This window comes from Melozone crissalis, unplaced genomic scaffold, assembly GCF_028551555.1.
Source record: "Melozone crissalis strain CALT ecotype California unplaced genomic scaffold, PUWL_Pcris_2 ptg000006l_1, whole genome shotgun sequence".
NCBI lineage: Eukaryota > Metazoa > Chordata > Aves > Passeriformes > Passerellidae > Melozone > Melozone crissalis.
The window spans coordinates 39,433,569-39,577,747 of record NW_026535784.1 but is presented as its reverse complement, the minus strand read 5'-3'; the positions used below and the strand labels follow the sequence as shown (position 1 = coordinate 39,577,747).

The window sequence follows — 144,179 nt, the reverse complement described above, 5'->3', positions numbered from 1 at the left end:
GATGACAAACCATAATGAAGCTCAGAAAGTTTGTGAGCAATTCACAAGGCAGAGGATCATGTCTGTGGTACAAAGATAGACACGCTGGTGATTTGGAGCAGTTTAATAGCACCCATAATCCAAAGCTGGAACAGCAAGGTGTTCTTCAGCAATATTCTTGACTAAGATGATAAGAATGAAAATCAAATAGTTTGTAATTACACTTCCTGAACATGCTGTTCAGTACAATTAAAAGAATAAGCAGAAAATGAAGACTACATAAGGAAGTTGCTAGGATTGGTTTAGGAGATCATAGCAAGGTAACTACACTTTACAAGTACAATGCATTGTTTACTCTTTCGCTTGTAAATATCAGTGTTAAAAAACTATGGCAGTCCTGCTACTGTGCTATTTTTTAAAGTAATAAAAAAACCCCGCTGCTCTCCTAAGTCACTGCTGCCTATTGTCAAGCTTCATACTGAAAATGTTGTTACACAGTAAGCTTTTCTGAATATTCTGCCTTCTCCAGACCAATAATAATTAGCATCCTAGACAGCAAGACAACTAAGACTACAGCACTATAACGAACACAAACGGACTCCAGTGCAATTATGGGGACATCCCTCCTGGACAGCAAATGCCATGTTTGGCACTCTGATACATCCCGTCATTACAGCAGAGGGGCAGTCAGGCAATCTTTCTCTTCTTGTTTCATCGAAATGGAGTAGGAGTCTTTCTCCGTGTAGAGAACTATGCATAAACCTGCACAATTTATTACTGCGAGAAAAAAACCCACCTGCCTGAGAGTGATCTGTTGGCCCATGCTGCACAAAATAAAAACCCTCCAAGGAGCTGGAAGTGCCACAGATGGTATCGCTGTAAATAAAATAATCATTCCTCATTCTCTAGAACTACCTAAAAGGTTGTCGTGAGGTGGGGGTCAGTCTCTTCTAGACTGCCTGCTGTGAGGAGATTAGAGGAAATGGAGTTAAGGTGAGACAGGGTAGCTTCAAATTAGATATTAGAATAATTCTTTTCAGGGTTTAGGTGATCAAGCCTTGGAAGAGGTTGCCTGGGAAGGTGGTAGAGCCACCATTCCTGGAGATGCCTAACAGGTGTCTGTAACTGGCGCTGGATGATATGGTTTGGGGGCAATGCCCTGTGACAGCTGGACTTTATGATTTTAAAGGTCACTTCCAATTCTGATGATTATATGACTCTCTTTGATGCGTCTGGCCCTTGTACTGACATTCCACGTCACCATATTTTCCTTTTGGAGATGTTTTTTCCCCTATACCGAGACACTTGGTTTGGTACCCTCGGGTGTGCCGATACGCCACTAAAAGGAAGCGCCCGGGCCCATCACCCTCAGACCAGGCCCGCGCTCTTCCTGGGAAAGAGCAGCGCTTTAGCTTCGTCACTCGCACCGAATGCGGCGAACGCAGCAAACCCCATCGCTCTGGGGTTCCCGCCTTGCTCCGTGCCCAGGCGCTCCCGGCACGGCCGTGTCCGTGGGAGCGCCGTTCCCTCCCAGGCTCCAGGCGGGCCGAGCCCCGCTCCAGCCGTTGGGGCGCGGGTCGGCGGTGACCCCTCCGCGGCGCTGACAGCCAGCTGACGCGCGGAGGAACACCGCGCCGCCGCGTCAGCGGGCGGGCCTAGATCCGGCCGCTGCCGCCATTTCGCGGGGAGGCGGGCGGGGCGGGACCCGCCGTCAGCGGTGCGCGCCCGCGGCCGAGCACCGGGAACCGCCGAGCTCCGGAGCCGCCGCGACCCCCAGGAGCAGCGGGCGGGAAGAGCCGCACAGCGGTCCCGAGGCGGCGGCGCCCGCGGGCGGCCCCAGAACCTTCCTTCCCCTGCCCCGCCCGTTCGCCCTCGGCCCCGCCCCCGGAGCCGTTGGCGGCGGCGTGCCGGGCCCGGCCCCGCCTCCCTCCCTCCCGCGGCGTCCGGGCCTGGCCAGCGGCGGCAGCGCGGGGCTCTCTCGCCCTTCCTCTCTCGCTCTTCCCTGGGCGGGCGACGCCTCCCGGCTCTCCCGGCACTTCGCACCCTCTCCCGGCCGTGACGGGCGGCGGCGGGCGGAGCGCTCCCCTGGCAGCCTCACGGCCCCGCTGCCCGCAGGCAGGCAGGACTTCGGGCGGCCGGCCGGTCGGGCGCCCCCCCGGCTGTTTCCGGAGGAAGGAGAAGAGCAGCTGCCCCCTCCCCCCTCTCCGCCTTCCTCCCCGTTCTCCTCCTCCTCCTTCTCCTCCTCCTCCCTCCCGGCCCCCCGAGCGGAGCGCGGAGTCACCGCGGCGCGTAGACGGGCCCGGCACTCGCACACACACAATGGCGCTGAAACGCATCAACAAGGTGAGTGAGCACCGCAGCTCCTCCTCCTCCACCGTCCCCCCCCTCCTCCTTCACCGCTTCGCCCTTCTTTTTATTGTTATTTTTTGGGTGTTTTTTCTTCCCCTTCCCCCATCGCCTTCCTCCCCCCCTCGCCCCTGGAGGAGACGGGCGGGGGGGGAGAGGCGGAGGCTGAAGAGGCCGGGAAGCGGCGGCTCCTTCCGGCGGGGCAGCGGCCCGGCTGGGGCTGCGAGGCCGCTCTCTTCGGGCCTGAGCTCGGCCCCGGCCCCTTCCTGAGGGCGGGGGCCGGAGGGGTGTCGGAGAGAGGCAGCTCCCGGGGCCGCTCGGATGTCAGCGCGGCCCGGGGTCGCTGCCGCTGCCCTTCCGCCGAAGCCGGCCCGGATGGCGTCGGCCCGTGTGTGGCTGCCGAGGGCTTTCGGCGCGATGGAGGCGCTGCCCGGGGCAGCAGCCGGGCCCCCAGGCCGGGTTCTCCCCTCTGCTGTGCAACTTCTCTCCCGCATTGTAAGATGGCGGCGGGTCCGCCTGGCCCGGGCGCTTTCCGGGATCCCTCGCGTTCCGCAATAACGCGGCACGGACACACGGAGCAGCCACCGCGGCGCTGCCCTCGCCCCGCAGTCGCCCCTCTCCGCCGCCCCGGGGCCCTCCGGACACCTGGGAATCCATCGCCCGTCCGGGAATAGCTTCCCCCCGCGCCCGGCGGGAGCGCGCTGCGCGCCGCCGCCTCCCCCCCGTTGCACAATCGGAGCCGGGTGGAGCAACTTCGCGGCGGCTAACTCGGAAAAAATGCCGAGGTGATGAAAGTTTGTTGGTTTGGGTTTTTTTTTTTCCTTTTTTTTTCTTTATTATTTTTTTCTTCTCTTTTTTTTCTTTATTTGTTTGTTTGTGGCGATGGTTGTTTTTTATTAAATCGCTCTCAGGCTAAGAAGGCTCCCGGCGTGAAGTAGCCCCTAAGTAGGTCTCGGTTTTCTCGGCAGGTTTGAGAATTGCTGGGATGTAATGGCAAAACGCGATGGGGAGCGCAGCGGCGTAACCGGGAAGTCGCTGTTGGTCTGTGCTCCTTCTTACGCGAGCTACGTGGAGCATTTACGTGTTTCAAGAGCTCAGAGGAGTTTCTTGGTCATCTCATAGCCTGCCAAGATGGCAGAACGTCAGTGTGTCCTGAAATCGGTGAATTTCAGTGTACAAAACACCTTTTGTAGACAGTGTGTAAACTTCATGCCGCCTGTTAGTCTCGCTTTAATTTCACGCAGTGCCTGTGGTCATATTTTCGACCAAAAAAAGCGTTTTTTATAATATTTTTAGTGAATGGATAGTTCTGTTTTCCTCTAAAATTTCAATTCCGTTCTGGGTAGCTAACTGAATGGATTGTCTTTGAATTATGGCTGTGCTCTGGCAAGAGTTTCAAAACAATTCCTTTTGAATCTGCCATCAGAACTTCTTCCCTGTATTAGTGGATGATATCACTTGAGTTGAAACACAGCTAGGATACTCCCTGGTATGCTTTGTCATCAGCTCATGCTTATGAAACACGTTCAGGCGCTGCAGGTAAGAATTTATTGTCAAATGTAAACCAAGACAAACCCCCACTTATGTAGTAATCTGGTGGTCAGAACCTGGAAACGATTCAGCGTGACTCTTGAACCAGTAAGTCATCTCTGACTTCAGCGTCTTGGCCTGCTGTGTACAGCCTTGTCCTGTATTGCTCCTTACGCTCTGTGGCACTGTGTGGTAGGAAGGCTCTTCCTTTACTCTTGCAAGAGTTCAGGATTGGGAAAATAGTTGAGTTAGGGGTTTTTCTTTTTGCCTTTTTTTGGTTTTTTTGTGTGTGTGTGTTTGGGTTTTTATCAGCTTAATCACCCCACACTACGTGATACACTTCTAAATTCTCATTGAGTTTTTAGTTTTGATTTTTGTATTTGCAAGCCTGGAAGGTGAACTTTACTTGTGAAATGAAACCATTCTTTGCACGTTGGTTTCTTTCCTCTACTGCTTTCCAATACAAATGTTTACAGGGGCTGATGGTGACATAAAAAAACAGCAGGGCCAGTTCTGTAACAAAATGGTTGTGAATGTAATTTTAATCCTGTCAACCAGTAAAGCCCCGAGAGAACGGCATTGTCACTGATAAGCTGGGATTCCCTGTCTTCCAATTGTAAGATCACAGATCAGATCTTGGAACTCTCTGCTTCCTTGCAGTAGGTCTTTGGCAGTAGATGAGAACAGGCTAAAGAGAAACCAGGACCTCAGAACATTGTAATCATCATAGCTGATTTAGTTTGTGTTATTACTTGTCAGGACTAGAATTCATTGTCTCCTGCAGCGGATGGCATCCTCAATGTCCCGGTGAAGATATTTTCAGTCTGTTTATTTGGCTCCCTGTTTGTGGGCTTGACATATCAAGCAAAATAACATTCTTCATTTTACTGAGAAAACTAGACTGTGAGACTCTGTTCGTGTGTGTGTATATCTTTAATTTGAAGTCTGTTGCACATTCAGAATGCAACCACTCTTAAGGCATAACTGGCAAGTTCTGCTTCTGATTTGAAAACGAAAGTAAATGAGTATTTATGTATTGGGTTGTCTGCTTCTGGAACACCCCGTATAAAGCACTCCCCAAACTGATGTAGTTGTCAGGTACACAGCCAATCCCAGAAAGATTATTGTTACGCTGGAGTTTGTCATTGGCATCAGTGCCATCTGCTCTGGGGGCAGCTTGTGTTCAGTTGGCAAAACTTTGTCCTTGATATGGCTTGCTTTGCAGTTGTTTTATGATAACAAGCAAGTTCTTTTCCTATAAAATTAAATGCTTTCTTTCCTGAGGATGAAATTTCCCCTTCCAGAATTATCAAGAAATTCACAATGATTTATGAGCATGTATCTAGATGCTTGGTGCATGCTGTGGCACATTGTCTTGGTCTGAAGTGTCAGTGGTGCCTGCTAAAAACACATGCTGTAATTGCTGCAGCATCCTGGAGCTTCCGCTTGGAATGATGATGATGATGGTGATCTGGTAGCAGGGAAGCGTTTATGTACGAGTAGGGAATCAGGAATGCATAGAATTTGGAAAACTTGGAAATGGTTCATCATTGGTACACGTCCATTTTATCACTGCTGTACGTACCCATTAAAGTGAGGTAATGTAAGTGGCCTAAGTGATCTTGATAGGCTAAAAATAGAATTAATACAGGAGATGTATGCATGAAATGTCTCGTCCGTGTAATCCTTAAGAAAGCTTGTGCCTGCTGTGTTTTATGGCCATTTGATTAAGCATAGCACAAGCCAGCATCATTATATTGGAATAATTTATTAGAAAATCTTAAGTGGAGTTGGCATCCTGGAAGCTAAAGGCTGAAGGTGGCAAAACCATTTATTGCTATTTAAGTACAGATAGGCTTCCATTGACACTGGTGGAGCGGAGACTGAATTAACTATTTTCCTCAGGCTATAGCCTCCAGCACTGTTCCTAGATGTATAATTAATTGCAATTTTAACTCCCCTTCTCCAGATGCTCATAGTAAGAAATGCTGCTAACCCTGGAAATACAATATTTTCAGAGATGAGGTTTAATGTGCATCAGTGAGGACTGCATGGAAATCTGCATTAGTTTAACCAAGGTCAAAGCATTTGAAAGCCTGCTTTTTACTTTATTTTTAAACTGTTACTTTTTTCTTTTGAACTTGGTTTGAATTTAAAAAAAATCAATAATAAAGCTGGTTGGAATTAAGTTTTCTTGTCTGGATGAAACCCACAACACTTTTGTGGGCAGTCTTGGGGTTTGTTTACTGGGCTTTCTCAAAGTTGGAGTTATGTGATTGATCTCATGCTTTGAATGAAGGTGTAGAAATAAGTCTGGATTTGTGTGTTTAGGGGCTCAGGAAGGTAAGATTAGCTAGCTAATGAAGTTCAGTTGATGGAAGCTTAGTTGAAATGCTTTAAACCTTTGTAAATGCTCTATATATTGAATTACCTTTTTTTACTGTAATTTCACTTAACTATTGTGAATATCCAGGGCTGGACCAAGGCCCTGCCTTGAGTGTGTAATTCAGCACAACTATTGCACTCGGTGGTAAGAGGGTCACATTGAGCCAGAAGGCAGTGGTTGGTTTTTAAATCATGATACTGCAGTAATGGAGTCTGGGAGGCCCTAGTATTGAACTTAAATTATTTTTAAAGTCAGAATAAAATATTTAGCATTAGATGAAAGCTGTCATCACTTAAATTCTCTTTAAGATTTAGCTTAAACAAAAAGAAGTGACAGTTCCACTATGAAATTAATATCATTAAAATGGAAATAATGTTTCTTAATTGGGTAGGTTTGGTATTGAAGGCCAGCATTTATTAATAAAATATTGGGTGTGTTTTAAGAACTGGCCATTTTTTTATAGGAGAGGAAAACCTATGTTTCCTTAACTGGAAAGTTTGGACTGTGATAACTTAAAGATTGCTCTTGTTAAATTAATCCAGTGTTTGTGAAACAAGTTCCCAGTCAGCATAGAACTTTAAATGTGTGCATTGGAGTGGGAAGAGAATGGGGATTGTTATCTCACTTAAGTGATTTACAGAACTTCAGAGATCAATATTCCATTAGATGGGTACTTCTTGCATACTTTAAAAAGAGTCCTCCAGTATATCAAGCATTTAGGTGGGATAATGTATACAGAGTAAAAAGGGTGGCCAGCTCTTATGATCTTTATGATCATTCCAGATTTTAGAGATCTAGTTTAGAAAATAAGTGTGCTTTTGCTGTTATTCCTAGTGTGGGTTTCTTCTACAGAAGGCCTGAGGTGGAACTCTACAGAACGAGCTCCCTTCGACTTCCTGCCCAGTCTGTAACCAGTTCTGAGGCTTTTCTCTGAGCTCACAAATAGTGGATAAGGGAGTGGAGAAGGATGGAAACAGCTGTAAGCAGCAGCTGTTGGGTACTGAGCAGTGAACTGCCTCTTGCCAAAGGCATCTCTCTGTTCCTTGTGGAGCCCAGTTCCAGCCTGGTGTTACACCCTTCCTAGCCGTGGATGTGTTCTCTGCATCCACTGGATTGAAATATTGGAGGAGAGAGAGGATGGAGGTTCTTAACCTCCTCTGAGATATCAAGTGACAGCTGGTAAGGTGGAGTGGGAAAGGGTTGAGCTTTTGTGTCATTTGGATTAGGGCATTGATACGCCATCCCTGAGAAGTCTTTCTGTTGCAAATATGAAGGTTTTGCCACTTTAACTGTCTGCCCTGTGCTCTTGTGTAGGTCCCTCCCCTTTGCATCACAGCTGGCAGATGGGAACTTGTGGTTTGCACTTCAGCCTTAGGTCTGATCTCTCAGAATAAACTCACTTCTGTTGATGGTTTTAGGCTGAGATGCCATAGCTTATGTTGGAAGGGCTGAGTTACAAGCATTCTTTGCTGTGATTGATTTGATGTAGTAACCTGATGGTAGAATATGCAGAAAAAAATTAAGAAATGAAAGCAGCGCTGTGAATGTGTGTGTGTGTATATAACTGCAGTCAGTAGTGCATTTTTAAATGTGGTTGCTTTTTGCCAAGTTGGTCTTAAAGTCTTAAATTGTGTAGAGTTGCACAAAGATGCAACAAAATGCTTGACAAAGTTCTGTAAACTTCGGAATATAAATTTAATGTCTTAAACTCCAAATTAAAAATGCAGGAGATTTAAAAAAAAAAAAAAAAAAACCAGTTTCTCTTCACTGGTTTTCTGTGGGACACAGATCTGAATAAATTTGTATTGGGGAAGCTTTGCAAAAAAAAAGTTAAAATTACATTCACAAGTTTAAATTGGTGTTTATACCTTTAGCAGCTCTTTGTAAAACACTCGAATGTAGACAAGATTTAATACTGGAAAATAGAGCATTGCAAGATTCAGGACTGAAAGCTAAATAGATAGGGGGATTGTTACCAACAGTAAACTTCAGTATTAAATTTTTGTGTAAAGGAAGCCTTTGTTCTGAACATCATCCCTTTGAGACGTGTGATATACTAGACGTCTTCAAGATCTGCAGTTTTTTCCACTGTAATTGTGATAGGTTTTTATTACGGTCTTAAGAAAGCAAGATGAGAGGATTGTAGACTGCTTTGCAAAAGTCACAGCCCAGTAGACAAAGGTGACCAACATTTAAACCTTTCCACAAGCATCTAGACACCAGAGTTGCCAGTTGAACTGGGTGCAGATTCTGAAGTGCTTTAGGTCTTTCTGATGGGGAAGGTAAGAAGATTTTGTTAAATGTTTAGTTACCTTTATAGTGAGCAGCTTTCTCTGTAACCTGGAGTTAGGTTGGCCAGGTGTTCATCACCTCTTTGAGCTCTTCTGAGTGTCTAATAAATAAGTGCACTGCTCACAGGCAGTACTTCTCAACCTTTGTTGGCCTATTTGAGTAGTAATGCCAAAAAAATCTCTTAAATCAGATAAATGAAAGATATGTTTTTCCTTTTAGCCTTACTTACAATTTTTTTCTTGCCTTGAATAATATAGGAAGATCTCCTTAATTACTGTTTGCCACATGAGCAAGCCCCCACTTCTACTCCCTTACTTCAGGATGCAGTCTGCTCATAAAGATGCTTTGAAACTTAAAACTTCCCTCATTTATTTTTTAAGATCTTTCTGTACATCATTATTCTCTGGATAGCTGAGGTGGAACTCAACTGTAAGAGCAGTTGTACTCCAGATAGTTTTGTGTTTTGTTTTGGTAGTGGTTGGTTAGTTGTCTTGCTGTGAGTTGATTTTGTGTGTAACTGTACCTAATCCTATAGACAGGCCTTTAGAATGATTATGAAGGGTAGTGTCAGAAATAGCATAATATGATATATGATGGGTAATTGTACAGTGTAACTAAGGCAGTATAGTCAGTCCCACATAGTTGTGTCCATAGGCTGCACCCCTGTGGTATATTGTAATAACTTTCACATGTATCTTTGTATTCATGAAAAATATGGACCGGTGAAAGTTAAGACAGTTTTTTTTAAAAGGAGAGCTGATTTTCAGAGTTTATTAGGTTAATTAATAAATTTCAGAATAATATCTCAGGCTACTGCTAAACAGTGAATTCACCATGCTGATTGCAGACATGGTATTGTTTGAATACTAATTTGATAACTCTGTTACAGTGTCCTCATTTTTTTAGAATATGGATAATTGTTGTAGCTTTTCAGAAAGCGCACACTGACTGATGTTGTGCCCCATTGAGGCCACTTGTCATTTCTACAAAAACTTGTCCTGCACACAGCCAGTCTCCAAACTTGTTTGTGTAGTTTTGGCAAACTCTGGGACTCTTCTGTCCCATGGAGCGCAGGGTGTACAGGTGCCGCTTCTGGTTATGTGTCAAACGCTGCTCTGAGTTACTGTGCCCTCAACAGGCTGAAGGGCAGCATGTTGGGAGCCTCTTGCACAATGCTGCCAAACTCCAGTATCTAAGGAATAATGAGCCAGCATTGGTGTGAAAATGTCTGGCACGATGCCCAAATTGCATTTCTGAGAGGTAGCCATCAGGAAAGAGTGCCTTACTTCGAGTATAAACTTCTTTCCACCTGCTTCAGTTTACATTTGTCAGTACTGAATTTCAGCCTTCCCTTAGTTTCCCAGCCATTCTGTTTCATTTAGCAAGGCACATCTTGGTGTTTCTTGTGTGGCCTTTGTTTATACCAGTTACCCTCTTCTTTGAGGGCTGCATTGTAGTCCTGGGTTACAGAACCAAAGATTACTGTGGTTCTTGCAGGAAAAAACTCCCAAGGGAAAAGCCATGCTAAGTTTCAGTGTCTGATATTCAAAAGCTTGGAAGTGGCAGAATTAAAATACTCAACTGTCACTGAATGCCTCAGTAGTTAACCAGTACTTCACTTCAGCCTTGCCCTTTCAATGTACTTGAGCCAATGTGTACAGTCCTCATTCTCCACTGAGCCCAGGAGCGTTTTCATAATCTCTGCTGTTTTCAGGGTATGGCAATTGTTATAATAACTCAGAATTTGTGTGTTAAGCAGTCAGATTTTCTTCATCTCGAGTAAGACAGCTTCTGTGGTTTTGGTTACTTTAGGGGGAACAAACTGCACTTTTGGGTTCAAAGCACAGCTACAGGTGTGTAGTTGCCACCTTTTTTTAAAGTTTGTTCTGAAAGCCTTTAGGGAATGACCAGGAAAGCAAAGTCTGTAACTGCATTCCTTTTCCATTTGGATCTTTCCAGCTACTCTGCAAAACATTGGAATAGAGAGCCATTTTAGTTGCAGTAACTCTGAAATTTCCCAAAAACCATTACCTGCATTGTACACCTTCCAGATTCCAGAACAGATGAGAACAGCTGTAGACAATACTCTCATTCACAAAGACCTTGTGTACTGAAAGGTAGGTTCTTAGGTTCTTTGAAGAGATAGTAGGGAGTCACCTGAGTAGTTTATATCACAGTCCAAGTACACCAAGTGCTTTAATTGCAGTGGCACAGCACTCTGGCATTTCCTTCCTTGAGTGTGAGGCTTAAAACATGAATATTTCAATGTTTGTCTTTTCCTATACCATGATGGTATTACTGCTAGACACTGTACAAACAGTATGTGAGGTGTAGGCTGAAAAATCCGGTACTAAGGACTGAAGGGAGAGCCATGAAAAATAGAAGCAGAATAACCAAAATAGGAAGGATTACAACTGTTACATTGCTAGTTGTGTTTTGGGTTTCTTAAAAACCTTTCTGTGCTCATTGTCTTTGCTGTTTTTTGTGCTTGTTTTTCTTGTGTTTTCTCTGCATAGTTGTCCTTTTTTAATCAAGAGGAACCTATGTCTTTCTGTATCTTGCACTGCCATTGCATGTTGCTTTTATCTATTTATTTTTCACCAGAAGGCCAGCTTGTTTGAAACAGATAATTTTCTGCTGGTTACATTTGTTTTGTGATGTCTGTTATGCCATTGCTTTCTTACTCAGCTTAGAAATCCACATTCAGTGTCCTTACAAACTGCTATTTTCTGCTTCCAGGTGTAATTAATTGCCATGCCGAAACGAATGTTTCAAATGCAGGTGTGTGGGCTGAGGCAGTAGTTCTTTGCTGCTTGACACTTCTTAATCTTCAAACAGGCTTAAATGTTCTTCCCCTCCCTTTATAGCTGCTTCCAATCCTTCCTTCTTTTTTAAAGCTGTTTTCAGCTGTGAGCTAATGAGTAAGACTAATGCAGTGATGAATTTTTGGTTGCCTAGAGTTTGAAATATCCTGTTTGACACATCATTAGACAAGCAGTCAAGTTAATGAATGCTGATTTTTTGATTGGCCTAAGTGTTCATTTTTCTCTTTGTCCTTTTTTGGTTGGATTGGGTTTCTTTGGGTTGGGGGGTGGGGTTTTTTGGGTGTGTGAGCATCGTGGGTTGTTTGGGTTTTTTGTGTTGTGGTTTGTTGATTTATTTTTTCTTAACTTCTGATTTAACTGCATCAACCTTCATGTCCTCCAAGTTATTTTCTGGAAATTTAAGGCAAACCCCTCTAAAATAGCCCCTCTATGCTTTCTTGAGTGCAAACCAGAAAACTGCAGTATGTAATTTTAACAAATACCTGTGTTATGAACCAATATTAAATGTAACTGTGAATTAAGGCCTGTGGAGGACAGTCTTCAGTCATTCTGGTTGGAGTGATCTTCTGTCACTGTGTTTAAGTCAGCTGTTACTATCATTAAAAGGAATGGCTGGCTATTTCCAGCTTAAACTAAAAAAATGTAGTAATGCCACAGGGAGTATGGAGTCTGACAAATGGGAAGAAACTGGTGCAGATGCTGCATTATTTGGTACCTTGCAAAAAGGCAGCTTGCTAGGCACTAGGCTGTCATCTCCTACAGAATTTTCTGGGACCTGGAAACTTCTGTTTTCTTGTTCATGCATATTTGGTTGAGATAGCCTTTGTTAATCTTTATGATTTCTTCATTCTTTAAATGGCTTCTGTAATCTTTTAAATAGCTGGTAGAGGGGAGTTGTTTGAGGGATTTTTTTAGCAGCTTTTCTGTCAAGAAAAGAAAGGTACTTCTGGTTTTATTATATACGAGCATAGTCCTGCATTTGCTCTCACGTGTCAAAGTTTTGAATCCTTACTTGAAGCTTAAGCCATATTTTCGATGTTAGTTGTGATTATATTGCTGCAACACAAGCAGGTTAGTCAGCTTTTTTATAAGCATTTTTTCTTGAAAATACTGGTTTGTGGGTTTTTTTGTTAGCTTTCTGATAAATGTATAGTGAAAGAGAAGGGAGGAGATAAAAAATGGGGCTGTTTCACCAGTGAAACTGAATCTTGCTAGCAGCCTAATGTGAAACTGGCAGAGAACAACGTGCTGAATTTGTGTTAGAGCAGATCTGTCTGTTGCAGTGTTGGGTGCTGCTGTTTTATTTCTATTGATCCCTGTTTTCCAAAACTGTTGCAGAATTGAACGTGTATTGCTCCTTGTCTGTGGTACTTTGCTGTTGTCCTCTAACAGAAGCATTGGTGCTTACTCTTTTAACAGCGTTCTAGGCTGTAAAATGCTGAGTGACTAATCATCCTTGTGGAGAAGTAGGAACTATCACACTTTATATTTGGAAACTGGGACACAGAAACGGTGACATGCTGGAGCTGCACCGGAAACCTCTGGCAGTGACAGAGACTGCTGGTCACGGTTGTAATTCAAGACTAATCCATCCCGATAGGTGCATGGTGTGACACTCCTCACCAGATTTGGGTTATTGTTTCTGCAGTCTTTCACATTTGCTGCTTGGGAGTTTTGGTTTGGTTTTTCTTTAAAGTACCTCTACAGTGAAAAAGTATAACAACCGATTCCAGGAAAATGTGGGTTCTGTTTTAAGGATTTTTAAGAAAATTTGGGATGTAGCTTAATAGCCCTTGAGAAAGGGAAAGCATTACTGAAACCATGTTAAAAAAGGAAGCTAAGTTGGAGAAGTAGGTACTATAGAAGGAATAGGAGAAGCAGAAAGCTCTTCTATGTAAAAATATTAATTCAATATTTTTTGTTACAGAATTGTTACTCTTGGTTGCTGAGCTGAGAAAGTAGATTTGTATTTATATTGCTGAGTGGGAAGCTTTTAAAAAAAAGCCCCCTTCCTTTCCTTGAATAAAATGCTTCACCTGCACTCCAGATCTCACAGCCCACGTGTCTCTGCTTGTTCAGTTTCCAGTTATTCCAGTTTGCTTGTTGTGTTCCATAGAGTTGTAGCTTTCAGAAGGAAGTGCTTTTTAAAGTTACTCAGAACTTTCCACTCCCTTGTGTAAAAAGCCTCCCCTTTTTATGTAGATGTGAAGTGTCACTCAAGAGAGAGATGAAGTAGGTTTGGTGTTACTGTGAACCAGGGTTTGCTTCATGTTTGCCCAAGTTCTCCACAGCCCTTTGCACTCTGCTGAAGCAAACAGCTTTACTACAGACTGCTCTGAGCATAGTACTCCAGAGAAGCAAATACAAGAGTGTGTGCCACCTCAGCTTCTTCCCCTCCAAATTTAGTGGGTGAATTACTTGCTTTGTGGGTGAAATGCCAACTGGGATATCATTTGTTCCCAGAATTATCTGTATATTGAACTGTTTTGATTAGCACAGTTAGGGTGATTATTTTTTTTTTTTACTGAGCTGTTCTAGACCAGACAAAACTTCAGTCCTTTAATTAAGGTCACTGCTACCTTGTTATCTTGAGCAGTTCAAGTAGTTAAAAGGAGTACAGACATAAATTTTGAAATGATTGGAGCCTGGAATATTGAAACTCATTTGTTTTAGCTTTTAAATTTTTTTTTTTAGTATTTCCAAAGCGTTTTTTTCACAAATGTATCACTGGAACTTAGTAAATTTAATTTATGTCTTACATCTGCAATTACTTTTCCTGGTTGAATTATTGATGTTGAATTACTAATTTTCCTGCTGTGGTAAAGTAGACTATTTTTATCTTGAGTACTGAATTCTTGTTTCTCTGAAGGTAGTAGTACCTTTTGAAGACCTCTCTAGTCAAATGCACATATCTCTGACACTCCACTTTATGCTAATCTTGTCTCATCCTTGTCTTCGTGCTCTTAATTTTGTAGTTTTCGTATATGGCATGAAGAGTCTTCACAGTTCTTAGTCCCTGTGAGAGTTTAAAAAAAAACCTTGAGAATCTAAATGTACTTCTACTATTAAATCCAGTAATAACTGTACAACTGCATTAAAATAATAACATTTGTGTCTTTCTGCTTATTTTTTTGCTACAGCTTACTTCAAGGGACATGATACCTTTTTTCTCTCAGATTTTTGGAAATGATTGATCACACTTAGAATTGGAAAATACATTTTGATGAGAAATAAATCTGATTAACAAAACCTGCTGTATTTGTTAAACAGCAAAAAAATGCCCTGAAAATGAAACCTTTCTATCAGAAGCTTCTTTTACATTTATTGTTTGCCTTTACCTGAATAACATAAATCTAAGTTAGCAAATTTTTCTGGAGGATAATGAACAACATATGGAACTAAGAAGTGATATTAAATGGCAGAAAGAAGTCTGTCATCAGGCCTCCCAGTAATATTTGGAGAGTGTAGCAAAATGCATTCTAAATGGTGTACTGTGATGATCTGGAAAGAGCTGTTTGCCTTCTACAAACAGCAGCAGTGAAATGAGCTGTACTATTATTAACTTCATTGTGCCGTTGCTTATCCAAACTGATACGGCTTCATTTTGTAAAACTGTGATGCCAGTGCAAAATGGAAATATTTATTAACTGGAAAATGCATCAGAATTAACGAGTGTAGGGAGAGGAAACCTGGGACTAAATTTTCTTGGTGTTTGGAAGGAAGGGGATTGTTTTGGGCTTTGGGTGATGCGGTTTTGTTGTTTGGGAAATGTTTGGTTGGTTGGTTGTGATTGGGGTTTTTTTTAGTGTATGGGCTTGCACATGTTGAAGTGGTGTTATTCTTTCTGTGTTTGCAGGAGCTATCATCTTACCAAAGAACAAGCTGTTTTATGTTACAAGAAACATAAATTTGGGTTCTTTCCTCATTTTCTGTTGGCTTATACTTAGTGAATTTTTATGGATTGCAGAATTTGTGAAACTTTAAGGATGTCCATTAGGATTTTCCCAGGCAAGAGTTAGCTGTCTGGTCCAAATATGCAAATGTTTTCAGCGTAGTAGATATGCCTGGCTTTCTTAAATGTCTGACAAAGTTCTTGGTTGAATGGCTTGTATAGACTTCCAGGGGAAAAAAAACAACTTGTGTGAAACTGTTAATGTATCAAAGAAGGGCCGAATAGTTTGCCTTTTCTTAAGACTTCTAGATATGTTGACAAGTGCAGATTAATCTGTAGAAGCTCTTGAAGCCCTTTTTAGAGTCAAGGGAGGGCAGGGGAGAAAGAAGGTGGTTGTTACATGCTTTAACTCAAAGTGTAAAGTTAATTTTAAGACACTGTCCAAACAAATGAGTTGTGTGCCATTAAAACAATTTAATGGAGAGCTTCTTTATTTCCTCACAACAGTATTGTTACTGCCCAAGGAATCCTCCATCTGAACTGTCTGTTTCCATTCCTCTGTAGTGGGGGAGGGAGAGAACTATTCCTGCAGTCCAGTAATTTTTAATTTTAAAGGCATAATTGTCTTAAATGCAAAGTTTAAAATAAAAAAAATACATATATTTTGCCTGATTACAGCACTTGTGAGCCTCTTGAATTTTCCTGTTTCAATCTCTGTGAGGTACATCCCTAATGCAGGTGGTGGGTGAAGTGAAACCAAGTTTCTGTGGGGTTTTTTCTTCTGTTCTTAGTTCTAATGTCAGATGTTACATACAGAGTTTTTCCTGTTTCATGAAGACTTATCAGCAGATTTCTCTGGTTCCACTTCAGGTTTCTCTAGACTTGAGTCTTTGTAACTCTTAATCAAAAAGTGATTAGACTTTGCCAGCTTAAGGCTTTGTGTTCTGCTTCTTTTTTCAGCAGGAGTGTTTCCAGAGTAGTGACATACATGTATTTGGAAAGGCATAGTCACTGTAGTTACAGGTGGTTTTGGTGCTTCTTTGTCTGTTATAAACATTTTTGATCTAGTGGTTCTTAGAGTTGTTAATTGCACGTTTTTCTGTGTTTGTATATGGAAAAACTGTTAAAGGGTTTTGCTAGACATGAAGTGAGAATTACGATTTTCGTTTGTTTTTGTTTTCCTAAAGGAACTTAGTGACTTAGCCCGTGATCCTCCAGCACAGTGTTCAGCAGGTCCTGTTGGAGATGACAGTAAGTGACTTTAAATTTTATGTTTTGTTTGCTGACTCAAAGCATATCATGCCTAGATAATAATGCGGAGTTTTTCTTTTGTAGTGTTTCATTGGCAAGCCACAATTATGGGACCTGTAAGTATTCTGATTCTTGTGATGTAATATTAAATGACTAGTTCCTACTGAGGAGAAAACTCTGGGGTTTTGGTTTACTTTTGTTAGCTCCTCTTATCCAAGTTCTAGAGATCTTCATTACAGTAAAGGAAAATGAGGGAGGGGAAAAAACCCACCAGTTATTTTGTTGTGGTGTTTTTACAAGGACGTGTACTTCAGCTGAAATAATCTCTAGAGCAATGTTAGGTATTATTACTAAATATCTGGAAATTTTGTTTGCATTTAACTTTTTCTGAAGTTTTAATCTAGCATGAACTTTGTACCTGGACCTGGTTCTACTGTCAGGAATTAGTTGGGATGTTTTTGTGTGGATCTTTAAAGGGAATCCATATTTGGTCTGGTGTAATGCTGAGATCTTGAATATTTGAAAGAATAGAAGAGGGAATAATCGCTGAAATGTGAGGTTTTAGTTATGACTGGAGAAAAATGTCAGTGTTGAATGTAAGGTAAGCATCTGAAACCTGAATGGGACTTTTTCCTCATTAAGGAATCCAAATGTTTGCTTTTGTTGAAAACAACCTGGAAGCAGTTCACATCTGGAGTTTTCTGGTTACCTGTATTTAAAAGACAAAACCTGTAACCTGTTCAGCATTAAATATCAGTGATGCGGAATTACCATGGCTTTATATATAGCTACAAGTGTGTTATTAGGAGGTGGGTATTAGAGGTTCACTGGACTGAAAGATGTTTCTTCATCCCAAAGTACCTGCTCATCATTACCTCAAGAAGATAGAATTGTTCAATAGCTATATTCGTGCTTAAATGGCAGGGAGTGTTGTGCACTTCACTGGATATGATGATTCTACGTGGCTGGTGTGTGCATGGTCATGAGGTATTAAGCACTGGTTGAATTTAAATTGGGATTATTATTTTTAGTTTTCCCTGGTGGTGTAATAATGTACAGCTCCTTTTTTCCCCCATGTGGTTTTCGTGGTGTCAGAAGGTCTGCGTTCCTGTTTCCAGATTGGGCAGTACCCTGACAGAAGTGTGTCAGTGTGGTGTTAGTAGTTCTAGTGCTGCTGCCTTTAGTAACAGACAGGGATTGTGGAACCAATCATCTGATCTTCACCTCTGCAATAGGATATTTTGATCTTCCTGGGTGTATGAGAGTTTGGTTTAACACATTTTAGAAAGAGTTTCTGTAATTGATAAAATGTATCCCCACAATATGTCCAGTAAAAGGGCTGGTATTTTTTGGCTCCTTAAGGCCTCATATGGTATCTGTTGACCAAATACAAGAGGTTCTATCTTGATCACTAGATTTCATCAGAGACAGCGTAGGGTATAATCTGCATGTTGAGGGTTTGAGTCCCCTGTCTTGTGGTGCAGATTTTCATTCTCTGATATTTAAGTAATACGTAGTTACTTCCTTATATTGGTGAACTGTTTTTGCAATTAAGATGAGAATTATATTAACAAATAATGTAGAAGTGTACTGTGTATGCCTTAAATTCATTTTCCCTAGCCCTGAGTCCAGAATTAACAGCAAAGTATTCTTCAGATTCAACAATGATATTTGTTAGCTCTATTTGAGAAATTTAGTTGTAATTTTGCGTTAAAAGCCTTTTGCTTCTTTCTTCTTGTAACTGCTAACTTAATTCCTATTTAGTCACTCCAGTTTTTTCTTCTTCTTACTATCATATTTTTTACTTCCACATGTTGCTTTACTGCTTATAGTTTGACACCTGAATGAATTACCCCAGTAATTCTTCCCTTGAAGCAGGGAAATGTGAAATACTCTCTCATATTAGATTACAGTTAATTTCTAATACAGAAAGAGAGGAAAAATTCACTTGAATTATGATTATTCTTTTGTCTGTTTGGTTGTGCTGGTGGAATGGGTGGGATTTTTTGTTGGGGTCTTTCTGGGTTTTTTTTTTTTTTCAAGGAACAGGGGCCTAGCTGTGTACTCACAGGTTTTCTGCAGGGCTGGAGCTAAGGACAGAATTTAGGAGGGAATGGGAGTCTGCAGCCACTCTGAACTTGGGTGGTCACAACAAATAAGCTCCAAACAAAGAACTGGAGGTTTTTTAATCTGATGGGACCCCTACTCTGTTAACATTACTTCTTGGAGCTATCTTAGAAGCATTTGAATGCTTCTGCCCCCTAGTCCTGAGTGGATTGTCAGAGCTGCTGGGTTTTATGATGCGTTAGCTTGGAGAGGTCCACATGGTAAATGATGTGTGTATGTTCTGTATCACTTAGCTTAGGAAGTAGGAATTGGGTTTTAATTATGTCTCACTTGTATTGGTGGGTTAAACATTTTGGTTTAAACAAATTGCCTCTCCATTTATTTAAAAACAAGATCTTCAGTGATATTTAGTCCTAAAGATGATAATAGGAGAATTATTTGTTTGCTTTGACAGAACGACAGTCCATATCAGGGTGGTGTGTTCTTCTTGACAATTCACTTTCCCACAGACTACCCATTCAAACCACCTAAGGTAAGTATTGCCATGTCATTTGTGAAATTAGTGCTTTTTAAAGAACTGAGTACAGGAAAGAAATTACCAGCCTCTGTATTGTAGTATTGTCAAGTTCTCACTTCTTTTCAGGCATTCTTACCATCTATTAGATGTGTGGGTCCCATTCTGATTACCACAGAACTGGGTGTGTTAGCATATTCTTTATGAGCAGATCCATGTGTGTGAATTCCAAATGTCTTAAAATATTTGGGTTCATTTCTGGTTTTCTGAATTGATAGGAAAACTTCATTAGCTTTGTGTTACTATAATAGAATTCTTGCCAAGGAGACTGTCAAGTATTATTGTGGCTGTTTGGATTGGTCTGTAGGAATGTGACAGCGTGGGTAGGGGTTTACTTGCTCAGTGCCTAAAATTGAGAGAAGGGGTTATTTGCTAAGAGTTTGGCAGTAATTGCAAAATATGCTCTTTTTTGGTAGCTTTATCAGCCACTAGCTTTGTCTTCCAAATTTCAGTCAATATGAAGGCCTTAACCTCGGGGTCACTGCAGTGTTGGAAGTTCCTTAGCTCTGTGACAGAAGTGTTTCTGTGGTTTTGGCACTGCTCTTGGGTGTCTTCATCAGAGGCAGCTGGGATTAAAACTCATCCTTGCCCTCTCTCTGTTGGAAATAGTGCCTGGTAGTGGGAGACTCAGAGCTTGTGGTTTGGGTGCGTTTCCCTGAATTTCATGCAGTTTAACTGCTTAATCGTTTTCTTTTAGAGTAAATGGAATTGACTGAGGGCTTGACTGAGCAAAACAGGTGCAGTTACTGTCATAGACCCAAACACATTCTTCGTTTCTTTCTTTTTTGTTGCAGGTTGCATTTACAACAAGAATCTATCATCCAAATATTAACAGTAATGGCAGCATTTGTCTTGATATTCTAAGATCACAGTGGTCTCCTGCTTTAACTATTTCTAAAGGTAACTTTTGTGAAGGAGAATTTTTTCCATCTTGTGCTGAATACTGTGCTTTTAGCTTTGATTGTGTTAAGTTCTTACCTATCTCTTTGATTTTCCCTTAACTTACCTTCCTCATTCAAGCCTGTGTTTTGCCAGTTTGATGATACTGCATTTTTAATGGATTTTTTTTTCTAACACTTTCTCATATGTGGCTGTGTAAGGCCTTGTCTGGCCATTTACTTGCTTCAGTATTCCTAGCAGTGTTTACCAGCTTGGACCCAAAGGAATTTGCTGGTATTTGGATTGAACTAAGCCTGTGTTGGGGTGTTCAAGCTAAGGCTAAGAAACTGCTTGTTTGGAGCTGCCCATGTAGATGCGTATGCATATTAAATGAAAGATTAATTTCAAGTCAGTTTTTAATACTGAAATTTGCATAATTTTTTCATCCTGTCTAGAGTTATATGCATAGTTCTATTAGCATATCTGTGGTAGATGAATAAATCTCTTACTGATACATACTGCTGCTTTCTACCATGGTGCACTGGCATTGCATTGCATTGCATTACTTAAAGAACTAAGTTTACTGATCATACTTCATGATAAATTGATGTTGTGTTGCAAGAGAAGATTTGTGGCTTTCCTCATTTTACTACAGTAAATAACAGATAATTCTCAAATATTTTCATGATGATCTAATTGTTTTGCCTCAAAGCCACTGGTCACTGTGGCTTCAAAAGATCCCTCAAAGTGCCCTTTTGTCTATAGAACTTGTAATTCCTGTCTGTCCAAACAGTCAGTTTGTTACTTGAATCTGGATTCCCTACATTTTAATGCTTCACTGTTTTCTTCTAAAGCATCTGTGAGAGTAGAAGATGAAGTCCTCATCGTTGCCCACAACAGTGTCACTGGGATTTTTACAACATGTGTGTAGTTTTTGTCAGTCCAGACCAGAATATTCTTGCCTTATGTACAACAAATAAAGAATTCAGTCTGATTTAAAAACGAAAAACTTAAATCTGAGGATTTTCTACTTTTAGTGAAAAGAACCATGGATATGCTGTTCATCAGAGTACATAATGCGCTTTTGTGTTGGCTGCTATGTTACATCATAGTGCAGGGCACAACAGTGCTGATCTCGTGTATGTGCTGACAGCTGTAAGTATGGGGATATAGGAAGCAAATAGTTCTCACAAACCTTTAAGTTAGTCTGGGCTTTTTACTTAACAGTTATGAATTCATTTTGGCTGTTTTTCAGGAAAATAATTCTAGGTTCTGTCCTGTGACGACATTGTGCTGATGTAAAGATCTGTGCTCCATTGTTTCTGAGATTGCCATTCCTCTTTCACTATTGAGATTGCTTTTTTTTTTTGCAGTTCTCTTATCCATTTGTTCACTGTTATGTGATCCCAATCCAGATGACCCACTAGTGCCAGAGATTGCACGTATCTATAAAACAGACAGAGACAAGTAAGTACAGAATTGTGCAAGACTGGTATTTTTACAGACTGTAAGAGTTCATTGTCAGACAGCAGTTGTGTTCAGTGAACCTTTTGTGAAGATCTGAGATGGAGAAAACTTGTGTGTCAAAGTGAGTAGTGCATAATTTAAAAACAAAGGAGCTTGGCATCTTTGAAGTTTATGGGTGAAAGAGACGTATCTTTCTCTCATGTGCATGGAAGTATTTTGCAGTATATATATTGACTTATTTTGCTTACCATGCATAAATCTAGTTAGATCTTCATAATGCTTTTTGAACAACTTTGTTGTTTTGATGCCTTCATTTGGCAGCAGCTTGGCCTTAAATTTTGGTTCTTCCCTTGAAAATGGGCAGCAGATTTTTTTTCCCCATCTGTGTTGCAACAACTTTATTTTCCTTAGGTATCTTTAACATTTTGCACAGATAGAATAATATGAAGCAGATTTGGGGGGTTTTATATATATTAATGCTAAATATATTTGTCCAATTAGGTACAATAGGTTAGCAAGAGAGTGGACAGAGAAATACGCTATGCTGTAGGGTAAGAATATTTGCAAGTTATGGTGCATTTAACAAAATGGAAATTTGTCAGCACTTGGGTGCTGCATGCTCTAAGGCACTGGATTAACTAACAGGTAATGGATGCACCAGTTACTGAACATGGAAATTTAACAGCTTGATCTGTGGTTAGTGTGTAATGTATTGGCTAGTCACTATTTCTCACAGATACTACTCTTGCATGGTCAAAAAAAAAGTTAGTATGAAGTAATTACTGAGTTCTGAGCTACGTTGTCAATTTGTTCTGGTAAGTATCTTACCCAGATTTTGTCAGAATTTGGTTCAAAATGATGCCCTGTAGTGAGACCTCATATATAGACATGAGTGAATTCAGACAATCCAGATTTCAATTATCTTTAATCAGCAGTGTCTGTCTTCCACATATAAACTTGGAAATATATGGGAACTATATTCTGCTTGTATAGTTAATTATTAACTTACTGACAAGCATGGAGTTTAGTGTTAACTAATTGTCAGCTCAGTTCCTGTGAAAGTAGCGTACTTTAAATAGTCTCAAAATTTTGAGCAGTATATTTGTATGAAAAGAATATTCAGTGCAGTGAAATGCTTAGTGTTGTTTTTCTTTAAAATTGGAAATTTGACATTTTGTATCCAGTGGCATTATTAACCAAATAATCTTTACTTATGGCATGGGATAGATACTGTAATCTTAACCTAAGAACAATATGCAAATGAAGTATTTGCCTTTATTCCATCCCAGATAGTCTCTGTTTCTTCTCTTTCAGTAATTTTTTTCATAACAGACTTCTTGCAAATTTACTTGTCTTGACTTTAAGGCTTTCCTAAAAACTAGAGAATATCTATCCTAATTGGAGTAGGGAGGAAATTGTTCAATTTTTTGAGTTCAGGTATGTCTCGGTACAGAAAGAGACTTCTCACAGTGTAAAGAGAACAGAGAGGTGGGATTAAAATCATATTTAATCATAAACTGCTTAGGAAATTGTCATTTTCATGCTGATGTTAATTCAGTTCCTGGTTTTGTCTGCAGGTACAACAGAATATCTCGGGAATGGACTCAGAAGTATGCCATGTGATGCTACCTTAAAGTCAGAATAACCTGCATTATAGCTGGAATAAACTTTAAATTACTGTTCCTTTTTTGATTTTCTTATCCGGCTGCTCCCCTATCAGACCTCATCTTTTTTATTTTTTTGTTTACCTCCTTCCATTCATGCACATGCTCATCTGAGAAGACTTTAGTTCTTCCAGCTTTGGACAATAACTGCTTTTAGAATCTGTAAAGTAGTTACACAAGAACAATTGCCCAAGATTCAGAATTTTTTTTAATGGAGCATGTGTATTATGTGGCCAATGTCTTCATTCTAACTTGGTTATGAGATTAAAAACAAACAAACATTCCTCACTGCTCTAACAGATACTGAAGATACCACCTGAAGGGGGGAGGGGAGATGGATGTTCAGTTTTCTCCCATCAAAGAAGTAATATTGCTGTAGCAACATCCATCTTGTTCCAAACCTTCCAGTGTTAGAGAACTGAGGTTTTATTATATGCTTTTGCTCATAACTGATGTGTCTGGAGAATTGGTACTGAATCTATAGCATCAGCAGAACAGAAAATGTGATGTATCTTATGCATGTCAATAAAGGAATGACCAGTTCTTGTTTTACAGAGAATGGAAATTGGAAGTCAAACATCCCTTGTATTCCAGAATAGGGTTTAAGAACATTTTTGTAATTCATTTAAATTTTGTTAGGAGGCTTGGAGCTATTAGTTAATCTGTCTTCCAAAACACTGTTTAATATAGCACTGAATAAATGATGCAAGTTGTCAATGGATGAGTGATCAACTAATAGCTCTACTAGTAATTGATTTATTTTCTTCAATAAAGTTGCATAAACCAATGAGTTAGCTGCCTGGATTAATCAATATGGGAAACAAAATCTTTTGTAAAAGCAAAGCTGGTTTTTGTATATACTGTTGGCATTTGCCTCGTTGTTTAACATCAAATAATGATGTAAAGTTCAATAGAGTGACTCTTCTGCCATTTTCAGTTCTAATGCTCAGTCTGTTGCAGGTTGGCACATTGCTCGGCCTGGTGGATGCAGAATTAATAAGCTAACATAGTCGTGTAGCCGTAGTAGGGGGCTGCACTTGGTGCTGGGAGCCCAGCGTTCACGGATGGACTTGGGACCCAGCAGATCTGAAGCGGTGTATTGTGGAGATACTTCCTGATGCACCTGTGTTTGCTGACTGAGAACCTTTTTCTTCACCTTGTACACTTGACAACTGAAAGATCTTAATGTGGGGGTAATGATGAGGCAAATTATAAAATAAAGTACTGTTTTGATGTGGGAATTGTCATGAGGCTGTGTTGAAGTGACTTTACTATGTGGGATGTTCGTTGCCATTGAAAAGGACTTGTTCAGCCATGCTGCCATTTACATTGATGACTATTTTAATGCAACAGACACTTTCTTCATGTCAGGTGACTAAACGTGAATAAAGACTCATTGCTATTGGATTTTTGTTCTACAAGAAACATTGTCTTGTGCCATTAGTTTATCTTTCAGCAACAAGGGCATTATTAAACATCTGACTCTTTCCTCCCCTCTTCCTTCATATTTTTCCTTGTTTAATCTTTTTGGTCTCCATTCTTAACATCCATAGCTTCATTTTCTCTAGTCTTGTACTATCACTTTATTGTGCATCTGTGACTTCTCACTGGCACCACTTTTGCACTGCTTATAGTTATGTACATTCTGATTCCTTGTCCCCACATGGATGTGGAAAGCTAGATGTAAAATAAATGTTAAACCTTAATTTTTATAAAAATTTGAACATGTAGTTTGGACATGGTTTGTTCTGGTTCTAAACTGAGAGTGAACTTGAAATGTTCAAGTTCATTTGGCTTGGAATTTAGAAACCTGGGTGCTCTTTAGCAGTACATGCTTCAATGATTACTTTCTGAAATCTGTTAGTGAAGTTGCAGTTCGTTTCTGCTTTGCTAGCCAGCTTACACCATTTTGCTGGAAAATTGGAATACAGCTGCCAGTAGCATTACAAGTGAGGTAAAAGTTGATTTTTTAGGCTTAAAAATGTGCTGGTCTCAATTGTTTTTTATACTTGTGTTAATTAGATGCTTATTACTTTGTCCTGGGAGTCACAGCCACTGAAATCACTTATATGATCAATTAGGAAGATGTTTTGTGAGGTGTAAGACCGCGGGTGTGGGAGAACACAAGGAAGTGTGCATGATGAAGGGTCAGGGAAGAGGAAAAAATAGTAAAATATTTTATGGAAGACAGAAGTCTTGTTTGGACCAGTACCTGTTTCTTTTTTGCATCTGTCATGTTCCCAAGGTAATAATTTTTTGTAATTAGCAAGTGTAAACTTTGATGAAAGAATGGGGATGGATTGTAGAGGTTCTAGAAGCATGCTGAAGGTCCAAAGTGGTAAATGGGAGGTGTTTTGTCCTTGAAGCAGGCTCAGTCCTCTCAGATACAGGCTTCTTATACTAAAATTATATTTGGGCTTCCTCTTCAAGCAGGGGGCAAGGGGAGGAGCTGGTAGACAGGAGCTAATATGGATATGGTGAAAAAGAATTCTAAGACCAAAAAAAAAAAGCTTAATTGGTGATTACCTCAGTGAGTACCTACCCAAAACCACTGGTAGTCTAAAAACTACATGGTGGATCTTGGTTCCTTTGAAACAGGGAGGGTGGAAAATTTTCCATTTGAGCTTAATGTAAAAAGTGAAGGTTTTGGAAACGTGAGTTTTCAATATTCTTTTGTCACGATACATGCTGTAATAGCTTCAGTGGGGTCAACTTCATGCTAGAAAATTTAGATTAAACAAAATTATTTCAAAGACTTATTTGAGATCAAGTATAGAGAACAAAAAGTCAAGCCAAGACATAACAGGGAAAGAAACTACAGTGTTCTTTCTGCAGTAATTTTTTTAAGATTGCTTGCTGTGTTTAATTGGGGTTTGAATTTAACAACACGATTTTAATCTCTTTTTTACGTTTCACTTGGAAAAACCTTGAGTAGTTTTAAGCACAAAGAAGTCTTTTCAGGATGCAGGAAAAACTTAATCGGTGGCATTGGCTAGGGATTTTTCTGGTTTTTCTGTCTTCTGATGCACACAGCATCTGTATTTGTTACAAAATTAATATACATGCATTTTTGCATGCTTGAGTAAAAACATTTACTCAGTTGCACTGTGTCATAGTTTTATATGAAGATAGCAGATGATAACTTTTTCTGAAAAACCTGGCTTTAAGCAGACCACAGCAACAAGCTTTTATTGCTGTGGAGGCATAGAACTAAAGTCTAGCAAATGATTAAAAGACAACCATGGATATGCAGATGTACAGTACCAGTCCTGTTAGACTGGATAGTTGTTTATGCAGAAGTTTGAATTAATCAGCAGATAACATGAGGGTTTAAATACAGCCAGAAATGTTCTAAATAACTCCATTGTATTTTTTTTATGCCACGCACTTCAATTTTTCTCTCTAGTAATTTTATTTCAAACTCCACATTGCTTTAAAAAATAGTGTTTCAACAGGCATTATCATCTGAAGCAGATACCTTGGGTCTGTCAAATGTGGCTGGTGATTCAGAAGTCTTTAGTCTGCATATCCTTGGTAAAACTTAGAGCATAATTGGAATTTAGCTGAAGATTTCTTGCTGTATTTATAGCTGTCCAAAAAACATTAAGGTAGTTGTTTTTCTCTGATTTGTTTGTAGTTTCATACATGAAAATGAGACTAAGGCAAAACCCTCTTTAGTTAAATTAAAATAATTAGCACTAGAAGAATGGAATGAGATAATGCATGATCAGTAAAAGATCTTAAGGTATGAAGGTTATTTTACTAGAACACAGACTATATTAATTTCTTCAAATGTGAAAAAAATAAGGCACTGATTGGATTTATCTGCTTTCTGGTTTTTGGTGTCATTGAATGGATGGTATTTTTCCCCAGCACCTTCAATATAAATATTAAGTAGTATAAATTGGATTCAGATCATGATCAGCAATTGCATATTTTAAAAGGCAGATTGAATTGTGGCTAAAATACGTCATGTGTAAGGCTGAGGGCTTGGATTTTGGCAACAGTGCAGGAAGGACTAATGCAGAGAAAGCATGGGAACACAGGGAAAATGCGTAAATACATGATGTCAAGGGGAGGTACAGAAGGTAAAGGTAAGAGCTGTCTGTATTACTGTGAAGTGAAAATGGTCTGCTTCAATTCGTGCATTCTAGTATAAAAGCAGCTGGTTTCAAAATAATCTGGAATATGATAGTTGATAAATAATAATTTTAAGTGTCCATCTTAGTCTGACAGAGAATAGCAATTCAGAATAACTTACTTGGAAAACCAGTTCAGAGTGCAGACAGAGTTCTTGCAGGTGTGTGTAGTGTAGAACAGTTCCTAAACTGATGTTTGTGAAGGTTAGCTGATGCCTGTAAACTGACTTGGCATTCTTGGTTAATGCAGCAGTAAATTCTGCAGTAACTTTGGTCTGCAGTGCATTTAGCACTCAGTCTTCTGCAGGGATAGTTCAAAGTTGTCAGTGTCTTTTTTTTCTGTACTGCAGGGGTTGGTTTAATGTCAACCAGTTGTGGGGGAAGAGTTCAGTAGCTTCCAGATAAGCAGGAGTAAGGGATGTAACTATTTCTAGAGCATCTGTGTGCCTTGGGTAGGTTAGAAGAGGTGACAGGCATAATCTTCACAGTGATAGGTGTCAGAAGTGAGACGGTGAATTTGATAAGACAGCCCTGTGTAAAGTTATACTTGAAAATTTCTCTGGTAAACATCCCTGTTTGCCCAAAATAATTTTTGTTTGGGGTATTTTTGCCTATGCATTAGAAGTATTGGTGAGACTTCAGTATCTTCTTTAAACAGTGAAGGATTTTAATTCATGATGGGACAAAGCTTTATCAGGACACACAGTTGAACAGAATATTTTGGTTTTTAACAGCTTTTAATACTGATCTTTGGTTTCTGGGGTTGTTCCTGTGCTCTGGAAGAGTAGGCTCCTCTCTTTAGATGGTTTCTGCTGAGATTGGTTTCCCTTCAGGAACTTGAAGCAGAAATACTCAAGCTCTGAGTACTTAGGAGTCCTAGGTTTGGCAGATCAGGTAATTTTGGCTTTTGCCTAAGCTTCATTAATCTTCACATTAACTGCATTGTCCCATCAGAGACTTAACCTGGAGAGTAAGAACAGTTGCTTCGAAGATGGTGATACAAGGTTATCCTCATGGGAGGAATGCTAGCTGTAGAGCTGGGCAGCTGGCTTTGCTTCAGCTGCTTTGGCAGACCAGGGTTATGGAGACAGAATTTCAAAATGCCTTTAGTTTTTTCAGGGATGGGAATCTGACTCAAGTTTAGTCTCAGATATGATCTCATGTTTCATTAGAGGGAATGCAAAAATTAAGCTGTTGTGTTTTGAAGCGCTGCCTAAGAGGTGATGTTCTCTTAGAAAGCATTTGCAGACACCGAGTATGGCAGTTTCATGTATGCTGAGGAGAAGCTGTGCTTGTTTATAAGTCAAGCCTGTTTTGTTTTTTTACCCTCTGGCCAGGTAAGCCTCAGCACTTCTTATCTTACAGTCTTTGATGCGAGTCAAAAATGAAACTGTTCAGTCATGAGTCATGCGGGGGGGGGGGGTGGTTTGGTTTAATTTGTTTTGGTTTTGCTTTGCTTTGTGGGGTTTTCTAGAGAGTGTTCTAGAACAGAACTTTGCACTAAATGTGCAGCTCTAATCCTCTTGAGATCTAAAGGAGGAACTGCAATTTGGAACCTTACATAGAGAACTTAATGTGAGTCTGTAATCCCTTCTTCCTGGCAAATTTATGAAGGTAAATAGTGAAGATTTGTCATAGCTCTGGCAAAGATCACTGTTCAGTGTGAAGCTGTTAATTCTTTGGGGAAGGATACTCTTGCTAAAACAGGCTTTGCACGTTACTTGCCATAGTGTTAATCCTGCTCTGAGAGTGAATGCTGAAAATTAATTCACAGATACCTCAGTAATTGAAGGATCTATTCAATATAACAATTTTTAAATTCTTTTTCCTGTTGAAAGGTTTGGAATGCTTTTGTTGGAGTAAGAGGTCCAGATCTCTTCATAAGGTTCTAGATTTTGTGTCTCTACTCAGAACAACATTGAGGAGAGGATCACTGTTAGTGACTGTAGGAGTTCTCAGGTAACAAACCTAGTGGAATGTGGCAGTGATATTTTTGTAGAATGGATTAGTGCTGGCTGAAGAATTGAATACAGTATTTGGGACTGGTGGTGTTCAATATCTGTGTTGGCTAAAGTACTGCACCTCTCAAGCATGTCTGTTTGGTCTAAGCTCAGTAACAAGCTGCCAGAGCACAAGTGCAGATGATGAGTCTAACCAGCATTAAGAGGTAGAACTTTCTTGTGTAAAAGAATCATGATCCCCTGGTTTTATTGGTTGTACTAACTGCTCTGTTTTTACAGTTTGAATTGTATTTCATGAGGATATCTCTTAAGTTCTTTACAGCATGATTTATCTTTCCTGAGAATCCATTCAAAATTCACTGAAAGCAGCACTTTAAGGTATCATCCCACCATCTACCATCAAAGGTAGATGGTTGCTACTTAAATTAGCTCTTTTTGTCCTCTCCTATTTCGTATGTGCTGCACTTCACACTCAAAATTACCATTTGGTGCAAAGGATGTGAATTTTCATAGCCTTAACTATTTTTTTTAAACTGAGAAAGAAGTAAAAAAGCATTCTTCTTGGCTTAACTATAAATGATATAAGAAAAGCTTTGAAAAAATGCAGGTAACCCTGAATCATATCTTCACACATAATATTCTTTCCAATACTGATAAAACTGATGTACAAAAACATTCCAAATTTTCAGAGTGGAAACATGAAAAGACAGGTTTGTGGAGAAGCATTGAGCAGTTACCTTGAAATTTTTTGATGCAAAATTTCACTTGAAACAGCCTTTTTCTTTCCTCTTTTTTGTTTAATGTGACTGGTGTGACATCTTAATATCTTAAACATGCGTTATGCTGTGCTTTATGAGGGGTGGGAGGGGAGGAGAAAAGGGAGGTGAGAAGTTGCACTTTGCTGTTTACCTGAAGCTATATCTCTAGTTCCCAGTGCAGAGACCAGATCCAGAAATAGGTTATAGTTGACCAATCAGCCCTCCTAGACTAAGAAACTTCCTTAGGTTTTTAAGTTATGTGAATCCAGGTAAAACAAAGACCATGTATGTATTAAGATTAGGAGTCTAGAGTGCAAATGTACAGAGACAGAGTGAAGGGTGAAAGCTCAGTGTTGTGAGTCTCAATGAGGTTTCAAAAAGAAGTTCCCATGAAGCATATGCTGACACACACATCATGAATAATTTAGGGTGTGGACAGAGGAGAGGGCAGCCAGCTGTACTTGGTGAGCCAGCTGCAGCACACTGATAAGCTGTTCTCGGAGTTCTGCTGGGCGGAAGTAGCAGTAATAGCTGGTGGTTACAAGATTATGGGTCATTGCCGGGAAGCTGCAAGGATAAACAGTGGATCAGCATGTTTGGTAATGAGAGAACACAACAAAAGAGGTCTTGAAAAACCTCCAAGTTCAAGCTACCACCAAGATGTTCACTAAACAATGAGTGACTTTCTTATGTCAGCATAAAGCTGTCCACTGCTAACTGAGAGCTGGAGGTGGCAGGAGAAGCTTAGCTGCACCCTTCTGTCCTCCAAGTAAACCTTCATGTGTCTTACCAGGTATGGAGGACTCCAAAGGGATTATTGTGGAAAAATTGTTACTTGTCAACTTGCTGGGCATATTGAAGTACTTCATTAAACTGAATTTCCTGAAATACGTGTTTGAAATAGTTTTAAGTATCTTTTTGATGTGATTGATATTACTCAGGGCATTTCCAGACCTTTAAAACTATTTCTCAGTATGACCACTGTTGATAAACTGTACTGAAAATATGCTGAGAGAATCAACATAATAGAACCTTTATTGACAGATAAGTACTCAAGATAATTTTGCATCTTGAACCTTTTAAGTGCTTAATAGCATTCTGGAGTCATGATAGCTTCCTGTGATGAAGAACCCTTTCCTGGGAAAGCCATAGCTTTGGAAATGTTTGTTTGCTGAATGCTGTTTATTATGCTAATAGGTAAAAAGTGCCAAAAGCTTAGGTGGCTGTTCACTCTTCAACACACTAATTAAAACTTTAAATACCTTCAGAATATTGTGGCACTTCTGTGAAATGTTCTGTTAACATCCAAATGTATGCTGAGTGTTTAATACAGGACTTAATTGAAATTATATTGCATCTTTTGTCCTTTCATTAGATCTATACTAGTTCAGACTAGCTGAAGATCTTTGCTCTTGCTGAAACAATCTGGGAGGAGATTGGTTCCAGGCAGTGATCTCCTGTGGTTTTTAGAACCTCTCTATGGGCTGTTATTACCTTTGTGCTTATCTATAGTCCTTGTGGTGAGAAGAGTTCTTCAATGGAACAGTGACATTTGTAGCAGCAATCAAAAGCATAGGGACTAATTTGAGCACAAGATTATTTGGATCCACTGGGCTGAGAATTTTGCTGTAAACAAAATGTGTGAGTAGTATTTTAGCATGGCCACTCCTTGAAAGGGTCCTTCTCTCACCAAAGACTTAGCTGAAGAGACAAGGTTCTTTTCATATCTCTAAGGCTTTTTTAATGTTTCTAGACATAAAACTACTGCCTGCTTTCCCTTCTTCCAGTGCAAATATCAGAATGTTAAATTCTGACTTATACCAAAACAAGAGATACAGTCAGACACTGTGTGAGGACACAAAGAAATGGAATGAAGGTGTGTCAGAGAAGTTCCAGTTGGACATTAAGGAAACATTCTATACTGAGAGGGTGGTTGGGCACTGGAACAGGCTCCCCTGGGAAATGATCACAGCATCAAACCTGACAGAGTTCAAAAAACCTGTAGATGTTACTCTTAGTCATATGGTTTAGTTTTATTCAGTCCTCCAAGGAGATGGGAGTTGGACTTTTGATGATCCTTATGAGTCCTTTCCAATTTGGGATATTCTCTGATCATTCCAGTACTCTTTGTATACTGCAGTAGTCTTTTCCTTTTTGTTGCCATGAGAATCAAGCACATAATGCTTTTTTTTAACAGATGGGTGTATATATAAAGTAGTATTTTTAGTGCTGTTTGTGCATGAAGTCATTTGGAAAAAAAAATAGAGCCCATATTAAAGTAGGTGTGTTCCATGAATGTGCAAGAGTCAGTTTCTGTAAATGTTACTCCTGAGACATTTGTACCAGTGCAGCAAGTGACAGGGCATGTAGAATTACATACAAGGGTTTTCACTGGAATAATTCAGACAAGTGGATATTTTTGCCTGTGTAGCCATGCTCTTGGCTTATGCTGTTGTCTAAACAGGGCTTGAGTTGATTCAGTGAGAACTTTGTTGATTAAGAATTCGGAAAATTCTTACAGGTGATGAAATAATCATTTATCTTTCAAGAGGGAAAAAAGTGTCTCTCAAGTACCCAGAGTATTCAGTAAAGTTATTTTGAATATTCTCTGGTGCTTGCATTAGAGTAATTTTCGTAGAAATAAAGGACAGGATTTGTCCTCGGGCTGAAGCCAGGAGCATTAGCCACACTGAAGGTCTGAGAAACAGAGGTCCTGACCTGCCCCAGTGGTTGGTTGGAGGCACTTAAGTTAGAAAAAGAAATGAAGCTCCCAGCTGTTTCAGCCACTCCAAATCCATTTACATTTACTAATCCAATTTATCAGCTAGAAACCTTTGTTGATATTCTCTTCATACTCACCTGCACAGAAAACATTCATTCATTAAAACAGTAGGCTGGATGTGTGCTTCATATATAGTGTGATCTGTCTGGTATGCCCTGCTCTCAGCTGGTCAAGTGCCACGCACATGGGCTCAGTGAAGCCTCTCAAACTTCCATCATGGGGGAAAGTTTGCTACCTACAGATCCCCACGTGTTGAGGGATTTCATTTTAGGCATTCAGGGACAAGTTTTACATTGTACTGTGGTTACAGATGACTCTAGTTTTAAGCCTCTAAGAAAGGCTAAGCAACCTGTTTCATAATGTCTGTATTTGTGGTCCTTTTCTGTAAGTGCCAGAGAATCTGTTTGCTTTAAGTGCATTTTAATGAGAATTGAAGGGAAGTTTGGACAGCACTGTGCAAGACAATGATTTTGCTGCTTATGAAACAAAGGGTAAATGGCAATGATCAGTGTTACATAATTTACACATAGACTAGGATTGATTCAAAATTGTTTATAAAATGAAGAGAATTGTTTATAAAATGAAGAGAATAAAAGCTGTGGGAATGCCACCTTCTAAATAACATGACTTTAGAAATCTGGCCATGCTGGCTTTGAAGATCCTCAGGCTTTTTTGTGCCTGTTCTATGGAAGGTGGTGACTTGTCACCTAAATCTTTGGTTTAAGTGCATCTCAAAGCAAGATGTTATATGGAGATACAAATACAGGCTTTTGCCCCAGCATGCCTGATAAAGTTGAAGGTTATACTGAAGGCATCACCTGTCTTTCTGCTTCTGAAATTTTAAAGTTATTACATATTTTTCGCTTTTCCCCTTCCATTACAGCATTTGCCTGGAGCAGTAGCTTCCCTTCTACATACTTATTTTTAATTACTTGTGATTGTTAGTGTTGGGTAATTTTGTTTACTAACGAAATCCCCTTGCAGTGGCCTACAGACTTTGCTGTAATTATGAAAGAAACTCCAGGCCTACAATTTATATTGTCACTTTGTATTTTGCTCATAATAACCTACTACAACATTCTCTTCTAGTGATGTATTAATAATATCCACATCTAAAAGCAATCTTATTTCCTCATTTTATTTTAACATCCTTTTGGATGGAGTGCAACATAAGTACAGAATAATGTCCTTTAGAAATCCATGGCTGGAGAGCTCCCTGCATCATATTGTCTTTACTGCAGTGCAGAGGGTAACTGTTCTGCACAGTAGTTGTGTTCTGCAGATGCAGTCAGAAAACAGAGGTCTGGTGTTATGTTGAGGAACTGTGGGGCTTTCTTATGAATATTCTGTACTGCCTGAAGGTATTTACACTCATACAAACATTCATACAGTGATATTGCTGCATCTGTAGGAAATTCCCTAAGGTCGATGATCCTTTAGTTCCTTTGCATCTTTGACAAATGGTCTGTGATGGTGGTGGTATCCTCAGCAGCACACAGTTACCAAAAGAGAGAGCATGCCCTGCCACAGACTGCTGTGAGCACAAGTCCTGTTTGGCTTCAGAGGTGTCTACCTTCACTAGAAGAATGGTACAGGGTGGACAGGTGGGGGCAGTAATATCTTGAAGCACTGCATCCAGATCTGTGAGAACCTTTTTGTTTAAAACCTTTACATGAGCTCATTGAACATGAATTTGAAAGAGAAAATAGCAGCAGCCTGTTGTAATGATAGAGATTGCATAGCATTTGGAAACAAAGGACTTCTGGATTAACATGGCAGAATTTGGGCAGCTACAGTGGAATTGGCTCTGAATTTATGCTAATAGAGCCAAAGGCATGGTTTTGCCTTCAGCTTTTTGTCTTAGTTGATAAAGAATATCTGCTTGCAGTATCACAAAATAAGAACTGTAATAACCTCCTAAATTTGTGGTATTTCAGAAAGAGGGTTAACATAGTACACAGTAAAAGAAAGTACTTGGGTTTATCTTGTTTTGTGTCTTAAGATTTAGAAAGATTAAACCACAGGCTTTAAAATTCATATCTTGAAACAGCAAAAATGTCATTTGTTTAAAAATACCGTCAAACAAACAAAAAACAAACCCTAAAACTGGGACATGAAAATGAGACATGATTTAACTTAATTATAAACCTTGAACAAGGAAACAGCATGTTCTCAGAATACTTAATTACAGCATTGTTTTTGGGTTGCGATTTTTTGGTGTGTGTGTTGCTCCAGTCAGTCTTAAGCAGAAAGAATAAAAGGCAAAGCACGGAAGTACAGTAAACATCTTGAAATGCAGTTTCCTTCTTACTGGGAACCTATCACGTGACTTGCTGGAAAAGATTTACTAAAAAAAAAGGTAGTTTCTTTTTTGACAGCTGTAAATCTGCTTCTTGAGAAATTATAGCCTGTAAGATCTCTCAAGCAGCACTATAAGGTTTAAATGGTTTTAGTGTTGTATCAGTGAATTTAAGGAAAGAACACTGAAATGTTTGATTGCCCTGAAAACATTACTCATTGACAGATGAGGACAGAAACAGAGTAGGGCTTTATACTATTAATGTATAATTATGTTATAGTTTGGACTCTTAAAGGTGAGAAGATGCTAATTTTGATTGAATTCTACAGCATGCAAAGCCAGTTGGGGTAACTCAGTCTAGGATGATAGCCTTTTTTGGCAATCTCACTAAAAGACAGCTGGGAGTTGAACTGAAATGGGACCAGCATTTCAGTTAGTCAGTAAATTGAATATGGCTTACTCTGTCTGAAAATTACACACATGGAAACTCTTCTAACAGCTAAGTTTCCGCATGGCCTTCTGCTGCCTAAAAGTGTGGGTCCCAGCTATCCCTTTTTGAAGTTGGCAGCAGATATTTTTTAAGAGAAAAAAAGATCAGTTACTGTCTTTCTCTTTGAGTCAGTATTTCTCAGAATTGCACCCCCTCTTGTGCTTCCACAGGTGAAAAAAATTACCTGTGGCTGGATTGTGTAGTTTTTATTGAAGGTGAATGGAAGGACTGACATTTTTATATTGCATTGAAACAAAGGGTTGTCAGCTTGAAAGGATTTGCATCAAAAATATATAGGCATGTTGACCATGTTCAGTCATGCCTTAAAAATTTTAGGGTGGATTCCTACAGATGCTGAAATAGGTGTGTGAAAGCCAGGAGCTAAAACAAAACTCTGGTGTTCCTGTTCCTGTCAGTCTGGGGTGGGGGGGCCTGGTGTGAAACATTCCCAGTTCGTGGAGGTGAGCTAGAAGCTCCTGCACCCCCTGGTGCAGTGGGAACAGAGCATGAAGCACCATGGATGCTACACCGGGAGAGTAGCTAAGGCCTTCTACGGAGCTATTTAAAAACTTGTTAATTCCTGCTTTTGGGCTGTGAATGAAGGGAATTAACCTAGCAAGAGCACACAGGAAAGCTACGGTGTGATGATTTGAAAACGATACTTCTTGTATGTTCTTTCTTAGGAGCTGATGCTTCTGTCCTTTTGCAGAGGAATTTACTGTATTTTTATACACTAAATCCACAGCCCTGCTTTATGAGGAAACCACAGTACTTGGAGATGTCCATGACGTTTGTTACAGTTTTATATGCCTCTGTAATTTTATGGAAAAAAGGATGTGGAAGTCTGAGGCCATATAAAAGCCTCACGACTAGAGCGAACCAATATTGTGAGAACCCACTGCGGTGTTGCCACAGCTCTTCCTCACCCCTTCTCCGCCTTCCTGCCGTTTTCTAGAGCTCCGAGTGCATTTGCTGCATCGAGCGATTCGGAACCGTATTAGAGCTCCTGTTATCGCTGTTCCGCCGTGCCTCTTGGAGGAAAAAAGAAAACCAACCCGCCCCTTGGCCGCCGTGCCGGGGCGGGGCACTGCGTTGGGGCCGCCGCAGCCGGGGCGGGAGCGCGGCCCGGCCGTTGACCCTCGCGCTCGGGGCCCAGCCCCGGGGCAGCGCCGCCCCGGCCGCCCGCAGGCCCTGCGCGCAGCCGCGCTGCACCGCCCTCAGCAGCGCCGCCGTCCTGCCTTCCCTGCCTCCCTTCCTTCCTTGGGAGCACCGCCCCCACTCGCCGCTCCCGGCGGCTGTAGTCATGGGTCCTGCCGCGCTGCTGGTGCTGCTGCTGCCGCTGGCGGTGGCCACGGGCGGCCCGGAGGTGCACAGCCTGCGGGGGAGCTGGCAGCTCCGCAGCGGGAACGGCTCGGTGTCGCTCCCAGCGGAGGTGCCGGGCTGCGTTCACACCGCGCTGCTCTGCCAGGGCCTCATCCAGGTACGGTACCCCGAGAGCCGGGCCCTGGAGCAGCCCTTCCCGCCGAGGGCAGCCCGCCTCGGAGGGGAGAACCCAGCCCTCCGGAACACAGCCCTCTCCCGGCGGCTGCCCGGCCACTGCAGGCTTGCTCGGCATCGCCGGGGCAGCAGCCCGGCTTCCTTTGGTGGCCGCAGTGTGCTCAGTCCCGCATAAGGCCGAGGATACAGATGGAAGCTTTGCAGTATGTGAGATTGTGGTTTTGACACGCAGCCAAGGGGCTGACACCAGATACCCGCAATACCCTCACAGCGTGTAAGTCATGCGTACCTACAGTGGTACCTGAAAAGAATGGAAAGTTAATGCAGTTGATGCAGTAAGTTTAGGGAATTCAGGCCATTAAAAAGCCCTTGTAAAACTTGTAGGGACTATCAGAACAGTTGAGGTCATATACACCCATTCTGCCTAAAGAAAGTATAGTCTGAAACAAGTTAAATTTAAAGGATGAACTCCTATTTTAACACTTCGAAGAAGCTTTTCTGCTTCTGTTTATACTTGTCTTTATTAGATTTTTTAATTGATAGAAACACAGCAACCACTTTCTTGAAAAAATTTTCAAAACTACAGTTGCAGATGGGTAGTGAAGTAATCTGATACTAGCATAAGGTGCCTGTGAGTCAGACCTAACAAGAAACGTGGCACTAACTGCATCATTGTTGAAATAAGATGCCTTTTTAAAAGGAAACAAGGAAAATGAAACATGTACCTGGAACAAAGAAATAAAACACAGTGAAGTTAACAAAGTCATCTATAAAGATGATAAATACAGTTCTGTGCTGGAAAATGTACTGTTGTATGGTGTGAGTATGTCATATTGCCCCTCCTTTATTGTGGGCCTGATTGTGCAGTTCTTGTGCATCATTAATTTAAAAACCACATTCTGGATGTATGTATTTTGTATTTTTTATTTCTTAGGTTTTATCCTTCAGCTTATTGTACTTTGATTAAAGTTAGAGAAGTAAAAGGAGAAAGTGACACCATTTGGGCAGGATAATTTTAGCATTTTCTGTGTTGGCACAGGTTGGGAATCCCAGCACTAATAATAGATTCCAAAGAGTGTCACTGCCAGATACAGAGCATCAACATTGGAAAAAGAACTGTGCTATGAAGGGATAGGCAGAGCTATGATGATCTGTTGTTTTAACATCTGTGTACTAAGTGATGTGACATCTTGGACATTGAGAATTAAAGTTTCAGAAGGGCTCTTTTATAGTTGTCAAATGTGCAGGGGGCAAGCAGGGAGACTTTATGTGGAGGATCCATGAAGGGAACTGTGCTGGTTTCTCTGATGCAGAAGTGCTCAAGGTGAACTGGATGTCTGGGATGTCACGTTTGGCTGTGCTGGGAGGTGTTCCTGCAAGAAGTGTGAATAATCATCAGGAGAAACTGTGACCAATGCACTGACTCAGGCACACAAGGCAGTGATGTAACGAAAGACTCACATTTAACTACTCACACTAAGTACACCTACAAAGTGAGAAGATGTGATTGCTAATTTAAATGCATTGCTGCAAACTGACCTGTAATTTAGCAGTATATTTGGAAATGAGGATCATGAACTCTCATGTGCCTGGGCAGAATCCCAAGCCTGCACAGAGGCATGAGAGCTTAGTCAGCCAGCTGGGCAGCAGTGGGTGCTTGGCTAATTAAATCCATGATGGTTGGTTGTGATCACTTAGAACATGTTCACTTGAATACAAGTAAGAACTTGCTCCAAACACGTGCTGGTACAGCTGGTGGACTGGAAGCTGTTGCCAAGTTGGTGATGCTGCTGTTGAAGTGCTGAGTTAATCAAAATGGTTCACTAGTGTGGTTGCTTGATCTCTGGACTGGACCCAGCTGGTGTCTGGCTAGTTCCAAGCTCAGAATAATGAGGTAGCCTGTTTCTATGTATAGGTGTGTACAGGTAACTCAAGGCCAGCTTAAACCCATTCTTATTTTAGCAAAGCTCAGTTTACAGAAAAAAGCATTCGTGCAAATTTGCACTTGGATAACTAAATTGTTTTGAAATCTCATTTTTGTGTAAAAGATAGAATGCAGATCAATGCTCCCCAAAACAGCAGAGCAACCTTAGCAGATTTGAAATCTATTTCAGGTGGTGTTAAATGCTTTGCATTCTACAAAGCAGCAAGACTGGGTTGTTTGACTCTTGGAGGGAGTCAGTGACATCATTCATTATTGCAGTGTGAGGCTTCATGTTCCAGAGGGGGGCTCAGCTGTTTGTCCTGAGGTTTCTTCACTGCAGTGAATGTGACCCAAGGTTTTCAAGTGCAGCTGCCTAAAATCATGTTTCTATTTTCCTGTATTCCTATTTACACAAAAGCATGCACGCTGCCCTAATTGTAGAGGCATGGAGCACTGTTTGCTTCACTTTTCAGAGTTCATTATCTCTGGAAATCAGCCCTTTTTGGTGTTGTGTCAAGTATAGAAGCAGGAGATTTATTATAGATGCCTAAATACAAGTTTTGATCTTAGGTATTATTTTTTCATTTGCTCCTTTTGCTCTTTGCAATGGAATTTAGGATCTTTATTCATCTTACAGAAGATGTCACTAGGTCAGTAACCCTGCTTGTAATCAAAAGTGGAGATTGATCTGAAAAGCTGTACCAGGAAATAGGAGAACAAAATCACTTCTAGATAGCAGGACCCCTATGTTCAGCGACCTGGTGAAATCTACATGCTGTTTTTGTGTGTGATTTGCAAGTGGCAAATCTCTGCATCCTTTGCTTTTGTACCTGTGAGATTTTCAATGGGTTAGCACCCAGAACAGAAATTCAAAGCAGAATTTGGAAGGGCCTACTCCAGCAATGTAGCTTAGTGGGCACCTCACAACGAGGGGAAGGAGGGCAGCAGGGGTAAGCTGATGAGTATTAAGCCTTCAGAACGTGGCTTAGATTGCAAGACTAGGCTGCAAGCAATTTATTTATCATTGTGTGGTTCATTTCAAATTTAGGTCGACACACAAACTGTTTTTGCACAGGGATGCTCTAGCTGATTGCGTGTCTTTAGCCTTACTTTAATCTGCTGTGCAAGCCATACACTTGAATTGAAAAACATCTCTCTGATGCTGAGGGTTCATTACTCATCTCTCTGGATCCCCTCAGCATTTGTTCTAGAGATATCTTTATTCTGGCTCATAAAATATACATTGGACAAACCCGTCTTTCTGAATGCACCAAATGCACGTGGCTCAAAAAATGCTCTTGGGGAAGACTCTTGAGTTTCTTACCAAAGTATTATTTTCTTTCATATTCAATCAGTGTAGTTCAAATGCTGGATTAACTATGATAAAAGCTCCAGGGCCAGGAGATTGCATCAGAGTATGTGTTTGGCTGGATTGTTTTAATAGCATTTTATTAAGACACTGTAGCTCTTACTACTGTTTACATGTAAAATTAAAAAACACATGAGAAATGCACATAGGGAAGGGTAATAGTCACTTGCATAAAGTTAGAGCAAAGCTTTGTTTTGAATGCAGACATTTTACAAACTTGCAGTGAATCTTCTACTAACCCTGCAGCTCCAGGAAAAGATTTGCCAAAACCATTTTGTCTGGAAGTTTTGCTTTTGACCACCATCAGTGTAGTATTTTCTTTCAGGCACTGTTCTGGTGAGCCATATGTACCCACAGGTAACTTGCTTATTAAGTCTGTGTGCTGGAAATAAGCCTCCTCTGCCACATACTCTCCAGGTTCTGCACGATGCCATTTCTTGCTGGCAGGTGACTCCTGTAAATTTCCAATTCTGAGGAATGTGGCTGTTGTAGCTGGATTTTCTCATATGACAGCCATTTGCATTTATACATAAGGCTGTTCTGTCTTATTAGTTGTGACTAAGACTTGTATAGAGTATTATGAGAGGTCTGCAAGTGTGATACTGATGTAGGGGCTGGGTAACACTGCATGTTCTGGCCTGTCAGACAAGGGCATGCACTTGACAGGGAAGCTAACTGTGTTCTTGGTCATACTTGGATATCAAAACTTACTAGAAGAGACAGAAGTTTATGTACTAATAGCTGGTAGCTCTACATTTCTGGAAAGTGGTGTGGTTTCTGCATTTGTAGAAAATATGCTGTTGTGTATTTTCTGACACTTCATCACAACTTAGATTTTTTTTTTTTGGAACAAGCCAGGTAACAATTCCATTTGGTATCCTATGGTTCTGTTCAGGTTAGGTGGCATTCATTGTTGGAATAGTTGATGATTATATTATTTTCCAGTGAAATACAGGTGCTCTGCTGAACTGTGAGAACACGTGTGCAAACATTCAAAGCCCTTAGTAAAACTTAGCATAAATATTAAAGGACACTTTATTTTTTCTTTCAAAAGCTTGTGATTTTAAAAGAGGTAAGATTTATAGTGGTCTGTTAAATACATCCAAGTATTCAAGTACTATTAAGCAGTGGGTATTACTATGTTAACTCTTTAGTCATATTTGGCCTAGTGTTCTGCTGTGACACATCTTGAACATTGGCTGTGACATTCAGTTTATTGCTTTCTGAGAGCAGCTGCTGAAATTTAGTTACTTTAGGAGGAACTTCCAAACTCACGCTCCGACAGTATGATCCATTCATCACTGCTGTTAGTTCAGCCTGACTTCAGGCTGTGAAAATTATATAAATGTCCTGACTGCTATCACTTGTGATGTCAAGGAGCACATGGGTATAGATAAGTAAATATTAACTACTTAGCTTTCACTGAAGTTGCCCAGAGCAGAATCATTAAACTGTAAATCATGAAACATCACTTACAAATTTTGTTCTGGTGGTTACACCATCAGAATTTTCTTATGGTGTACATGATAAAATATCAGCAGAGTTAATTTATGAGAGAAGAGCATGTAAGGTGACTTCAAATTAGACCATTACAAAAGCAGGGTAAGGCAAAGGAATCTGGTTTTTGTTCTCTTTATTAAATTTCGTTTTACTTCATGCAGATCTTCCACCTGGGTACAGCTGACTCTGGTGTCATTCAGGTGTTTGTGCCGTGCCCCTCAGAACTCCTGGGTCCTGGGTGACCAGGAGGTGTCCTTTCTTTGAGCCAGGGTATGCCCACTCGCTCGCTCCCTTGGGCTTGGAGCTTCTCATATTTTCATATCTCATCCATTTCCTGCTTAACAGGAGAAGCTCTTGGCTTATATCGCCGTGGCTTTTCAATATCCCCTTAAAATCATTGCAAGGAGAAGCTTCCATCTGGGCACTGGCAGGTCCTTCACTGTAGTGCTGCCAGTGCCTGTGAAGCCCTGCTGATGTCCTGCTAGCCGACCTGGAAATTGCTTCCTTTTGATGATCTGTAGCAGAGCTTTTAACCCCCTCTTAGGAGGCGATTTCCTGCTTGCTTGCAGCGTTGAGTCTGAGAGCAGGGAACAAACAGGCAGGCAGCTTGAGTACTTCAGATTTTCCCCCCAAATTGCAGGGAGCAGGAAAATGCAAGGCTGTTATGTTGGGTGGGATCTAAAAATAGCTATAGTTGACTCCACCCCTCTATGAATTGCTTCCAGGAACATACTGAGTTGGTGAGCTATTGAATGTGAAGTGTATTTAATAGATGTGCAGCCTATTTCCTACCATCTTTCAATTTCTTCTTGTGCCTTTAAGTGGTTTAAATTTGTATTTTTTTTTTTGCATGCACTTTTCTGAACTAAGCCTTTCATTTTGATGTGAAATGATTTAATGTGGGATGAAATTCTGTTTCAGAGAAATCCAAATAATTTGACTTACATGATTACATCTTCCAGCACTCAGAACAGTTGTATTTAATAATGGGAAAGTCAATAACCTCACAAGTGTATTGGCAAAGTAATTCTGCTTTCTTAGAGGAGTTTGTTTTGATCATGCATTTCTCCTGAACCTTGAGAATTGTCTTAAAAGCATTGCTTGAGCTTTGCCACAACTGATTTTACAACACTCAACATTTGTCATGGTTAAAATGGCTGACCAGCTATTAGCATTTAACAGCTTTTATGTGATATATGAGCTGTCCTACTGGTTAGGTAGCAATGATATCAGTAAACTGTTAACTTGTACATGAAGGTACACGGAACTGTGAGCTTTCCATCTAAAAGGGCCTGTGAGTCAGAAGGGCTAATTTGCACTTCTATGACACCTATTTCAGCAGTCAGTGCATTTCTTGAAGTTTGAAGGCTGTAGACTAGTAAAGAAGAAAGCTCCTTCAGGAAAAAGGATCTGTAGTATATTCTGAGATTTAATCATGTCACTCTGTAAGCTCCTGTAGGAGCCCATTTGGCAATGATTTCTGCCTCTGATAAAATATTCCTGCATTTCTCCTGCTAGACAACCAGTTTTGTATTTTCCAGAAGTCAGGACTTTGTTCGTTAGCATCTTGGTATCTGCTTTTGTGGGAGAAATGGTGCAGATTTCTTTTGTGCATCTTTGCCGAGGCACTGATGTTGATTGTTTGACCATTAATCAAATGGCTTTACAGTCTGCTATTGGTAGTGCATTTGCAACTTTCCTCTCACTTTTGTTAAATATTTCACACATACAAGTGGCAAATATTGAAATTTCACATGCACATTTTTCCAAGCATAATGTGAAATAAAATAGTATGTAATGTGAAATACGAATATATATGCATATGTAAATATATATAGGATCGTATATAATGTTAAAGCAAGACCGTTGTTAAAAAATGTGATTTTTAAAGTACATGTTGTGGGGTTTCACAGTCTCTGACATCCTGTGCTAGCCTCTCATTATCTTAGTACAATGATCTCAGTGAAGTTTCTTTTATGATCCTAAATTTTGCATATTAATATGCATTTCTTGGATTTAACTTTTGCATCTCAATAAGTCTGAGATATATTCACCAAAAGTAATGGAATAAATGTCTTAAAATTCAGTGCTAGTCCTGTAACCTCATGATGACTCAACTTTTAGAGAATACACTGTATTATCAATACAGAGGCCACAGTTTTACTCAGGTGACAAGGCTTTTCCTTTTTGACCCTTCCCTTGTAGTAAGAAATTTGGTAGAGAGTGGCATGTAGAAGCAGGGTGACACCTTTCTCTCTGTATAAACTCAAGGAATGATGTTTGTATTCCTGTAGGACTCCAGAAGGGTCTGTGCTGCTGAGGAGAGTCACCTAGATGTTATGATTTTGTTCTGCTATGAAAATAGGTTCATGTCTTTGTTATGGAGCCTGACCCTGTTAGTTGTAAAACAAATATGAGGTACAAGACCATTTTTTTTCAGAAGACTTCAAATTCCAAATGTTGTAACTATGCATACTGACTCCTGAAATGGGGAGAAAAATTAAGTTCCAGCAAGTAGGAAAGAAAAAAAAAAAAGCTGGGCAGATTTTCTTCAGTGTGACTGAGAATGTCCAGGGTGGGTAGTTAAGTGTGTTGGTGCTGTTAGAACACTCCTGTCAAAGCAAACCCTAACACAGCTCCCCTCTCTCTGAGCTGGGTTGAGTCACGCAGGCCAGAAGAGATTGGCCTTTGTTTGGGGCAGCAGCTCAGCCCTGCAGCTGCTGCAGGGGCTGCAACGGGGCTGCCAGGCTGGGACCCGGGTACTGGCACTGTGACAGGGGATGGGACACTGCCTGTGTGCTCTGACAGGGATGGGACACTGTCTGTGTGCTCTCTGACACAGCATGGGACACTGCCTGTGTGCTCTGACAGGGATGGGACACTGCCTGTGTGCTCTCTGACACAGCTCTCTGACACAGCATGGGACACTGCCTGTGTGCTCTGTGACAGGGATGGGACACTGTCTGTGTGCTCTCTGACACAGCTCTCTGACACAGCATGGGACACTGCCTGTGTGCTCTCTGACAGGGATGGGACCTTTTTGCTGCCTTTGTGTGAGGTGTGAGGCTGTGGGGTGTCAGGTCCTTTAAGCTGGATGAGGGACATGGTGACCCACTGTAAGGTAATAAATACAGCATGAAACCAGAAAGGCTGAGGATGTAGCTCAGACCAACTGTGCCTTCTGTTGTTACTAGGTAGTGTGGTTAAAGGGAGAAGGACACCTTTGGTGTAAATGCAATACTATTCTCAAAAGTACTAATTTAGTTTTTTACCAAAATCAGAATGGTGTTGCTTCTCCTTCTTCTCTTTCTCCACCCCTCTACACACAACAATTTAATTTATCCTTACCACAGCAAGTCCAGCTGACAAGGAACAACTGGATTATTTGCAATAACTTTAAACTAGAGATTTGTTCACTGCTGTCCCTAGAGGCCTAAAATGCTGTTTCTCTGCCTTTTAAAATCCTATTAGTCTTACTTTCTCCATGATTATGAGGGTGATCATATTTCTTTTCCTCTCATTAAGTCACAGGCTCTCTGGATTTATTGGTTAATTTCCAGAACAGTAATTTCTTCTGTAAAAACAAATCCTGCTACTTGTAGTTTGCGTGATTATAGCAGACAGGGTTTTGAGCTATATAAGTAAAGTCAAATATTACTAAAGCTTTGCTTTCACAGTAAATTTTAAGGGTGAAAAGGAGTACCAGGACTAATTGAGGTCCTGATTTTGCATTTGCAGACTGACTGAAATAAGTGTTCATCTAATGGATATTGTGATGCTTTTAATGTAGTAACACTATAACTAAATAAATAATGTAATTTTCTTTTTGTTGGTCTGTTATTAGGATCCATACTATAGATTTAATGATGTGATGTACAGATGGATCTCACTAGATAACTGGACTTACAGCAGGACATTCAAAACTCCTTTTGACATCAGGTATGCAGTAAAGATATGTCTAAAATAGTTCTGTGCCATCTTTCATGCAGAATTGCAAGTTAATCCGTCCACTCAAAATCTGCTTAATACTTTTGTATCTGATAAATTATGCAATCATGTGCAGCAGCAAAGCTGTTGCTACAGAACATTTCAATTGTTGCTTTTTTCTTTTTTTTTTAAATTGATTGTTAAAAATTACTTATGAATTGTCAGCTGAAAAAAAGATAGTACTTAGGCTAATTGAAAGTTATCCCATCTAATATCTGGTGGGTGTGTGAACCTGATGTGTTCTTGAACATGCTGACTTGAGCTACTTCAGCTATCATCTTAGTTTGACTATTTAAAGGTACAGTGTAGCTACACTGAGTCAAAAGTAGCTGAAGCAACTGCTGGTATAATAGTGATGCACATTTTTACATTGTCTGTGCCCTGTGTGTTTTTAACTCTAGGTACTCTGACAGTTTTTCACATGTGTTTTCTTTTGTAGAAAGTGGCAGAAAGTGAATTTGGTTTTTGAGGGAGTAGATACAGTAGCACAGATCCTACTCAACAATGTCACTCTCGGGAGAACAGACAACATGTTCACCAGATACGTGAGTAATGTGTTTGTTTCTGTTTATTTCTGCTTTCTTCAAAGCCCTTTTGTTCTGAGCACTTCCAGTGCATTCACCTACCCATAAAAGCAGGTGCTTGGATGCAGAAAGTGTTGACTTGAGGACTGCATGTGTAATCAGGTAAATGTTAGGAAGGGAAGTGTACTTACCTTTTCACTAGCAACTGGGTCATATCTAGAGGTGAATGTGCCTTGTCCTAAATGAGAGGACCAATGCAAGAGGATCAATTCAGCTAATAATATAATATGTCTTGCTTCTTGGGATCTGTCTCAGCTTCAAGAAAACATAATCTTAAATCTGTTTTATTAGCTGTAAATCTGCTTACTAATTGGTATTAGAATGGTTTACATGTCAATATTGCAATGAAAATGCACGTTCTGTAAAGCCTGTGTATATGTTTCATGCTTTTGGCTTTTAAAGAGGGTGGTTTATTTTGAATATGGTACTTTGGGTAACATTGTCTTGTGTTTTTGAGCTTTGCTTATGTCAGCATGAGAGTATTCAGTATGGAATGATCTTGAGAGTGGCAAAAACATTCAAACTAATTTTATAGCTTTAAAATACAAAATTATTCTGGTAATAACAAAAGGAACAATTCTTGCTTTTATCTTAATCAAAAAATCTGAAGAGTTAAAGGGAGATTGATAGTGGAATAACTGAATTATAAATGAAATCTGGTGTCTCCATATCCCAGCATTTACCATTCTGGCAGGTTTTATTGCAGAAGCACTGGACTGAGACATAAGACATTCTGCCACCTGGGTCTATGTAACCTAGGACAAACCACTTAGTTTCTCTTTGACTTACTTTTACCATCAGTGAAATCAAAAATTTCATAGAGTTTTTATGAAATTGTAATTATTTACTGTTTGGAGAGTATCTAAAGGCTTGTCAGTAGCAGGCTCTGAAAGTCAGAAAAGTGGTATTATTTTGTCCATATTTCTGCAACTTCATTTTGTATCAGATTGTAACAATTCATGGAATGGCCTTCACTGTAAAACCAGCATATACTGCATTAAATTGAGTCCGGGGTTACTGTGACCCAGGCTTGTGCCTTGTTCACCTGTTCCCCATGGCAACAACATCTGCAGGAAGGACTCTCTGAAGGCTCTGGACTGGGGAATGCTATTTGCTTTCTAATGTCCTGCTGTATGCTACAGGAATAAGTGATTCTAGCTGGGTTGCTCCCAAATTAAAGAAAAATAGCCAAGACTTGGCTTTTCACAAATGTGCACTCTGAGGAATAAATGGGTATTAGCCATTGGAACCACATTGCCGTGATAGCAGAGGATAATTCTGAAATGGAACATTTCTTCTGTTCTCCAGCTACACTGAAGGGGATTTTGTGACCTGGCAAGGAAGCCCCCAAATGCTTCATTTCGTGCTGATGTAGAATGTGTGTCTTAGATTTGGGGGATTAGAATGCAACTCATTCCATTTTGGGGAATGAGCTACAGCTTTGCAGCATTCATGGACTAAGCAGGTCAGTGCCTTGTGGTGGTTGAGCTGGCAGCACAGTGTGAGCTGGAAGCACTCCTGTATGGAGCAGCTCTCTTGAGTTGGAATAAGGTGTCTTTCCAAAGATGCAGATGGGTTCTGGATGAGGAACGAAGGTAAAGATTCTCTTGCTGCCCTTGTCCTTCAAGTACTTCTCTGTGCAAGCCAAGTGCTGCAACCTGCAACGAGAGCTTGATGTGAAGAAAGCGGTTTGCCCAGAAACATCTTTTCTTTCAAAACCAGAGCACGCTGAGACTGTACTTCAAAAGCTTTTGAATAATATATGTATGGTATTAAAATCCCCATGTAATAGTGATTATAAATCTCATAGATAAATGTCAGCACTGTAATGGTTTTGTTCTGTGTTTTGTCCCAGAGCTTTGATATTAGCAGTGTGATCCAGGAGGTCAATTGCGTTGAGGTCCGTTTCTTGTCAGCCGTTTCGTACGCAGCGGAGCAGAGCAGATGTCACAAAGGACACAGCATCCCCCCGGCGTGCCCTCCACCTGTGCAGAAAGGAGAGTGCCACGTTAATTTCATCAGAAAGGTACGGGCAGAATTGCCTGTCTCTGGCTTCAGGCTGGGAAAGAGGAATGCACCACAAGCTGTCCTTACAGTTGTGTTCTGAAACCTGCAATGTTGTTTTATAAGCAGGGCATATTTTTCATTGCAGCTTCCTTCTCCCATCCCCCCTAGAAACCTGTGCTTTTGTATGTTGACAATACAGGAGGCGTGAGAAGGCCAGGCTTCATATCTAAGTGATAAGAATGTTTAAAAGGCTGTTTTCATCAAAGAGTCAGCAAGGAGACTTGCTGCTAAGAGGGCGGGATAGCATTGGGAAATGTGTAGTCATTCCATTTTGATCCACTGGGTGGGTTTAGCAATGTATGCTGACAATAGAATTCGTTGTTGCAAATACCAGTGTGTTATAGCCTGGTAAAAAGGTTGTAAAAATCTCATCCAAGTAGCTTTTTGAGTGTTTGCTGTTGCTCATGTGCTGTGCTATTTATCCTGGGCAGCTCTGGCATGTCCCAAGAAGTGTTACCTAACAGGGAACCTGTTCTCATCTTATTAGTGTTGTCAAGTGTGACTTATATGTACATATTCAATGGAAACAACAGTGTAATATAAATGAATGAGACTTAGAAACTTTGATTTAAGATATGGCTTCTTTGTGTTAAAACAACTCAGGGCAAACTATCATTTGAGTAGCATCTCATGTATTTCTGATAGCTTTGCAGCAGATAGAGGCAACGTCTAGATGATCTTATTTTCTAATTTCTCTTTTTGGGTGTTTTTGCATATTTGTTTCCTCTTAAATGCCTTGCCTTTCTTGATAATTATTTTCAAACTTTCTAATAAAGTCCTTCTAGAGTTTCCTCAAAAATGACTAGGATTCTGTAAATCTGGTATTTAAACTTGGATATAATTTCCTTTAAAATTTATTAATGTAAACATGGACTATGGACTCCATGTTGTCCTGGAAAGATCCTTTAGGATTAAGATGCTGTCTTTATTTCTGCTTGCTGCTACTTTAATTTTCTTTACATTTTAGAAAATTTACTAGTTCTTCTGAGTCCACTGTGTTTCTCCGAAATCAGTGCAAGGAGAGCCTTGGAAGGAATAGTGCACTTACACAACTGTAGTCTTATTTATAGAGCAAAAGAGACCTGGAATGATTTTATGCCTCACTGAACTATACCTTTAAATTTGTTAGAAAGTACCCTAGTGTTTTTTCCTCAAATGAATTTTTTGATTGTACTTGGAATTCAAAATGTTTCTGGAAATTTCTGGAGCAGTTTCCAAGTATTGGCAACAACAGCAGCTATGTCACATCTAAAACTAAACAAACATACCAGGACATTGGTATAAGCTGGTTGCTTCCCATCTGAAAGTAATGGAGAGCTATTTACACATTTCAGGTGCAGTATTAAGTGCAGTAAACTTATCTAAATCTGAGTAGGAATTTGTGGCAGAACACAAACCTGTCACTGCTAATGTATCCCAGTGATAGAGGCATATTGTTCTTGTGACATACTATTTTTGATAGCAGTCTCTGCAGTGTTTTTAGTGAAACCTGTCAGTGATTCATTTGTTTATTTTTTATAATGGGAAAATTATTTCCAATTGTACATGTTTTCTAAGAATATTATCCCTGGTTTTCTGTTTGAAGTAGGTGCAGTGTTTGCTTCCTGGAAGGCTCTTTTGCAGTTTGATAGACAGGGAGGCTGACTGGCAGTGCAAGGGATAGGCCAGACTTGTGCAATGTGGTTTGCCCAAATTAGTATGCCTTGGCTGTAAGTTATTAGTCTCTAAATTTAGAACTGTGTGTCACTGTACAAGACTTCAGGAGATCTATTGTATTTGCTTTGGGGGCTGGGGCTGTGTGAAACTTGGAGGGCAGCTGAATAGATGTTGTCAAGGGATTTGTTAAGTAGAGGTCTGACCAGGTTTGAAAACAGCTAAATGGAAATTAGTGTACATACTTCTCTGCCTGAGCAGCATTTTATAATTCTGACAGTTATTCTGATGTTAGTACCAGAACTAAGCTACTTCTCAACCGTGTTTTTGTTCCCTTTGTTTTTGTATAAGAGAACTATAAAAAGGGGAGAAACAGTGAACATGACTGAACTACAGAAATACTCCAGACATATCCATTTCTTTCCTTGTATTACTCTGTGATGTTAAAACTCAAAATAGGAGATAAACTATTTCATGTATGGTTTTTAATTTGATACTTTTCTTCTAGAATACTGTAACATTTCTAATTGTCAGTTTCCTGCTTTGTTAGTCTTTTAGGTATACAATTAAATACTGACATTACAAACAAAGATAATTCACAACAGAATTGAGAATAACCTCCTGGATTGTTTTTTTGATCTTTACTGTTTGGGGTTTTGTTGGTGTTTTTTTAGCCATGCACTAAGTGTTGTTTTGCTCTTTTGGTTATACAAAATTTCTCCATACTCGGACATTTAATACAAAATTTAATTTTTTTTATAATACAGGTAGTAGCAGCAAAGTTCTGGTTATGAAGTAAGAAAAAATACTGTAGGATCTTCTGGATTTATGGAAACAGGAAAAGTTCTTTCAGTGCATGTCAATATTTTATTCCCAGATAGCAAATGTCTTTTATTTCTGGCAAGACATCAATGTCTATGTGAACAACAGGCATGTGTAACATAATCATTCTGTTTTCCAGGAGCAATGCTCATTTAGTTGGGATTGGGGCCCTTCTTTTCCCACTCAAGGAATCTGGAAAGATGTTAGGATTGAGGCCTATGACCATTATCACCTGATTTATTTTTCAATAACTCCTCTCTTTGGTAAGTCTCTTATTTTGTCTTGTTATTGCTTTCACCTTTAGAATACAAACCATTTTATTGGTAAGCCAAATTAACTGTCAGGAAGGAAATGTTCTATGGGTTTTTTATGACTTTGTGTGTAGTTCTTTCCAGAACACACCTTTATTAGGTATTGAAACAGTACTTCAATACAAACAATAACTGTTAAAAATGTTAGAATTCAGAATCTTTTTTTGCTTAAAATCCTGAATAACTGCAGAAATAAATGTAGTATAATTGAGATTAGCACCTCTTCTTTGATTTTGAAAAATTTCCTTTCTAATTTCATGTGTTTTCACCAAGACTCCCTGTAAATATGTCTCATTTTATTTATTTCATCTCACTTTCATTTCAAACAAAGGCAGAGCTGCTATGGGAATTTGGTTTTGTGTTGGAAGGACAAATGCACAGTGAGCAGAGTTCGAAGAGTGCTGAGTTTTCAGGACACAACATGAAGTCTGAGAGAAAAAAGCAAGTTGTGCTATGCAAGGATAATTGTTAAAGCTGCAATTGGAGAGGATAACCTCCTGCATTCTTGTACCTAACTTACCAAACCGGTTTCTTCTCTTGCAGTGGTCTCTGATTTTCCTCTCCTTTGTCCTGAAGATCATTGCAGCTGTGCAGAAGTAGTTAATTTTCCCTTGAAACTTTCTGCAAATGGTGATATGCCTGGTTGAGACCACCCACGTGCTTTTTTCACTGCCTGTTGACCCAGTGGAGTATAGGCCAGCACGTGGGTCCTCTACAGTGGGTTGAATTTTGGCTCTTGGGAATAGATTTGTTGTGTATGAATAAAAGAGGAAGACATCACTCCATGGCTGTTTTTAAAGCATCCTGAAATAGCTGCAGGTCCTAAATAGAGTTGACGTGATTGGAATTTCCATGGAAAGCCCCAGCACAGACTGTGTGCTTTCTGAAATGTAGTTACAGTAAAAATCTTTTCTGGTCCCTCCCACATTCCCACAACTCCACCTTCTGGTAGGTAAAGTCTTGCTCTCTGGGTAAGTGAAGACAGCAAACCTCTTTCCTTCAGCAGAGAGTGGCTTGGAACCAGAGCAAGAGCTTATTAGTATTCAAACATAATAACGTTTGAAAAAGAAAGAGTAAATGAACAACCTGAATTTAAGCTGCATATGTACTTTTATTGTTCATCAGATTTAGTGTCATAGCCTTTTGACCACTGAGTCTGTGAAAGATTCATTGTTCTTGGTTTCTCTGTCTAGACCCCACAGTTCAGGCAGTTAGGAGTGGGTTGGAATTTCTATATGCTTTTGTAAGGGAGGAAGAATGCACTGTAATGTCTGACCTTTGTGGGGTGGGTACTGTTAAACCTTTTCCACATTTCAGAGAATTGGTCTTCACTGAGTAATGCTGGGTGTAATATAAACTTGGGAACTCAATCATTGCTCTTCATTCTGTGAAAAACAGTGAAAATCACACCAGGGCTGAATGCAATTCTTTCTTTTTTGGAGTGAGCTCTCTTTCCCTTGTGAAGCAAGGAGAGCTAGACTATATAAATGAAAAGAGAAAGCAAGTTATTAGTAATTTGCGTATACAAAATGTGTCTTAGTTCTAGTTCTCCTTGTTTTCTGTTTTGTTTGCTTTTGCTTTTATGTTGATCTGCAATATTTGAAGTATAGGATTAGCCAGGCTGTGTTAGTAGCTAGGCAATTCAACTGTTGAAGTTAGTGGGAAATTTACACATAGATCTTGAGTACCCTTGACCCTGCCTCTCCTTATTCAGTAAGGTCTGTAAAAGAGAGGATGCTCTGTGGTAACTTCAGAGAGATCTCAGGGAAGTCATTAATTTGTTTCTTTCACAACACATGGGTGGGAGAAGGGACATAAAGATATAGCCTGTCAAGTCTAGACACAGTGGGCCCAATTCATCCCCAGTGTAGCTCCATTCATTTTGTCCAGTGAGTCTGGGATGAATTCAGCTCGTTTTCTGTTAATACTGTTTTTGTTTCATTGACAAAAGTGATTGTACTGGCATGTGATTACAATCTTTCCCAAAGAGAGCCATGTTTATATGAGTGCTGACTAAAAGCAAATACAATGTCTATGGGAGTTGGTGGGAAAAAATTCCTTCCTAATGTAGTGACTGGTGTCAAGGTCTCTGACTTTTGTACAGAGCTCTGAAAAAAGCCTGGATGGCTTTTGAATTAAAAAAAGAGTTAAAAAATATAAATCATATTGCATTGTTCTGTTCCATTGGACTCGGATGTCAAATACACTAAATAAGCAGATTAACCATGTAGGCTGGTTCAGACACAGCCTGAAAATTGTTAAATTTAATCTTAGTTTTTGAATTTTTTCTTTAATGAAAGATCATGTTAACTAACAGGCATATAAACATAATTCTTAAATTCCCATTTTTTTCTCCCTCTTCACTTAGTAAAGAGTGCTCAGCAGTGGTGTCTTGAAGTCGAGTCTATTTTTGATGTAGTCAGCTCCAAGCCAATTGCAGGTCTCGTGACTGTGAACATTCCCAAGTTACAAACGCAGCAATCGTTCAGTGTGAAGCTTCAACCTGGAGAAGGCAGCATTGTGCTGCATGTAAACATCAACAAGGTAAAGAGGTGTGTGTGTGGAGAGCTAGTTCAGCTGCAAAATGTTTCCCCTGGTTTCCAGTGTGACTTTCTGCCTCCATGCCAGTTTTAGGCCTCCTTCCCATTCCTTAGTGTCTTCCTGACCTTTAACAACAGTTCTGTATCCCTTACAGGGTAGGAGAACAGTTCTTTTCATTTCTAAAATCTGATGTCTGTGAAGCTATGTAGCTCACTGCCAAAAGGTGATGAAGCCTTAGAAAAAGGTCACATAATCACTGGCCACTGTTAAATGACCTTTTTTGAGTTATTTAGGTAAATAACCTTTGGGTACCCTGTGTCACTTCACTTCAACTGGCAGCAGGTATCTCACATGCTACTGTTTACTGGACTGATTGGGACCAGAATATACTACAATACATAGGATTCTCTCAGGAGAGAGAGGAAGCATTCCTCAAGCCTCTTAGTAGATATTTATTTACTTTCAGGTAAATAAAAACAAAAGAAAATTTTGTGGAGTAATACCCCTTACATTTGCTTATAGTCCTTTCGATAGGCACATTTCAGGAGGAATTTTTGACTGGTAGAAGGTGCTCTAATGAGGAGCAAACTCAATTAAAAAATCAGGCTCCAGCCAGTGGGCAGAGTGGGAGCCTTGGCAGGTGCAGCAGGAGCCACACCTGATGAAGTTCTCCACGGGAGCTTCAGTGCTGCAGGACACACATTTGTGGGTGGGTGATGTGCTGTGAGCAGGAATTTGGGGCTTTTGACCATACTGGCAGTTAGTAGCACTAAATAAAGGGTCTGCCCTCAAGCTCTTCTATATTTTACTGGCTCTGCTGTTTTTCTGCACTGCTGTGTAATGCTGCATCTGTTTTGCCTGTTTGACTGCATTGTCTGCGTGTGTTCTTGAGTTCACTTGTCAGCTGTTTGCATGGAGAGAGAGCAAGCAGGGTATTTATGTTCCAGTGTGCACACTCTGTGACTTGTGTGCTTATGTGCTTTGTTTTATTTTGACAGAGAAGCATAGAAACATACAGGTTTTTTACTGCTGTCATCTGATACGCAAGTTACATGAGCAATTACCAATACCCAGTTTCATTTAAAGCAACCATGAGTCTCTGCTTAGTCTTTTTAATGGATTACATTAAACAGGCACTGCAAAGTGAAACTTCAAAACTTATTTTTGCCTATTTAGTTGTCCCAGCCTCAGAAGAAATTTGTTAGTATAGTGCAACTGCAAGTCTGGAAGGAAGCACTTCCTTCAGAGCAGAGGCAGCAGTGTTTCATTATTCTTTGTGCACAAAAGGCTTTGCTGCATGAATTCACATCAGCTGATTTTATGAGAAGCCCTGAAATGTATTGATGAGGCTAACAGAGCACTTACTCTGTACACAGACTTGTGTGGTGCATGTTAGATACTGAGACCTCACCAGAAATGTATTTTTACTGAAGAGCTTATTGCAGATTACGTTGTGGAGTCAGTAGGTGTTCGAGTGGTGCATATCGCAGAGATGTGTATCAGCCTTCCTGCGGTTGCCACGCAGAGCGCTGTGCTGCCAACGTGACAGCGTTTTGCTTATCAGCTAGTGGCGAGCAGAGAGGTGACATCATCAGTGGCCAATGAGACATCCAGTCGTTCCAGGCAGCTGCGAACACTCCCTTGTTGTCGAGGCTCTCGCTGAGTCTGTGCTTCCGTTTGTATCCATGCAGCACAGAGGTCAGAACTTCCTTACCAGCGGTTGTGAGAATTCTCTATCAGAGAAGCTGAAAGATAGATTCATGATATATTCGTGGTTGTGTCCAAGTATAGCCACAGCAAAACATATTGCTGGGCTGTTTTCTGGCCTCAATTTATTTGAAAAGATTGAGATACTCCTTTCATGACTAAATTCAGTGCTGATCCCTCCATTGTTTGGTTGCATGCATTATTGTTTTCTTTCCACAATTTCTGTGTTATGCACGCAACAGGCAAATGCTGGCAACAGGAATGAGCGGCAGAAGAAGGCTGCTAGAGTGAAGATAAATATTCTGTCATCTTGGAGATTGTATTTCATGTTTGTAAAAATTATGGAGTACTAATGATGTGATTAGGAAACATATAGAGACAAATCAGAAAATTACCGAATGAATGAAAGAATTTGACTTAAAAGCTTGACATAAGTGAAGCAGTCATTATGGTCATATAATACCAGAATCACAGTTGAAAAGTGTTACTGCTGTATATTGAATATTGCATGGGATAGGTAAAAGGATCAATGAGAGGAGGTGTATGATACAGAGCTCAGTGAGCAATGGCTGCTGCTGACACAGATATTTGGGGTTTGGAGGAATAGTGTGTCAGTGTACCTCAGCTGAGGAGTGCTAGATGTGTGCCTGCATGTCCAGGTGTGCTCATGGTCTGTTGTGAGCACAAAATGAAGTGATAGCCTGGACTTGAGCAGAAGAAATCACACAATCACACTTCTCTCTTTAAATGATTTTTACCTCAGAGCTGCAGCTGGAGAGAAGGTTAGCATGTCTCAGCTGAGGCACAAAACCTTGTTAGGCTTGTGGTAATTCACTCAAAGATATCTGAGCCCAGGTGCATTTGATACCTCTTGTTATACCTATTGCTCAGGCTTTCTCCCTTGTGTGTTCAAGAGTGCTGCAGTGGAGGTTTGGTGGCCAAATGGACATGGAAAGCAAACTGGATACAACATGACAACAACTTTCATGATGGAGGCAGGATGCCAGATTGAGAAGTTTTCAAAGGTGAGCCCTAAAGTTTAATTACATCTGGCATTGCACTGTTGGTGTTAGGACATCTGCTCTGCATAACAAGTGTCTAGAGCTCTTAAAAGTTTTGCTCAGTTGTAATATGCATGTGAAAATACTAATGAGAAATGAGTTTTTTTTTAATGTCACAATGTGTGGCTACCTCTTTTCTGGTACTCTCACCTTGTGTGGATGCATTTACTTGAGGCTGCAAGATGGTTTACAATTAACCAGAAACCTCAGAAGAGAAAACGTGTTTACTTCTTAAGTTTTCTAGCTTATGAAAAGAAAACAGCCCTTCTAAACTTCATATACCATGCTCTTGATCTTGTATCATGCACTGAAAAACCCTTTTAGATTTCTGTAACATTATGCAAAGGTTTATTACTGAGATTTTTTTGCTAATTTCAGTTTGTAAAAATTTATGGGATAGACACATTCCTAAAAACCTAACATACGTTTATTTATTAGAATGTGTTAGGTGTGCTTCAGGCTTAAGAAAAGATAAGGTCTTAAATACGACCATAAAAGTAATATTTGTGTGGTTTTGCATAAGGGTTCCCCTAACACACTGGCTGTTTAATTATCTGTTTGGTTTTACTAAGGAGCCTAGAGGAGGTAATTTCCAATTGTCCATTAGAAATAAAAATCTTAGAGATTAGACTGGCCTCCTTATGTCATGAACATGTGTTAACAACCACATAAATGTATGCCTTTATTAGATGTTTCTGGTGTGTACTGCTTTATTAAAAACTAATCTGGTCACCAGGCATCTGAACTGCTATTTGCTGTAACATTTATTAGTGTGAAAAAAACTTAGGAAAACTAGTAGCTTCTGGTGTTGTATCTTTATAGGACTAGCCCCTAGTTTGATTATGAAGTCATAATAATAATAATAATAATTTGCTATGATTAGTGTTCTAATTTTGAAACAATTAAAAAACCCACACCAAGTAAACACAGCATGTGTTGCTTGGAAAAACTGGTGGTAGGAAATACAACTATAAACCCTCTAAAAAGGAAAATTCTGTTATTATGTGAAAATTACACAATGATAGGAAAGCTAATAATTTCCATTTGGGTGCTTGTGTCAGAATATTTCATAGAGCTCTGTGGCATGAGATCATGGGGACTTCGCGGTCTACAACAGAAGCCTCTTATTTTTTTTTTTCCTTAAGGGGAAAGAGGGGGGAAAAAATCCCCAAATGCACCACATAGTGGGCATTGTGAATTAACCAGCATATGAAGCCTTTACAGCTTACAGCGTGAAGTCTGGTCATCCTTCCCATGTTTTGTGCATCTCTGTCTTGGTTTCTGACAGATACACGTGCACAGACACACCATCACCCCCAGTCAGAGCTGTATGAGTGGAAAAAGGATCTGTATGCAGGTTTTTCATGTTGTAGCATAATTTTCTCTCATGTCAGCAGGACTGAACAGCAACATTCATATAGCTTAATAAGAACTTTGAGTAGTTCAGGAGATACAATCAGGGATTAATATTCCTGAAAGTTGTTTTGTTGTCAGTTCTGTTGTACTGACTGTATTCAGGAAGAATAAATTTCCTACTTGCATATTTCCCCCCCCCCCCCCCAGAAAAAAAGCAGAGGTGAGGCATTTTACAAGTGGTTTGTGTCCCTATGAGTATCTACTTAACTTTGGACAGGAAAAAACTGAAGCATGAGAACTGTACATGTGAGAAAGCACAGCTTGATCTTATGTCAGATTTGGCTACTCCAAACTTGAACTACTTTCTGGATTCTGACATGCTAGAGTAGTCTTCAAAACTTTAACCAATCCTTTGGGAATGTTTCTGGGTGGCCTTCCAGTATGTACTTGCAGGAGCTCTATAGAGCTCTAGCCAGCAGTGCTGGGAATCTCTTTGGCTCAGAGAAGTACTTACTCATTCCTGTTCAGAGCAGCAGAAAACCAAAGCAGAATAAAAGCCAACATCTAGGATAGGATGTGGTTTGGTTTTGGCTTGGTTTTCCATTTGAATATTTTGTTCTAGAGTTTGTTTCTCAGGATAACGTGAAACAAAGTCATATCTCACAGTGACATTGGTTTTCTTGATGGAGGGTCCTGTTTGCTATTGATAAGTTGCTTATTTCTTGCCATCCCCACATTTATTACCTCTTTCATTGCCCCATGAAGCATTTGTTTGCTTTTCAGTTCTATTTCCCCATCTTTCTGTGTGCTCATTTCTCCAGCATTGTACTCGGAGTTTTTTGGTTTTTAAGGCTATTTTTGTACTTTTAAAATCTTGGCCTCTGACAGTCTTTCCCTCCATCCCTTTACACACTCTTTTCCCCTCAGGCATTTTAGCATGACTTCCAGAAGTATTTTCTTTCTGGCTTTGTAGTTTTCACACCACTTTCATGCTGTGTTCTAATTTGTTAGGTCGCTGGGTTGTTCTGTGATCTTAGTTCAGCTCTAGGCATCTTCATCCTTATTACTTTTCCTACTGCTAAATATGGGAATGCCAAATGTGATTATCCACAGGTCACTTAACTGTGTACAAGGCCTTTGTATGTGCTTTAAAAAGGTAGGTATCTGTTTCATAATTATGCTCAGAACCAGCTGATTGGTCTGTGGTGGCTAGAGAGCCCCTTGTGTGTGCCCCAAGGCTGAGAGAAATGCTCAGCCCTCAGGCAGCAAGCTCTATCAGACAGATTTAAGGGTGGCCAAGGTCTTGGTAGCCAGGAGGGCATGTAACCAAGCTTGCCAGATGCTGGTAGTCTCCCATTGCCCTTCTTTCAGCCCTCCAAGGCAGAAGGAAGCTGTATTAGGAACAGGAAGATGTGCTGTCACCAGCTGGCCCCGGGGAAGCAGTGGAGTTGTGCTGAATCTTGGGGGCCTGGGAATGTAAGCTGAGGCTAAGGAGCTTTTTCTCTTGCTCCTGCTGTCTGGGTGGTCCTGGCTGAGTGTTTCAGCCTCTCAGGTTGCCTTGGCCACTTGCATCAGTTCACTTGAGCAGGAATAAAGCAGTGTCTCATTACTTCTGTTAGTAATATAAATGCTCCATTACAAATGCACTCTGAGACAGTCCCTACCTGCCTGATGACATCCCTTAAGATGACATCCCAAATACTTTGGCAGCTCCAACTGCAAGTCCCATTCCACTTAGTGCCATAAAAATAGAGCCACAATGGAGACTGAGGAGTTTTTCTCCAAGTAGTTGAATTCAGTGTAGGAAGGTCAGAACTTTTTCACATACTGTAGTTTCTCTCCTGTAGCCTTCAGGAGTTAGAGTAACTGTGAAAATTGCATGAAACTTTGGTTATTGTTTAAATTCAACTTCTCCTGTTAAACTAGGTCTGCAAAAATCTAGGAATGGTTGCTGCCATGATGCAGAGCTGTTTAGGTTGAGCTTAGTGATCTGTGACCTCTGCTAATGCATCTGGTTTGTCACATGCATTGTCTCTGTTCAGGTGTTTGGTTAATAATTGTCCAGTTAACTTAAAGGCACCAAAAAGGAATCAAAAAGTGGTGATTTCCTTTTTCCTCCCTACTGCTAGATATAGTTTTCTGTCTATATGTGTGATTTTTGATAAGCTGAATGTTCAGAAAATGCAGTCTCTTAGTGGGATTAATCATTTCCCTTTTGAATAACAACCATGTCTGGTGTGTGAAATAGAGAGTTGCATTTTGTATTAAAGACAGGTGTATCATTTGCACTTAACTAGGTTAATTTTAGCCTGGTTTAGTGACATATACTTGCCTCAGCTGAAGCTGAGGGAGAACAGGTTGTACTCTACAAACTGACCTTTTGAAAAGGTAAAGCAAATAGTCATCTGAGAGAGGAGTGGTTGCTATCTTAGGAGTAGTTTAGAAAAAATTTGTTTCCTGCCCTTCTCACTCAAGCCTGTTTTGGCTAAAATTTACTGTGAGCTTTCCTTCCCATTATTTAATTTTCCAGTTTTCTCCCTATGGTAATGAGCAACAGGTGCAATAAAGAAAATGTGTTTTCTTCCTGACGTAAGGAAGTTGAACTGGAACAGGGGTACAGGAGAAGATGTTTAAAGTGTCCCTGAAAGAGCTGTTTTCTGGAAGAGTTTGGAGGTGTGCAGGAGCTGATATGGCAGGTGGGGAAAGCACTGTACAAATAAGGAAGGGGTCAGTGCTGTTGCAGTGCATTAACTGCTCCCTCATGGCTGTTTGTGTCAGTGCAGTCAGGATACCCCTCAGAGCAGTATTGTTGCTTGTAGTGAAGTCCTAGAAATCGTCTGGAACTATTTCCTGGGAGCTTTAATTCCACCTGCATCAGGAGAAAGGAAGGTTTTCTTGTTTCTGCGTCACCATGTATTAGGCTGAAAGAGGAGCTGTAAAAGTTTGGCCTCTGCTTCTACTTGAGATGTGCTTTATCTTTAATATTTTACTCACAGTAAGTGTTTATTTAGCTGAACTGGTCACTCTGAGTCATTATTGCTGATCATGCTGTTCCTACACAGCTGTGATGGCCAGCAGGCCTTTCACTTGCAAAGTGGCATTTGTGTTTGCATGGGTGTTTTTTTCTCTGTAAGTGTTACATCTATTTAAAAAGTGTCATTTCAGAGAAGTAAAAGAAGATCTTGCTTGTACTATGTGAATCTCATTCTAGCTGTTCAGGGACAAGACTTAAAACTGAGCTGCTGCAGTCTCCTGGTAGAGAAAATTGCAGATCACATGGTGCTTCTGATCTGGTGGAACCCCTGCATTCCTCTTGCTGGACTTTTGACTGAACTCTGCAAAAACCAAACTTCACCTGTCTCTTACATACATGTCTGCACATGTACCATTGTTTGCTCATGCTTTCTCTTTCTCTCTCTTAATATGATAGCAACTTTAAAAAGTGAACAGGCTTATTGGGAGAATGCTTCCTAGTACTGTTACAGGGTGTTTTCAGCAAGCAGGAATTTGAGAGATGAGTCCATGTCTTTTGACTCCTTGACAAATTCTGAGCTGTTACTGTTCAGTTGTACATCCCTTTTGTAATGATTTTCTTTATTTATGTCATTTTAATTCCTTTTTTGTCAGCTTTAAATCTAAGTTTCATGTCTTCACAGGTTTATTTTCGGACAGTAGAACTTATTCAGGAGCCTATTCCTGGCTCACCAGGTCTGAGTTTCTACTTCAGAATCAATGGCCGACCCATTTTTATTAAGGGCTCAAACTGGATTCCAGCAGATTCTTTCCAGGACAGAGTGACCTCTGACACGTAAGCCACATTTGATGTTCTCTAAGGATAAAGGATAATGTTTTCCTCCTCCTGATTCTCTCTACACCTTTTATCAAAGGTTGGCTTTAGTGGGTAAAACTTTCAAGGTAGAACACTAATTGTTGTGGGTGGGAGGGGGAGGCTACAGAATTAGGGTTAATTAACATGAACAGATTTGAGTGATGTTCAAGGCATGTAGGTGCAATTGCTGGTGGGAATGTGTTTGCTTGCAGTTCATAGTTACTGGCCTTTTGGGTATTTTTAGGGATGAGCCTCAGTCTGTTTGATCCTGTCTGGACACATCCATTGGTAGTCAGAGGATGTGCACTTCATCCATGTTCTAACCCATATCATGCAGGGTTATGTAGGTGCATGGCAGCCTCTCCCCTTCTCCTGATCTCATCTAGGCTGCTTGGATTTCAGTGCTCAGCACCACAGAGATTCAGGTGGGATGGGGCTGTCCTGTACTTGGTCTAAGCTTTGCTCTGGGATATTGGGGAGTCAGCTCAACAGAGCATGCTGCTGCATGCATTCACATGCAGTTTAGAGGCTACCAGTATGATTTAAGGAAAAATGAAGCCTAAAACCCTTAAAATGAGATTCCCAGTCTCAGTATTTCTCCTCACCCTCTCACTCCCCTATTCTCTCTATGCATTATGGAACTCAGGAAGAGGATATACATTCCTGATTGTGTTTAAAGAGAGTTTGAATTCAAGTAATTGACATACAAAGCAAGTAATATCAGAGGAGAAAAGACCAACATGATTAATAAAACGTAGTATTTCTAAATTTGGTCCTGCCAAAACTTCTGTAAAAGCACTTACACATGTGTCACTCCATCTATTTTCTAAGTGTTAACAGGATCAAGCAATTTTTTTATGCAAAAAACTGCTTTTTGAGAGCTCTGTCTAGACATGCAAGTTTAGAAACCAGAGTATTTTGATACTTTCTGTTAGAGTTATAAGTCGTAGATTGCCTAGTAATGATTTAGATTTGGGTGGTTTTTTTGGTAGGGGCATTCATTTCTTCGTTTTTTGTATAAGCTTAGAAATTCTTAACTAATACAACTTCACAAAACTTGTATATCTCCTTTTTGTATTTGACAGACTAAGGCTACTCTTGAAGTCTGCAGCAGATGCTAACATGAATGCCCTTCGGGTTTGGGGAGGAGGAGTATATGAACAAGATGAATTTTACGATATTTGTGATGAAATAGGAATAATGGTAAAAATAAACACAGAATAATTATTTAAAAACTGACAAGAACTTGTAAATGAAAATCCACTTCAAATTTAAAAAAAGAGAATTAATACGTAAGTTCTAACCATCTTTCCAAAGGACACTGTAGAGTATCAACGCAAGAGGTCAGATTAACCTGATTTTTTGGTTGACTGATTGGGCTTCTTTAAGTTCTTTGTAATTTTAATGGTTTCTGATTACAGAGACTGAATCTGCAAGTGATATTTTGGAGACTTTATTGTAGAAGGTCACCACTAGGTAGAAGGTGGCTCTGCTCATCTCAGTTTTGGAAATGGATTTTATTTCTTTTAAAAGCATTTTCTTCTTTTTAGCAATAGCTGAAAAGGGTTGGGCAGTTTTGGTTCAAACTTCTCATTTGGTCCAAGGACGAACGTGGAAGGCATTATCCAAGGAGCCATTTTGAACAAACTATAATTGAATGTAAATGTAGCTGTAAGGTGAACACCTGCTGCAATCACTAATCCTGGATGAGTACCTTTGATTATATAAGCTTGGAGGCATATATTAATACGTTTTGATGAAGTTGTGACTAGATGAATGAAGGCCAAGTTACATCTGGTCTTAAAAATTCTGACCAGTGTGTTTGGTCTTAGTCTACACCATAAGAGGCAGGGAAACAGAATTCATACCTTGCTGCTTTCAGATGGGTGTGCTTGCAAAAAAAAAAAAAGTTACATCTATTTTAGTGATCTGAATGAGTGTCCTGATTTTCAAGGCTTCTGAGCACTTACAGTTCTTCAATTTTTAACACTACGCTCCTTAAGTAGGCCACATAGATCTGTGTCTGTACAGTGCTCAGTGCAAGATTTAGATCCTATTTAACAGCCAAAATAGCAAGTAAATGCAGAAAATCAGACTCTTTTTCGGGAGGGGCAGTGGGGGAGGCTTTTGGTTTTGTTTCTTCTGATGATCTTGTAAAGGCTTAAAAGTGCATTGGAGTCAAACTGTGCTTAAGGAAAACCAGTGATAGCTCACTGAGAGAAATAGTGAGAAAGTTTCTTTCAATAGAGAGTTTTGACACCAACAGTCACTAAAGGATTATGAGTGATTCTGCAGCAATAGCTTTGCTTTTTCTGTACAGTGTTAGGATTGTAACAATTATTAATGGATCCATTATCCCCCACTGTCCTATTCTTTATCTTCAGTTTCCTTAGGGAATGTGTGCTGAAAAGAGCCTTGGAAAAGTGTATTCTCACTGCAATGAAAATGAAATTCTATGAGGAGCTGGTCTCTGTCTCTCAATATGTAGCACAGTGTTAGAAAAGTGGAGTCTCCTACAGACCCCTTTGGGTTAAGGTGCTCCTTCCTAGAGCTCTTTTCCTTAACATTTTAGACAGACTAGAAGGAGCCTCAAGGTTATTAAAAAGGCAGTTTAAAAAACAAAACAGTAAACAAGAAATCTTATCCTTCTCATTGGGCTTCCATTCCCATTTTTGTAGTTTGCAAGGTACAAATGGAGTTTATTCTTCTTGAATTGAAAGGCTTGCTGTTCTCTAGTAGTATCTACTTGATCTTTCTTTGAAGAGAAAGATCACTGTGTTTTTAGAGCATCTAGCTTGTTTCTGCCCCTCTTACTGGGTAAGATTTGCTGGTTTTTAGATAATTTTGTATGGAGATGTTTTCTTAACAAGTACAAATTAAGATCTGTTAAGTGTGCTCAGTGCCACATCAGAAGAATTATTGTCTCTTCTCATTAAGTAGTGGGGATTTGGTGTTACACCTGCGAGAATAGTAAATAAATATGAAATTGTTCTGTTCAGCTGCAAATTGCTACATGTTCAATATCTAATTATTCTGTTGAAACTCACAGAACTTCATCTACTGAGCAATATTCCTCTCCTCAATGTAGGCTGTCAGGAGCTGATTCCTAAGGGTAAATATTTTGTAACCCTGATATTGAGGATAACTACAGTGGAGTATGCACATAGTTGAGCCCCATGGTCAATGTGATTCTGTCTGAACAAAGGACAGTGCATCCCAATAGCTATATATTTTGCTGACAGTTTATTTTAATCTTTCCTTTCCCTTGTAGATTTGGCAGGATTTCATGTTCGCGTGTGCACTATATCCAACCAACCAGAATTTTTTAGAATCTGTAAGAGCAGAAGTTACTCATCAGGTATTTTATCCATGTGTCAAAGCTCTATTTCACATTATCTATTTTTCATTGACTGTGTAAGTTAGCTTTCCAAAAATGGTTGTTTTGAGGTTTTTGTTAGTGTACCTTTATGCAGCAGACACAAAATGTAACATTGCTAAATCTTATTGAACTCCTCTGACTGCTTGCAGGAGTTGTCAGTCAAGAAGACTGCACAGAATTTATCCTGCACAAATGGATGAGTAGAGGTCCATGGTACATACGTGCATAAGACAGATGTATGCCAGCATATTAGAAATTTTCCCTTCTGAAAGTGTATATTACAAAACTTTGACGCTGGTGGCAAACGGAGGGAATAGTGAACCATGTGGCAAAAAAAGGGAATTGTAGGCTTAGCGTATGTAATATAATACACATGTGGACTTGTAATTCAACTAGTAGTAAAGTGATTATTTTAAAAAAGTTCCTTGTTAAGATAAATAGTTTTACTTGACTTCTGAAACTGTAAGTTGTATTTCAGGTGCGGCGTTTAAAATCTCATCCATCAATTATTCTGTGGAGTGGTAACAATGAAAATGAAGCAGCAATTGCAAGCAACTGGTTCTCCATACCTTATTCTGACATAGGAGTCTATATCAAAGACTACGTGACTCTTTATGTGAAGAACATACGTGAAATAGTTCTTTGTGTAAGTAATCTCAAGAAACTCCAGGAGGATATGGTGTGGAAAAAGGTTTTAATGTTTGAGCAAGCTGGGATTTCCCTTTTTTCTTTTAATCCTTTTAAGAGATGAGGAAGAGCATTTTGAGAAATTGATCTTTCCAAGCTCTTCTAAATAACTTTCTAAACTCAAGAGTTATTCTCCAAATAAAAATATATTTAAAAAATTACTTGTCTTTAACATTTTATGATGTGTAAAGTAAGACCTGAAAGTGTAGTAGATCTTACTTCTTTTTTCCTTCCTACTTTTAGTATGTCCATGAATGCCTTCACTTCTAGTGGACAAAAATCAGCTTGCCCATTAATTAATTAATCTCAATGATCAGGTTTTCTTTATCTAATTTTGTTTAGGAATACTGTGAAAAGCGTTCAACAGCCCTCAGATCTTTTAATAGCAGTTTAAAAAAATCTGTAAAGATGTTCTTTCTTCAGTATGTGACCGAATATTTTTTGTTCTAAGCAGGTAAAGCAAAAGTGATGCTAAGCATTGAACTCATACTGTGAAGTCATTGTATTGATTTTGTAAACAAAATATTGGTATTCTACAGTATGTGAAGGCAAAGTAAAATATTTTGATATAAAATTTAAACTGCAAGTATGCAGTCCACAAACACCTGGCATCCTTAATGAAGTCTAGTGTGATTTTGCACAGGTTTTTAAAGGTTTATTTATCCTCTTAGAAGAGGAGATTCTAGATTTCTGTACTGAGCTGAGTGTAAAGGTGTGCTGTGGTGTTCTTGTGATTAGCTACATGAGTTGGGTGGACAGTGTGTGTGCAACAAAGTGAGGTGTTCTGGCTTCGTACTTGTGCAGCATTGCCATCCAAGATGGACCCATTTTTATTTTAAATCTATAGAATAGCTCTTCTGAGTGCAAAAAGGAACCATAGAGGGAGATAACTTCAGGTCCTGCATAATACAAGCCAGCTGAGGAAACCTGTAACTACCAGTAGTGGTGGACTTGGTAACTTGAAAAGACTTCTACCTTTGGGCTAAAGACTTCAGGGAATCCAGGATTTCCTACAGTAAATTGTTTCAGTTAATTTTTAATTACTCATACCAAGAAAAAAAGAAAGAAGATGATGTGGGAAACAGGATTGTTTCCTAAAATGGGGCAAATGTCTGAGTGCATTGCTGTGTTCCAGTCAATTGCAGTAACTTGTTACTGGTAACTACACTTGGGCCTCTATCTTACTAGAAGTAGGGTGTTGAATGAATTATACCTGCAAAAGGATTCCTTCAGTACTTTGCAGACTATTGTTAAAAGATTTAGTATTCTAAGTCTTCTGAGACTATAAATAAAGGCAGCTCTGAACAATTTGAAATGTAACCCTTCTTGTAATCTCATCTATCTTAGCATGCAGAGCCAGCTAAAATGACAATAACCTGATACCATGCAAGCATTAAAAGCAGAACACCTTGGATTTGTTAGGACTAAATTTAGGTGACTGTTTAATAAGAAAGGGGAAAATCATGGCCTTGTTCCTGTAAAAACACTGCAAAAGTAATAATTTTCCATAAAGAAGTCATAGTATTCCAATATTAATGTTCCTTGAGTATATATTTCACAAGGCACACTTTAAATAGCCTTCATTAAGAATTTAGAGGCATATAAAGATAGAAAATCTCTTGATGTGAGGAGAGAATCCCTCAGAAGAGCAGAGCAAGCAGAATCATGCCCAGCTGTCCTCCAAGAACATAAGTAAGAAGCTAATTAAGTAAGTAAAGATGATGAATGTTAGGACATAAAAAGGGAATGTTCCCTAGGTGGTGAGAAATTTGGAAAAAATATGGTCTCCCTGCCCCCAAGCCCCTCTTTTCAAAAAATAGTCTATGTATTCAGATGGTAAACGTCAATCACTTTGTAAAGGGGTTGTATTTTTGTTTTGTTTTGTTTTTTTTATATCTCAGGAAGATAAGAGTCGTCCTTTTGTGACATCCAGTCCCACCAATGGCTTGGAGTCAGTCAAAGAAGGCTGGCTCTCCCGGAATCCTTACGACACCCATTATGGTGACACACACTTCTATGACTACAGCCATGACTGCTGGAACTGGACAATGTATCCTAAAACTCGTTTTGCTTCAGAGTATGGATTTCAGTCCTGGCCTTCCTTCAGTACCATTGAAAAGGTAAGGCTGGGCTTCCACACCTTGCTGTCCCCTTTGCTCTCATTTAGTGAGGGAGGTGAGTCTCTTTCGAAAAAGCTTCTGCATCCAAACCATAGTAATGTGTTGTTAGGCATGGTATGGCATAAGTGGGATAGAGGTGTGTGCCTGGGGAGGACGGGGATGGAACCATTCTATTTCCCTCCTTGGTGTTCAATATACTTACCTTGATGTTGCAAGAGGGACTTGGTTTGGATGAGAGACTATTATGAAACTGTTATTTCTGGTAGTAATTCTATTTAATGTATAGAGGAGAGGAGAAATATGACAAATGCTGAATTGTGCTGGATTTTAAAATGTTTTGATTTCTATATATTTACCAGTTTCTTTCATTTAAATAATCTGTTTCTTAATGTATTGCATGTAAGAGGATTTGGTTTTGTCTCCATTAAATTTAGATATTATATGTTCTGTCTTATTTATCAAAGTGGAGCAGAGACATACCATGATGTTTGTCCATTTGTCCAGGGAGAGGTGTTGATATTCATGCATGCAAGCAAAAGGAGTTCAGAAAGTTTCTTTGAATTTGCTGGGCAAAGCCTATTATCTGAAGCATTATCAGAACATTCATCTATATGAATAACAATAAAAATTATTCAATCCAGCCTAAAAAGAAACAAATTTAGATAAGATTGTTTAGAGAGAGTAATTACAATGAAAACTTGGCAATAATAACTTAATGAGTTATGCTTGTTGCTGTCTGTAGTTGAAAAAAGCTGGTTTATGATAGTTTGTTATCAGAGGCAGGTTTTGAAAATGTATAGACATATTATTAGAATTTATACCCCTACTGACTTACATAACTTTTATACCTCAATGTGTTTGACTAGACTACATTCTTCCATATTAATGTAGGGTGTTTCTGATTTACTATGAATGCAAGCAAAACTCTGAGGTCCCTTGGCCAACCCAAACCTTAAGACAGTTAAGTTAAATGCCACTGAGCCAAAAGTTGCTCTTCTGGGTTGAATGGCAATGTGTGTTTTCATTTATTTGTGCAAGGAGCGTAAGCGAAGGGTGTTAGTGATTAAAAATCTTTGCATGACTGCATGAGGCACTGTAGAAATATACTGCGTGTTAAGGTTTTGGATGATATCCTTTCCTCAATATCCTGGCTGTCATTAAATGTATATTCTACCTTTTCATACAGATACCTTATTTTTATGTTTTTTAAAGGTTTCCTCCCCTGAGGACTGGTCCTACACAAGCAATTTTTCTCTCCATCGGCAGCACCATGAAGGTGGCAATATTCAGATGCTTCAAGAGATTGGGCGTCATTTCAAACTTCCCCAGTGCCCAGATCCTGTAAAGCAGTTCAAGGATATGATTTACCTCACTCAGGTAATAGTGATTCTTCCATAGAAGTAGCTGTCAGTACTTGTTCCATTAAATTCTGTCAGCTGTTAGAGCTGGGCCTGGTCCCTTCAGGAGTGTTCCATCATACAGAAAGTTTCCATTCTGAAGAACTGGAGAGTCCAGTTTGGTTTGGAGCTAGCTTGTCTCTCTTTTATTGTAGAGAGACTCCAGTTCCCATGATAGAAGGACTGAAATAATCAGGGAATTACCCAGAAACTGGGAGAAAGTCTGTCTGAAAGTATGTGCTGCCTTGGTCCTTCTCCCCAGCTGGGCTCACATAGCTGGGGGAGGATGCAGGGATGTGCTGGGCTTCCATGGTACAAGATTATTCCCAGTGCTGCATGTTACTCCCTGTTCCAGGGTGGGGATGTTTTGCTCTTCATGTGGCCCTTGTAGGCTCACTGCTTTGATTCTTCCCACATGGAAAACATAAGTTTGGAAGCAGTATTTTTTCCAAAGAATGTAGTTCTCTATTAATCAGAGAATTTTCTTTTGTTATGGACTCAAATATTGATATTTTAGTAAATACATTTTGAGGTTTTTTCCAATCAGAAGCATGTATTTTGCATGTATTATAGTAATTTAACATAATTCTAATTTAACATCATGCTTGCTTCTTTAGTCTGTGCAATTTTTAAAAGATGCTAAGTAACTTTCTAATGCTATTATGCAAATTGAAAGTGCTGTTAATTTTTGGTGCGTTTCAAGAATTTTAGAAACACTCTTGATAGAAGTAACTGCACACTCACTAAGTTTCTAATGTTTGAGAGCTGCTGTCAGCAGGTTTTATATAAAAGCAAAATTGCTTGAGCATTTCTGGCACTCTTGACAAGAGAAAAAGGATAGATGATGCTGTGAAATTGAAACCAGGGGTAAAGCTTTCACCATGAGGTCCTGACTCAAAAAAGCTGGGAGAGTTTCTGTAAGGCCAAGTCTGTCAAGGCCTTATTAACAGGTTAAACAGTTAAATACCAAAATAAGGGTAGCAAAAAGGATAAAAAAAGCAAACTTGCTTTAGTGGTTAACTAGAAGTAATATCTTTACCTTTAAGGCTTTTAACTTTATTTTAAGAATTTCTTTATATTTCCCCAGCCTAATAATAAACTGTGTGAAGAACATATCAATCTGTTTAGCACCCATTGAGAACTTGGCCAATGAAATATTCTGAAAAGTGGTTTTTAGATGTCATGAAGAAGGAGAAAAGGAGTGGGAGTGCAACTGAAAAAAGGTTGCTCTTCTGATGCACAGTTTTCACTGTATAGTGAGAATGTGAGTTGAAATTGTAGGGATTTATACACAAAGGTAATGTATACTGAAGATAATGCAGCTTAACATCATTTTGCAACTCAGGAGGGGGCTATTTAAATTAATGTTTAAAAAATACTTATTTTAAATGTCATTTTATTTTCCTTGTCTTTGATTTGCCTTTCAAAGACCATTCTCACTGTATGGAAGCAGCCCCATATGAGATTCTTGAAGGTAACTGCTTGCAAAGCTGTTGGGAGCTGCTAGGAACTCTTTTCAGCAGAGTTCCTGCAGTGCAGGTGGATACTCCTCAGGGCTCAAGTTTAAAGTTATGTGCTGTTGCTGTGAAGTCTCTGTTGTGTATCAATATATTCACACATGTTTTGAAAAAAAAGTAAAATCCAATATGCCAAAAATAATTTTTATCTCTTTGTTGACCAAGGTGATGCAGGCTCAGTGTATAAAGACAGAAACTGAATTCTATCGTTTTAGTCAAAGTGAAATAATCAATGGAGAAGGACACACCATGGGAGCTCTGTACTGGCAACTCAATGACATTTGGCAGGCACCTTCGTGGGCTTCCTTGGGTAAGCCTTGTTACAGTCTGGTGAAAAGCACCAGCTACCAGTTGTGTTTTCCTCATCTGGAAGTATCAGAATAGGAAATACAGCTCTGCTCTGTCTCTTGGGCACTTTGAACATATTTTTGTCCATCCTTTAGAAATGTATTACAGATGGGATTTATCATGTAAAAATGGAACATCTAGATTTCTTCTCTAGTCAGCTGGGGGAGAGATGGATATCTCCAAATGTGATTCATTGTCCTTAATTGTCTCAGAACTGGGGTGAATTATCTTCTCCATGATGAATTTGATTTTCATAGAACTTCATAAGATATCGCTCACCCAGCGTAGCTTCTGAGGAGCTTTTTATAGGAGATCCCTGGCTGAGATTTGATGTCTAACTTAGTGTCAGGTGAGGTGAATCACTCCTCATGACTAAATTATTTAATATGTGTAAATAGCATATTAACACATAAATAGCATATGTGTTAATATGCTATTTACACATATTTTTTTCGTCTTAGAACACAAAACTAATCATACATAAAAAGATATAAATCACTTAGACAGTAGGAAATAGGGGAGGAATGAGGCAAGTGTGGCATGAGGGAAGTGGCTGTGTTTTATGTTCCAAACATTTTGTCTAGGAGTTGTTTTGAAATGGAGAAGCCGTCCTGTGGCAGCTGTATAGGACTTGGGTGGATTCTCTTTCAACTTTAGTTATTTCTCACATATTTAGGTTTTGAAAATTTTTATTTAAGCATTTCATGTGTAAAAAAATATGAACAAACTAGAAAAAGATAAGGAAAAAAATAAGACTGTCTATGGACAGTCTTGATGTGCCCTTGGAATAAAATGCCATTTGACCTGGTTTTGGGAAAAAATTAGCCCACACCATCCTCCCTCTCTTTTTCTAGGAGATGTTTGTCCCTCTCCCTTTCTGTTCTTTTTAATTTTTTCTTTTTTTGATTAGTGCAAACAAAATAGCTGCAACAACAAAGCAAAAACCAGTAGAAGAAAGAGGCTAATTTATTTAAATGATAAGGCAGTGGTCCAGCTATGATGCTCATCTTTCTGGACTTTCTAGACTTGTATTAGGAAATGGAACATCACAATGTTCACTTTTATGATTCTAGCAATAAGTGATGCTTGTAGGTTTTAAGTGCCTCAAGAGAAAAAGATGCTTGGAAAAGTGTCCCTTTGTCAAGACAGGTGTATTGATAGATGTAGTGGTTGTGGAGACCATAAATGTCTTTTTGAGTACAGAAATGACATCACCGTAGAATATTTATCAAATACTTGAATTATTCATATGTTGTTGAAGTTTAGAAGAAAGAAGCTCAGCAGAGATACAGCTGTCCTTTTGTTTTGTTGTATTCCCTCAGAGATGAGGAAAGGTTTAATATTCATTTAATTAGGCAGTGTGGTAGAGGGATTTTGAAATGCTAATGGCTGAAATTATGCAAGATTTGGGAGAAATTAGTTTTATTTGCACTTCAAAAACACGTTTCTGCATCTTGTTAGGTGGCACAGTAGGATCACCAATGAGTGCTTTTATTTAAATCTGTTGCTTTGCAGAAAGTCATGGAGGGGTTTACATAATTTCCGGTACAAAGCAGAAATGTTTGCACGTGGTGGGGAAGGAAGAAGGTAGCAAATGTTTCTCCTTTTAACTTTTACCTTTAAGATGTTTGCTTGGCTTGAATGAAAACACAGCATAGCATTTGTGTCACAGTACTTCTGGCTTCAGCTCCGAAGTAAAAAGCTTTGATCACAACGGGGTTCTGACTGTTAGCACCTAGCTGTGAAGCTGGCTGTGCCATGTTGGATGCTTCAGCATCTCTGCAGTGTGTTTTGGTGGAGTGCTGTGACACTCCCAGACAAGTGTCACCTTGAGGTACCCAACTCAGTAGTCTTGAGATCCCCTTGAGCAGGTAACTGGCTTTTATTGCAAGTTCAATATTTAGAGCCCCTGGTGAGCCCTGGTACAGACTGTTCTAAAGAGTAATTGATCTGAATTCATGAGGCTGAGGTGAGGAAAGAACTAGCAGCATGTTTCTCATGTTCTGAGGAGGACTCGTTGCATTTAATGGTGTGAAGTGATTAATTTAAAATCATTTCAGGGAGATCTGTTTATTTGCACTCCTGCCATCAGTGTAGAAGGCTTCAGGGAAGAGTCAGAAAAAAGGGTATTGGGGTCTCCTGACAAACCTGATTCTGAATTCCTGTCTGAAGTTTAATACCACAGAGTGCAATTCCCTTGTTATTGTCAAGAAAAATTGAGGAACTTGGATTTCTGTAAGAATTTCTTTAAATGTGGGAGGAGGAGAAAACCACCCCAGGGCTATTTTAAATTACTTTTGACTGTTGCCTTTGGGCATGCATGTCTGTAATAGGAAAGTTTAAACCCAGAGGTTTCTCATGATAACTTCCTGACCTCCAGATTTTTTACATCCATTTTTGGGTGTGTGTTCGTGGTGTATTTGATATGCAACTTGACTGTTTTTAAAGAAAGGAATGTAGTTCTGGTCCTATGGAAATCAAGACAACAGAAGAACTGAAAAATACAGGCTTTTAAATTAGCTTCAGTTTTCCTTGCTGTCTGAAGTTACTTTGACAAATGTAATATTAAGATCCTGTTGCTGGAAAAGTTGTCTTTGGAAAACACTTCCTGTGTGAAACTGCTGCAGCAGTTGAGTTTTGGTTTTTTAAAATGGCTCTAGTTTTTTTGGAAAGGGAAGTACCAGTATTCAAAGCTGATTTGAGTTAAGCAGACTAATGATGTTTTCAAACATTCCAAAACAATGGGTGTTGAAGTAGTAGAGTGGGTTTTGAAATGGTGCAAACTTTAAAGTGTGTGGTTTGTTTGATTTTGTTTCTTGGCTGGGGATTTTGTTTGCTTGGGTTTTCCTGTGGAAGTCTGATGCCATGTTGACTCTGAGTGTGTTGTCTTCACTGTAAAGGTTTTTGAGGATCTCTGCTGCCTTGGTAGCAAACCTCCTCTCTTTCCCTCTGCAGTGTGGCTGTGTAATCCAGCTGGAAATCAAGGCACAGCAGAGGTTGAGAAGGACCCATTCAAAAAGAAACAGGATTTTTTATTACACTAAGTAGCAGAAACTGCTCTACATTAATTGCATTTTCCATTTCCATATATAAGACAGCTGAAGCCTAGATTTTCATTATGTGAATTAAGCTCAGGAAAAAAATTCAAGTCAACAGGCGCTGAAACCTCAGATCATGCTGGGTAACTTGTCTAAGCTTGTGGTGGGCTTTGCCTGGATTCTGCAGTTAGCAACATCTGTTGCATTGGCAATTTAATTAATTGACAATTGAAATTCCAGTAAGTCTTGTAGCAGTCCTGAGGGCTTTAGAGATTTCAAACCCTCCCAGACTCTCCCTGCCCATTTCTCATACAAGGCCCATAGCTTTTGTTTGTTGGATCAGATACTGCCCCCTTGTTTACTCTGTTTCAGATAATCCATCCCCAGTCTGAATCTCCCATCTTCTCAAGTTTAATGACTGAAGAGTAATTTGTTAGCACCCCCTATTTTTGGTACTTTTATTCTTTAAACCACCAGTGTTTTCTGTCAGGAAGTGTCCTTGGAGTGCCAGAACATGCCTTTGTTCATATCACCAGGGGATCAGACCCAGCCAGCACAGGCTTTTGAAAGGCAGGTCCTGCTTGACCAACCTGATCTCCCTCTATGGCAAGCTGATGCAGTTGGTGGATGAGGACAGGCTGTGGTGTTGTCTGCCTAGACTTTTACTAAAGCCTTAATGCCATTTCCCCCAACATTCTCCTGGAGAAACTGGCTGCTCATGATATGGATGGCTGCACTGTTCACCATGAAAACAAACTGGCTAGAAGGCCAGGCCAGGTGTGGTGGTGAGTGGATTCACACCCAGATGACTGCAGGTCGCTACTGGGATTTCCCAAGGCTCAGTACTGGGGCCAGCTCTGCTTAATGTCTTTATCAAGGATCTGACCAAAGGGTTCAAGTGTTCCCTCAGCCAGTTTGCAATCAACACCTAGTTGGGTGGGAGTGGCAGTAAGGCTCTGCAGGAAGATCTGGACAGGGTGGATCAGTGGGCTGAGGCCAGTTGAATGAGGTTCAACAAGGCTAGGTGCCAAGTCCTGCCCTTGGGTCACAGCAGCCCCAGGCAGTGCCACAGGCAGGGACAGAGTGCCTGGGGAGCTGCCCAGTGGAAAACGTCCTGGGAGTGCTGGTGACAGCAGCTGAACATGGGCCAGGGTGTGCCCAGGGGGCCAAGAAGGCCAGGGGCACCCTGGCCTGTGTCTGCAGCCAGGAAGAGTAGGGAAGGGATTTGTCCCCCTGTACTCAGCACTGTTGAAGCTGCACCTCAAATTCTGTGTTCAGTTCTGAGCCCCTCACTACAAGAATGGCATTGAGGTGCTGGAGCATGTCCAGAGAAGGGCAATGGAGCAGAGGAAGGGTCTGGAGCAGAAGGCTTGTGGAAAGTAGCTGAGGGAGCTGGGGGTGTTTAGCCTGGAGGAAAGGAGGCTGGGACACACACACACACCCCCACACAGCCCTTATCGATCTCTCCAGCTACCTGAATTGAGGCCATAGCAAGGTGGGGGTCAGCCCCTTTTCTTCATTAACAAATGACAGGATAAGAGGAAATGGCATCAAGCTGTGCCAGTGCAGGTTTAAATTCGATCGTAGGAAAAATTTCTTCACTGAAGGTGCTGTCAAACATTGGAGCAGGCTGCCCAGGGAAATGGTGGAATCACCATCCCTAGAGGTATTTTACAAGATATACAGGTATGGCATGGCAACTTAGGGACGTGGTTCAGTGGTGCACTTGGCGGGTGAACAGTTGAATTTCATCCTAGAGATCTTTTCCATCATAAATAGTTCTATAGTTCTATACTGAGAAGCATCAGTATACTGAGTATGTTCAGTTTATTGACTGACTGTTTTGAAGATATGCAGCTGCTTCTCCTGAAGTTTTCCTCCAGCCTTATCTCTTTGGTTTGCTTCAGTGCAATTAACTTGAATGCCAGTGGTGTCTTTGCTGGCAACAGACTGATCTCATAGCACAGTTCAATCTTGTGTGGGTTTTCCAGGCAGATATGAGCTTCTCTTGTTGTTTTCCAAGCTAGCTGGCTGTGAACTTGCTGAGAACAAGGTGATGTGTTCTAATCACCTTGTTCTCAGCAAGGTGAGAACAAGGTGCTAAACTGGAGCTAATGCACTTATTCTTCACAAAGTTCATTCATGTCTATGTGGAGTGCAGACAAAGCCTATTCAAGTCCCCCTGGGAAAGCCACAGCAACCCTTTTAAGACTATGCTAGATAAGTCTTTAATTAGGAGATGTTTGAATGGACTAAGAGCTTTGTACAAGAACCAAAACTAAGAGAGTGATTACTAAGAGTTACAACAAACACATCTCACTGAAAATATTCTTCATACATCATAAAGCATACATCAGCTTTAAACTTGTATAAAGTAAACACCCAGAAACAAGAATGAAACCTGTATCTAACTTTTCTTTCCTTGTGAGATGGTGCAGCTGACTTGCTGCTTCTTTTTCGTGCCATTTCAGTGACTGGATAATGGTTGAGCAAGGACAAACTTAAAATGCAGATAGTGGGTACTAGATGGAAGGTTAATAGAGGAAGAAATGGATGCAACTTCTCTTTCAAAATGGTTACATGACAGTGTTGCAAAGCAAGAAAACAAAAGTGCTTTTTTTGGAGAGGATGCAGAGTTTGATGGCTTTTCCAGTTTAATGACAGATTTTCAAAGTATTAAAAGTAATGAGGTACAGCTTTCCATAAAAGAAGCAGTGTGAACTGTTTGTCATGTGCCTGTCATGAATACTAACTTCCATGGAGGAGGTGGTGTCTCTAGGTCCTGGCAAATTTGTTTTGCCAAGCTCACAGTTGTCTTTGGTTTGGGAACTTATTTTTGTCTTTATTATTACTGATGTCCTCTAAGGAAGAACTGAAAGGAGGACTGAAAAAAGGGAAGAGAGCACTTTGTATGAGTACCTTGTCTCTTTTTATAGTAGTGATAGTCTGTAGCAATGCCAGTGTGTTTGTCTGGATTCTCAACAGCACAGATGCTCCAGCTGCTTGGTTTATGTGGGATATGCTGTGTCAGCCTTGTCACTCGTGTTCAAGGCTTCCTTTAACTGAATGACAGTGTAGCAGTGATAGGACAGAGACAGAGAAAAATGTAAACTTTTGGGAAAGCTCAAAGCTTGAAAGAGCATCAGATCTTTTCCAGGGCAGAGCCTTGCCTGGAAGGATGCAAGAGTATCTTCAGTCATTCTTTGCACTTGATAGAGATGAATAAGGATGGAGGGGGATGTTGCATTGCCAATAGCAGGACCAGAAAGCACATACATGGAGTGTGTGACAAGGCAGTCTTGGATTCAGTTTCAATCTTTATTCTTTTTAACCATTTTTAGAGTATGGTGGTAAGTGGAAACTGCTCCATTATTTTGCCCAGAACTTCTTTGCACCACTGCTGCCTGTGGCCTATGAAGACAAAGGGATGTTGCACATTTATGGTGTCTCAGATCTTCATGAGGACCACAAGGTGACTTTGAGGGTAAGTGGCACCTACCTCACCACTCTTGTGTGCCTCCTACAAAAATGTGAGAAGCTGAAACAAGCAGGTCCTTGTACAGACAAGCTTCAGATAGGCCATGCTCAAACACTGTGAGATGCAACTCTAGTCTTTAATCTTAGGGGCAACACTATTCTTTATTAAAGTAGTGTGTAGTGCTTCACAGAAGAAGGAATTGCTTTGCTTATAGCCTATAGGGATAAGGCTGAAATGAACTATTCTGTTGAAATCTTAAAGGGATTGATGGTTAAATAGAACTAAGTAGTGAAACTCACTACTTAACAAAACTCTTCCCTGGTGTTAGAACTAGATAACCTGATTAAGTAGAAGGGAATAAAGGGATTGTACCATTGCTTACCAGTACTCAAACTATACAGCTTTGGGAAAAAGGACTGGATTATCTTCTGAAATACGAACAGCACATCTTTAATTGGAAGGTCACCTATGCATGGCACCACTTTGCAATTGATGCCTTAACTGTTCTCTGATAATGCTATAGAAACTGATAGGATTTTTAAGTCACTATTTGGACTGCTGTGTTTTCTTGTAGACAGCAGTCTTCCTTTTCAGCTTGTTACATTTTGTTGCTATTAATCATATGGCAGCCAGACCCCAGATGAATTTAGGGACCATTTTCCACTATGAGATACAGCTCCTGACATAAAATATATCCTATGTGAAAACAGTGTGTAGGATGGAAAAACAGACCTTGAGACCTGGAATGACTCACTAGTGGTATGAGTGTGTCAGCTCCTAGATCATTGCTCTGTCTGGTGGGCTTCCATGAATTTTCAGATTTATAAGGTTGCTTATATGGAGTAAATTATGCTACAGAATATGGTTGCAATTTCTGGATAGTCAGTTCTTGGAGTAGGACTGCACTTAGTGAAATTGTTCATTTCTGGTCTGAGTTATTCTAATAGACATAAATTCAGATTTTCTGATAGCACCAGAGAAGTGTTGGCAGTAGAATAGTTCTGATGAATACTGTATATTGCACTTCAAGAAGATTTGGAACTTAACTCTTGAAAGGAGTTAAGATCTGTTCCTGACTGCACACTCCTGTTAAGGCTAAAACTAACCAAAAATTTATGAAACAGAATGTTTTAATTCTCATTAAGTACTTAATTTCCAAATTCTGCCCTTTTAAAAAGAGTATATTCATAATGCATGGAAGATGTCTGGGAATGTATTTTGCTGTATTAATATACCCTTCATAATCCCTTTTAAGATGATGGAGCTTGCTTCTGTTTAAGAGTGATTAAGCAGAAACTCTAGTATACCCAGTTGGGTTACATCACATAATGCTGAGCAATCTCATAAAAATCCTCTGAACTTTTTTTTTAATTCAGGAAGGGAGGAAAAAGAGTCAACAAATTAGTCACTCAATAATTCCATTTCCAGCACTTCCTTGGTAGGAATTGGCAATCTCTTCCTCTCAAGGAGCCTGGAGAAAAGAAAAAAGTCTTGCAGATCAAGAGCAGCTCCAGACTGTTTGAAATGGACCTCTTGTTAGGATTTTAGAATGATCTTATTTATATGCTATATCTATTGTGTGGTTTCTTGCTAGGTGGAAATCAGCTGGTGCTATCAGAAAAACATCTATTGTAATGAGCAATCTGAAATCTAGGATGCTGCATTGTTTTCAGAAATGTTGCCTTTCTTCTAAGCTTTGTGCTCTCTCAATGTGCTTGATAGGTCTCAGTGCACGCCTGGAGCTCTTTGGAGCCCGTGTGCACCCTTGCCAAAGAAGGTGTGACTGTTAAAGCACAGAGTGCAGTCCCCATCTACAAGGAGCCCATCTGTGACCTTCTGGGAAGATGCAGAAATTGTACCAGGGAAAGCTGTGTGATTACTTTCTGTCTCGTGGGAGAAGATGGGCTCCAGAGTCCTAGGAACCATTACTTCCTTTCATCACTCAAGGATGCCGTGGGATTAGAGAAGACCCAGCTCAGTGTAAGCATCAGTCATGCTAAATTACTGTATTTGGTTTTGCTAATCCTACTGGTTTGGGTTGTTTGCTGGCTGTGCAGTGTCTGATTCCACTGAATGTTCTTTCTCCTTGGTTGTTGCTATTCTGGCTTCCAGGTTGAGTTCAAAAACAGATTTTTTTTCTGGTGTCACTATATGTGTATCCGAATAAGACTGCTGGGGGGGTTGTTTGTTTGTTCATGATTTTTTGTCTGGGCTTTGTTCTGTTTTAAAGAATGAAATCTCCCTTTCATTTGTTTAGATTGTCTTCCCCCTTGCAGCATTGCTCCTTTCTTTCTTTTCGTCCCTAGACAGCAAATAGCATCATGACAAGTGTTCTGGCTTGCAGACAGCACTGTATATCAGGATGAGGTGATCCTAGTTCAGTTGAGTGTGGAGTGCATTATTGTCAGCAGTATTTCCTCTGGAGGTGCTCACACTCTCACATCAGTGGAACATTGCTAACACACAAAATTGCAGTATTGCATGCTCCTTTCCTCCTCTTTCAAATCCCTGCCCTCCAGTAAGGGTTCTGATTTGCATAATAGTGATTATTCTTAATAGCTGGCAAGTGTGTCAGTCTCCTAAACAGGCAAAAAACCCATTAGTGTTATATAACATTGTCATTTAGTCAATTTGCTCCTTTTTCCTAGATTTCTTCTGCTCCTAGCAAGCTTGCTGTATAATATAGAGAGCTTGCATGCCCTGTGTGTGTGTGTGTGTGTGTGCACACATGTTTTATTAAACCTCACTTCTTAGCATGTAGAGCTTATTGGAAAATTCCTAATCATCAGATGTGCAGGATGGGGACCTTTGTGTTCTCACATTTGGGTTTCAAACTGCAGCTTTGCTCTTTAGTGCTAAACTGAACAAGGAGGGAATAGAGGTCTAATCTCTTTGAATCTGGACTAGCATAATTGCTTTACAGAAAGAAAATGGGCCAGATTTTCTCTTCTTATCTCTTTCACAACAGCACAGCCTGCCTCCTGAGTATACAAAGAAAAGAAATCAGCCTGTTTTATTTTTTTTTTCATCTGGTGGTACAATCTACAGTCTGAGTCATGCTGTGGGGAGGTTTTTTGTTTATTTTGGTTTGGATTTTTGGTTTATGGATGATATCATCAATAAGAAAAGTTCTGCAACTGGAGCATTTTTGGAAAATTTCATTCCTTTATCTTGTAACAGTGTTGTCTTTGCAATACTAACTAATAAGGATAGCTAGCAAGGATAAATGCAAAGTGGTCATTTTAAGAAATGCAGCTGTGACTAAAAAAACGACTGTGTTGGGAGAAGCTGGTATGTCTATACTTGGTTACTAATTAACTAACTAGGCTTTCAAGTACATTGCTAATCCAAGAGCTACAGTTCCTAGCATTGCTTTTAAAAAGCATCAAAAGCATTAGTATTACTTCAAGAAACAAAATGTGTAGAGGATGTGTGCTTTTTCTTAAAAATGAATAGCATTGCTTTTCTTGTAAGCAGAACATGATGCCTGTACTGACTGTAATTTGTCTTCTTTTTATAGATGGTTAACTGGTATTTGAAAGTTATATAGCATAATCTTTCATTGTGGTGAATGGGGAGTGCTGCATGAGAATGCATCCTGGCTGGGATTTAAGGTCTCTCTGAGATTTAAGTGCTGATAGAACTTAATACAAAACATTATACCTTGACCTTACATTTTACAATTTTTTTGTAATATATAACTAAATTAAGTATGAGGGCTTTACTGCCATGATGCATTAAGATGAGATGTCTTTCTGTCTTACTGGGATTTTTACCATCTTTGTCTTTTGTGTATTTCTATTCTGTATATAATTGAAATGCAAGCTCTTTTAGCAGATGTGAACTGGTAAGTTGAGTGAAGTGTTGGTGAAAGGACAAATCTCTTTCACTGCAGTAAGTACAGGATACCAGTACTATGTAGAACTCAGATTACCATTTACTCAGTTATTCTCATAAGAAGATGGCAAAGTGATAATGCTTCTTGGCATTTTTCCAGTCTGTAGTATTCTGTAGGAAGGCTCTAGTAACATTTGCAGTTTTTACATGATTCTTAGATATGAAGAATACTGCTTTTGATGAGATGTGATTGTTCAGCCTACTAGTATGCAGGTGTTTTCCAGTTTGGGTGTAACTGGAGTCTTCTTTGACATGTATTTTTTTAATAATACATATTTTTTATTTCTCTTTCAGGCCTCTGTGTCCCAACAAGATGGCATTTATATATTTGTTCTTCAGACCACTGCAATTGCTCCTTTTGTTACTTTGGATGTAGGGAGTATAAAAGGCAGATTTAGTGATAATGGTTTCCTTATGACTGAAAAGAAGAAAACAGTTGTGTTTTATCCTTGGGAACCTACTAGTGTTGAAGAGCTAAAAAGTTCACTAATCTTGACCTCTCTACTGGATGTTGTCTGAGAATACTTCATTTCATTCTAGATAAAGAGTGAAACAGGAGGAGAAATAAAAATTAGAAGAATTTCATTGAAATTTCATTTCTCTGAAGTGACGTGTACTTTGAACTGGCTAAAGAATATACTGTGTCTTCCTGTCTTGTGAATTGTAACTGCTGGTTCATTGTAAAGATACCAACAGCAAAGCTTACATATAATATATGTGGTGTATTGAAAACACATCCATATTTTTTTCTAGTTCCACTATGCTGTAAGTGGAAATTCAGTTTAGGATACCAGCAAGGTGTATGCTGAGAGCAAGGGAGAAGGATAGGGAGTGAAGCTGGGACTGCCTCCAGCCACTCCATGGGCAGGTTGCTAAACATTTGGCTTGTCTGTCAGTCTTGGTTTGGAATGCAGCTGGGGTCTTGCTGGTGTTCCACAAGGATCCTCTGTCCACCCAAGCAAATATTAATTTTCTTGCAAAGCAAAATCAGCATGGCAGTAGGTGGAGTTTGAAGGAGCTCTGCCACTGAAGTCCATCGCTGTTGTAAAAGCAGCACGAGGGCATTGCTCACTGGTGGTGTGGGGGGTCTGGGGCACGTGTGGGGGCAGCAGCTGTGTGTTCCACTGGAGAACTCAGACTCAGTTGAGTTGTGATCACAGTTTTAATGAGCATGTTGATACTTTGGTGTTAACCAAAGCTGACATACTCCTGAGCGAGAGGAAAAACTTACAGATGAAAGGGAAATGATTAATGAGAGTTTGTTACAGATGCTTTATTGGGTCACCAAAACAACTAACTGCAGTTGCATCTGGTTCAAAACAAGTCCTAGTTAAAAGAAGACATGAAAACAATCAAAATATGGATGTGTATGTGCCAATGTTAATAGATTTTGTAATATAGATAGGGAAAATGACAGTCATGACTAAAACTTAACAAATGCAGGCGCTGACAAAGGAAATGAAAAAACTGTTCTGAGAGGCATCATGGGCCAGCAATACCAGAAAAATCCTTCAGTTTTTTTGGTGTCCTGGAATCAAGGTGGAATCAAAGCATAAGGTAAGAAAGTCAACATAAGGTAAGAAAGAACAAATGTAGAGAAAATATGATTAATATATACTGTTGCAGTGTATTAGGAAGAGGGCAAGTCTGTTGATGTCTTTCTTTTACATTGATGGAGAAATGTCTCTTCCAGCAACATCTAGATAGAATTTCAAAATGGCACTTAACAGTGTTAAATAAATAAAACTTTGGAGGAATCACTTGTTTAGAGACAATCAAGAGACCTATCTGGAGGTCAGTGATATTTGTTCATCTCAGCAAATGAGTGAAGTTTAAGATATGTAGAAAAACTTCTGGATTGCTAGAAGCAAAATCCATTAATTATTAATTTGGATAACTGTGACCTCATCTAGCCTGTCACAATTTTTAGGCAAAATCTTGAAAAGAAATGATGTGGTACATGATTAACAAGTGATGAAGTGGCTATGCAAATAAAGTCTACCAGCACAGTTAAACATAACAGCATTCTATTATTTTTTTTCCTGTTGCTTTCTGCAGTTACCAGATTGACATAGCAAGGTTTGGGATATTTTAAAAATTATTGCTGTTTTTGAAGGTCAGGAGCTCCCTAAGTAGTAGGTCCATTCTTTCTCAATGAAAATCTTTAATTCAGCACTAGGTGCCATTGTGAAAGATTAGCAATTGCTTAAGCCAAATGCTTGAACTCAAAACAGAATTTAAAGGGGAAGGTTGACTTCCATTATTGTTTTAATATCCTTAATATGTTCTTTTGAGTTCTTGGTGTTGCAGTAGGTGTGTGTTTATAGAAGCCGTTCTCTCACCGTGCAGCAGTGGCTGTAAGGTGTGCTTTGGTTAACCATTGTTACTTTGGCAGTGCCATCCTGTGCTGTATTGGTTACATTGTTTTGCCTTTATCTCAGATCTGGGCAGAGATAGGAAGGCAGCACTGGTAACCTGCACTCCTGTCAACACATCCATCTTGCCAGCTGGGTGTTGTTACAGCTGCAGCAGCTGTAACCTGTATTGCCAGTTCTGTCTGATGAGGGTTTGGCAGCCGGAGCCTTAGGACAGCATTTGGTAGCTGTGCTGCTTGTCCTCAGTGTCATTACAGTATTGGTGGCAGCAGCAGAGGGGACTGGCCCTGTCAGTGTTCCTTCAGGGTACTTCCTTGCAGTGTCTTGTTAAGGACCAGGGAATTCTCTTGTGCTCATGACCTTTGTTTGCTCCTGGGCTCCTCTGGGCTGTTCTCCACTGATGGCAAAAGCAGCAGCCAGAGTGCCCCACAGCCATGACAAATGCCCTTCCAGAACAGAACTTGAGAGCAGGTTTGGGAAGAACACTGTATGGTGTTGGCTAATCTGTTGTCCTAAAACCATTCTCTGGCTGGGATTTAGCTGTGAACACATTCTGGGCTTGCAGAGGCCGTTTTGAGCTTTGGAGGGCAGCTGTTTGTACTTCCTGCCACACAAGGAAGACTTATTTTGCTCCAGTTTACTGGAGCGTGTCCTTGGAAGCTTTTTCAAGTTCTGCATTTTCTCCGGGAAAGAAGCATGCAAATGTGTCTAAAAATTGCTCTCTAAGTAAGTGTTCATAGTTCATAGTTAGTGTTTCTTGTTACCTGCTGTTTGCATACCTTGTGGTCTGGACAAGTATTCTGCCTTAGAAGCACATCTTTCTCAGTACTTTTACTTCTGTTAGTTAGTTCCCTTTTGGTTTTGGAGATGTGTAGCAGAGACCTTTTCATTAACTTGAACCAGTGTCAGGAGCAGAGAGATGGGCCAGTGAGTTTCTTATTTTCAGTACAGGAGAGCTGGGGTTTGAAGCTTACAAGCCAGCCTTTTTATTGCCAGCATCACTGTTTTCTTTCTTACCCACTTAGGGTACCAGGAATTCATGGTTTTTAGGACAGGTTTCAATCCAAGAGTTGTGTTTACATAACCTTGCTTTCCAGTCAGATGTTACAAGGTAGCAAAACAAAGGCCCCAAATTAATTCAATTGGTGTGGAAAACCAAAACTTAAATGGGAAAAGGCCATCTCTGTAAGAAGTAGTCAGTCAGCAGAGACCTGTAATACCTGAACTAGTGCTCTTCTGCATTGTACATATGGCAAGGGTGACTGGATGGCTAAAAAATTCTGTAGTAGTTTGATTTAAATGAGGCCATGGAAAAACATACTGCAGCCTGGGTCTAAGTGGGACATCAGGCTGCTTCATAATGCTGAAAGGAGGAAATCAACTCCTTGGTAATTAACTTGTGTTGTCTTTTTCTGTAGGAGTCTTTTGGAGCCAGCAAAAGTTTGGACTGACCATTGGCCATTACTCTAGAACTCCTTTATTTCAAGGCATGATCACCCAGAAACACCAGAAGCTGTGGATGGTGGGTGAGTATTGACCATAAACTAGCAAATGGGCACCAGCATTCCTGTCACTTTACTTGGGGGAAGCAAGAAGAGTGGCTCTTTTTTCTTAAATGTGTGAAAAAAGCGTTTTACTTTCCAGGCAAGGGAGAAAAGACAGTTCATACACCACTACATGTAGGTAAGATTCTTATCCTCCTGCAGTCCACAGAATCTCAGAATGCTGCCTAGATCTTCCCAGTGATTTCCAAGTTTGTACATACATGCCAAGATGATGCCAGGAAACATGCAACTGTAGCAGCTAATCTAAAATCAAGGGCAGTAGAACTTTCTGAATCTTTCATTTCATATCAAATGCAGAGAACATCTGAAGAGATCTGTTGTTACAACTTTTGCTGCTTTCAACAATTTTCTGTTTATTACTGCAGCAGAGCAGCAGAATAACAGAGCGAGCTCTATTCCACTGCACATACAGATTAAGTTTGGAGGTTTCTCTGTATAAGCCAGGTGTAAACAGATGAGCTCAGCAACAATTTTCTATCTCTAAAAAAAGGGGAAAAAACCAAAAAAGATTAAAGTCTTTTTTATTAAATACAATGAAACTGAGAAGCTGCCAGGCTGCCATTTAAAGCACTTCCATACATAGGGCCTAGGGGACCTGCTGTGCATGATCACTAACCTGATAAACAGCTATTATGCAACATCTGGTCACAAAGTGCTTTAAGGAAATACAGATCCAGGTGTCTCCTGGTGGTTTAAAAGCAGAGCTGGTCAGAACTAAAGCTAAAAGTTGTGCATAACAGCCAGGGTGCCCTGGTGACCTGCGGCATTGTAGAAACCTCAGTAAAAATCTCTGCCAGCCCCCTGAGCTGTACTGGAAATTCTTTGGAAGCAGGTGGTGTGTTTTACTTGGAACAGCAGCTCTCCTGGGGCCCAAAAAGCCCCTCCACTCCTGGAAATATAAGAACCTTTGCCTGTTTCTATTAGAGATGGAATACAAAGAGAACACTGGAGAAGTACATTAATTGAACAAAAATCTATATGCCTTAGACATTGCCTGGATGATTATACATACAAGAACTGAAAGAACGAATGAATGGCACTTTTAATCTTCTTCTCTGGAAGTAATTAACATTTTCAGTAATTCAGCCGGATTATAAAATAAATTCACAAGTTTTTTTTCGTTACTCATCATTCAATTGATTACAGCAGCTACCACTCTAAACATAACCATTTTCAAGGTTTATTTGGATTCATTTTCTCAGGAGTGACACCCAGGTTACTGAAGACTGAGCTGAGCCAAGAACGACCCTGTCAACACTCCTTCTTTGTGCCAAAAAAAGTTGGCTAGAGGTAAGTGACAGTGGTACAGTGTCCCTCCTGGTTTTTTTATCATGAACTCTGATGCCTGTTCTGTTTAGTTGTGCCAACATCAATAACAGGACACTCACCATCTCAGAATTGATGTCAGACAAGAAGAAACACTGCTTATGAGCACAGTTACTACAGGAGAGTCTAGATAGCCCAAAGGAGAGCTGTCTCATCAGAAATTTGCTGAGACACTAAATAGTTTGTTTCAGTGTAAATGATTCTCTGCCACCATAATAAGGAGAACTAAAAGAAGAGGCCTTAATCTCAAAGTACAGATGCTCAGCAGTAGCTGATAGTCCTGCTCTCCCTCCATAAAAGATACTTCAGGCTTAAGACAGGTGGCTTGCAACCTTTCATTTTAGTGCTCGGAAATCAGCATGATCTTGTATCGATGCCTAAAATAGAGATGCTAAATCTTCAATACCTCTACTTGAAAAGTAATGTAAGAATCACAGCAGGCACAGACAGGAGCATTAATTTTGGGGTTTTATTATAAAAGTAAAATAAAAATAAGCATTTAAAAAGCACGCTTTTCCAAAAAGGAACGGATATAAAAAAAACTATTTACAAGTAGGAAAATGCCAAACTTGAAAAATTTTTGAATAAGAGGCACCAAAGTTAAGTTTAAATACATTATTTGAAATATACAAGATTCTTTTAGGATTCTCTTTTTTTGCTAAGTTGTCTCTGTTGTGATTAAAGTAATGATTTTTCTTTGCCAGCTATTTTATAAGCTGTTTGCATGCAACTGTGCTGCAAAAATTATGAAGAGAGCAGCTAGAAACGGTATCCTCTGATTGCTCCTGTGCTTAACCTCTTTAGTAAGTTTGTATTATGCATTAACAACTTCTTTTTCATCTGTAAAAAAAAATCCTCACAGACCAAGGAAGTTCAGTAAGTCTTTGACAACATCCAGACCTGTGTATTAATGCAGCAGTGGAGCCCGTGTTGTAAATGGCTTGTAAATGAACACAATTAAATGTACTTGAGGAAGGAAGCAGTGGCTAGGAGTCACATGCTGCAGTTGCCATTTGTTTGGGTTCAGGTGAGATTCATCCAGTGTACTTTTGGTTGTGAGTTCCCTTCCCTCTGGCCAGGATGACACTGATGTAATTTGAAATGTCCCATTTCTTCCTGTAACTGCATCTTGCCAACTGAAGATCACTAGTCAGCCATGTAATTGCTTTGCCCTGAGCTTTGATGTCCACAACCCAGGGCCATTTTGCCAAGTGTTAGTGAGGACTTGCTGCTCAGAGAGTCTGAGTAGGTGAAGCTCAGCTTGCGGAAGGAGGTCTCCACACCACTGTCACACACACTTTCAGGGTCTTGGAATCTGCTATTGTAGAGCTCACCTGAGGGACAGAGAAAAGGGAAACATCATTTGTGTGGCTTGAGCAAGGTTGCTTTGAGAAAAGCCTAAGGCATATAAACCAACAGAGTCAAGCTCTTCAATAGGAAAATAGGTCTAACATGAGGTATTGTAATAGGAAAAGCTGTACTGACTGTTTCCAGGCCACCAAAGCACGTGATCTGATGTACTGCTGGCAGAGATCAGCTTGCAGTTGGAAGTTGGATGGGATGAGAAGCCTGGTGCTCTACTGACACTAATGCTGTCACTGCAGTTGGGTCAGGACTCTGCCCAACTGTGGTGATCACAGGGCAAAAGGTTCTCTGGTTCTCAGAGTCACACTCTGTGCAAGTGTGCAACTCCAGGATGAGGCTCCTAAAACTTCTAATTCATGTTATTTCAACTTACAGATTTCTTTTTGAGAGCTTTCATCTAGTAAGTGACCCCAAAATAGGAACAAGTCAGTAGCATTCATCACCTGGGCAGGATCCACAGGAGTGCCTGACTGTAAGCTGGAACTGAAGGTACGATGTGGGATCAGTGTGGCTAAAACAGTGCTGGTACCTTAAGAGTTCAGTCTTGTTCTTCTAAGCAAACATCTTAAACTGTGAGATGCCCTCTATGTTGCAGAGGGAGCAGAACCCCTCTTACCCTTCAAGATGAATCTAAAGGGGCAGTATGTGTACAAGCACATTTTTGGGTGGGTGTGAAGGTTTATTCCATGACTGACCAAACAGTTTTCTATAGAGAATAAACTGGCAATGTTAGATTGGAATAGAGTGATGTGGTGTTTCTTTTTTCTTACTAGAAATACCTATAATGTTTTTACACAGGGTGTAAGTTTCCACATTTTGCTACAGGCAGCACTACCAGTGTTTGAACAGGAAAAAACAAACATTTTTGTTACTAAACCTGGCCAGACAATGACTGAACGGCCCTGATAGCAAACTTCTCACAATCTCTCTTAGAAGAGTTCCCTTCCCAAAACCACTGTAGAACCTCTGTCATTGAAGGTGCTCAGAACTCAACTGGACATAACATGGGCAACTTCTTGTCATGTTCCACTGGCCCTGCTCTGAGCAGACAGTTGGCCAGCAGGACTCCTCGAGGTCCTGTGTAACCTAAGCCATCCCCAGCTTCTTTGTGTACAGAACACTGGGCCATTTTTGAGTGCTACACATTGTGGAAGGAGAAATTTAATACTGAAGTCTTGCCAAAAAGTTTAGGAGCCCAAAACATTTTTGTTTATCCAGCTGTGGGGCAGGGGGGGAAGTCAAAAGCACAGATAATTGCATATTCCCAGTACATCCAAGGCATTACCATTAGCAAATGGCAGGTGTCTGGTTTTAGCAAAGGGCAGCAGTAGAATGAATGCTGTCATGCAGGCATGCTGATTCAAGTGATTAATTTTTCCTCTCTCTTCTATGTCTAGCAGATATCTATGATGACAGGAGTCACACTGCAGTAAAATATTTCTGGAACCAGTAAGCAGGTGAAGCAGTGTGTGCAAGAAGGTGTGCAATCCTAACAGTCCTAGATAGAGTGGAGAGGGAAAATTGAAAAAAAATCTTAAATAAAGGTGTTCATATTTTGCTGTCAGTTTTACCTGTCTCTCCATTTGAAAAGGGGAGTGGTGATGATAATGGAAGAGCTTTTGCCGTGCTGTCCTCCAGGGAAGGCGGTCTGCGTGAGATGGACAGTGCTTCCTGAATTATTTCTATGGCTTCTGTGTGATCCATCTGTCTCAAAGCAGCGATCAGCTCTTGAACTGTACCACCAGACACCTGAAAGAGCAGACATCAGACACTCAGCATGATCCAGGCTGGCTAAAACTGCAGGGCTGCACTGTCTCACTGTGCGGGAGAACAAGGCTCTCTACGTGTATCGATGTTCTTTATAACCTGTTACAGCACATTACCTCATAGTTATCCAGCAGGGTCTTCGATGGGGAAGGGCTCAACCTGAAGGCATTATTAAGTATGCCAAGACCCAGTTTTTGTGCTAGGGTGGACCAGTTTTTGGTTGGATCAGGCAATTCCAATAGTTTGTAAAGCTGCATCTTGGAATTCTCATTCAGGTCTCTCAAATGTCCTGAGGAACAGAGAAATACGTTAGTTTATTATTTATACAAAACATGCACCAGTTCATTTTTAAGCAGAAACAAAGCCAAACTGAGAGTTCAATCCCAGCATTTACAAATGTATTGCTGCAATGCTGCAAATGTACTCCTTGTCCTTGAGACATCTTAAGGGCATCATGCTCATTGTATGAGTGAGGGGGTGGGAGGGCACATCATCTCTCTCAGCAGCTCAGTTACAAGCAGGGCAATGTCTTCTGCCACTACTCTTTCAGTACTCACTTACTAGAGGGATATTGTCAAGTCTTTATAGGTGTTACCTTGTGTGAGTAAGTCCTCCAGAACCTCTGCTGACTCGTAGGGTTTGCCATTTAATATGTCATACACCTAAGAGAATACATTGAAGTCAGTATTTAGCAGAAATCTGGTTAGTGTCCATTAAGTCTCAGCAGTATTGTATAAAATTCCATCTGTAAATCAGCATTCTTTTTCTCTCCCAGGCTCAGTATGACTAAGGATACTGTACAAAACCTGTGCTAAACTTTAGGGAGAAATCTTGAGAAGTTAATCTCCCTTTATTTTAAGCTGTGTCATCTGGCAACTATTTTCAAGACACAGAGGAAGTCTTGGCAGTAAATAAATGGCAGTAGCAGAGACTAGGCAAGGAGCAGCTGCCTGCTGCTGCAACCAGTCATTTAAAACAGCCTGGGTTAGATTTTCACCTAAGCTCGGTACCACTCCCCAGCTCCAGATGAGCAGAGATGCTGACTGCTTATCCTTTACATTCACACCAAGCCACATGCACAATAATCAGCTCAGTCACTGTTGGGGTAGAACACAGGAGTGCATTTTCCCACCTCACACAGGCTGCAGTTCTGAAGAACACTCAGCAAAGAGATCCCTTGGAGAATGGGCCTTCAAACACAAGCTGCCCACCCAGGTAAATACTTTCCCACACTGAAGACTCTAGAGCAACTGCTTGAAGAACTGCCTGGTCATTTCTGTTCAGCAGCCTTAGTTCAGTGGACCTTTCTTCCAATGCTGTTTCATCAGGGGAGTTTTATGGCTGAATTAGCTTAATTTTTGATGGCAAATTCATTGAATTAATTGCAGTAATTTTGGATGCAATGAAAGGAGCTGGCTGAGAGAGCTGAACTATCCTGTATAATTAGAAAAAAAAACCAACAAAAAACTGAAAGAGGAAACAGACCACATACCTCAGAGGTGGCTGCCATATCCAGTGGTGTTGTTCCAGGCACAATCCCTTCATCATCATCTTCATCATCTTTCACATAGTCTAGATCAAACAATGGCTCAAAGTTCTCAATGTGAGGATTGGCACCTGAAAAACAAGGAGGGGGGTGGGAAAAGGGCTTCAAGTTGCTTCTCAATAATATTTAAAATATGTTTTCTATGTACTGAATGGCAAATCAGCTAATTTACTCCAGGTGAATGATACTTTTTATTAAGCTAGCAAGTGGCTCTTTTTTTTAGTTACATTTAAATGCTGTCACATCTCTGTGCAATGCTACTTTCTCTTATAAAGACGGAAAAAAACTGATAAGCTGAGCCTTAGGGCCCAGAGAAAGAGCTCTGGTTGTATCAACTGACTCCCAGTCCCATGTTGCCTCACACAGCACAGCATGTATGTGATGAAGGGATGGTGTGGTGCTGCTTTTTAGTGTCAGAGAAAGTGAGGGTGTTTTTAAAAGACCAAGCAGGCAGTCTCAGCAATGGGAGGCTTGGGTTTGTGTTTCAAAGGAGAAAAACTAGGTTTAAGAACAATTGACAAAATGTTCCAGTAAATACTCCAACCTAATTCTTCCAAAGTGACAGCAGTAGGAGACACTACAAGCTCATGCTTCAGTGATGGTATTTTTTTTTTGGCTTTTTCTTTCTAAAGCAGTTCAACACTTATCCCAGATACATAAAAAGATCTCTTCTCTGCTCCTTCAGCTATAAAAGCTACAAAAGATACTCAAGAAACTTCCCAAAGTCCTCTCGAGAATTTTTTGGACCAACATAGTTTGCCTTTCCAGCCATTAGATGGTGCTGAAGAGTGATTAGTATAGCACCTCAGAGCAGGACTTTCTGAGGAAATTCAGACCTTCTTGCTTTAACACCTGACTTCCTCCACACATTTAAACAAGTTCACTCTGCTTTGCTGCCTTTTAACTTGAATTGTCACTGTGAAAGAGAAGTCTCCAGCAAAGATCTATTTCCATACCTGCTGCTTTGAGAACTGCTGCCAATTTTGTGGAGCCCCTTCCAGCTGCTATGTGAAGTGGAGTTGTCCCATCATATGTAGTGCTGTCCACATCTGCATCACCCTAAGGTTTTGGTGAATGGCAAAAAAGAAAAAAAATCTGTACAATGCAGCTGCAGAGGCTCATGTCAGCATTAACACTGCTACTGTGCAAGTAAGCACCATTCTGTGTGTGGTAGCATAAAACCTCTAACTGTTGCTTGAAAAGAAGGAGTTAGAAAGGAACCACAACTGTGTACATGCATAGAGTGGTAGTGTGCTCCAGTGTTAGAGCAGGAGGCACAGGGTATATCTCCAAATAGGTCAGGTAGATAAAAGCCACTTTGCATCCCCTGTAAAACTTCTGCCATCTGCTTGCCCATGGCCTTTGGGGTGGGAGTGGTGTGCAGAGAATCCTGCCCTCCTGCTGCTCATCAGAACAGCCAGGCTGGTGGCACATCCATGCATGAGCACAGAGGAAAGCTACACAGCCAGCTGGGGTGTGTAGAATTAAGATACCAGGATCAAGGTGTTACGATGAGATAAATATTTACAGATTACACAACTACATCTCTCTGCACAACTCTATACCTGTTCTACTTCAGACAGAAGAAGGGATGAACTTGTTCATGGTAACTTCAGTGCCTGCCAGCCTTACTCAGTGCAAATTATACATGGCATATGCAGTCAGGTTAGGGTCACAAACTCTAAATTCCTCAACTTGGGCAAAAGCTTCACCAGCAGTGCTGAACAAAACAGTAACGTTATCAGTAACTTTGCCACTATAGCAGTTCAAGTAATCTGGTCAATAAACAGGACCCTCCCCCCTTACTTCTGTCATTCCGAAGCATTCTGGGATTGTCAACAGCTTTTAAACATGTAATTGAAAAGACCTGGAAGAAAGAAATTCTGCCTTTACCTCAAGCAAAAGGCAGCCTGCCAAGGGGATGTTCTCTTGTTCAACAGCCAAATGCAATGCAGTTCGTCCAGATTTTTGTTCCTGAGCATTGACGTTAACTCCAGCAGCAATCAGCTGTTTGAGGCAGGACATGCTATTTGCCATCACCACCATGTGAATTGCACTGAGACCTACACAAAACAAAACCCATCCCTCATCTGCATTAATATTGTAAAATTCAGAAATGTCAGAGTAATGAGTTTCAAAGTGAGAAAACTGTAAAATGAGTTATCTGAGCAAAAGTAACATATTTTGCCTGCTTATATACTAAAAGATGACCGAATCATAGAATTTTTAGGGTTGGAAAGGACTTCAAAGATCATCTAGTTCCACTCCACTCCTGCTGTGGGCAGGGACACCCTCCACCAGACCAAGCTGCTCAAAGACCCATCCTGGCCTTGAACCTACTTTCAGGAATGAGGCATCCACAACTTCTCTGGGCAGCCTGTTCTAGTGTCTCATCATCCTCACAGTTCCATCCTCACAGTGAGGCATTTCTGTCTTAGATCTAATCTAAACCCACCCTCTGTCAGCTTAAAGCCACTTTCCCTTGTGCCATCCCTACGCGTCCTCATAAAACACCTCTCTCCAGCTTTCCTGTAGGTCCCCTTTAGGTACTGGAAGGTGCTGTAAGGTCTCCTTGGAGCCTTTTCTTCTCCATTCTCAGCTCTCCCAGCCTGTCTGCAGAGGAGAGGTGTTACAGACCTGTGAACATCTTCATGCCCTCCTCTGGCCCTGCTCCAACAAGCCCACGTCCTTCTTATTTATGTTGGGGGCCCCAGACCCTAAGGAAGTACTCCAAGTGGAGGCTCAGGATGAAGTTAATGGTGTTAATAAATATGTTCTTTGTGCATAAATTAGAACTTGGAGAGTCAAAACCATGCAAGGAGAAAAAAATCAGATTACAAGGGGGAACAGAAGGCAGGAACTACAGAGCTCACCTAGAGCATCTTTTTGCCTCAAGAGAATAGCCTTAAAAAGAAAATCTGCATCTTGGTACTAAACAAGTAGGTACCCCACATTGGCCCCATCTGCCACTGAACATCTCTTCTAGAAAATGGTTTGGAGAGTAACTGGAATATTTTAGTATCATCCTCCTGTAAGGTCACAGTGACCTGACACCTCAAGAATACCTGCACCAGAAAGATAATAATAAAGCCTTTTTTAAAAAACCCAACCAACACCAAACCAAAAAAAACCTCTCTTCCTGAAGAACTGAACACAGTTTTTTGAATTCACGACGACAATTTTAGGTCAGACATTTTACAATCTATTAGATCAGGAGTACTGGATTGAAGTCCCCTGCACACTGAAAAATGGGAGAACTGTCTCTTTGTGGTTATTTTACAGGCTCTAATTCTGGATGGTCACAAAGTGCCAGATATGAAACTCAATACTAGTGCAGAAACTATTTCTAAGGGGATTTCATTCACTAGGCAGGAGGAAACATTTTCTTCCGGGGGGATTTTTTAAAAAAACCAAGGGTGGCATAAGGAACAAGATGAACACAAGTGCTTGAGGTTTTGTGATATTGAACAGAATGTACAGGGACAAAAATCAAATCCATGCTGTGTCACGTGACCATTACCAATCTTCCTGTTCTGTATAACCAGAAAACTGACTCGCCTGTGCTCTCTCATCTGTGCCTGCAGGCATATTAAATCCAAGGGCAGCATATGCAAAATGGGGAAAGATGTTATTTTCAGGGTCTGTATCTACCTATGTAGCAGCACAGTGTTGGCAGGAATTGTGGTGTGTTTGTCTAGTAGGGAAGGGTATAATATAAGCCATTATCTTTCCATACCTTCAGCATTGGGGAGGTTGACCATGGGAGATACCTTCTCGTGCCTGAGGAGTAGACTCAAAATCTTGTCATCTCCTTCAGTAGCAGCTAAATGTAAGACAGAATTGCCATGGCGATCCAGAAGGCTGACATCTGCTCCAGCCTTCAGCAAGTCTTCCACCACCTTTGCCTGCTTTGTGATTACTGCCAGGTGCAGGGGGGTCTGCAAGTGACAGAAGGAAGCCATAAGAAGATAAACAAAGCTATATCACAGAAATCTCTGAAACCTATAAAAGCTCCTAGTGTGAGAAGATTGTACACATATGCAAGATTTTAGTTGGCTTTGGAGTGGTGTAGCTTCTTTTCTACTGAATACTACAAATAGGGTTTCTACGTACTGGAAATAAAAGCTGCCTTGCCAGTGTCAGCCGCTGGACTTTGGGAGGAACAAAGATGCTGCCTGCTCTATAAGCCAGGGCACTGACCTGGCTATTTGAGCATTGCAGTGCAAGGCACCTGGGAAATGAGATCATCCCTGTGCCCCCCCCACACTGCAAGCCTGCTTCCACTGCTGCCAGGTTCATGCCACAGTGGGAGCACACATGCTTTCCAGGCCCTACTCAAATCCTTTAGCAATGAACCATGCTTTCATTTTGCTCCTGAATCAGAGATTTGCAGCCATGGGCATAGGAGTTCCTTATGGCTGCACAGAATAGAAGAACATCCTGCAGGTTCTGTGCACTTGTCAAACTGCAGAACAATTGTGCATTTATGCCATGTGTGTTGAACTAGCTGATCCCATTTGCACATTCCCCATTTCTGTGCACCTGCAGCACTGAGCAGTGCTCAGGCTGAGAGGTTTTGGGACCTTCCAGAGGTTGGTTGCGTACTGCATTCTTGTCAGTTCTGAGCAGCATCACACTGAACATACATATGCATGTATTTAAACAGTAAGCATTCTAATGAGGTCTGGGAAATGGTAATTCCAATACTAAAATAATTTAAAAATTGAGTAAGATTCCATATCTAGATTACCTTGACAGAGGACTTCAAAAATAAAGACTAATTCCAGCTCTGCACAATAAGCTTGTGTTTGTCAATACATCTGTCAACACATTTGCAATTAATTACTGCATCTGTAAGGTATATGTCAGCTTTCAGAATATCTGCAGAGAAGGGAAATTCTAGCCCAAGCCTACATTCTCTTCTGTCAATGGCTTAAGGTTTGAGTTGAAGGAAGGGAGAGATGCAGAGGTTCTGTATTTATCAGGGATCAGGTCAGGGATTTATTTCCGGTGTAGAGCCCAGCTTTGCTTCCTGTTTCTGTTAAGCACAGGGCACAGAATTCAATTCAGAATCTTCTGCTTACTTTCAGCAGCCTCACATTTCAAACTTACTTTATAAGAACATAAAAATGTGAAGGAAAACAAGTCAAAATACACCTCCTGGGACTACCTATACGGAATTAAAACCTGCCTTTACTGTTCACACCAAAACAAATGACATAAGTGTCAGAGTACTGCTCAATGGCATGCACAATCTCTTTATAAGAGATTCTTTTCCAGGCAAGGTCCCACAGCTCTTTTCAGAACTTGAATTACAATGCAAACAGGCCAGACTATAGCTGAGGAGACAGAACTGTGCCTGCCAGTTCTTTTCCTCCTTGGTTAAAGACAAATGGATGGGCTTTTCTCAGTTACTGCAGAAATGAAAGGGAAATCTTGGTGCTCATGTGATGGGCACAAATACAATCTGGGCTGTAGGAATCGCATAGGTTATTATGGCTTCCACATGTGCCTACAGATAACTGATGATGCAGGAACTGACTCATGATCCCAAGTTAAGCAGTGTCAGAAAGGTCAGAGGAGTCCAGAGCTGGCACACTGTAATCCACACCTCTGGTTTAGTGACAGAGAAGCCAAATAGTGAAGCCATGAACTGAAGAATTTACTCTTTTGGCCTGTTCCACAGTTAGCCCATGGAGATGTTTCTGTTACCATCAAGAGAATTATGGACTAAACCAGTGACAATATGCTCTCCTTCCTCCTCAACCTTCCAGTATATCCTTTCTAAACTTGTTTGCATCAGTCTGATCGCTTCCCACCGACAGCAAGTTGTGCAATTTCTGTTTTACTGGCTAAACAATCAGCAACACTTATACCCCCACAACTGCTCACCTGATAGAGGTCATTTCTCATGTTAATGATGTCATTGTAATTCAAACGGGGCATCACTTCCAAGAGGTTTTTCACCAGCTCAGTATGAAGGTGGATAATTGCTAAATGAAGGACACTGACACAAAAACAAAAAACAGATTAAGCAAATTTACACTGTTTTCAAACTTACTACAAAAGTTTCAAGGCTTTGCTGTAGATCTGAATGCATTCTGATATAAACACTTGACTATTAGAGATAATGATTCCAACACTATGTACCAAGACCTAAAATGAATCCCAACACTGAAAAAAAAACAGGTCAGGAGGTAACTGTTTAACCCTTCAATTACAAAAGCAAACTCAGGATGGCTTTTGCTGGCCCTCAGCATTACTTTACTACTAGGCTAATATACAAAATGTGTGGTACAAAAATTATTTCAGAAATCCTCAGATTCTCTGCTGGTTTGCTGTTTTTTCGTATTTTGAATTATGCAGCAGATAAACACTTCTTATTGTGAAAACCTTCCTGCAGAATTTCCACAAGCCTCTCTGCTACCAAAGCAGATTTTCCCTTGCGGGTTTCCCCAGATCTGTGGGTTTTTCTTTATTTCGTTTTCAAACAGAAAAGTGACTAAGGACTCAGGCCCAGTGACTAACAACCACAGGATTTGCAACAGTGGCCAGAGGCATCACGCCAAATAAGCACCTGTTTTGAGACATGAGTGACTGCACAGCAAGTCACTTTACTTCTACTGGGTTAATGCAATGGCCCTTCCTGTGCTCTTCTCCAAAGGCAGGTCCCTCACCACCAGTGAGGGCTGGACGTGCTACATGGCACCAGGAAAAGGCAGGTTATGAATCCATGACTCCTGGCCCACAGAGCTCCATTTGCCTTGCTACCTTAGGACTTCATTTGACAATCATGCCCTTTGTTTTGGAACATACCCTGCCAAGCCCTTCATTGGCACACCTTCTAGACTCATCTTTGAGCAAGTTGCTGCTGACACAAAATATCAGCACAGGACATGTGGTGTGTCTGTTATGCCACTCCAGAAACACCTGAACAGTCTCAGATTTACACTTTTGTCAAAAAAATAAAAAGGAAGTTCCATGCCATTCAGGGCAAGGAGTCATCCAGAAATTGAGACAGAGAGCAGTCAAAACCAGAAGATATTTTTTAAAATAGGAAAAGAAATTTAAATTTTTCCTTTAAAACAGGAAAAGAAATTTACAAACCAAACTCATCCTTAAAGGGCATTTTTTTGTTGATTCTATATACTGCTGCTGGAAGTATCATGGCACCTTCCCTCCTTCAACTCCCCTGTGATCTACAAACAGTCTCACCATTACTGGAAAAGTGCTGTTCCTCTGCTCTGACAGATGCTTTTCATCCTGCTCTGTATCATGCTGACATTTTATTTCCAAATCTCCAAACACATTTGTTCTTCTACTTTTGTTCTCATTTCAGCAGCAAGTATTTTAATTTTACCCTACCATTATACGTGATACTGCTGACTAGACCACAAAAGGTCAGTTCCATTTCTTAAACATTCCTGCATGAAAAGATGCATTTGAGCACCACTGCAGAGCCATCAGATATCTACAGAGCAATGGTACTGGTATAAATACAGTCACAGCCAGTGTTACTGAGTGTCCACTGTAAATATACACTAATCACAGATTTCTGGGTTCTGTCTCAAGGCCATAAATTGTTGACAGCCAAGTTTTCGGAAAGGCTTAATCAAAAACTTTCTAGTTGCCATATAATTTTAATTATTAAAGTGCAAACCAGGGCAATTTATTAATTAATTTTGACCTTTTTCTTCTTCCCCAAGAGAGCTGGAAGACAATCACCAAAGCTTTGCTTTATCAAAAAGTTGTGAAGTAATACAGATACGTATTATGCTCACAGAATAAATCCATCTCAGGAGAAAGGCAATGTGAACTTGAGCCTCACATACTTGCAGGTATTTCTTGATTTAGCAAGAAAACAACTATTTATTATAATTCTAAAAAGTATTTTAACTTAGTTAAAATGCCCTGCAAGTCCAAATTGGAGGAGCACCTTTTTGGTATTTAAATGCAGGCCCTACTTGCTCAATACTCCTCTAAGTCCCCCCTTTTTTTTCTTAAACACAGAAGCTGTACTATCCATAGCACTTGTAGATTTTGTTGCTAGGTCCCACCTCCTTCATATTCCTGCTTATCTCAAAGCAGACATTAGGTTTCCAGTTGGAAAGCAAAGCTTGTAAAGTAGCTCTCTCTGATTGTGCAGTCCTCTCTCTGTAATCTGAAGCCTACTTTCACTGAAAATGGAGTGAAAGTGGTAACCTTTCTCAGAGTAATTGAACAGTGGGATACAGGTCTCAGTCACTTGAAATTTTCCTTCTAGCTAGACACCTTGAGGCTTAGCTGGCTTCTAAAAGTGATGAAAACGCTACAATTTAAGGACATGTAGGTGATTGCATAGGGCCTGCCAGCTAAAAAGTAAGGATGTGATAGTGTCACTTGCTTATGCAGAGCATTGGTTTCAACCCAGCAAGTGCAGTGGGGTCAACTCACTTGTCCCCATTGTCATCCTGGACAGCGGTGAGATGGCGCTGAGCCGCCAGCAGCATCTTCACGTCTCCGGTTACGGCGTAATCAAAGAGAGCGTCGCAGTGGCGCCTGGCAAGCTGCAGGGCCTTCTCCAGGAACAGGGCATCTGCAACACAAAGTTTCCTCTTCATCAGCTCACTTCTTTTCCTTGGAACACCACCTACTTTTGACAGGCACTTGTGCTGTCACAGAAATACAGCACCAAGCATTATTCACTGCTTCACTGAGATGGTTGCTAATTACTTCTGAGAGGTAAGGACAGAGAGAACGAATGCCTAGGAAGCAAAACCTAGGTGCATGCTGAGCATTCAGGCAGCAGGAACCCTGAGAACAGTCAAATCTGGAAGCTCCCTCTGGTTTGACTGGCACTGAAATTAACAGCACTGATGTGCAGTTGTGTGAAATGAGACAAAAGGAGCAGAAATTGGATCTGGAACTTGCAGGTCTGAGTAATTTTTCCTTGAGGAAGCTGAGGCATGGGAAGCCTAAGTGACCCATCAAACAATGCAGAGAAGCTCAGAGAAAAGCTATGGAATAAATGCAGGGCTTTGCACTCATTCTCCAACTCAAATCATGCAGTCTAGCCTTCACAGCAGCAACACAGAGAGTGTGTTCTTCTGTTTAAAACATTTCACTTTTTGCAATGGTTAGTACTTGTTTCCTGATTTTAGAATTATAAAGTGGACAGCCCCCACTGAGATTTCAAAAAGTAGAAGTTGTCATGGTGGGGAGGCAAAAGGGAGAAATGGGAGAAAAGAAACTCATTTGCGGATAAAAGTAACTCTAGCTGCTCTGTCAATACTTCTGTGGTTCTGTATCAGCAAGAAACTAGTGAAAATGAAACAGATGAGCTCTGAAACTACAGCGTCATTCTGAGAGACAGTATCATCTGAAACCAGCTGGTATTTTAAACAGTTTCGTGTTTCCATAAAACCTTGTAAGGTTGGGAATTACAAAGTGCAAAACAAGTACAACAGACTGTGTCATTTAAAGCACACATGGGGAGACAATAGCCAGAATTTCCAGCTACACAAAACCAGGCATTTAACCGGGTCAGAAGCGCGTCCCTGATAAACAGGAACATCTCACTGCTGTAAGGCAAAGACTTACTCAGCTGTCCATGGAGCTTGTTGTTCTGGCCAGTACATCCCCGTGGCTGCTGCACTATTTGCCTGGGCTGATGGATTTACATTTGCTATTTACCTCTTAACACTAAATGTATTATATCCAGGATACATATTCAGGTTAAAGGGTGTTAAGCAGTTCAGTCTTTTCTCATTATACGTATTTTCAAAGATCAAAGAACTGCATGTTCAAATTCCCTGGTTTTCCATACTAAATACACAGGAAAGACAGCCTTCAAAATATTATATGTATCTTTTAGTCTAATAACCAAACGATCTAGCCTGCAGTTGCTATTTTATGGAGCCTGTTCTTCTGCACCAATTCTTTGTATAATCTGGAGCTAGAAATCGCCTCCTTTCATTCCATTACAATGGATTAAAAAAAAAGGTCAGCTTCCTGCCTACAATCTCAATTGTTTGGAAAACAAGTAAACAATTCAGATCCCTCCCTCATGACAGCTAAATGTACATTGTTGCTACTTCTTATCAGCACAAGATTTTGTTCTCTGAACCAGTCACAGGATTTATCACAACCAAAACTACAAACAGCAGGTTGCTTCAGCACCATCTGTTCTCAGACCACAAGAAGCTCCACCTTGGAGGTGTTTACAACTACAGCCCATCTCCTGTGCCACTTTGGATTCTCAAGGCACAAGTTTCTAGTGCTGCTAATAGCAAGTGTCAGACAGGGCTGACACACACAAGGTAATGTGCTCCCTCCCTGATCCAGGGAATAACAAAAGTGGTCTAGATCATGTTGCACTTGGTAAAAACCAGAACCAAGAAATTCCTTTGTGCTCAATTCTTACCAATACCATGTCTCTCTAGTCCAACTACTATTTTTTTTTAATGCTAAGCATGATTACTCAAATCCTTCAAAAAATGTCCATCAACTGTTCAAAAAAAACCCCAAAACAATCCAGGAAATGCACATCCTGCTGTCTGGGAAAGGGTGATTTGCAGTCTTTATATATTTTAGAACTCTGCTGCTAAACCAGTTCTGATGACTACCCTTCCCTTCCTCCTCCTTTCGTTTTGTTGCCTGAAATAAAAAGACAAAACCCCTTACAACAGTATTAAAATGGTAAGATAAAAAAGCAGTTCTTTATTAGAAGCTTCCAGGTGTGTCCAGTTATGGGCTATGGGCACACCCAGGATCACATTTCTACAGTTTTTGTAAGTTTAACAAATTATCCTATCTAACAAACATTGTTCAATTAAGCAGTTGCTTAGGAAGTTTTTCTCCCAGGTACTGCACCAGTGGAGTTGGTCCAGGGCTTCTTTGCCCCACTTCTTTTATGTCTTCTAAGATTCTGATTGGAAAACAAAATGTTTTTTCTGTAGGCCCTCTACTTGAAAATACGACTAAACAGTATTTCAGAAGTGTGTTAGAAGGTTAGCTTATTCCTCTAAAATCTAAGAGAAAGGGTAGGAAAAATACCAGGAACTGTAAAACCACATATTAATGGTCTACAAAGCTACAAATATATGAAAAATACATAAAAAGCAAAAATTTTTAGGCATTACTTTGATGTATAACACTTTGCTACTGCAGTTATTTCATTGTGTACTTGCCAAATGTAAACAGGTACCTTTACATTTTAAATTCAAACCAATAATGGTACTTTGCACACAGTTCAACAGTGTTGCAGGGAAGACCTGCAAGTCACTAACATCCATTAACTCATCCACTAAAGTCTCTCAAATATCAAAAGCCAAATATCAACTGCTGAGTTACATTCCCTGTGCCTTCACTGCTTGCAGCTTCCTTCCTCACACAAGTTTATTCAAAGGCAGTGTTAACATGTCCAGCAGGCAAAGCTGTCTTATGTCCTTGCATGACAAGCAGAAACTCAAGTGTCCAGTGGCAGTAGAAAGGTGGAAGGTTATCTACAGAACTAGGTATAGGGATGGACCTTAGATCTTGCGGAATTTTCATGTTCTGAGAACAGACATTTTTGAAGTTTCCAAACCTTTAATGCTTGCTTTGCAGTACTGCAGTTTGATTTACCCTAAACAGATTTATTTGCTCACTTACCCTGCCACCTGCAATCTGCTTCGCTCACTTCAGTCTTAAAGGAAAAACCAGAATCCTCCTTTTTCTCATGAACAGCAGATGTTCTGCACTCAGTGCTCTCCACAGCTTCCATCTTCACATGACATTTCATGCCCCATTGGTCATTTTGTTTATCACAGCTCTTTCTGTCTTGTTCAGCTGTGCAATTTGATAGACCTTCTAATAAAAAGTAGAATAATTTATGTTCAGTACCATTGTTTTTTTTAATGCAAATGATAAAACTCAACTAGATAAAACCAAACCCTGAAAAACGAATACAAAAATTTACTTCAGTCTTCACTTTACTTCAATCTTTACTTCAATCTAAAACTTATCACTAAACTCATGAATAATGTAATTCCAGATGCCAACACACATGGACAGACACAGAGATGTGACTGCCCTAAAGTGCTGTTAAGTCTTTGACAGCCTCTACTTTAGAAATAAACTTTTATATATTACAACAAATTTACCTCTCTTTTCATGGTACAAGATTGTGAGTACTGAAGTACTCACACAAAATCTAGTGGAATTACTCAGACACATTTTTTTTTCCTAACAGCAAATTCATACCTGAGACTCTGGAATTATCTACGGAGTAACCAACACGTACATCTGAAATTACCTTCCTATTTTAGGAAGCCAAGAGTATCCTTATTATTAACTTAATCTTTTCTATTGATTTCTCTGGGCTACAGGGTAGTACCAGACTGTGGCAACACAGGAAGATACATTTTCTGTGGTCTAGTCCTTGGGTCATTTGTAATTAGCACATTCAAGCAAGCAAGAGGGCTGCTGCTTGAAACAATACACCGAATACAGAAGCATGTGGAGGGGTTTTGGTCACTGCTTCTCAGGACTGCACAGTAAAAAGAAACTACACTTGGAGAGGAAAAAAGAGAAGCAGGGCAGTATAAGCTACACAAACCCCTCTGCTGTCAGAGGTTTGAGAAGAGGCCCTCTCCAGCACACTTAGCTAGACCTGCCTGACACTTTGGATCATACTGTAAAAAAAAATACAGGTCAAACTCAATTCAACTGTTGGAAAAAAGACATTTATGCTGTTACCATGTTTCATGCCAGCATTGGACTTTGTTGCGCCAGGGAAATGCATCCCTCCAAAAGCAGAGTATCCATATGAAGGAAAACTGAACCCTAGAGAATGGAGAAAGATTAAGAATCAATAGAATTACATCCTAAAAATGATTACATCCATCAAAAAGAACAATGAACCTAAAGAACTGAATTTTTGTTTTCTTTGTACCTTCTGCTTTATTCCATTCAATTAATTTTCCAGGCTAAAGATGAGCTTTCCCCTACCCCTTCAAAAATCCAAAGAAATTCTAGGTGGTTGGCTAGTGACACTGTCTACCCCAACATCCACAACACCACACAAATGTAGTATCGCTATGTCTTTCCTCTGAAACGCAACTGAGACATCACAAGCTGCCTCTGTGCTTTTGAATCTTTGTGAGTACAACACATTTGTATTCTGGTGTTATGCTACACATGTGCTGCCAGCAACACATGTAGCAATTTGAAAAATGCTGCTCTATTCCCTGCTCTAAAAAAAGGGTTGTTCAGATGACATTTGCTGACCTATAGGTTTTTAATGCTCGGCTGCAAGAACTAAAGCAATGCTCTCACGATCCTGCATATCAGATATATTCTGACTTCAACAGATAGAGCACAGTAGAAAATTTACTAAAGAGCATCTCCAATTTTTTAACGGTTCTTTGCACTGAGCTAATGTGCTGAATTCCAATTGAGGTCCAAGAAACAGTTCAAAACCTGTTTAGACACCCACAATGATAGTGAACTGAGCTGTCTCATGAATTTCAGCACCTCCAAGGCTCTAGGACACAACAAAGCTCCCAAAGTGGGAAGGCAAACAGGATGATGAAGTGTTTAGAATAAGGAGATGCTTGACTGAATTGAGTAACAGTGAAGACAATAAAGGCAACAGAGTCAAATCTAATATGCCTAGGAGACAAAATCCTCTTTACATCTTAAAAATCAGCATAAACATCTGTCCTGCTCTCAAAGTAGAGCCCTTTTCCCTCTGTGCCCAAAAGTGCTGCCTTACCAGAGCCAGCACCACCACCTGCCCCTCCATACATGCCACCACCTCCAGTGCCACTGCCCCCACCATAGCCATCGGAGAAGTTGGGCATGAGCTTCTGCCGTTTCCTTTGCACTTCTTCTTTATCTGGGATGGAAGGAACAGAGAGAACAGGGAGTCAGTCCTGCTGGTGGCAGGCACAGCACACACAGGGTGTGCATACAGAAAGCATCACTACAGTTACTAGGACTAAGGACAATGCAGAGTGTGGTAGAAGAGTCAACATTCCTCAAGCTCCAAACAGCACAAAATCTTTGTACATACTGGAGCAGAGAGAATTCTTCTGAGAACAAGCCAGTGCCAAGTCCAAGGCAGACCAGCTTGGGCCTGGCTTGGTCTCTTCAGCCACGTCACTGCCTTGTGCTCAGACTCGGGGGACACATATGGGGATGTCTTGAGGGGCTCAGAGCTTCCTTCAAAAGTGTCTCATGTACTGAGAGCCCTGAAGATCAGTGGCCCCAAAATTCTTCAGTGTCTAAGCCAAGTCATAAATCAGCAAGTGCTCCAAACACCAAATTTGTTGAAGAAAATTTGCCTTTGGGGAATATAAGCACAGGCTCTTCTTCCAAGCAAATCTGCTTCAGAAATGGAGCCTTATCAGAGGATCACAAGGCACTTTTGAGTTTCAACAGTGCAGAGTACCTGCAGTGCCTTTTCAACTTTTGTTTAAGGGATGGCAAGAAATGGTGAAAACTCTGCTTGCTTGAAATGATTTACTTAAAATACCGTAACAGCCACTAGAACAAAGACAACTTATTTTCAGGCAGGGACATATTACTGTCAAACCATGCTGAGTAGCAGGAGAAAAGAAAAGCCTAAACTTATTTTATAGTGTAAGTACAAAATAAGACTTAGTACCTCTGGAAAACAAACCACAAAGTTTAAAAGGACTATCCCAGTGACTGGGGAAAGTGAAAATGTCATGACAAGAGCTACAGAAATAGGGATACAAACACTACATGGGTTAACATCCAGTAGAAATGTTGAGAAAAGAACAAAATATCATTTGCTCATTAAACCATCTAGTAGTTTTCAACAGCCATATGACAAAAAGAAATTTCATGCACAGTTATGGCATGAAATGCATGACATCAGTCAGTGCATCAGATGAGACAGCTGAACACATGAGCCAGTACACTGACAAAGCCACGTGCATTGTTTCCAGGTACACATGATGTGTAAGTATGTATGCATGCACACATCAGGCATACTCACACTGATGGGAAGAGAAAACCCTAGAGAGCAATCTAGTCAGAGAAACACAAAAAAATCCACATACATGGGTCTAAGTTTGTGGGAACATTTGCAACAAGGGTTATATAAATGGTTCCTAAATGGTAATTTCTTGATGAGGTTGTATAGGGGATCTGAAAATGCACACAATGTTGAATTAATTTTACTCAATTAAGAGGCACATAAAAGAGGTTTGCTTCAAGTCTGGCAATTTTGCTCTGCAGCTGAACACTTCACTTCCCTTAACACTTGTGCAAGAGGTTCCTGAAATCATTGCCAAGAAGAAATCCTCTGGCAACTCTGGAAGCTTTTGTGAATTCATGCTTTGTGCTACTTTGTTGTGCAAGTTGTGAAGTAGACTCACTTGGACCACCACCATGCCCTCCTCAGCTGTCCTGAGTCTCTCACCACTAATGCACATTTATTTTAGATACTCTGACATGGAATTTATTTCAACACAGCTCTACTTTAGGCACAGAAAACATTCAAGGCTAGAATTCAGTAGTATAACCTGCAGGCAGGTGAACTCCTAAGCAGAAAGATAATCTTAATACAATGAAACACCAATTATGACTTGGGCCTCAAGGCATTTCCATATCATCAACATTATTGGTATTTAAAAGCTTGACTGCCAATGTCATTCCCATCAAACATTTGAAATGTAGACTTCAAAGGGCACAGATCTACTGATTAAACTTCTTTTCACTACTAATTTAGGAAGCAGATCCAATACCAATTCTTCTACTTCTTCTAAGCAACTAAAATTTTAAACAAGAGATTGAAACAGCATTTTCCCTGCTTGCACAAGAAATGTCTTGGGCTTACTAAACTAGTACAGGCAACTGGACAATACAGAAACATCAGTGACATTGGCATGATGGTTAGTAAAGGGTGAGAACTGCAAAATATGTGCCTTTTCCACCAGACACCAAACAGGTTGTGGTTTCAGGTTTCATCTGAGAGTACTGACAGTAAAATCTCTTCAGGTATTATTTGGTGGAAACTCAGAGGAAGAGTGCCATCTACTGTATGGACAGGCATGAGTGCATATAGGGAATCTGCAAGGAACAAGCCTCACTTGGAAAATATGCACGGATTTACTGCCTACCAGTCCTACACCACCACCAACAAAACACATTATAAACCTACCACACTGCATATTGACTCTGTCCAAAACAAGGAGGCAAATACATTTTCTAAAAATAACAGCTAAAACCAAAAATTCCTCACCCAACCAGTTCTATCTTATTAAAAGCATTCCTAGGGACCCTACAGTTTCCATTCCCAATCTGTAGAACGGGTTTAATGAGTTACCTTTGATTTCTGGATAGTAGAGAAAAGGCTTTGGTTCGCTTGTTTCTAGATCGGATTTCCTACGCAGTTGTACAAATACAGATGCTGGCTTTGTGATATTGACATCTCGGTATTTGGGTGTTTTGAACACAATAGCAAACTGTGAAGGAAACAAAGACAAGCATATCTGTCACACAGCATGGCTTTTGACAACTTGGCTTTTGCATTTGCACTATTTTGAAGGCGTTGGTTTAGGGCTCAGGAGGCAAAAGCTCAGAGCAAAGGGCTGTTACAACAATAAACTTCCATTTTAGCTTTCGGTTTCACTTCTGCGATTGACTCCTAAAGCCTTTTGGGAAAGACAGAACTGCCATGCTAAGTGCTAACACATCCCATATGTCAGTACTGCACTGTTTGTCCCCTCATCCTTTAGCATCTCTTCCGTGGCTTTCTCAGCGTGTTCACAGGAGCTCTCAGAGCTGTTTATATGTCCTATCCCATTTTACAGGGGTGCATGTTAAAGCAATGGGGCTTTCTCCTAATATCCTTGCACTGTAGTCTTAGTCATCTAACAGATGTCTTTTTGTTAGAAAGCAATGACTCAAAGAGGAGGTCAGTATGGGATACAGACGCTTTTACATAATTTACAAACTATAATATAATCCTAGCTTACAGAGGTAGGAGAATCATTAACAAAGGACAAATGCTCTGTTACTTACCTGTCTATGTACATCTGTAGGAGAGAAATCTCCAAAGCCTTCCCACATACCACCATTTTCATCCTCTTCATAGAAACGTATCTGAATATCATCTGAAAAGAATGAAAGTAACACTCTGGGATGTTTGTGCATTTGTTTAACCTTTGGCTATGGTTATTTCAGCTAAGTATCAACATGGTTACTTCTTGGATGAAAATACTACACAATACATTAATTATCTTTATCTGTTTTATGAAAACCACAGAAAAAACACATTTTTTACATCAAATTTACATCAGCCTAATCCTAATGACTTCATTCTAGTTGCTATTTACTGAGCTGTAAAAACAGAACTAGGTTCACATCATCTTCCTATTCTAGGGTTATAAAACATTCCAGAGGAGCCTTATTTGGAACAAACATGTAAGGAGGGGAGAACTTGAAGCATGAAATGTAGAAACCACCCTCTCTCCTCCAACAGTTTCAGTTCAAAAAACTGTAGCAAAACCTGAAGTGCCACAGTTCAAGTTCCGCTTGCTGCTGGCGGAGTGCCACGGTGGAGCTGCAGCTCAGAGACTGGGGAGGTGTGAGCCAGCAGGGATCCTTCGCCTTCCAACAGCACAGGCCAGAAACATGGCATTTGGCTTCTGCTCCTCTGAACAACTCTTCTTTCATCCTCTTTCTATTTATTTATTTATGTTTTTAGGAAAAGCATCTCACCAGTAAATTCCTTCCACAGCACTCCCATGAGAAAAAGCCAGAAAAAGCCTATTGTCTCTTAGGGCGACTGATGCAGGACAGGCTTCTGCAGCAGACAGACTGCTTCCCCTGCAGGTGCCCCACCTGCTAGTCTCAAGACTGTGAACCACCACTTCCAGTCCTGCTGTCCTGCATGCTCAAGTTTCTTCAGGCAGGAGGTTTCTGAAGGCAGTGAGGTCAGGGGAAACCCCAGTCTGGCTGAGGGGAAACCCCACCTCAGGGCTTCCACTGAGTCAGACATTTATTTATTTATTTTGTGCGTAAGAGTCGCGTTTTATCTCAGTCCTCCTGATGGCAGAGGGTAGATGCAGTATTAAAGGAAAATAGTTCTTTCAAAGTCCCTAAAAGCCCCCAAAGCTTTCCCTCTTCCCTAAATGGTAGAAGGGCATTTAGAAGAAAGAGAGATGGAAAACAACAGCTTGCACCAATGCAAAATGTCACAGTGGTTTTAACAACATGAGCAGGGACTGTTTCCAAGTAGATGAGAAGAAAGCACCCACTCTACCATGTAATCTACACCAGGGTGTCCCAAGTACTACTTCTAGCTGAAAAATACAAAGGATCTCCCTCACAAACCACATTTAACCACTATCTTCCAATAAAAACCAAAGTGTCCTAATCCACACTGCTGAATTCTCACAGTCTCACATGAGCAGAGACTGAAAATGAACCTGTCAGAAGTATCTGTTTACACTGAGTAACCTCTACCATAAGTGTATACACAAAAATGAAGTTATTAGTAGCAGTACTGAACACATTCAGCTCCCATCCATGAGAATACTCATACTTACACTTCACAATCAGAAACTTAATAATAAATCAGGACTTTTGGAATAATTCAGAGCAGGTGTGAGTTAATGGAGTTGAACATCACCCAGCACCCACCACCCCTCAAAATTCCAGAACACATGCAAGGGCAGAAACTTGAGAAGAACGGAGATGATCATCAAGAAAAACTGAATTTGCTTTGCAATAGACTTTTTTTATCTATTAAATCTCTGGACTGCTGCGTTGACTTCCAGAAAGGCTGAGTGCTTATAAATCCTGCTGCACTATTGGAGTGGGACAACACTAAAGAGAGCACAGGAGGCTTTAGTGTACTCCAGATGAACACCCTGGTGTGCCTCACAATATTCATGACTCTTACCTTTCTGAACCTTGTCACAGAGCAGGTAAATCTCTTCCCCTCCTGTCACACACCCTGCTGTTCTGTCCATTCTTACAATTTTTAGGTTGGAGGCATTGGGAGCTTCTATTGAAAGGGAAGATGAAAAAAACCTGCTTACTTTTGTAACAGATTTAGACTTCAAAAAACACAACCAAGCACAACCCACAGAATGCAATAGAAAGACAAGCTTCCAATACAACCTACCTGAATTTGTCTGTGTTTTTTTAAATATGAATAAATCAAGGGCTTTCCATATGAAAGACAATCTTGTATCTCCTAAGCTTTGACTGAACTGCGAACTACAAAATAAGGTCCCAGCCACTGCAGCACAATTACTGCACTAGCAAGGTAACCCAGCAGTGACCTGCATCCAGCACCCTGCAGTAGTACTCCTTTTCTGACAGCAGGGCCGTACAAGAGAATGCAACTTTTTCCTCCCTGCTTTCTGACAGAGTGACACTCCTGAGAGCTGCTTCTTGCTATCTACAGTGCTTTGCTTGACACTGTGGCTTACTCGAAAGCATGCCAGTTTTTGGCCAGTGTACTGGACAGTGATAAAAAAGCCCACCTCCACAGATCCTAGTAGAGGCATCTACAGACAACTATTGGTCCTCAAGACAAAAATATCATCTGATAAGTGAAAGCAGTTGTGACAGGCAAGTTATGCTACCACAGGTTATGTCTGTTCTGTGAAGACTTGAATGGTGCCAATGAAGTATCCAAAAAAACCCCCAAACAAAACCCAAGAAAGATCTGAAATTAGCAATCAAGAATTCACCTTGGGAGATCAGAAACTAGTAACTGACATCTGTGTGGCAACTTACAACAGCAGAAACATGCATACAAAATGACACCTTTGTTTGTCTCCTTAGTTTAGGACAAGATTTTTGACCTACATTGCCCAATTAACAGCAAGGCACAGACTATAGCAGAAAGTTGCATTTAGTACATTTTGATCTAGACTTTGTCCTTAAAAAGCAATAATATAGACATGACTGATGCACAAAGGAAAAAAAAGGTACTTTTCCTGAGTCATTACAGAATTACTATCAAGAACATGGGATGCCACAGCCTCAGGAAGAAAAATTCAGGCAGCAGAAAGGGTTCAAGTAAGATGAGTCACTATAATTTAACAGCATAGGGGAAAACATGAAGTGAAAAAATTCTCTAAGAAAAAGGACAAATAGAGGAATGCTCTAAAAATACTGCCAGATCTAAAGGAAATGGTTTCACTGCCTTTTAAAATATGGACAAGCAGATGGTCTGCAAAACTGAAAGGTGTCAAATTCTCAACAAAGATAGAAGCAAAGTAATTTTTTTCCTCACATCTCGTGTAATAACGCTTTGTCACAGAAAGCAACTGAAAACTCTGCAAAATTCAAGCCCTTCTTATAGATATAAAAAGAACTTACAAAATCCTCATAATAAAAGTGGCAGGATTAAACATGCTAACAGCAAAATAAAATCTTCCTCTATAGCTTGCATCACCGTCTATTAAAACCAGCGTGACACTGTATGTACATCGACAGACGTGGGGCTAATTATCCATGGGCTACTTACTTGTCTTTCATCAAATACCAGGCAGGCAGGGCTGGATGAGTCTATGTACAGCAATATCTACCTGTCATTTCTGTGTGTACAAGAGCCTGCCCCTGATTAAAGAAGTGATTAAAGCCAAATATACTTACTGCTGTCATATATTGCATCGGATATGACGGGATCCAGCTTGCGTGTGAAGCTGCCGTTGCTGTCGGGAAGGAAGGCCGTGAACATGAGCCGCACCACGCTGAGATCCATCTCCTTGGTCTGCTGGATGGCTGCCTGGCGGATGATTTCCCTCTCCCGTTCTGGAATTCACAGACAGAGGAATTAACACGAAGGGTAGGGCATCCTTAACAAAACAGAGAGAAGAAACAAACCTCCAAAGGCATGGACAGGGAGGAAATGTCTTCCTTTACGTTTAGCATCCATTGGGTTTTCCCTTTCTAAGCAGAGTGGAGCAGCTATTCAAATTGTACTGTGTTCATCTGGCAGTTTGTGCTTCAGATCTTACTTAAGTTATATAATTAAAAGACAGAAAATTACTACTTTCTGCTCTCAGTTTATGAAGGTTGTGAAAAGGGAGGAGGCCACCCCTCAGGACACCTGAATTCCTGGTGTTAAGAGTGATGGAAAGACAGCTGGCCCCTCTATGCAGTGCCTGAAAGCAAAGCAGACCACAGGTTTCACAGCAATATGAGTGAAATGCAGCTGAATGAAACAGTGCTCTCAAAAGGAGATCCCTAAGTTCATTAAGGATATCATGTCTTGCTACAATAATGCAAAATGACTCTATTTAAGAGAGAATATTATTCAACAGAATAGCAATGGAATACAGGTGCAGAGGTTGGTACAGGCAGCTGTGGAAGGAAGTTTCTCCATTCTCATGCATGCATTGACAGCAGACTCCTTTCAGATTCCCTAAAACACAGCCACAATGCACCACCTCTTAAAAGCACATAGACATTGGCTGTTGTCCTACACAAGGTCTTTTTCCAGCTAGGAATCTGTGTTTTCAGAAGCTCAGCCTGTTTTTAATAAAACACCAATTAAAACCAGGCCATCATTGTCACATACCAGTTAGCTGCCTGTCTTCACAGCCTTCTGCCTGAAGATAGCTGAGTTCTGGATGCACCAGGAGTCCTGGGTTGTATCCCTTCTTGCAAGCATCTATCATGCGTGTTTCCAGAGTTTCAAACACCTTCTTCTTCGTGACATGAAGTATTCCAAGATTTGCAAACCTGCCAAATTTTGATTGGGGAATGCTTTAGGCCAGACTTATAGGCAGCCTTTCTCTTACCAGAGGCAGCTACACAACCCAAGTCTACAGAAGGACTCTACAGGTTTACTTAGACCCTATTAGTGTTTGAGGGAGAATTTTCCATCCAGAAAAATTCAGTCAAGATGACAAAACATGTAAAATGTGCACCATTCTATGACAGTGAACATGTGGGTGCACTTTCCTATAGCATAAATAGTAATCTCTCAGGTTTCAGACTTCCATTGGGAAAGCAACTTACAAAATGTTGGAAAATCTGGTAGTCACACTTTGTTCGCTGTGTCTTGGCAATGACATTAATATGTCATTCTGTGTGTCTGTTAAGCAGAGCAACTGGTCAGAGTATGCTCCATCTGTTGAAAATGGTTTGGAGAGCAAGCTAAGAAGCTGAAAACAGTGCGGTATTTTACAAATAAAATGTTTTAAGGAAGGCTCTGGTCATTCTGCAAGATAGTTTGGGTGTCTATTTGAATAAAAATATCCAAAATACAAGGTGTGCTTTTGTAAAAATCTGCTGGCATATTGAAAAATCAATTAGATTTTGAAGTATGAAAACAAGACAGTAACTCAATTTTCATGCGGGTCAAGTGAGGACAGGAAAGCTGGTTCTAAACATCTGATGAAAAACAAGACAGGTTAGAAAATGAGCCAAACTTTTCAAGATGAAAAGGAGCATTTGAAATAAAGCTATTTAAATTGTTGTGCACGGTAAAGTCAGTGCACTGGGCTTGGACATCAAAAGTTACAGTTTAAAAGAATCTCTCTCTCCCAACCTTCTCAGCTTTTTAAACTTCATCATCTTCACCAACAAAGACATTCTTGAGATCACAGAATTAAAACTCACAGCCAGCATGAAACCTGATCTAAGCCTCAAAACATGGTTGGGAGCTTCAGCTCCATTTACTGATATAAACAATTATTCTTTCAAATTAAACAAGAACAGGCCAACTACAATTTCACTATAATCTTTCTGCTTTAAACTTTACAATTTTGACTTATGCAGTATTTTCATGTTTATACCCATCTTGCATTAATTTCAAATTCACTAATCCTATTTTCTTAATGCTTTCCATCACATTTCTATTGACAGGTTTCAATAGAAGTAAAATATTGATCAAAGAGGTGACAAAATGATAACACTAATTTTAGTCCCTTCTCTGATCAAAATTCCTTGTATTTTAAAGAATGGACTTACAACACAAATTTAGACTGCACACCAAGAGACTAAAACTATACAAATTCTAAGTAAAAAAATAGTCACCTAAATGAATTTAGCTTGCTTAGCGAAAATTCTACAAAGGAGAACAAAAACCCCATTAAATTTTCTTTTTATGATATTAAAAAACCAGAGATCAGAGCGTGGAGACGAGTGCTCCCCAGAGCTGCCTCTTAGGAGTATTTCTGTATTGCTTTGTAGAGTCTTGATGCTCCCCCCAGAGCTGAGGTTTGCAGAGGAGCTCCCAGACTTACCCCACCACCATGTCCTTGGGTCCTGCGAGAACCGTGCACACTCCGTCTTCACAGAATTTACCCACCAGGCTGTGAGCATGCAAGTGGACGTATTTCCCGTTAGTTACTAACTGGACAATTACTTTTGCAGGTCCAACATAATTGCAGATCTGTAAATAAATATGAAGAAAGTGGGATGGTTTGCTTACTGTTTTTTTAAAATGAAACAAGTGATGATTCCAGGTGAGCATTTTCTGTCAGTTAAGTACAATCAAGTTTACATAGGAGAAATGTGTATGCATTTCTTCATGGAATACAAATGGCAAACTAACTGTACCAGATCATCACTTTCCTTTGCAATTGAACTTGATATGCAAATGGCAGAAGTACTGACCAAAAAAGTAAAAGGAAAGACTCATCTGTTTCTTAAAACATGAATCTCACTTTTACATTCTGGCCATTTAGTCCACACTGCTCTCCTTAAGCTTCAATCAGTACATTGAATTCACAATATATATTGTTACCCATTCAGAAGCATATAGAAAATTAAACTAAAAACCCTGCACTGTTCTGCCCAATTCAGAAAGACTTTGAAAATTACTTTTAAACATTGTGATTGTTAGAAAACCTTTTGGCTGCATTACAATATTGGACTCCTCAGGTAGATTTTAAATTCTATATTAACAGGCATTTTGTTAGCTCATGTACTTCATCAACACGTATTACTCAGTCCAGTAAATATCTCCCTTAAGTGTACACAAGGATATGCAATGAATTCCCACCTAGGATTTTGCTGGACTAGAACTATGATAAACTGTGTGCTTTCTTTCATATACCCAACTCTGAAAGCCTACAAAGCTTTTTTTTTCCCCTTGCAACAGTTTCTAATCACCATACATTTTAAACAGCTTTTAATAAAAAACAATGCCTCAAAAACACATCTAAAATTACTAATAACATACCATACTGGTAAGTTATTTGCTTTACATATATTATTTAGAACTTTATTTTCTTTCCTCACTCCAAGGCAGTAATACTCCAAGGCTGTTGTGGGTTATGCACCACTTTCAAATTATGCTGAACATAAAATTACCCTACTTTTTAAAAAGCAAACATTACCTTCCCTTCCAATTCACTTAATTAACCCTTTTATCAATGTTGGGCTTTTCCCCCTCCTCCTCTAATTTTTCTTCTAATTTGCCTTGGGCCAAGTTCTTTGTATTACAGCAGCATAGAGATCTAATCAACCAAGGCATTAAAGGATCACGATAAACATTAAAGTGATGAATCAGTGATGAACTGAATATTTAAGGTTATATTGTTGATAAAATGCTGATAGCGAGGGATTGCCTCGATTTCACCACATTACTGAGTCCTGCTAGCTTCCTTCACTCCAGTTAACCCCTCTCTTGAACCCATTCCATCACAGCTGAAACACTTTGCATATGTACAGTGCGTGCCCTCCCTGCCTTCCTAATCACTGCTGAAAGCAGAAAAAAAAAAAATCCCAACTATGAAAAAGTAGTTCCAGGAGGAGCAGGTGTGCAAAAGCCCTCTCATTACCCACTCCTGCTAGTTAACTGTATAATGCTGCCATAATGTGCATTTTACAAGTGGCAGTTTCTAAAATACAAGACAGAGGGCTGATGCTTCCCTCCTGTTTCCACATTGAAATCTGAACTGAAACAGTACAGAGATGCAGGATAATCACTGCTGGACTATTTCTGTCATTTACCAGCAGGGAGAAAATATTTATGTACCTTTCACAAAGTCATCTGAAAATAAAAACCACGGCATTCAGTATTACAGTATGTCACCACCACTGCTACACTTAACTTTTCAAAAAGGTAGCTTTAAAATAATTCTTTTCATTTTACTCCTCAGTCAATAAGCCTTTCCCTACTACAAAGCTCCCAGCACATCTGCAGTGCTATATTCACTATGAATAACATCGACGCTCTGGTGTCACATCAGAAAAGTTCACGACAATCCTCCATCAGCTGTAGAAACCACAGTGAAACTGGAGGCAGGACTGCTGCACACAAGGACTTTCCAGCCCCTGAAAGCTCAGCACAGAACTGCAGTGGTAACCAGATTGCAATCTGCCCTGTTACTCAGCTCAGCATGATCTTTGCAGTCTCTCCCTCCCAGGGGAAAAACAAAAGGGCTCCTAAAACGTAATACCTTATGTAGGTCATAAGGCAAGAAAGGACTATTTTTGTCATCCAGTCTGATGCTGCAAAGGGAACATAATGTCTCTGAACATCTCCTAACTTTATTTCTTATAGACAGACTTTCCTACTTGATTTTGAGTCATTTGGGGTAAACTTGGTGCCCAGGAAAATAGTCCGAGTGATTAAATATCCTTATGTACCATAAATTAAGTCTGAAATAACTTTTCAATGTCCTTGAATCATGCCACAATTTCAGAATAATTTTAAATCAATTCTGGCACTAAGGTATAAAAGTAACTACCAGGTTTGCACTTATGAAACACTGTGAAAGGCCTGAAAAGGTAGAAGGTATGTTACAATGCTGAAGAGGGATTATGGTTTTGACACAAAAACAGACTCAGCATGAGGGGGAGATAGCATGTGGATGCTGTATGGCTCAAAATCAGAGCTGTGATCCAGAAAACAGCTATTGAACTTAAAATTAAAGGTGAGGGGAAAAAATAAAAGAAGGAGTTCCTGGGTAGAGTATAGCTGTAATACTTGATTACATCCTGTATCTGAAGCAGGATTCAATTGATCTGATAAAGTTAAAAGGCTGCAGGCTTACATTTATCTGCTCTTTCTGAGAGATTTGTCTGAAAGATTAAAAGGATCCTGTGAACTCGAAATTGAGTCAGTTTCAAAACAAGAGTAGAAAGTTTTTTCAGTTATTTCATGTCCTCCTGCAATCCAGATCCCAGCCAATTTTTATAGGTTCCAAGACTTTACAAAAACTTTATAAGAACATTTTCATACTTCAAAGATGTTTTTTTCCAGTTACTCTTACAAGCAAGAAACGAAACTAACTGGTCAACAACAGGAGCAAATGATGGAAAAAACCACATTAAACCTGCAACACCAGCATTACAAAAGCACCTATTTCTCCTTCCAATCCCTTTGTTGAACAACTGCAGCTCCAGCCCTGCCTGTCCTTCAGAGTGTCACTACTGCTGTCCTAGGCACGTAGCCTTGTACAAGAAGTGTTCCAAAGATGAGGCATCGCTCACTCTTTATGAACAGCTTGTTTTTACAGAGCAGTATCTCTCTTTTTTCAGTTACTAATTAAAGACAAAATATTCAGATGTGGTACAAATCATGTAGGCAGCTGAGTACTTATTTAAAAGGCTTAAGAAAAAGCCATGTAAAGTAATTCAAACCAATGGGGGCTGAAGATCTGATCCTCTGACTCTGAGGTCACTGTAATGGCAAAAATACAGAGCTTCTAAAGTGATTCAATGCCTCATATTCAGCTAAATCAGCCTTACCAGTAAAAAGCTCAAATCTCACTGAATTTGATTCAGTAGCTTTTTAAGAGGGGTAAAGATTTATACCAAAGAGTCTGCTTATTCTTGTCTCATGTTTTTTCCTTAATTCAGTTGTTGGGTGATTTTTTTGGACTGTAATCAGCAATCTATATCACTTTACATTTAATTCCTATTGGGGACAGGGGGAAAAGCAAATAAATATGCTCCTTTTGTCACCAAGGCTCATCAGCAAAGTAGTTTTCCATAAATTCTCCTCCTGAACTCGAAGTAAATGTGCTGAAATCCCAGATTTCAAGAAGAACTCTCATCTCCAGACTGAGGTATAATTTGGAATAGCCCCAGGACAGACTGGCTGGGCAGTTCTGTTGGAGTGCCTGGGTCCAGGGCTGCCTAACTGGTGTGCAGCTCCAGTTCACAAGCCAAAGTGCTCTGTGCCCAACCTCTAGTGCAGAGAGATGGTGCTCTTCAGCTCAGGCACACCTCTGAACTCCGGGCTGGAGCTCATTTACATCCAGCTCACAAAGAACACTGAACTACAGACTGCAGCCACCCACGTAGATTTGCCCCTGAGGAGATGAAAATTCAGGACATTTCCTTCACTTTGCTGTTTTCAGCAAGTTCTTGTCACACCTAAAAGTGGATCAAGCACTTCAGTGTAAATCATGGATCTGCCCACACTAACAGCAGCATGCAAGATCAGGGCACACATGATAAACGTGTAAGGCCAGTGGAAATTTTCTGCATGAGTTTTCTGACATTTTTTCAAATATATGAAACCCAAGCAAATTATAAATAAAAATACTTTAGATAGTTAAGTATGCTGGTGATAATATTAGACTTTGCTGGTTTATCCTTTCTTTTTATACTACTGATTGCTTTTTCCTCTGGATAAAATAGTAATGATTAATAAGCAGTTCATAAATAAGCTTTGGTTTCAACTGTTCTAGACAGTAGAATTTTCCAGTGCTGTGTTACTTACACTAAGTGTGTGAAAATGAAATTTAAATGAAGAATTTTAAGTTGCAATCATGAAACATAACTTCATTGTAACATCTTTATTATCTACAACTTCTCTGCTCTCCATGATAACATGCAAAGTTATATAGAATCCTCTGAATATACAAGATGCTTTCTACATATTAGGATTACTCTTAGCAAAGGCAGGGCTAAGCAAAGCAACGTAAGTCCACAAATCATTAAGATAAATTAATCCTATTTTTGATATTATGGGATCTAGATTTTGATATTATGGAATCTACTGTCATTTAGACTCCATTAGTCAGGACTGTTCCATTAAACAAGAGGTTTTACTCCAATTCCACCTTGCTGACCAGTGCAAATTTGTTTCAAGTGTAAAGGCTGGCATTGCAGAACTGCTACATTAACTCCTGACCTACACCACCTACTAATATACTATACAGGGAGAGGTTAAACGTAATTAAATACCAAAACACCTTGCTTAGAGACATAGCAAAGTCTTCAAAACTCCAGCCTTTATGTGAGAGATATGTCTTGATGTGTTCCAGCTTAGTTAGGAGTTAGTGACAGTGTAGGGAGAAAAAAAAAGGGTGAAATGGAACAGTCCACATTATGCAAGAGGTCACATCCCATAATTGTGCTTTCATTTTGGTCTCCAATCCATCATCATATGAAAACAGAACAGGGAGACTGCAATGGTTTTTTGCTCACAGAGGATGTCTATTTTCAGGACATCCATGGTAGGTACTAGTAAATTTTAAGAGAGTTGGCCAAACTCTCACAAAGCAGATCCCAATGTGAGCTGCACTGACCACACCATGGCCAAGGATTTAAAGATCCATCACAAAACCTCCTTTTTTTACAGTACAGCCAAAGCTCATGCTACTGTCCTTTCACTGCACTGTGATCAACTACTGTAGGTTTTATAGTGAAAACATTGGCATGAGAGTAAAAAAAAAAACACCAAAAAATAAAAATAAAATTTAAAAAAACCAAACCAAAACAAAAAACCCAAATGCAACAAAAAATTGCAATTTTCAATTGTGCTCTGCTCAGTTAAGACAAAGTGAGCACATTCTGACAAAACACAGAATAGACTTACAGGAAAAGGTGTGAAACACTTCTGTCTTTCCTGGCACCACTTGAATCAAGAACAGGCACTAACAAGCAATGGCCTTGAGGAATTTACTTGTGTTCCCTTGCCAGCCTCTCCCAGCAGGTGTTGCCATGTGGGGATTTGTACTGGGGAAAAAAACCCAGATGCACACAGTGGGATGGGAGGGAAGGGAAGGGATCTGTGTGCGTGTAAACTATAGATGAAATTAAAAAGTGATGATCAATGAAATTAGAAGGTTTGATGGAAAGCCAAAGAACATTCTGCTTTCTAGTTTACTCAAGGAGAAATTCCATTTCCCGTTTAACTCCTTGTCATGCTATTGTGTGACCTACCACACCTTTATAAAGTATCACTTGTATTATTATCATTGCAGATTGGATCAGAATCCAAAGATCTGGCTCAATTGAAGTAAATGATTTTATATCTGAACATTCCAGTGAAATGTCATTCAATGGTTCATCATTACTGTCAAAATAGGAAAGAAAAAAGCAAGTAGATCATTTGCCTGGGCTAGTAATTTTTCCTAAGAGTTTTGCAAGGCTATATGAATCTAAAAAAGCTAAATCAGCTTTCCCAGCTTCTTCTCAATTCACAAAACTACCAGCCTAGGCTACCTCAGCCAGTGCTGTTTATTTTCCATGATGTTATGCTTATACTGGTGCATTAGGAGATGCAACTGTTGCAAACTCCAGCCTTTCCCAAGAACTGCAGACAAACTATACACACACACTGAGGAGAACAACCAGGAGTGGCACACACCAAGGCAGAGGTTTATTGCTTACCACTCTTCCCTCCCCTTCTTTCCCCATAAAGGCATAAGAGAGCACCAGGATTAGAATATATTAAGAAATAACACCAGGATTAGAATACATTAACCCTGTTCCTCATCAGAATTTGCAGCGCATCAGTTCAAATATGTAATGTACTAAGACCAAGGCTTGCTTTTAAGTTAAAAATACTGAAAAGACACAGTGCAGCTTTTCCACACTTCCACAGAAAAAAAATTTGCTGCAAGAAACATAGGCAAATACAATCCTCCAGTCCCACAACAATTAATCACTTTTCTAATCTTCATACTAAGCCTCCATAGAACATTTCTTTGATTAACGTATTTTAATTTTTCTTTTCCAGAGGGAAAAAAACAAACCCACAAAAAAGTTCAGTGAACACCTGAACATAACACTGTTCCTATTAAAATCAGAGGTTCTACGTTACTTTAAAGGGATTAAGTTCCTAAGAAAAAGAGTACTCTAGAGCTATTGGATAAGGAGTAACATGAACAGGAAAAAAAGGAAAACTTGGTATATAGCATCCTAGAGTGAAATGGAATAACTAAACAGAGTCATGCTTTGCAATGGAAATGGAGCAACGGAGCAGCTCAAGCCTTGCTAAAACTGTACCTTAAAGAAGAGCTCCATTAGTCTGCACAATGGTAGTGAGGTAGTAGGTGCAGATAACTTACTGCTTAACTGCTGGCAGATAAAAACAGTGCCAAAACAAACCCACACATCTTAGGACAACTTTATTTTCAAAATCAAATGTGGACGTCGGGATTGAAATGTAGTCTGTCTTGAGCAACTTCATACAAATGTATGTTGCTATGCAATAAGGCCCTATACACATACATATGATGACACTGGCATTGACTTTGCAGCATTAATGCTTTATGTCCTTACCTTGACCTGAGGGTATGATTTTTTGTTCTTTTCACTAGAAGCACCAGGAAGTCCACCGTGCGAAGGCCCTTCACACACGTATCGGAAACGAAATCCCCTCTGTGGAACAAAGGAAAAGAAACTTGAAAGCTGTACAGAAACAGAGCCAAAAGAGAAACAGCACACACAGAGATGAACACACCTACAAACAAGGCTTGCCCAAATGGAAAAGTTACAATTGTTCATTCATGAAATGCTGGTTAACAAAGCATCGCTGAACTGCAGCCCTAGAGAACCTCTTCTATTTTCACTTTAACACTCAGCAGCAACCTCATATTTTTCTTTTGGTTGAGTGAAGATATTTTGAAACAGAGAACTATTTATACTCTTAAAATAGGATAAAAATTCTCATGTAGAGAATGCAAGAGCAGATACTCTCTCCCAAGACTGCTGCTAAGTAGACAAAATTGAAACAAATAATAAGGAAGTCCAAGTACCATAAATGAAAGTACAGGGATGAAACAGAAACACTTCCTCCTTCTGGGAAAAACATATGAAAGCTGTATCTCTGAGTGAAATCCAGAAACAGCACGAAAGCTTCAGGGGACTCTGGCTGTTTTTCATCTCAGCTACAGATGTCTATAAATAGATATGTGAATATACTTTAGAGAACTGCAGGATATCGAAAACCAGTCCAGAACACAGCTCTCCATCAGCTCCATTGTTGAACATCCCCTTTATTTTACATGGCAATCAATAAACCATGAAAGATGCAACTCTTAAGTGAAGGTGTCTGGTAACTAACTCTACTTAACAATATATTTAATGTGGTCCTCAATTTTGCTTTCAGATCTACTCTCCAGGCCTGATGGATCACCCTCACCACTCTGCTATAAGCCCCTGCCCAGCTTCCCACACGGGTACCCCACGAGAGGAGCCCCTTGCTGACAAGTCACACATGGGAACAAAGATTTCTCCTTATGGACTGTGCACTGCAGGCATGGCCTGATTTGGGATGAACTCAAAACAATGAGGAAGATGCAGCATATTCTTCCAAGAGTTCACAGTACACTGCTGCTCCACTCAGTGCTGTGATGAAGAGCCCTATTCCTGGAGGGATGCTCCAGCACAAAAATGTCTTTGGTGTGTGATTGAAACCAATGTTCTCCACTGCCTCCTGCCAGGAAGAATGGATTGCAATATGCTTCTGCAGAAGACCAAGAGGAGGATGGGACAGCTTTTAGCCACTGTATTCCCCTGTTTACTGAACAGCTCTGTAAGGGAGGATTTTGGTGAATTCACTGGGACAGACAGAAAAGGCACCTCCATACTATAACAGCTTCAGGAGGAATCCTTGCAATTGCTGGTGCCACCAGCCAAAGGGGAACTATACCCAGGCACACTTCAGGGCAATCTTTACCCAGCAATTATTTCCACATCAGTTGCATGAAAACTAACCAGTGCATTGAAATGATTTCTCTGCAGTTAGAGGAGCATAGGTCCTGTTTGCTACCTAACAGAAAAAAAGTTTCATTGGAGTACTTATCTTCATTTTTCTTTGATTATTCAAAACAGACAACCATTACAAAAATAATCTCAAAGGACAACTGCATTTCTTTACAACAACAAAACACAAGTCAGAAGTTCCTGTAACTTGGGAATTCAGTGTTTTTATTTTTAACTTCTTGTGTTTCAAAAACTATGAAACAAATCCTAAAAATCTTCTGTGTTTGATCTACTAGTTTATGTTTCCAGATACTGGGGTACTGAAACAGCCACTTCTAAGATGAAGAATCTATACTTAGCAAAGCATATTTTTAAAACCCTTAGGATTGGTTTTTTGAATTATGACACTTCCAGAAGGAGATAAAGAACACAGAACAAAACAGGAAATGCTTTAAATACAAAAGTAAGAGTTAAAACTCCTCATTTCAAGTGCCACATTTGTCCCGAGAGCTCAGACTTTTCTGTGCTCTCTTTTATTTAAGTCGTAAGTTTATTCAAAGCTGAATGTAGTAATATAGCTACCTTGGACATTTTCAAAATGTAGTCTTGTTCTTACCTGTTTTGGCTGTTCTATGATTTGAAGATACGGTCCATCTGCTAACATAAAAGAAAGAAAGAAAAGTATTAATAGATATTATATTTCTATTGCTATAATGAATATATAGGTTGTAGGGGTAAGATACTGTCCTTGAATTACTTGAGATAAAAATTTTGAAAACATCTAAGTCTCTTCAGAACTTAAATTTCAATAAATTATTTAATTGTGTGTCAGTCTGTTACTCCCAGCTAAAGATCAGTAGTATAAGAAGAGGAAGATTAAGTAAAAAAAGTTAATTTTACTCAGAGAGCCTAAATGGACAACTGATTACTCAGTTAAAACTTGCAATGGTGAATAAGAACAGGATCCTTTCCTTGCCACTGACAGCAGTCTGACTTCTTGAGCTAAGGTTAACTTCTGTATTTAAACCCCTTGGGCTCTAGAGACTACACTCACCAGCTTTTGGCCCTAGGGCTTCCTACAGAATAGGTGCTTTTGAAAGTCAGGAGACAGCCAATGGGAAGCTCTGAGGCATGGGAATACAGGAGGAATTCAAGCTGTCTCAACATGCCCCAAACAGTCAGAACTGCTTTAAAAAAAATCCTGGAATTGAGAAGACTAAACAATTTACATTCTTTTAATAATTTCAGATACACTTTTAAATATAGTGTTCTGCTGGGCCTCTAAAAACACTGAATACTGTAGTCAATTTGACTACAAATACAGACTCTCTTTTGATTGAGCATGGTGCCAATACATAGGATTATGTCCTACTAAAATTCTATTTATGTCTTTTAAAGAAGGCTTCATTAAACAACTTTCAGTCTCATACAGAGGTTAACTTCATACTATAAACCTCATGCAAAATTTGCCAGTTTATATAGCTTTTGAGTAGGCCCTAAATCCAATGAGAATTCAGTGCCACCAGAGTTAAGCACTCATCACCTGATCAAAGATCAACTCTGATCATTTAGATTATTTACATCAAGAAGGAAAGTTCTCTGCATGGATGGCTGTGAAACACCTCTTAAAATGCAAGCCACTGATGAGTCTCAAAACAACAGTTCCAAGAGCTATGATTACTTTCCTCTCTCTTGCTAAGCAGTCAAGATGATTCATATTTCAATGCTAAAATATCTGTTTTCAAAGCAGACCCCAAATGACAGCTTCACTGGGAATAACTAAGTAATATTTTTCCAGCCATATTCCTGCTGGATTTCTGTATTATCAGTTCTACTCTGTGAAAGGTATTAATGCCAAGGAGTCAAGCAGAGATCTTTACTGAACAAGCTTCTCTCAACATGAAAGTTTGAAAAAATACACAATAGATGAAATTAGTATTCTGCTACCGCAGTTAGCTGACTCAGCAACTGAACTAACTTCATGTCAAAGTTATATTGCAAATATTAGCAGTCACAACAAATGCACATTTAAAGATAAATTCGTTCTCAAGTCCATCAATTGTACTTTTCTTTGAAAAAGTAAACAGTGCTTCCTGAAGTCATGAAAAACAATTGCCTCAAGACCATATACACATAATCCTGCATTACAAAGCAGGAAAAACAGTTTGGACTTCAGGGACTTTAAAAGATGCAGAGTAATATTTAGCTTTGGCCTTGTGTTTCAATTTTTGTCTGTAACAGATAGAGTCAAGATGAGCTGAGTTAGGTTTAAGCAATGTATCAGCACTTAAATTTAAGACCTCTTTTCACAGACCTCTAACTCTCTTCATGCTTTAGGCACCGGTAAAGTTATATTTTAACAATCCAGAAGCCATGTATTTTCTGGGCATTGGCAGAAATAATGCACCTAAAATACAACAGTGCGTAGTTCAACTTTCAACCAAGCTCCAGGACATGATCTGCCAAGTAATTGTTCTTTGGCTCTTCTCCTCTTAGGAATTCATTTTCAAGACATACCTGTTGGGTTAGCACAAAATACTATTGCTTTCTCTCAAACATTAGCCAGAAAAGAAGTGTCTTTATCCAATGGCTAAATGGCTGCAGAAGTCCCCCAGGACACATCACACCCAAGTTACAGCTTTTCCTCAGAAAAAGGAAATTCAAACTCCTAAGAGAGGCATATACACTATCTTGGCACATCGGAAAACTAAAGAAAAATGCTTCATACCACTGAAATGGTTTTCCTTGTGAAAACTCAGGAAAATTGAAAACTTAGGACTGTGGTTATTCTGACCTCTTGGAAAAAATGGTTTTAAAAAGCATACAAATATGCTGATAAAAAAAAATCATGTTTTATATACCAGCACTAGAAAAGTGCAAAAAAGACGCAGTGTAAATGTACAAAGCCAAATTAGATGTCTGTTATCATTAAGCCACATTATACAAATAACATAGCAATATACTTAAAACAGTTTTGTGAGGTCTTATTTTAACCTTTGGGTTCCATGACTAAAGATTTTCCTTCTTTTTTTTTTAACAGTGGCTAAGTAATTCTCTGGTATAGCATCTGAACCAGACACAAATAACAGTACAGAGAAGGCATTCTAATGCAAAGTACCTCATAATATCTGAAATGCTACTTAAAAATAAACCAGCAATGTTCAAGAAAAGATCCATGCATAAATGGCATATTGTTTTGATTATAAAAAGGATTTTATTAGTGAAAGGTCTCATATAGCTGTTTTCACTGAACTCTGAATACTTTCCTGAGGCACATTACACAGCCTATCACTGGCTATGTGTGATTTCTTCTTTCTCTCATCCTTTCTCATGGGGAAAAGAAAAGACATTTAGTGTTTTGCACATAGCAGTTTCTAATATTTTGTTTCTATCAGTAGGCTTGTCTTTGTCTCAGCAGATAAAGAGCAGGAACCTGAAGATGAACACCTTGTAAGGGGAACTAAAAATGATGAGATTTGTGGTGATCCTTTGCTCCAGCCTGGAAGGTGCTTGCTTTAAGTTCTTGTTTAAGGAGCAACCCCCTTTTAAATGCTGAACAGCCACAAGAAGGAACATTACTTAATGCATAGCTTATGTTCTACTTGTGCCCTACAGAGAGGCTGAAGGACACGATCATGGAGCTGGCGCTAACACAGGCAGGGCTCTCACGGCTGCCAAGAGCCAGGTTTTGACAGGAGTGTCCCTGGTGCTTTGCCTGGCACTGCTGCAGCTGGGAGGCCAAGAACCACAACACGCAGTCCTCCAGCCTGGAGGGGTTTTGCCACATCCTGGCCAGGCTTCAGGGCTTCTTTTTCTGTCTTCTTGCCTCGCTTGCCACAGAGCGATTCGCATCCCACTCCACTCTGAGTCACAGTCCCACTTCCCCACGTCTTCTTCAACTGCCAAATTTCTTCATTTTCCTTCCTGCCTGAGTCAGAGGCCCTCCTGCCCCTTGACACTCCCACCACTTGCATTCTTTCTTCCTCTTGACAGGCCTCACCCAACACACACACTTCCAAAGGAGCACCCATCCTAGGCTCCCCCTTGATTCCTTCTTCCCACCATAGCAAACTCAAGGAAAAAGAGGTCTCTGAGGTTGGTTGGATATCTCTGCAAGCCTGGCAACTCTCTTAGACTAGTGGGATCCTGTGTCTAACAGCTTTCTGAGTACCTAAAACCATTCAATGTAACCTGCAACAACCTGTGAACAAGCATCATCCCTCACATCCTCTCTGCTGGTGGGCCACCAGAACAGGCATCTCAGCCTTGTAATTGCTCTTTTCTCTGTGGATGTGGATGGATATGCTCATAGCCTGTAGGTATGGATTGTTAAGTCCCACATAAACTCTCTTGTGCCCATCCTGGCAGTGGTACCTTGCTAAAAGCTCAGACTGGAGACCTAGTGCCTAATCCTTCCTGAAGGCCTGTTGTAGCATTTACATGAGGGATTCCCCTGTACAGGCATACTCTCTTGAATCCCAACTCTTCAGTGTTCAAAGCATGATGTTTAAAGCAAATGGCACATGAGACTTTGTTTAACCTCTCCCCTTGGTTCACTCTTCCAAACACGAGCACAGGAGTTCTAGAAAAACACTAGAAACTGTATGGAAGTCTGCCCAAGCTCCTGAGGACTAGGGCCACTACTGTGGAACAGGGAAAATGAACACTCATCTCATTTTTGGTGGTGGTCTAGTTTCCTTGAACCTCTAACATTATCTCTCTTTAAAAAAATATGACAGAAAAATATAAGTGCCTTCTTTTTCCCTCTAAAACCTCATTTTTCACAGCAAGTGTCACAGAGAGTTGGACAAAGGAGGTTAAAGAAACAGAAGAAAATTAATTTTAGCAGCCTCCAGGCAATACTGCTCAGCTCCTAATGACTCTGCTTCAACTTCAAAGTTTTAAAAACACACCACCTTAATGCCAAGAGCTAGTTAGACCAGAGCCTCTCAAAGCCAGAACACCTACATAATTCCCAAACCCACCTCTAACTGGGGCATGTTACATGGCTGTAGATGGCCTTGGATCATCACGAGGGAGTACAGAACATCCAAAATTACAAACCCTTTACATCAGAGCTCTGCCCATTTCCTCTTCAATGCCCATTTCCTCTCCTTCCTATCCAAAGGTATCACTTTGTTTCTCCACTACATAGTGGATGTCCCACTGCTGTGCACCTGCTTTTACTCTATGTAAATACATGCTATGGTTAATGCTCCCTCCATCCCCAATGCCACTAAGGATCAGTACCTAACCCACCTAAACAAAGGCAGGATACTTCCCAGCAAGCCAAAGAAGAGGCTGGTTTCACGAGGTACTGCCTTTTCTGCTGGTAAAACTTGATCCACATAACTACTGCAACTTTAGAGCCAAAGTAACAAAAAAACCTAATTTTTATTCAAAACAGACATACGAGAGAGGAAAAGAAGCAAAGACACTCGAGCATTGACAATGATGTTGAGAAAATCAGTGCCCCACCATCTCAAAGGTTTCCTACTATTACTGTAAACATTAATGTGGCAGCAGAACATCTATCACCAGAAAGTCCCCAAATTCCCCAGCTGCTTGTTGATTCAGCCCTGCTGGCGCGACACAGCAATCCACGGTTACACATTAAACCTGTCTCCCATGAAATGGGTCTGACGTTGGCCTTTATGGATGCACAGACTGAAAGATATAGGCACCATAGCCAGAACATGAAGAACAATTCATGCCTTTGCTTCTTCCTGCCTTAATCATCCATCTGTCCTTGAGAAAAATCCTTTTATTTCACTCTCTCCATATCTCAGTTGGAAGTACTTCTGGAAAACCCCACATGACTTTTTAAACTGACTTTGCTGAGTAGAAAGAAATCATTAGTCCCTGCCTGAAAACCACTAAAGTAGAATATAAAAATTATTATATTATCTTTTAACTGAAGGGCCAGTCCACAGTAACAATGCAGCATATTTTCAAGAAGGGGAGGAAATAAACATTATTGGGATACTGTTCAAGAAACAAACAAACCAACTGTAGCATCATAAGGAGCAGCTGAAATGATCAACCCTTTCTGAATTTTTTTTCATTAACTTTTTGTTTGCGGTAACATGAAATCCACGATCTGTTACTGAATCCCATTTTGTGCACAAGGAACTTGCCACCTATACTGCAGCAGTAGACAAGAGCAGTTGAACTTATAAATAAAAAAGCCTTTTTTGAAACAATTTTTCAAATTAAGGACAAAGCCAGACTTAGCCCAGTAAGAGTTTTCTGTGGCTGCAGAACTCAATGAATCCTTGACTCCCTGACATGTTTTTGAAAACAGCTGTTTTCTACTTTAGATTATAGTTATCTGAAAATTAGCTTTATATATCTGATAATTTGTATGGAATGAGTCTGCCATGAAGAATACAGAGTAAGCTCAAAAGGCACAGGTAAAAGAGCTCATTACAGGGAAATTTCAACAACCTTATTTGTTCAAAAGAAGCTGGGAGAAAAAATCCCTTGGTCTATAATGCACAAGCCCTTTAATACAACACAGATGAACCTTACTGAATAATCTTATCTGCCTTAATAAAAATACACTGTAAACAAATGATTGCAACATTCATTTGCTGGATGTTTTTCCCTATTTGTCATGAGCTTTGCTCATGAGAACATTTTCTCTTGAAACAAAATTATCTTTTGATCCATTCTTGCTACTACTCTTTTAAGAAAACACTAAAACAGTTAACCTGCTTTAATTTTTATTCTTTAAGCAGCCTTTATTGTTACTTTAGGATGGAATTTTATCTGTGAAGGAAAACGTTAAATGCTTGTATCATTCTGCCCTTAACACCTTCACTGCTGTGCAGTGTATCAAACACTGCAATCAGAAGTGGTTTGCACTTTCAACCAAAGAGAGTAATTTGCAATACATGAGGTGCCAGCTACATCCTAATACAACAGTCAAACAGATAAGAGAAAGTTGTGATGGTAAAAGACTTGAACAGCTATATTGGAGCTGTATTTTGAGAAAAAAATCCTAATTTTAAATTAAAATTTATTTCCTTTTTCCTTTTGTATCAGTTGTTCTAATAGACTAAGCAGGAGAAAAGAGTTTTCCAAATTCATGCAAGAAGTAATATTCATAAAGAACTTTAATAAGCAAAACCAGACCAGGGTTGATCAAGCAGCTGATACTAACTGAGCTATAAAAACTTGCAATTGTTCTTACTGTTCGGGAAGCATACTGTAAGAGCTGCTTATCAGACCTTTGCAGAATACTATTTGCTTATTTTCAGTGGTTTGTTGCAAAATTTGTCTGAGCTTTCAAACTAGTGTTATTGTTCAGGAAATTGTCAGGTGCTTCTAATACCACACTGCCACTTCACAGGAAACAGAGAAGTCACTGTGAAGGAAAAACACATTTGAATGGTACAGGAAGTTAATATTCTCTGCATTTTATTACTGAAAAACAAGCACCTTAAGAACTACTACAACTAATGCAACAGCATTCAAAAGGAAAAGAAGTACATGGTGCAGTCTGCAAATTGGCAATAGCAACATGCAACTTGTTGAAGATTCAAATTCAGAAAAAAGCCTCAACAAAGAAATTTATAAAATTGGGTCACTCAAAGCTTTTTGGTCACTGTCCTGGTTTCACCTGGGAAATTGCTGAAACTTTCAGTTTCTGTACAAGCCACAAGAAAATCCGATTTCTCCCACTGCTGAAAGTTTCGCGAGGGGAAGAAAGATGCAAAAAGATGTAAAAAAAAAAAACTAGTTGACAACTTGCAATCTACTATTATGACACACAAGTTGGTAAACAAAAAAGGCTCTGAAAAGAACTCCTCAAAAGAAAACAAAGAGGAAGAATCAGCAGGACAATGGCACCATCAAATATTAAGAGTTCCTACCTGTTCGTAGTGGTAAGTCTGCAGTGATGTAATTGGTACTGTTAAAGAAAGCATTCATTCCCATGAACTGATCCACTGCAAACATCTATATTGAAAGAAAATACTCTTCATTATTACATATATACACAGTTGCATAAAACATCTCTCAGCAAATCACTTTAAAGTTCTTTGCAAATATTGAGACTGCAAACACCTTGCTGAATTACACAAACATTTTATAGCAATTTTATTTTTGCTGGCAACAGCACTGCAAGCAGAGCTGACAGCACTGACCCAAGTTGCACCAGAATCACGAGACCACACCAACCTCAGCACAGCTTCTAAGCACCCATTTTGCTTACCTGCACTAACAACTATAAATCCTAAAGAGCTTATACAGTAAATTCTGAAAATCTTACCCAAGGCCTTGCTAAGAACCTGTGAGTTTTCATTGCCATTTCTCTGATTAAACCCCACCAGGCTGCATTCATTATGTAAATATATTGACAAGCTCTAATGCAAGTGTGTTTTTGGTTGGTTTTTTTTTTTTAACTCTGATATGTCTTAACTTACTGTAATTGTTGTCAGGTATAAATCTATCTTTTTCCAAAGTGAAGCAAGCATAAAGGAGAAAACAGTTACTTTTTGAAAATTAAGGTGAATAGAAACGACCTGTTCTTCACTTAAACTTTTCACCCACACACTTTTCTCACAGTTCAAGTAATTTATGGAATAATCTAAGAAGATCAGGAAGAGCTCCTGAAGAGCTAGGCCTGTGGATCTGTGTGAGTGAAGGAACATTTTAGTGATCACTGTCAATGCCAACATCACAAAAATTTAAACAAAAGGGCCTTTTAGGACATAAGGGGTTTTATTTTCAGAAATACTTCAATGTCTACCACAGAAGAAATTCCAGAGCAAGTGTCACAGGCATGCAGGGCATAAAAATAAGTTTTTTTTTTTCCAATTGCTCAATTCAGCAGGCCTAGATTTCCTTCCCATTTCAGCCATTTTAACTAGTGAAGGCACTTTACAGGTCACATAAAAACCAGCTTAGGGAAAAAAGCCCTTATTTCTGCCAATGCAGAATGATTTTCCATGTCCACATAAAGTCTAGGAAATGACAAGACAATAGGAGAGAAGGCCTAAACAGACAGCTAGGAGAGGATACAGGGACACTGAAAACACAGAAATTCACTTACTTGGGGATCATTTACTCCCATAATATAGGAATCTTCCGCTGCCATTTTAAGTCCTGAAACACAAAAAACATTATTAGAACTCCCATTTTTTTTTCCCAATGTAGAGCAATAGAGAAGCCTGGAAAGCATTCAGAGTTAAAAGCCCAATCTCTGACACTTTTTATTTTACACATAAAATTAATGATTTCTAAAATACTTCTAAAATTCCTCATTATTTGGAAGAGGCAATGTAAGGACAATATAGGCTACAGCTAGGATATTCCATGCCTATTGCCACGAAATTAAAAATTACAGTCAAAGTCCAGAAGTCAAAATTTCTTAATATCAGGAACTGATTCTGTCTTTGCTCTGACTATTCTGCCATTAGACTTTAGGCAACATCATTACCATAGAAATAGCAGAACTCTTCATTTGTACACAATAAAATTAACATTATGAGCATTCATGAATGAACTGTAACGCTTTTCTTATATAGTATTACTAAACGCAAATAAAGATGCCCAAGAAAAAACAGATAGTATTAAAAAAAATTAAATAAAACCAGGATTCTATTATTGACTAATTTTGGACACCTTTATTTCCAGGGTTCCACAAGTGCTTAGCACACACAACAACTCTGTGCTGACAATGACAATGCACAGCATCCATCACAACTCTTTCTCACAGGTCTACATGTGAATTCTGGACACTGGAAAAGTTTAGCTTGGTTAGTTTTACTGGGACCAGTAGTGGGCCAGTAGCAGAACCTGTGAATTTTCTGAGGAATTTATTAGGTCTGTTAGAAGATATTACTATTAGTGTTACTTCCTTTCATGTAGATGTTACTGAAAGAATTTACAATTTCACCTATACTGAGCTCACTAAATAAGGCTCTCCAAGGGAGTATCTGAAAATAACAGTAGGGCTATTTCAAGAGTCATGTCTGCATTCAACAGGCACTAAATAAGGTTAATAACTAACAGAAGACAGAAACAGGTCACTGGCCCTCATATTCCACCACAGTGAACAAGAGCCATGTTTTCCAGCCAAGAGAACTGTGAAAACTACTGCACTACCAAAGAGAGGTGCAAGAGATCAGTAAGTCATCAAAGAAAAACTGAGTCACCATGTACCTCCTACAGGAACTAGAAAGCCAATTATCAAAAGGAAAATTGGAATACTTGGGTACTTCACCTTGACGGAGGCTCAACTCTGGTTGTTAACAATCTCCAAAGACAAGTCACCCCACAAAACAGAAAATGTAAATAAAAATAAAATGGAGAAATAGGAGACACTCTTAATGCACAGATGACTTCAATGAAAAAGATGTTTATGTGGGTACAACTGCTTTTCAGACTAGAAAATAAAGTACCCACCTGACTGTAAATCGATTTTAGAAATATTTACAGGGCAATATTTATTCATAGTTTTTGTTCAAATATCAAATAACTGATCATAAGATTTCAGTAAAAAATTAATAACAGATGTAACAAGCAGCCAATGTCACCCATGCTGTACTTCATCACCTAATACAACAGGATTTCAGCAAGATTAAAAACACCAGTCAATCGCATTAGCTCACAGGCACATTCCACAGAGCATTATTTTCATCAACCATTCACCATTGTTATTATTCATCTTTATGGAAAAAGTCAACATACAAAGCGTGATAAAACCTTCAGGATACAACGAAATTTACTAAGATGTTTTTATTTGCCTTCTGTTCCATAGAAAAATATAAATAACATTATCACCAACTGACAAGTTACTTAAATCACTGAAATAACTTGTAAGATATTTAGTCAAACACTTCTTACTGAAAGGTGTAGCTATTACAGAAAACAATCTGAAGACCTCAATAGCCAGCTTTCTCTTACAAAGTGTCAGAAAATACCCACCCTCTTGTTACACCCTGATTAGGTAACTGAGTGCAAATGCCAAATTTCTTTGGCATAAATAGAATAAAAATTAGTCCTAAAAATCTTGTTTTGTGATGTCCCATATTTAAATACTTAAAATTTCATCAGTCACATATGCAAAATTGTGTTCCAAAATCTTGAAGGTACCAGATGACATGGTAAACATGCTTGTTCAGAAAAATAAAATATTCTGAGGAGCTAACATGAATGGCATCTGCCCACTTGCCTGTTATATATATATATATATACACACACACATATACTTTGCCAAACTTTCAAACAAAGCATCTCACAGCTTCTTCTGCAAGCCACAGGATAAATATAATAGTAGGCTCTATTTACTTTGTCCTATTCTAGCTCCTCAGGCTGCACCTCTCTCCCTCCAGCAGAACTCTGGGGGAAGTGTCCTCACACCTGCCACACTTCTGGTCACACCTACATTTCTACAATACATGACTTTCCAAAAGTGGAAAAACAGCGCAGAGGCATTACTTCTGAAAACTTTTCACTTAAAGTATTTTGATGTAAAAATTAGAACTTATTTAGGAAAAAAAACCCCCTACATCCATCTGAATCAGCCCTTCAGTTTCACCTTTTAAAAACGGTAATTTCTGGCTTTTTGGCTGATGCAGTGAACATAGTGACACCAAAACAACGGCCTTTAAAGATGTTCCCCTGCAGTGCTATGTTCAGCTCTGGGCTCTTCAGCACAAGGAACACAGGGACCTGCTGGACTAAGTCCAGAGGAGGCCATGAAGATGCTCAGAGTGCTGGAGCACCTCTCCTGCAGACAGGCTGGGAGAGCTGGGCTGTTCAGCCTGGAGAAGAAAAGGCTTCAGGGAAACCTTAAAGCACCTTCCAGTACCTGAGGAGGGCCTCCAGGAAAGCTGGAGAGGGACTTTTCCCAAGGACAGGATGAGGGGGAATGACTTTAAACTGACAGAGGGTGGGATTAGATTGGATATAAGGAAAAAATCCTCCACTGTGAGGGTGGCCCAGAGAAGCTGTGGCTGCCCTATGCCTAGAAGTGTCAGGTTGGATGGGGCTTGGAGCAATTTGGAAAATTTATGGTAGCAGAAGGTGTCTCCACTCAGGGAATTTTTGGGGGGGTTGGGACTAGATGATCTTTGAGGTCCCTTCCAACTCAAACTACTTCACTATTCCATGAACATGACCCTTGGAAGCAGCAAGGTAACCACTGACATAGCACCCAGTCAGCTGTAGGTAGGTAGGTACTAATGAATGCCTAACCTGAGGTACTAAACACAACCTCTCTCACATCATAAGCGCAGATGCCTCTTAACTTGAGATCTTTCATGTTCAGATCAGCTGCACTCCTTGAGGGAGGGGTTACAGACATTTCTCTGGCCTGAACGTTAAGCCAGTTTATTATGAACAGATTATAATTTAGATGTGCAAACATACACCTTTGTGTATGTAAACTCACACTTAATTGCCTTATCAGGGCCTAGACAAAGATTAACCCAGCTGTTTAAAATAACCCTTCTACATGAGTGAAAACACTATGAAACACTGAAAACCTTCTAAATGACAGTTTCACTATGTTTTGTCCTCTCCAAAGCCAAACAGATCACAAAAGTGTTCTGGGAGCCCTACCCTCAAATAACCACTTGTGTCCTTAGGATTTATTAAGTTCACAAATCCGTACACTTCCTCTTACATGAAAATTGATGCAAATCCACAAAGTCACATGATCAAAACCCCAAAAAGACACAGAAAAATAGATCCTAGCACTACCTGTGTGACCTCTAATTGGCCTCTTCCCTTACTGCTCCAGTTTCTAAGCACCTTTCCCATTTGCATCAGGTGGTAAGATTAGCATCTACCTCCAGCAGCTTTGCTCATTCTCTCATTACATGAGCTGTATTATGGGTCAGAGATTGCCACTTCTCTCATTTGAAGATGACTGGAACAAAATTGCTTTGTGGAAGTTCATGTTATTATAGATGCCTGCTTCCTGCATATTCCTCAAATTCCTACAAATTGTGCTGCAAACTAGAATCTACAATAAAAAAATACCCCAACACCTGCAGACCACAATTAACCACAGCAGTCTCCACCCTGGAGATCATCTAAAGTTTTTCAGATAATGGGGCACAGGAAGCTAGACATTTCAATTCACAGTATTTATAAGTGTGAAAATTCAAAGGTCAGTGAAGAAACTTCATTTAGCTCCTAGTGCAACAGGAAAACATAAAATCCAGCTAAACTTGCCCAAACCCACACAATTATACCTTCTGAGAATAAGTGTGGGATGTGTGTGCATGTGCATACATATTCCTTCCCCTTCACAGCAGGTCAATTGCCATTGTGAAAACGGTTTAAATAGAAAGAAAGAGAAAAAACCTAGGAAGTCATGTATACACATACAGGAGATGACTCTGTTGCACCAAACAACCAAGCAAACCTAATGGCAGGTACTTTGCACCACTGCTTCTCCTTGATAACCAAATGATACAAGGTACAAGTGGCACAGCTGGAAGAACATGATTTATTGTATTCTAAGTATTTGTTCTAAAGCTTCAAAAGGAGCAGCCATTTAAAATGAAAACAACATAATTAATGTAGGAATGCTGTAATCCACGAACAAGAATTCTCATTTCTCTTATCTCAATCATTTGATTTCAGAGCTCTTCCCTGTTATTCTCCCACATTCACTGTGTCTGTTTACCTTTTAAAAAGCAAATTTCACTATCCAACTGTTTTCAGCCCCCCTGATTTTTCAAGGGTCCAGATCCTTCCCTTTACTTCTCTTCAACTTTCAGCCTGAATTTTAAGCATGAGGTGAACCCTCGTTCTTTTTGACACCAGTATCCAATCCAATCCCTAAAAACTTGGAATGTGACTTCTCCCTTTCTACAGACAAACATGATCTTTATCACCCAGTTCATTGCACTTGAGAACTGAAATTAGTGTGATGGATGTTGTTCCACAAGGAAATTTATTTAAACCATCTCTTAGTTCATGACATGTTTTACATCATCCTGTTCTCACCTTTCAAGGCTGGGATTCAGAGTGCAAGCCTCACAATAGGAAACTCAACTATTACACCTCAACCGACTTGATAAACTGAAAGAACAATTCTTCCTGAAAGTTTTCTAGCAGAGTGCTTTTTCTCTTTAGCCTGGCTTTCACTGGAATTTACCTGTTAAAAATAAACTTCTCTAACAGGACACTGAATGAAATGAATTAAATTCAGTGTGGTTATGCTCTTAGCCTGTTTATTTTGCTTACTGAAAATAGGGAGGAATAAGGATGAAAATGAAGCAAAGATGTGTCTCTTTCATATATTGTAAGTATATTTTTACTACATCAGGGCTATGAAGTGTGGTGGATGATCTCATTATAGAGAACTATATTTTTAGGAACAGCACCAAATGTTCAGAATTCCTGTACCAACTATGAAGTACTGAGGTAGAAACAGTAAGTGCTGTATTGTGCAGACAGGACAATGTGTTTAACCTGCTGTTGCTTCCTTAACTTTAGGTGGCAACTATCCATCCTTGAGCCTCAGTCTTCCATCCTTTGCAAAACAAAATCTGTATCTGTATAGGGACAATTGTTTCAGAGGTTTGCATTTCCCAAACAGAGATGCTGGGAAAAGGTATTGTGCAATAGACTCTCTGGGTTGCTGGGTCAGGGCTGGCAGCAGGACAAGAGCTGCTGAGATGATTTTGGCTGGAGGCCAGAGCAGGATCTGCTCTGACAAAGCAGAGATAGGATCCACGCTGCTCACTTTCAACCTTTCACCACTGCAGTCCCTTCGAAGCCAGGATGCTGCCACCCCTTTCCCTGCACAGCCTTTTCACCTCGCTTCTGGCCACCTCTGCGCTTCAAGCAGCAATTCCTTTCCCTTGGAGCCCAGTTATTCAGCTCCAGAGCACAAAACTCTGAATTCAAAGTAAGAGACGAGAAAGAGCTAATGTATTCTGTACTATACAAAGTAAACAGAACCCAAATATTAAGGGAACATCATGCATACTTTCACCCACAACAATGGCATAGATGTCTTCAGGACAAACATTAAAGAAAAATACGTTCAAAAACACAAGAAATTGTTGTTAACTTGCTCATGTTGACAAAGCCACATCTATTATGTTATTTTGAAGGGATTAAAGTCAGTAATGAAACAGATTTGAAATTTGCCTTCAAATGTCAAAATGTTTACCACTATTTCTTCTCCCAGCTAGGACTTTAATACCTGGGGGGTGTAGGGAGCTGTTTTAAGGAAACAACACTCAATTTTCACAAAAGTAGCATAAGGAAGTTGTATTTTTCACATTCCTTCTGGTACTTCAAAGATGTGTAATCTCTCAACAAAGATTTGAGCGCAATTTCTCATATATTCTCATATATATAAGTGCAAAAAAGTTTGTTCAGAGAGACATTTTGATCAAAGATTCTAATTTCCTCTGCAGAGTTTTTGTCATCCACACACTGTTGCAGCTGCAATAACACTACATAACCCTAAATGACACTGTTTGTTTTTCTAATATAACAACCCAAATTGCCTCCTCTTGTGACTAATTAAGCCTGCTTATTATTTCCTGTTGGGTGGGACCTGGCAGTTGTGTTTATGTATTTTTGAATTTTTTTAATTGCTGAAGTTAAAATTTTCAAGTATTTTCAGTCATGAGCAGATGCATTACTTGACAACAGTATAAAAAGTACAGAATATTTTGGAAATTAAATAAATCACAAGTACTTGAGATTTCACAAGTGTGGTGCTCTAAATCAGAATTGTTGGGTGCATAATTATTTTATGAAACCTAGAACCGAATTTATTATAGCATGTAACACCTAAATCTGAAGAAAAAAAAAAATCACAGTGTAAGAAAAATTCCTTGTCAAAGAGTAACTGGACTACCTAAAAGATATTCTATTAGCTATGTTTGCAAACAGAATTTTTGTTTTATTCCTTTCCCAAGTATCAAAGTAGTGAATTAATATGTCAAGAGGAAATACTAAAATGCCATAAACATACAAACTGTTTTTCCATGATATTGTTGGAATAAAGTTAGAATGTTTTTGTTAAAACACATTCAAAGCAACTTAAACCAAAGGGATAAACAGTATTCAAATATATGGCAAACATATTCTGGTACATGTATAATGCTAAGTAGATGTAAAAATACTGAGGTTCAACACAGAAAAACAGCTGTAGTAACTACATTGTACTTTAGCCATGTGGGGTGCTAATGTTACTTGAACTCCTGAATATGATGTTAAAATGCTGTTACTTTTTCCCCCAGATTAAAATCAATCACTGATTGTTCTTTGCAAATAGCTCTAGCTCCTCTAAAAGCTGTTCATCAAAGTCAAATTTTAACTTAAGAAGCCACACACACCCATTTAATAAGCCTGAAGTGTAATGAATCATTAATATTAGGCTGCAAACCTATCCCTATATTTTTTTTTTCCCTTCTGGCAGGGGCAGAGGGGGCACGGGAAGAACAGTGTTTCTGAGAAGCCAAGCACACGTAACCCCCAGCTGCAGAAGTGCATCTCACACAAGGTTTGCTGTCTCACCAGGTACAGTCACACGGGCTCTGGGCTCCCACTGAAGACACAGTCCCTCGCTTAATAAGCAGAAAATAGCCAGGGCTGTTTCCACTGCAATCACAAAGGTGAACTAAGGGATTCTGAGTGTCCTTTTGGTTCTGAACAGCCACTGCAATCGTAACGGGACAGAATCAACTGCTTAAACAGCACCAGCAAGGGGAACCAAACGGGTAGAGCTGAGTCCAGCACAATCACAGTCATACCCGGTTTACAAATTACAGACGCAGAGTGGGTAACTAAGGTTTAGCTTTTTGCTTTTTCCAAAGAAATTGCAAAACTCCTGCAGTCCCAATGTTGTACAGTAACCAACGACACAACGAAACTCACTTGGATTAAACTAATAAGACCGAAAACCCACCTGCTTCCTTTGTTTATAATTTATTTGTGTGCTAAAATCTGCCCGAGTCTAAGCGGATGGAAACACGACCTCTAGAAGAAACAAAAAAATAAAGCCAAACCCAAGCAAAAAAAACCCAAACAAACCCAAACCACGCAACTCAGTCCTACTTTGCTCTTGACCTGCTGACAGTTTGCTTGGAGGACACAATGAAACATGGGGGTATTTCAGTTGAGTATTTTAAATTAAGGGGGAAACAAAAGTGTATCTACCTGCCCCTGCTTTTCAAAAGAACACAGGAGTTGAAAGGGGGAAATAATGCTTGGAGCAGAAGCTTCCTCCCTGCACATGATCTGTCAGCTCCACCTAAATGCTAAACAAAGGATTTTACCTTGAGACCATAATAACTTGAAATATCTTTTAAGGCCTTACTTTTGAAACTGTCAACAGTGCTTCATCAAAATACATGTTCAAATGAAAGCACTGAAGAAGATTCACCGAATTATTTCTATGCTCAAAGTTAGATGCAAACTTAGTGCCTGACTGACCTAAGGGCACAGTTAATGACAACCATAATTACGATCTTATCAACACAGAACTTCATAAAAGGTTCACAGCTTATTTAAAGGACATCAAATTACAACTTCCACTTCTAAAATACCTCTGTCAGAGCTAAAAGTGACCAAACCCTGGAATTGCTTTTTTCATTACCTGTCTGAAACATTCATTATCTTCTCTTTGTTTTATAATAGCTGTGTTATTTTGTCAGAGAACCAAAAGAAAGCTATCAGTATGTTGAAAGAAAGGATTTTTAACTAACTGTAGAGTTTTCATTAGTTGCTTACATAAACAAGTAACAACTTTCTTTATGACTGACACTTTTGAACTTAGAGTTGGCAAACACATACAGCACTGAAAGGTGAAAGTATTTCAGCAAGCACAGTTTGAAGCAATCTATGAAAACACAGGAGAATTAACCAACATCTCAGAATTTTCTCAGGTGAATTTTCTCAGTACTAGCTATATCAAAAAGCCAACTGTAAGTCAGTAAAAGATATATTGTCTTTCACTGTATCTTTGCAACTTCAAGAATGAACATCTAGTTTGCATTACAAGCACCTTCTATAGTAAAGACTCACAGGCCTTCAAACTTAGTTCCTGTCCTTCCAGAGTCAGCAATATGCACAATAATATGAATTGCTAACTGAACATATTTCTGGAGTTTGCACGTGTTCACTGAGAAAGTGGCATGGGAAGGTTTTGGAAAAGGCAGCAATGAAAAGGAAACTCAAAAATCTATTAATTAATAAATTTATGTCAATAATATTTATTTGTAGGTATCTATTATTGAAGTCACATAATGCCACCTCAAGGAAAAAGTAAATTAAATTTATCATTGAATTTTTGGAAGTAAAATTTTAAAATAAACTTACATTTATTATTTAAATTAATTTTCAAAAGTAAAATTACACAGTAACAGAGAAACAACCAGAACTGCTATTTTTCAACAAATGAAGCAGGATATCTTCAAATGTGCACATAAATGAAACACCACTCTCTCTCCCTCTTACTCCTTTTCTCTGTCCCAGCACTTATATTCAGCAAACTCTTCTGATTTAAAAATAAATACTACAAAAAACATTACCAAGGTGTTGCTGGAACAAAGTGAATACAGATAGGAAGTTAATCTGTTACAACACTGTTTTTTAAAAGCATACAACACAATGCAAAGTGATATAAAGCTGTTCTGTTTTATAATCTTAACTCAAAATGTGTTCATGTCTTGCATGAGAAAATAACTACATTTTTTGATGACTCTGCCACTGACTGAGATTTCTTTCTTTATAAAGGGGACAAAGGGTGGAACAAAAAAAGCTTTTTCTCTTCTATTTCATATTTCAAATTAAGTTCTTTAACATATCTTGCACAGATTTCAGCCCTGAGATTCCCTGAAATCTCCACACTCTGTGGCACATCCTGACAACAGTATTTCAGCGTAACTGTTAGCTAAATCCTCGGGCCAGGGAAAATTACGGAACAGAACATCTGCTTCTGGATGGTTGCAGGCTACTTTTTTCTCTTTCATTTTCTCATAAACTGTAGTAATTTCTGTAGATTACAAAACATTGCAGACAGGATGCTGTCTTAGAATGACGTCTTGGTTAACGCTTTCCTAGAACGGGCAGCTACTTTCTTTCATGAAAGAACAGAAATGCTTTGACTGAAATACTACTTCAAAAGTTGATACCGCACAGTACATAGCAGAGAGACTCCAGATGTCAATAAAATCGAAGTGCTCTATTTTCAACCCTGTTCCGTGAGCTTGACAGCGCTGGTGGCAGCACCCTGCAGCACGTAAGGCACAAGGCGATAGAGCAAAGAATTCATCCACTTTTCTCTGTGAACAGAGTAAGTGAAAAGAGGACTTCTGAAGCACAAAACACGCCAAATGTAATCAGCAATTTAAAACCCTTAAAAAAATCATGATAACAATAATCTGTATTTCCTTTAAAACGTTATTCTTAAGCAAAGATTTTGAGCATTTTAAGACAGGAAGTTGAAATGCAGCAGATGATCTCTTGCCTCCAAAGTCTTATTCCCCAAATGCTCACAGCACTGAGATTTACTTATTTTGAAAATACGCAGCAGTACACACATGATGATAATGGCCCAAGAGCACATACCTCATGTCACAGAAAAAATACTCCGATTCACATTCACGGAAAATAAGTCAATAGCGCTCCTTCACCAAAGTTACCATCAAAGCAGAAAGCACCAATATATGAAAACAAAATAATTGTGAGGATGAGAAGTTCGATATTCTTGGGTTTCAAGGTCAAATGTAACCGAGAAATCAGTGCAGTAATACTCCCCGTCGCGACGAGAACTTTTCGGTTTCACCACTTGCAACTAAATTACCTTTAAACCCTCACTATATCGTACCTTTTAACACACTCTGCGGCACTCTCGGGCAGCACCCAGGGCCAGGTCACCCAGAGCTGCCGGTACCAACCCGCGTTTTCGTGGTGACCACCCGCACTGCCGGCCCCGGCCGCGTCCCGGGCTCAGCACGTACGTGTGTCACCTTCGAAACCAAAAGCGACAAAAGCAGCACCTCCTTTACCTACGAACACCCGCTGTGCGAGCGCCACAGGCTGGGCTTGCAAATTTCGTTCACTTTGCTGTCAGGGACACCCCTTCCCTGGCCAGGAAGACCCCGGTAACACAGCGGCAGCACAGCCGGCATCCCGCCCGCTCCCCGGGCTGGCTGCAGGCGACAGCCGCGGCAATCCCTGCCGGCGCCGAGGGCACAAGCGCGGGGCTGGAGCGGGCACAGCCTCCCGCGGCACACCGGAGCTCCGGGGGTGCCCAGCCCAGCGAAATGCCGGCTCCCGCCCCGCTCATGCGGGACAGAGGGAGCGCAGCCAGGCGGTGAGGACGCGGAGACAGGGGAGAAAGAAGGCAGCGAGCGGCGGGCCAGGGGCCGCCAGGGGCTCACCGGGACAGAGCTGGCGGCGCCTCCTCCTCGTCGCGCTGTGCCGCCGGCGGTCCCTCAGCGCCGCGCCGTGTAACACTGCGTGCTGCCCGCCTCCCGGCTCCGCGCGGACTTTCCCCCTCTTTCCCTCCCGCCCGCCCCACCGGCGAGGGCACCCGCCCGGCACCGGCCTGCGCAGCCTCCGCCCCTGCCCCCGGCCCGCCGCACTTCCTGGCTGGAAATTCCCGCTGACGCTCCGGCAGCGCGGAGGGCCGCGCGGGCGGGGCCGGGCGGCGGCGGCGGCCGCCGGGGCTGGAGGAGGCGCGGCCGCGGCGGAGAAGGAGCCGGGGAGCTCCTGCCGCCGAGCCAGC

General features: G+C 40.1%; 3 protein-coding genes across 4 annotated transcripts; 2 read left to right on the top strand and 1 right to left on the bottom strand.

The window, feature by feature from the left end:
• The first annotated feature begins 1,916 nt into the window (after positions 1–1,916).
• UBE2D3 (ubiquitin conjugating enzyme E2 D3) lies at positions 1,917–24,876 on the top strand. The gene is made up of 7 exons (XM_054295579.1): positions 1,917–2,322; positions 16,438–16,501; positions 16,586–16,617; positions 19,023–19,100; positions 19,937–20,042; positions 21,395–21,488; positions 23,066–24,876. The coding sequence occupies exons 1-7, from the start codon at positions 2,299–2,301 to the stop codon at positions 23,109–23,111; spliced, it is 444 nt and encodes a 147-aa protein (XP_054151554.1). The 5' UTR covers positions 1,917–2,298; the 3' UTR covers positions 23,112–24,876.
• Positions 24,877–36,872: 11,996 nt separating this feature from the next.
• Positions 36,873–85,043, top strand: MANBA (mannosidase beta). Of its 2 annotated transcripts, none has more exons than XM_054290114.1 (17): positions 36,873–37,061; positions 45,716–45,810; positions 46,298–46,403; positions 48,298–48,468; positions 51,124–51,247; positions 53,664–53,839; positions 56,458–56,568; positions 61,617–61,768; positions 62,875–62,992; positions 65,061–65,147; positions 65,647–65,814; positions 67,757–67,975; positions 69,188–69,352; positions 71,055–71,199; positions 77,617–77,759; positions 79,476–79,733; positions 81,945–85,043. In XM_054290114.1, exons 1-17 carry the CDS (start codon positions 36,885–36,887, stop codon positions 82,167–82,169), a joined length of 2,640 nt encoding a protein of 879 aa, XP_054146089.1. In that variant the 5' UTR covers positions 36,873–36,884; the 3' UTR covers positions 82,170–85,043. The 2 variants fall into 2 exon arrangements, with proteins under 2 accessions (XP_054146089.1, XP_054146096.1); XM_054290121.1 differs by lacking the exon at positions 36,873–37,061 and adding an exon at positions 37,286–37,352.
• Positions 85,044–86,888: 1,845 nt separating this feature from the next.
• NFKB1 (nuclear factor kappa B subunit 1) lies at positions 86,889–143,900 on the bottom strand. The gene is given in 25 exon segments (XM_054290107.1): positions 86,889–88,097; positions 88,099–88,250; positions 89,853–90,030; positions 90,165–90,337; positions 90,644–90,710; positions 91,541–91,665; positions 92,551–92,653; positions 93,488–93,657; positions 95,331–95,532; positions 97,487–97,601; positions 100,028–100,169; positions 103,226–103,420; positions 104,312–104,398; positions 105,330–105,452; positions 107,913–108,051; positions 108,611–108,702; positions 110,496–110,600; positions 112,205–112,363; positions 113,133–113,296; positions 114,805–114,953; positions 122,033–122,131; positions 124,074–124,114; positions 131,335–131,419; positions 132,516–132,568; positions 143,833–143,900. Coding segments are annotated over 24 exon segments (3,057 nt in total). The 5' UTR covers positions 132,561–132,568; positions 143,833–143,900; the 3' UTR covers positions 86,889–87,950.
• Between the last annotated feature and the right edge of the window lie 279 nt (positions 143,901–144,179).

Bases quoted from the DNA above. Each gene is read 5' to 3' on its own strand.
- UBE2D3 (XM_054295579.1), top strand. From the start codon at position 2,299: ATGGCGCTGAAACGCATCAACAAG. The intron at 20,043-21,394 runs GTAACTTTTGTG...TTTTTTTTGCAG, and splicing joins TGCTTTAACTATTTCTAAAG to TTCTCTTATCCATTTGTTCA. The intron at 21,489-23,065 runs GTAAGTACAGAA...TTTTGTCTGCAG, and splicing joins TATAAAACAGACAGAGACAA to GTACAACAGAATATCTCGGG.
- MANBA (XM_054290114.1), top strand. From the start codon at position 36,885: ATGGGTCCTGCCGCGCTGCTGGTGCTGCTGCTGCCGCTGGCGGTGGCC. The intron at 61,769-62,874 runs GTAAGCCACATT...TGTATTTGACAG, and splicing joins GACAGAGTGACCTCTGACAC to ACTAAGGCTACTCTTGAAGT. The intron at 69,353-71,054 runs GTAATAGTGATT...TTGTTGACCAAG, and splicing joins ATATGATTTACCTCACTCAG to GTGATGCAGGCTCAGTGTAT.